The 144,179-nt window shown below is 43.7% G+C and overlaps 1 protein-coding gene across 1 annotated transcript; it reads left to right on the top strand.

The window, feature by feature from the left end:
- The first annotated feature begins 2,194 nt into the window (after positions 1-2,194).
- On the top strand, positions 2,195-107,149 carry LIPI (lipase I). The gene is made up of 10 exons (XM_069760910.1): positions 2,195-2,385; positions 30,766-31,142; positions 59,465-59,573; positions 61,073-61,174; positions 71,744-71,833; positions 72,678-72,845; positions 79,982-80,077; positions 98,797-98,908; positions 100,049-100,222; positions 104,269-107,149. Exons 1-10 carry the CDS (start codon positions 2,319-2,321, stop codon positions 104,396-104,398), a joined length of 1,425 nt encoding a protein of 474 aa, XP_069617011.1. The 5' UTR covers positions 2,195-2,318; the 3' UTR covers positions 104,399-107,149.
- Positions 107,150-144,179: the final 37,030 nt, after the last annotated feature.

The raw sequence follows: 144,179 nt of genomic DNA on the forward strand, positions 1-144,179 counted from the left end.
TTCACCGTTTGTGAATAATGTCTCTCACTGTGGTTCCCTGGAGTTCAAAAGCTTGAGAAATGGCTTTATAACCTTTTCCAGGCTGATAGATCTCAATTAATTTGTTCCAAAATTTCTTTGGATCATGGCATGATGTCTAGCTTTTGAGGGACTTTTGGTCTACTTCACTTTGTCAGGCAGGTCCTATTTAAGTGATTTCTTGATTGAGCTTCCCAAACATGTGGTAAACCATAGTTAATTTATGTTTTAAGGGGGAAGGGGTCAAATCACTTTTTCAGCCAGGGTGCTGTAGATTTTGATCCCTTAAATAATAAATATTTTAAGTTAAAAACTGCATGTTTTGTTTACTTGCGTTATCTGTGTCTAATATTTACATTTGTTTGATGATTTGAAATCATGAAGGGAGCAAACACTTTTTCACACAAATGTGAGTGAGAGAGACTCGGCACTCAATTTTTACAATAAAGTGAACAAAAGCTTTTTAATGGCAATCCAAAATTAATATAACATTTCAGACCCAATCCGGACCTTCATGAGAACTGTATAAGATGAACACTATGCAAAACAATAATGAGAAAGTATGTTCAGAAAAAAATAATATTCACATACAGCTCTGGCAAAAATTAAGAGACCACCACATCAATACCCTGTCATGGGCAGCCCAATCTCCAGACCTGAACCCCATTGAAAACCTCTAGAATGTAATCAGGAGAATGATGGATAGTCACAAGCCATCAAACAAAGAAGAACTGCTTATATTTTTGCGCCAGAAGCAGTGTGAAAGACTGGTGGAAAGCATGCCAAGACGCATGAAAGCTGTGATTAAAAATCATGGTTATTCCACAAAATATTGATTTCTGAACTCTTCCTGAGTTAAAAATTAGTATTGTTGTTTCTAAATGATTATGAACTTGTTTTATTTGCATTATTTGAGATCTGAAAGCACTGTTTTTTTTTTTTTATTTTGACCACTCTCCTTTTCAGAAAAAAAATACAAAATTTATTGCTTGGAAATTCGGAGACATGTTGTCAGTAGTTTAAAGAATAAATGAACAATTTACATTTTACTCAATAATATACCTATAAAGAGAAAATCAGACAAACTGAACATTTTGCAGTGGTCTCTTAATTTTTGCCAGAGCTGTATATGTCAAAGAAAATAAATCCATAACTTAATGAGTACTAGGAAATAAAAAGTAACTTACAATTTTTTGCTATACCCACAATATGGATTTTTTAGTTTGACATATAATATGTAAATATTATTTTTTGCAACCGAAAAGTTTAATTAATTTTTGATTATTAAAAACTTTTGTTCACTTTATTGCAAAAATCGAGTGCCTAGTCTCTCACTTATTTGATCAGAGTGTGGTCCGAGTATCATCAGTTCTTTTTGTACGTGGAGAAAAAAGAAAAGTTTCTACACCTTTATGACAGTTTGCAAAAAATGTAATCTGAGTGCAGTATGATTTTTTTCACGGACTCAAACTTGCTTTGCCGATTTGGATCCAATGCTCAAATCAAAATTGTACATGTCTCTGCTTTTTATTTTAAATTGACCAGATATGTGAACAGCCGATTGTTTGGAAGCATCAGGCAGGTCTGATCAGACAATGGGACTTTAGTGATGAGCGAACGTGCTATCCGAGCATGCTCTGGTGCTAACCGAGTGACTTTGAGGTTCTCGAAAAATGTTTAAATCCCCGCGGCTGCCTGTCTTGCGGCTGTTCGACAGTCTCAACACATGCAGGGATTGCCTGTTTGATAGACAATCCCTGCATGTGTTGTGGCTGTCAAACAGCTCCGAAACCTGCAGACGTGGGATCTGTGACATATTATTGTAGCACGCCGAAGTCACTCGGTTAGCACCCGAACATGCTTCGATAACACCTAATTCCGAGCACGTTCGCTCATCACTATGGGACATGCAACTATGGACCTTTGGGATCTTAAGAACTTACCTGACCTAATTGCTCTTCTGATCTATACTTCATCACCCTCTGGAATCTGTTGTCATTGGTGATAATTTCTCATGAACACCCAGAAAAAAATTATACTGTAAAGTGGAAATACAGGTTCCACTGCAGCTGCCTGATTCCAGACAGTTCATGGTTAATTGAAGGTGTGATGAAATCAACTGTCTTGAAGTTGCCCATCCCTAGTAAGGAGGAGTCCAGGTAGGCAGCACCTAGAAGCTGTCACTTGAAGGTTCCGCTCTTCCTGCCTGTCACCCTGTGTGCTCAGATCCAGACTTTCCTGTGCTCGTTGTGCTGCCAACACCTCTTCTTTCATGAACTCTGTGAACATTAGCTTCACTTATGCAGTTAAAGTTGTGCCTGGGTCTCTGCTTCCTCCTCCTCTGTCATATCTGCTATGTGAAACCTGGTAAGGATTGTTACTTTGTACTTTAAACTTTATATTCTGGAATTAGAATTCTAATCGTCTAGACCTGTATAATGTGTGATCAGGATTGCCCAGATGATAGTGCAGACCCATTCTGCCGCTGATGCCATAGTGGCGCTATTTATGGGGGGCTGTATTTTATGACTGGCATTCTCAGGGGCCGTCGCTGTTCTTCATCACATTCTCATCCATTCACAGACTAGACTGTTGTCTCCATTCACATATTCAGGGAGCTATACATTGTATCCTCTGGGGAACTGCAGCCAGATGTTGTATGATAGTCAATAGTTTTTTCATCGTAAATGCTGGAATGGTGGCAGCGTTCCACAACCTGTAGATCACAAACACTGGAAGTTTCACAGATGCAGAAGAGTCACAGGTTGCAAAACACGAATCTGAAGAGTGTTGTACTCCTGAACTCTAGGGTTTTATACAGACATGTTTTTTTTTTTCTTTTTAAACTGACCAAGTTTCAGCCACATTTTGGATCAGAGTTTCAGCAGCATTTGCTCTATGTTTCAGTTTCTACCATCAGTGATTTTTCTCATATGCAAAAAAAACTAATTACAGAACTTCTCCTACCCATACCTATGTTGGCATCTTTGTGCTGTTTCAGCTTCACAAACCCATACAATCGTATCCGTAATTTGTCAGTGACATACGTACGTGATTTTTGTTTTTTCTGTGAAGATGCAGTCTGCAAAAAAAAAAAGTTGACATGTAAACAGCCCCAAAGTCTAATAAGTGTGAAACACAGATAGAAAATGTAAGTGAAAACCAGACATCTGAACTAGGCCATAGGGCAGGAGAATGTGAATCGGATTCGCAGCAGATTTTCTATCTGGATTTTCTTTATACTTGCATATTGACATCCGTAGCTGGTCAATTTATAACGTGGGTCTTCACCTTTTGAAAACCAATGAAGTCTGCAGTAAAGTCACAACTTTTCCCTAGTGATGTATACACGATTCGGTGTTTATTTTCACACTGCTGATTTTCAAAGGTGAAAACTCTGCGATGTATCCAGTCCATGTGGATGTACCACGAAAGCTTGAAGGGTGTACATAAATAAGAGCATATAAGACTTTATTCACACAAATGTGCAATTCTTTGTATGTGAAGAAGAAATCTGTTCAAACAGGATGGCTCATCCGCGTGCTATCCATTTCTAACGGAGCCTGATAGACTTTGGCCAAGGTTATGCCACCTTGGTGTGTCCCTCATCTCCTTGCTATGGCCCACCTCTCTCTCAGACCCTTCCATGAATGTTAACCTTCTTTTCTTAATTTCCTTCACCTTGAGTTTAATATCCCATCTTGGGTAGCTGTACACTTCCTCCACCAACCTGGAGACTCTGTGTCTCATCTTGTGAACTGTATTCATCCATCTGTTCTTTCCCGACAGTCTTTACAAAGGATCTTGATATCATGTCTTCCCTGGTTAGTACTTTAAATTACATTCAGGTTACTTTTCATAAACACATTATATTGAGATGACATAATGACATGCTGCTCAGGTGGTATCACCCCCTAAGGGTTGTAATACAATGAGATTTCTTGTGCTCTCGGGAGTTTTTGTACTTTAATATACTGTAAACATTGATGGAAGCATCTTGATTACCATTTTTAAGAGCCTTTTAGAAATTGACCAATGGCCTAGTAATTAGGGAACTGCTATGTACAGGAAAAACATGTTGTTATAATGCAAAATCATATAAACAAGGCTGTGGAGTCGATATGCCAAACCTCCGACTTCTCAATTTCCCTCACTCCCGACTCCTTGACTCCGACCCCACAGCACTGCCTCACTATCGAGCATGGACATAAAGTGCAGCACAGATTCATCTCAACTAAAAGCCGAGATTCTTAGATAAGGAACAGAACAGACATTTATAGGACATTCCATAACTTTCCCGAATTCTTACGAAAACATTTACATCACATGCTGCATTGTACTACTGTACACAATTTATTATATATTTTAGGAGTCGGTTCATTTTATTCCAACTCCGAATCCACCAAAGTGGACTCCACAGCTCTGGATTTAAACCAGTATTTAGATTTTTAAATCTGTATATCTTACTTTCCAGCCGATTGTACTTACGCACTTGATGACCCCGCTCTGTAAAGTCCCATGGTCTTCACTTTGTGGCTGAGTTGCTGCAGTTCCTATGGATCCTTCCACTTCTCAATAATATCACTCACAGGAGATGGGGGAATATTTAGGAGGGAAGAAACGTCATGAATGGACTGGTTACCCTGGTGGCTCCTTTTTCATGACCGTGCTTATATCGGTGAGTTCTTTACTAGAAATGAATGAACCCGAACTGTAAAGTTCAGGGTTTGTACCGGATACCTAGTGTCCGATGGTTAACTCCAACGACAGACTTTTCCTAGAAGTCCGTTTTAGAATTTAGAGAGAGACTGAGACTCTGTGGGGCTGCTCTCCTTCCTTTGGCAGCCCCCTAGACTTTACTATGACCATTGTACAGCACACAAGTTTGGGTCCCCATTGACTTCTATGGGGTTTGGGTAGAGTTCTGGTACCCAAACCAAACTTTGGATTAAAGTTCAGTCGAACCCGAACATCCACGGGTCCACTCATCTCTACTCTTTACCACCATTCGTTCTGTCATGTTAGTAAAGACAGACGGCATGGTGAGGGGCAGGCTTTTAAATGAGACAATGAAAAATCTGAATTCAATGATTAAGGTGCGTTCCAACAATTTTGTGCACGTTTGGTATCTGCATATCATACAGAAGTCAGAGCAGTGATAGAATTGTGAAGTGGCAGTGATTGCGCGGGATCAGTCAGTGTAACCCCGCCATACATCTATGTTCAGGTTTCTGTTCTTATGAACTTGAATTTCCTGAGCATTGTATTCACATTGTTTGATAGCCTGTGGGCTTATCTTTGTGTGTTACATTATGGGTGGATTTGTGAAGTCAGAGGCAGATTCCTGAGATTATTCATCATAGTTGTTAGTGTCACACTGTCAGGCCACATTCACGTTCAGGTCATGTTCAGTCTTTGCTCAGTATATTATATCAGTACCGTATTTTCTGGTGTATAAGACAACTGGGCGTATAAGACGACCCCCAACTTTTCCATATAAAATATGGAATTTGGGATATACCCGCCGTATAAGATGGGGGTCATCTTATACGCCTAGACATCTTATACGGCGTGTGGTTCCCAAGGTCTGGAGGAGAGGAGACTCTCCTTCAGGCCCTGGGATCCATATTCATGTAAAAAATAAGAAATAAAAATAAAAAACATGGATATACTCACCCCTCCGACTGACCCTGGCTCTCAGAGCTGCAAGCGTCCGCCTCCGTTCCTAAGAATGCAGAGAGTGAAGGACCTTGGATGACGTTGCGGTCACGTGAGCGGTCTGGTGACCGGTCACCTGCTGATTTTAATAGCCTGGGAAGCTCCATGGGTATTACCCCTTTCCCAGGCTATAAACATCTGCCCCCAGCTATCGGCTTACCCTCTTCTGGTTATGAAAATTGGGTGGGAGCCCACGCCATTTTTTTTTCTCGAAAAGTAATCTTTTATTAATTAAGTACATGTACAGTAAGCTATTCTATCCTGTCACTGTCCTGTGATTTAATTGTACGCGGCACATAAATTGCCGGATTTTACTCCATGTATTATATATATATATATACCGTATATATATATATATATATATATATATATATATATATATATATATATATACATATTGAAGAATATTTCCTTTGAAAATGATGTGTAAATGACTTAGAGAATTTAGCTATTTAAACATGAGCATGCTAAAATCGCATTGCAATCGGATAGCAATCGCACTATATTCAGATGTAAATCGCATGTTGGGTGTGAAAAATCGGATTGTACTCACATAAAAAACACATGACACTTGCAATACACTCGTCCGACTCTCTTGCATCAAAATCGGACCGATTTTAAAATCGCTAGTGCGAATCATTTGCGAGAAAAACGGACGAGTGCAATTTGATTAAAAAAATCGGATTGCACTCTGACCGCTGTCATTCAATGAGTTACATCTCATCTGCGATTTTTTTTCTCACCTCAAATCCGACTGAGAAAAAAATTGCAACATGATGCGATTTGCATCGTATCTCGGACGAGACTCGCCAATGCAAGTCAATGGATGCGAGAAAAAAACGCACAGCACTCGCACCATTCGAGTGCTGTCTGTTTTTTTACACACCGGTGTCCTTTGAAAAGCCGGCAATTCATGTGCGGTGTACAGTAAAATCACACTCGTGAACTTATGTTAGATTGGTGGACTGTACTGTTGAGTTCCTGCTCCTGAAGACAACAATCTCATCATGTAAATGAAGTCATGCTTTTCATACTTATGTTGTGTCATGTGAAGTGTGAACTGTGTAGTACGGTTTTAGGTGTATACGTTGTATAATGTGTAATGCATAAGTAATGTTTAGTGTCAAGTATAGAGTAAGATGTAGGTTAGGTTCAGGACATAAGGTAGTGATTATAGGGCAAGATAGACTTTGGTAAGCATTTTAGGGGTAATCTGGTTAATGTAACGTCTGTAAATGTAATACACAGTGTTTGTAAGAGAGATGTTCCCAGCTACATACTGTAAGGACAGACATAGTTAAAGTTTGGGACTAACCTATAGTGGAAGGGAAAAGCCCCAGTAAAAAGCGGCTCCTTCCTCATAGGCAGTCAGATAGGGAAATACGGTAACCAAGGATAAGTTCAAGTGCAGTGGGCTGCTAGTGCCAGCAAGAATCTATCGTTCGGGGCAGTGGGAGGCCTTACTAGAATCCTGCAACGTCCAGAGCTCAAATCTTGATACAGGTACTACAAAGAGTGCCTTATCCTCTGGCGTACAGAGGAAGATGGACGTGGAACTGCGTGATGGGAAAGTAACGGATCCTAAGTTCCCTGCGGAACTGGATGGGAAATTGCTAGGACTGACAGGAACAGAAAATACAAGAATAGTCCAAGAGGAACAAATAGTAATGCTGAACACTCACTGTATTAAGGAAACAAGAACTCAGAAGTGTTGTGCCCGATACCGTGTGTTACAATCTGATGAACTTGAACTTTCTGTTGTTAAAACGAACTGTGTCCCCTGAGTTATGTGTGGTGGCTCCTGGAGATGGAGGCCTGGAGAAAGCAGAGGCCTGTGGCCTACAAGTGAGTGTGATGCACTCCGCACCTGGTACCACATTGGGACTGGGAAACGATTTTCCTGTAAAGTGGCAGGGCGTTATGGAGTAGCGGCTTGTCCATGGCCTGCATATTCTTCAGCACATTGGAAATGAGCATCAGCCTGGCCAAGACCGGTCACCACTTATATCAGTGCCTAGCCAAGTAGTTATGTCCAGGGTGTTGAGAGAGAACAGGAATTATAACCAATGGGGTATAATGGAAGTGTTGAAATGGGGACCAGTGGAGGTTGGTCGAAGAGATCAATGTTGGCTTTTTTGTTTCTTTTGCCATTCCAATTCTTACAGGAAAAAAAAATAACGCTTTTCAAGTGGACAATCGCTTTCAGATTTTCAGATTGAAAATAAATGTTCTTAATTTGTACAACAAAAAAAAAGTCTGACATTGCAGTTGTAATACCACATTTGTTCACAAGGGGCTGATACACTGCAGGTTTTCTGGGTGGAAAAAATACAATGTATTATACTAATGACAAAGTGGATTTTGCTTCCAGTGTGGATGAACCAGGATGTCAAGTTGGTATTTTTTTAATATTATTATTATTTATTTATTTATTTATTTATATAGCACCATTGATTCCTTGGTGCTGTACCTGAGAAGGGGTTACATCAAACTACAAATATCACTTACAGTAAAGAAAACTAACAATGACAGACTGGTACAGAGGGAAGAGGACCCTGCCCTTGCTGGCTTATATGAAAGAAGGCAATATAATATTGATGTGGAAGGCATAGGTTTTTAATGGGGTCAAATAGTTAGAGCAGTAGGTGGTAATTACACAGACGATGTTTGACAGTACTGGGAGGAGATCACCTCTGGTCTCAGCCAAGTAAATAACACCAACCTGCTAGCCAATATTCTGGTGATGCTGGCCATAGAAGACAATTCAGGAATAACGCAAGGACATGTTAAATGTAAATACGTGGTCTGCCTGTAATAAGCAACATTTTTAAGAGTCAGGGTGAGGGCTCGTTCTGTCTGAGATGGGTTAGTGAATCCGGCATTGAGCAGGGGTTTGGCCATGATGACCCCGAAGGTCCCTTCCAAATCTAACATTCTATGATTCTGATTGTGGAAAAAACAGACAATACTCTTGACCAATGTTATTCAATGGGGCAGTGCAAACAAGTCATTTATTTCATTGAACAAAACTGTGTGAAAAAAATTGTACGACCATGCACTAGTTTCATTCTTAAATTGGATGAGACTCGGCCTATTAAAGTCTATGGGTGCATGAAAAAAAAATTGGATGCTGTACGGAGCCACAGTATAGCATTAGATTTTTACAGATATATTGCAGTTCTGTAACATAGTGAACTGTAAATGGTCCTGTATATGATTAATAATCGCTGCTGTTAAAATATGCGAGAAAAAAAGTTCTGTAATCTGGACCAAAAAAATGGACGAGTGCCATGCGAGTGTCATGCGAGTATAATGCGATTTTCAAACCTAGCATCCGATTTATATCCAAGTGCATTGTGATTGCTATCAAATTGCACTGAACCGACTTCAAACATTCAGGCCTAGGCCACTCCAGCAGTGCCTGAACCTTCACTTCATCTCAAACCCATCAATGGAGACAAGGTACCCCAAAAAACTCATTTTCTGTACCGCATACTGGCACTTCTCCAATTTAGCAAAGAGTGAGTTTTTGGTCAAAATCTGTAGAACTTCGCTGACTCGCTGCCAATGCGACTCCAGATCAGGTGAATAGATGAAAATATCATCCAAATAAACAATAACACTCCTACCGATCAGCGACCTCAGAATGTCATTAATGAAATTTTGAAAAAACGCAAGCGCATTAGTGAGGCCAAAAGGCATCACCATACACTCAAAATGACCTTCCGAGGTATTAAAGGCTGTCTTCCATTCATCGCCCTCCTTCACCCGCAGCAAATTATATGTCCCACGAAGGTCAATCTTAGAGAACCACTTCGCTCCGGTTAGTTGGTTAAAGAAATCCGGAATCAGCAGCAATGGGTCAGGATTGCGCACAGTGATCTTATTAATCTCCCGAAAATCCAGACATGACCTAAGGCCCCCATCCTTCATTTTGACTAAAAATAATCCTACAACCACAAGGGACTTAGAGGGTCTTATATGACCTGCAGCTAAACTAGTCTGTAGGTATTCCTTTAAGGCCTCTGTCTCGGGAATCGTTAGATTAAATAAACGACTCTTAGGAAGTGTAGCACCTGGGACGAACTCAATAGCACAGTCGTAATCTCTATGGGGTGGTAGAGCTTGCGACTCAACCTCCTGAAAATACCCTCCAGAAATCTTGAATGGCTTCAGGTAGCTCCTTCTTCACAACAGCAGCAATGTGAACATTACAACAATTACCATAACACCATTGACCCCAGGACCTTATAGTACTAGACGACCAGTCCAGTAAAGGATTGTGCATTTTTAATCAGGGTAAACCCAGGATGACTGGGCAAGGTAATTTAGCAAGGACAAATAAGTCTATACACTCCTGATGTTCCATATTCTCAATAAGTGGGAATCCGGTAACCTTTAGAGAAATACACCCCTGTTCCAGAGGAGTGTTATCAATAGCCACAACGGGAATAGGAGATGAAAATGGTTCAGAATCAAACTTATATTTGTCTAGGAATTGTTGATCAATCAAATTAATTGCAGAACCACAATCCACCATTACCTGAAAATCAATGAAATGACCATGATATGTGGTATTACCAGAAAAAACTCATGCAGACCGTAAAAACGCAATACGAACTGGATTGTTACTCCTACTGACCTTTTTTTTTTTCTTTCCTTATGTGAACCTCACATTGCTTAATAAAATGGTCAGCCTTACCATAATGCAAGCATAGCCCTTCAGAAAACCTCTTCTCCCTCTCCTGGGAACGAGAGGACATCGCCCCACGTTGCATCGGTTCCCCGCAGTCGACTGGGCTATCTTGAGAGACGGGGTTCAGCATTATAAGAGCCTTCTCTTCATTCTGTCTGCCTCTCAATCTTCTATCCACACGGATAGCTAACTGCATAGCAGTTTCCAAAGTATCAGGTGCAGGATATCCAATGAGCAAATCTTTAACTCTTTCACTCAAACCTGCTAAATACTGACTCTTGAGCGCTGGGTCATTCCACCTGACCTCTGCGGACCATCAGGTAAAAAAACAGGACTGGAAATCAAGTAGATGACAAAAAATAATATACCATATAAAATCAGTGAAGGCCAAAACGGATATATATAAAATTGCTTTTATTCTTTTTTTGGCAAATGGCTCTACAAAATGTGCCTGTACTTGTAATATTTAAAAATATATAAATACTTTGACAATAAGTAAATAGCAGGACAGACAAAGAAAAAAACTTCAAAGTTTATGTAGGACTTGGAATGGAAAGCATAGAATACCCTCAAAAAAAAAATATATGACTACGTCTGTAAGTCCACAATCATGTAGAAAAAACGATGTGCAAATGTGCAAAGAGATGTAAACATACAACAAAGAGATATATAAATGTGTATGTATAAGAATCGTTCATAATACAATTGAGGTGTGAATAAGGCCAAAGAAAAACCGCAATATTCAGGCTGGAAGCTATCCAGTGAAGATGGAAAGATGTAGGTCATATACCTATATACTACATATATTGTGCACCAAAATTGTAAAAGGGAAGTGTGAAGTATATCATATATAATAAAGTGCTAGATAAAAGAATCAATTCAATTAAAATGTGAATAAAACCAAGGAAAAAACCACACAATGTTCAAGCTGGAACCTGTCCAATGGAGGTGAAAAAATGTAGGTCATATGCCTATGTACTACATATATTTTGTATGCCAGAAGCAAAATATAAAAAGGGAATGTGATGTGTATCTTATATATTCAAGGCTAAAAGCCAATTGAGAGAAAGATGATAAAAACGTACATGCCAAAGTCCTACATGTGAAATATACTGAAAACGGAATAAAAGATCAATGATATATACCTTTCAGTACAGTAGTGTGCTCCTGTCAGTAGCGTAGCTACTGGGGGGTCGCCCCGGGCCCAGTCACATGAAGGGGCCCACTGGGAGCCAGGGCGAGGCCACTTCTGTGAGGAGGCAGAAAACAGCATAGGAGCACAGCAGTATGTCTGCTCCCGTCTGACGGAGACTCTGCACCTGCTAGCACAGTGGCCGGCTGCAGAGTCTCCCTCCTGCAGTGAATGGTATTGCCTGTCTGACCTGATCATGCTTTTCCTGGGCTGCAGCTCTGAATCTTGACTCTGTGCAGTGTGCACGCTGGGTCCTAGTGCCATTTCACTGACACATAGACACTTCCTGGTCCTGCCTGCAAACTTCATCAGTAAGTGGGGATGGAACTTATTAGCTTTACTAAATTCAGGTATGTCACTGTGAGGTGAATGTGAGACCATTGGGGTATTGTGGGAGAGGGGAGACAGGGCACTGGGGGGTGAATGTGAGACCATTGGGGTATTGTGGGAGAGGGGAGACAGGGCACTGGGGGGTGAATGTGAGACCATTGGGGTATTGTGGGAGAGGGTAGACAGGGTACTGGGGGGTGAATGTGAGACCAATGGTGTATTGTGGGAGAGGGGAGACAGGGCACTGGGGGGTGAATGTGAGACCATTGGGGTATTGTGGGAGAGGGGAGACAGGGCACTGGGGGGTGAATGTGAGACCAATGGTGTATTGTGGGAGAGGGGAGACAGGGTACTGGGGGGTGAATCTTAAGGTACCGTCACATTAAGCGATGCTGCAGCGATCTAGACAACAATCCCGATCGCTGCAACGTCGCTGTGTGGTCGCTGGAGAGCTGTCACACAGACAGCTCTCCAGCGACCAACTATGCGAAGTCCCCTGGTAACCAGGGTAAACATCGGGTTACTAAGCGCAGGGCTGCGCTTAGTAACCCGACGTTTACCCTGGTTACCAGCGTAAACGTAAAAAAAAAAAAAACACTACATACATGCATTCTGGTGTCTGTCCCCCAGCGCTGTGCTTCTCTGCACTGACTGTGAGCGCCGGCCGGAAAGCACAGCGGTGACATCACCGCTGTGCTCTGCTTTACGGCTGGCCGGCGCCGACAGTGCAGGGAAGCAGAACGCCGGGGGACGCGACAGACACCGGAATGTAAGTATGTAGTGTTTTTTTTTTTTACATTTACACTGGTAACCAGGGTAAATATCGGGTTACTAAGCGCGGCCCTGCGCTTAGTAACCTGATGTTTACCCTGGTTACCAGTGAAGACATCGCTGAATCGGCGTCACACACGCCGATTCAGCGATGTGTGCGGGAGATCCAGCGACAAAATAAAGTTCTGGCCTTTCTGCTCCGACCAACGATGTCACAGCAGGATCCAGATCGCTGCTGCGTGTCAAACACAACGATATCGCTATTTAGGATGCTGCAACGTCACAGATCGCTAGCGATATCGTTAAGTTGGCCAGTGTGACGGTACCTTTAGACCATGGGGGTATTGTGGGAGAGGGGAGACAGGGTACTGGGGGGTGAATGTGTGGCAATGGGGGTATTGTGGGGGAGGGGAGACAGGGCACTGGAGGGTGAATGTGAGACCATGGGGGTGTTGTGGGAGAGGGGAGACAGGGTACTGGGGGGTGAATGTGAGACCATGGGGGTATTGTGAGAGAAGGGAGACAGGGCACTGGGGGGTGAATGTGAGGCAATGGGGGTATTGTGGGGGAGAGGAGACAGGGCACTGGAGGGTGAATGTGAGACCATGGGGGTGCTGTGGGTGAGGTGAGGACAGGGCACTGAGGGGGTGGATGTGAGGTGATGGGGGTATTGTTGGGGCTGAAATGGGGGAGGGGGACAAGGCACTGGGGGCTGAATATTATGTTTTATGTTATTTTATTATATGTACTCCATCACATGTAATATTTGCTGTCTGGGGGTAGGGGGCTTTTGATACGTACCACTTGGGTCTTCTATGAGTATTAGTATAAGAAGCCCCATACAGTAACCAAGAGCTGCATCACATTTACAGCACCACTCCAGTATTTTTTTTTTATTTCACTGCTGGAGCGGAGCTGAAAATCCAAGTCCCCTGCCCCCTGTCTAAAACTCACCTTCAGGGCTTTTCATTGGTTTTCACCTCGGCTCCGTCTCCTGCAGTGTTTCATGGAGCGGTGTAGAGGTCACTAATCATGTAAGTCTATGGGAGCCTCGTTCTGGTATGTTCCTCGCTCTCATAGTATTACATTGAGCACTTGTGAGATAGCTTCTCACTTCTGGCCAGTCAGAAGCTACGCTCACAAGTTTGAGCCGCCACACTGCAGCAGTGCCACAAAATAGTGCGCTTAAAGCACCATTCCAGCGGTAGAAAAAAAAACCCTGCTAGAGAGGTGCTTTAATAATTTAATAATAAGCAATTTTTTACTATAAAGTTGATAAAGGCTTGGAATAAATGTCTGCAGTCACTTTATATGACTGCAGACTGCCAAATCATGATCGGGTGCTTTGGGCCTATCATACTATGTATAAGGGAACTGCGGGCCCATCATACTGTGTATAAGGGAGCTGTGGGGCAATCATACTGTGTATAAGGAAGCTGTGCACACATCATACTGTGTATAAGGGAGCTGCGGGCCCATCATACTGTGTATACGGGAGCTGTGGGCCAATCATACTGTGTATAAGGGAGCTGCGGGCCCATCATACTGTGTATAAGGGAGCTGCAGGTCCATCATACTGTGTATAAGGGAGCTGTGGGCCAATCATACTGTGTATAAGGGAGCTGCGGGCCCATCATACTGTGTATAAGGGAGCTGCAGGTCCATCATACTGTGTATAAGGGAGCTGTGGGCCTATCATACTATGTATAAGGGAACTGCGGGCCCATCAAACTGTGTATAAGGAAGCTGCGGGCTATCATACTGTGTATAAGGGAGCTGTGGGCCAATCATACTGTGTATAAGGGAGCTGCCGGCCCATCATACTGTGTATAAGGGAGCTGCAGGTCCATCATACTGTGTATAAGGGAGCTGTGGGCCTATCATACTATGTATAAGGGAACTGCGGGCCCATCAAACTGTGTATAAGGGAGCTGCGGGCCAATCAAACTGTGTATAAGGGAGCTGCGGGCCCATCATACTGTGTATAAGGGAGCTGCGGGCTATCATACTGTGTATAAGGGAGCTGTGGGCCAATCATACTGTGTATAAGGGAGCTGTGGGCCCATCATACTGTGTATAGGGGACCTGCGGGCTATCATACTGTGTATAAGGGAGCTGTGGGCCAATCATACTGTGTATAAGGGAGCTGTGGGCCCATCATACTGTGTATAGGGGACCTGCGGGCTATCATACTGTGTATAAGGGAGCTGTGGGCCAATCATACTGTGTATAAGGGAGCTGCGGGCTCATCATACTGTGTATAAGGGAGCTGCGGGCTCATCATACTATGTATAAGGGAGCTGCGGGCCAATCATACTGTGTATAAGGGAGTTGTGGGCCAATCATACTGTGTATAAGGGAGCTGTGGGCCCATCATACTGTGTATAAGGGAGCTGCGGGCCAATCATACTGTGTATACGGGAGCTGCAGGCCAATCATACTGTGTATAAGGGAGCTGCGGGCTAATCATACTGTGCATAGGAGCTGTGGGCCAATCATACTGTGTATAAGAGAGCTGTGGGCCAATCATACTGTGTATAAGGGAGCTGTGGGCCCATCATACTGTGTATAAGGGAGCTGCGGGCCAATCATACTATGTATACAGGAGCTGCTGGCCAATCATACTGTGCATAAGGGAGCTGCGGGCTAATCATACTGTGCATAAGGGAGCTGCGGGCCAATCATACTGTGTATACAGGAGCTGCGGGCCAATCATACTGTGTATAAGGGAGCTGCTGGCCAGTCATACTGTGTATAAGGGAGCTGATGGCCAGTCATACTGTGTATAAGGGAGCTGCTGGCCAGTCATACTGTGTATAAGGGAGCTGTGGGCCCACCATACTTTGTATAGTGAACTGTGAAGTCATTAAATTGTGCATATGGGAGCTGTTGGCCCATTACACTGTATATAGTTGGCTCTGGGGGTCATTATACTTTCTATAGTGGAGCTCTGTCAGCATTATACTGTGTAAAGGGGAGCATTGGGCTTATACTTTCTATAGAGGAGCAGTGGGAACATCATACTGTGTAAAGGGGAGCAGTGGGAACATCATACTGTGTAAAGGGGAGCAGTGGGAACATCATACGGTGTATAGGGGAGTTGTAGAATCATAATTTGTATAGGGAAGCTTTGAGCTCACCATACTGTGTATAATGGAGCAGTACATGGGGAACTTAGGGGACATTATTAAATGTTAAGTGGGCACTTAAGCATTATTGTTATAGGGGCACTCAGAGTATTGTGACCATCAAAGTTGCATATGGGGTATTATTACTTTCTAGGTCAAAAATGTGGAGGGCACTAGCAAAGGGCATTAATATTTTCTAGGAGGCAATTTTACTCTCTAGAGAGCACAAAGGAGTCATTATTACTATGTAAGGGGCACACAGTGGTGGCATTATTATGTGAGGAGCCGTTATTGAACCACACAGTAGGTGCAGTAATAGGGACACATACGGCAGCAGCGGCTCAGTATTGGGATATCAGCAGGATGAGGAGTTTGTACAGATTGGGGAAAGATGGGGACAGTGCAGGAAATGTGAGGAGTCAGATGTGTTGTCATGTCAGTGTGGGCCAGATGGAAAAGATGGGAAAGTGAATGACTCCATCAGAGAAAACGTCAGCTGTAAGTCACCATCTATGACTGTAGTGTAATCTCTTTCATGGTCTGCAGAACTGGTATCTACCACTATATGGTCACAATATGGCAGTAAAATCAATGTTTGTTTTTGTATATAGATTTATTTTCAATAACAGCGCGGTCATATTCTGAGGTTCCACTATATTCACAATTAGAGTGCGCAAACGTAGTTGTTTTCAGGGTTAGCTGGTTAGGGGCCCACTCAGGTGTTTCGCCCCCCCTAAGTTGAAACCCTAGCTATGCCTCTGGCTCCTGTCCATGGTGTTTCCGCCTGGTTTTGCAGAAGGTATCCCTTTCTCTTATGCAAGGTGCCAATACACTACCTTTGAGAGAGAGTTCATCACTGAACAGGAAATTTGCATATTTAAATTCTAAGAGAAGCATGGCATGGCCTACAAATCTCCTTACATCGACTTGGCATTCTCCACAAGGCGAAACATTCTCCCTTAGACTATCTTTATGGACGCACCTTAAACAGTTGTTGCACAGACTGTAAAGTCAGATACAGTGCACTTATATTTGCCCCCCTCCAATATTTCCTCCACCTGCTGAAAGGCATCCAGCATCACCATTACCGATATCGTTAACTAACAAATAGTGATGAGTGAACGTGCTCGGATAAGGTGTTATCCGTCCATGCTCGGGTGCTGAGTGACTTGGGCGTGCTCGAATACTATGTTCAAATCCCCGTCCCTGCATGTCTCGCGGCTGTTCGACAGCGCAGGGATTGCCTAACCAACAGGCAATCTTTGCATATATTAAAGAGGTCGAACAGCCACAAGACATGCAGGTGCGGGGACTTGAACATGTTATTTGAAGTGACTCGGTTAGCACCCATGCATGCTCGGATAACACGTTATCCATCAATACTAACATACACAGGAATGAACCTCTGATTTGTGATTTGATGATTTGTGTGCAAAAGTGCACTCAGTGTGTCCGAACAGTCATCAGACAACCATTAATAACCTCACTGATAGCAGCCAAGGCGTGTAGGTGCGGGGATATCTGCACTGGGTGCTCATACTCGATACTGAATAAATTGAAATGTTTTGAAAAATGTTTCCATTTTTTTTTAAATAATTTTCATACCATTAACATGTTTCTCAATCAAGTGATTTCCAGAATTCCCCAACTTTTTGTTGTAATTTCAATATTGAATAGTGTGTTTAAGCATATAGGGTGTGTATAACAGGAGGGGGTTATTGGCAGTCTCTTCAATATCTGTTTACATTCTTCTTTTTTTCTTTGGACTTTCCACATCTAGACAGGGTGTGATCGTGAACAATGTTTGTTCTGGAATGTATTGTATAGCAACATACCAGAATGATGTTATCATTAGCAGTGGTGACTGCAAAACTTCAGAGACAAATATAGCTGCAGAGCAAGATAAATGTAGGGTTTACCAAGTGATTAATATGCTAAAATCCAATTGTCCTCAAAGAATTATTTTCCATTCTGCTCTATTTCTATTATTTAGGAACTATTTCTTGCATTTTTTTCTATTTTTGAGTTTCTTTGATCATTTTTTTTAAACCTTTGTCTGTCTTAAAATGGATCGATCATCAATTTGAGACAAATGGGGACCAGTGAACAGAGCTGAACAGCTTAGCTCCATTAAACACAGTTGATTGAAGGGGTGCCGATGTCAAACACCACTGATCTGATATCGATGACCTATCCAGGATAGGTCATCAATAGGGTTGAGCGAAACAGATCGGCACTTTTCAAAAGTCGCCGACTTTTAGCAAAGTCGGGTTTCGTGAAACCCGACCCGATCCCACTCTGGGATCGGGTCGGCGGTCGGCGATCTCTAATTAAAAGTCGGGTTTCGTTATATATATATATATATATATATATATGTCATTCAGACACATATATATATATATTTATATTAACTTCAGCGCGATATAGCAGAAAAGCCGGTAATTCAATTACCGGCTTTTCATTTCTCCTGCCAAAACCCGACATGATATGAGACCTGGTTTACATACAGTAAACCATGTCATATCCCCCTTTTTTTGCATATTCCACACTACTAATGTTAGTAGTGTGTATGTGCAAAATTTCAGTGCTCTAGCTCTTAAATTTAAGGGTTAAATCGTGGAAAAAATTGGCATGGGCTCCCGCGCAATTTTCTCCGCCAGAGTAGTAAAGCCAGTGACTGAGGGCAGATACTAATAGCCTGGAGAGGGTCCACGGTTATTGGCCCCCCCCTGGCTAAAAACACCTGCCAGGGGGGGGGGGGGCCACATTGAGCGGTCACAGACTCCTCCCGGACCTCCACACCGGACTCATAAGCGGCGTCTTTCTGCTAAGTGGGAGTTCCACCCTTGCTTTATATACTTATAAACAGCGATCTCTTGAAAAAGGCTTTACAATTATATGCCGAAACGTTGAGACTACATATAAGCTGTTTAAAGTTTCTTTTGCATGTGGAACCCACAAACCTTTTTTCCTTTGGAATAAAATTGATGAACAATTAAATATCCGCATTTTTATTGTGTGCCGGAGTTTCTATTTTAAGATAAAAACACCTGCCCCCAGCCACCCCAGAATAGGCACATCTGTAAGATGCGCCTATTCTGTTACTTGGCCACTCTCTTCCCATTCCCGTGTAGCGGTGGGATATGGGGTAATTAAGGGTTAATGCCACCTTGTGAAGCTCATTGTTCTTTGTGCCTGAACTACTTCTTAATACTTTAGGGGAACCAAACAGAATTCTGGTGGGTTGAGGGGTTGAATAATAAATGACCCTCTGAAAAGACTTTTCACAGTTTAAAAAAAAAAAATAAACAAAGAAATAACATTCTTTTTGCTGCAGTGCATTTCACACTTCCAGGCTGATCTACAGTCCAAATGTCACAATGCCAAGTTAATTCCAAATGTGTAAACCTGCTAAATCTGCAGGGGGTTGAATACTACTTGTAGGCACTGTATAGTTACCTTCATTCGCGGTGATGCACCCCCTGCTGGATGTCCTCATATGACCTCGAGCCTGGGAACTTTTCTCATGCTCCAGGGACATCCAGCAGGGGGCGCATCACCGCGAATGAAGGTAACTACAGGTCATTGACCTACATTACCTTCATTCACTGGGGTTTACAGCCACGAGCAGCGCTGCATTAGCAGAGCTCCTGGCTGTAAAATATTTTAACCCCTTCAGATGGATTTACAACGTGGGACGTTACAGATCTACGGAAGGTATGTATATTGTTGGTTTATTATTTTTTATTTGTTACAGAGCGAAGGTCTTCAGCGAGTGGATTGAGCGTACAATAAATTATTACAACAAACGGTGTGTTTACGTATTTCATTAAAATACTTTTTAATATTGTGTGTGTGTTTATTTTTAACTCTTTCAAACAATTGGATTAATAATGGATAGGTGTCATAATTGACGCCTCTCCATTATTAATCTGGCTTAATGTCACCTTACAATAGCAAGGTGGCATTAACCCTTCATTACCCCATATCCCACCGCTACACGGGAATGGGAAGAGAGCGCCTTAAATTTAAGAGCTAGAGCGACGAAATTTTGCATATACACACTACTAACATTAGTAGTGTGGAATATGCAAAAAAAAGGGGGATATGACATGGTTTACTGTATGTAAACCATGTCTCATATCATGTTGGGTTTTGGCAGGAGAAATGAAAAGCCAGTAATTGAATTACCGGCTTTTCTGCTATATCGCCCTGAAGGAAATGTAAAAAAAAACAAAACCCCCCATAGACTTACATTGGGTTTCGAGTTTCGGCCGATCCCCGACCCCGACTTTTCAATAGGATCGGTCGATTTCACTCGACCCGACTTTTGAGAAAGTCGGGTTTCGTGAAACCCGACTCGACCCTGAAAAACTAAAAGTCGCTCAACCCTAGCCATCAATATTGTTAAGCCGTAAATCGTCTTTAATCTGTGGGAATTAATAGAGGGTTTATGATTTTATGTAGTCATATATTGCTGGTCACTCCTTGTATAGAAAAGGATATTCATTAACCCCTTAACGACCACCAAAATGCCATTTAATGTTCGACAGTTAAGGGTACTTATTTTTCTGGGGGTAGCTCAGATGCTGGAGAACATGATCAGGGCCTGTTTTTACGGTCCCCCTGTCTGGTGATCGCTGCTATTCACCGAATAACGGGGAACACACACAAAAAAAGTCCGATTTCAAATTAATTTCTCTCTCCTCTAATATGATCTATCATATCAAATGAGAAGGAAATGAGGTCCCCTAAGTCATCCCCCTGTCCCTTCTGCTCCATCCCCCGGCCATCTGCGCCATCTTCCTGGAAAAAAAATGGCGGGTGCATGTGCATTGTGCCGCCGAGATCTGCCAGCCGGTACCTGGCAACAATAGGGAATTTTTCCTATTGGTTCCTTTTGATCACCGTGATAGGGTGTATCACAGTGATCAAAACAAAAAAAATAGTAAATCAAATCCCCCTTTGTAATCCTCTTATTTGGATAAAAATTTTTCCATTCTTTGCTGTTGGTGTTAGGGTTGTGTTAGGATTGGGGGTTAGGGTTGGAGCTTGGGGTTGTATTAAGGTTGGAGTTAGAATTGGTTTAAAAAAAAAAAAAAAAAAAGTTTAAAAAATGCAGACGATATGATGGCTAGTGTTGATCTCAAGTGCTCGCTACCCGAGTTGGCATCAGATGCTTGAGTATGCATGGAGTATCGCAGATCTCTGCATGTATTTTTTTGGTGTCTAGCAGCTGTGAAACATGTGGGGCAGGGTCTTGAGCATGTCACTCCAGCACCCGCGATTTTTGTTGTATACCAAGTGCAAACTGGAGTAGCGAGCACTTGCGCTCAACACTAATGACAACGTATTCAATATGACAACCTAATGTTATCAAATTCTGTGTCATACCTGTGGGTTTAAAATGCTCACTATACCCCTGAATAAAATTCTTGGGGGGTATGGTTTCCAAAGTGGGGTCACTTGGTGGGGTTTCCACTGTTTAGGCACATCAGGGCCTCTCTAAACGGGAAAAGGCATCTGCTCTCAATTCCAGCCAATTTTTCAAAAAGTCACGTGGTGCTCCTTTCCTTCTGAGCTCTGCCATGCACACAAACAGTAGCTTTCCCCCACATATGGGGTATCAGCGTTCTTGGGAGAAATTGCACAATAAATTTTGTGGTCCATTTTCTCTTGCTAAGCTTGTGAAAATAAAAACGTTTGGTTCTAAAGAAAATTTTCCGTGTAAAATGTTAAATTTTCATTTTTTTCCTTCCACATTGCTTCAGTTTCAACTGAAGAGTTAATAAACTTCTTGAATGTGGTTTTGAGCTCCTTGATGGGTGTAATTTTTAGAATGGTGTAGCTTTTGGGTATTTCTGTCATTTAGGCACCTTAAAGTCACTCAGTCACTCAGACACCTCAAATGTGACATGGTCCCTAAAAAAAAATGGTTCTGTAAATTTTTTTGGAAGAAGGCGAAACCGCTGGTCAACTTTTAACCCTTACTTCCTAACAAAAAAAATTGTTTAAAAAATTGTGCTGATGTAAAGTAGACATGAGGGAAATGTTATTTATTAACTATTTTGTGTGACATAACTGTTTTAAGGGCATAAAAATTGAAACTTTGAAAATTGCTACATTTTCAGAATTTTTGCCAAATCTGTTTTTTTTTTTTCACAAATAAGCGCAAGTCATATCAAACAAATTTTACCACTATCATGAAGTACAATATATCACGAGAAAACATTCTCAGAATCATTGGGATTCATTGAAACGTTCCAGAGTTATTACCTCATAAATTGACAGTGGTCAGAACTGTAAAATTTGGTCTGTCATTAACCCCTTCCCGACCTTTGACGCCACGTAGGCGTCATGAAAGTCGGTGCCATTCCGACCCATGACGCCTATGCGGCGTCATGGAAAGATCGCGTCCCTGCAGATCGGGTGAAAGGGTTAACTCCCATTTCACCCGATCTGCAGGGACAGGGGGAGTGGTAGTTTAGCCCAGGGGGGGGTGGCTTCACCCCCTCGTGGCTACGATCGCTCTGATTGGCTGTTGAAAGTGAAACTGCCAATCAGAGCGATTTGTAATATTTCACCCATTATAACGGGTGAAATATTACACTCCAGCCATGGCCGATGCTGCAATATCATCGGCCATGGCTGGAAATACTAGTGTGCCCCCACCCCACCCCTCCGATCGCCCCCCCACCCCCCCGATCTGGCCGGTACACTGCTCCGGCTCCCCTCCGTCCAGTGCTCCGCTCCCCCCCGTGCTCGTGTCCGCTCCCCCCGTGCTCCAATCACCCCCCCGTGCTCCAATCACCCCCCCTGCACTCCGATCCACCCCCCCCCCCGTGCTCCGTTCCACCCCCCCGTGCTCCGTTCCAGCCCCCCCGTGCTCCGTTCCACGCCCCCCGCGCTCCGTTCCACCCCTCCCGCGCTCCGATTCCCCCCCCCGTGCTCCGATCCCCCCCCCCGTGGTCCCCCCCACCCTATCATACTTACCGATCCAGCCGTGGTCCCGTCCGTCTTCTCCCGGGCGCCGCCATCTTCCAAAATGGCGGGCGCATGCGCAGTGCGCCCGCCGAATCTGCCGGCCGGCAGATTCGTTCCAAAGTGCATTTTGATCACTGAGATATAATCTATCTCAGTGATCAAAATAAAAAAAATAATAAATGACCCCCCCCCTTTGTCACCCCCATAGGTAGGGACAATAAAAAAATAAAGAAATTTTTTTTTTCCACTAATGTTAGAATAGGGTTAGGGGTAGGGTTAGGGTTAGGGGTAGGGTTAGGGTTAGGGTTAGGGGTAGGGTTAGGGGTAGGGTTAGGGTTAGGGGTAGGGTTAGGGGTAGGGTTAGGGGTAGGGTTAGGGGTAGGGTTAGGGGTAGGGTTAGGGTTAGGGTTTCGGTATGTGCACACGTATTCTGGTCCTCTGCGGATTTTTCCGCTGCGGATTTGATAAATCCGCAGTGCTAAACCGCTGCGGATTTATGGCGGATTTACCGCGTTTTTTTCTGCGCATTTCACTGCGGTTTTACAATTGCGATTTTCTATTGGAGCAGATGTAAAACCGCTGCGGAATCCGCACAAAGAAGTGACATGCTGCGGAATGTAAACCGCTGCGTTTCCGTGCAGTTTTTCCGCAGCATGTGTACAGCGATTTTTGTTTCCCATAGGTTTACATTGAACTGTACACTCATGGGAAACTGCTGCGGATCCGCAGCGTGTGCACATACCTTTAGAATTAGGCTATGTGCACACGGTGCGGATTTGGCTGCGGATCCGCAGCAGTGTTCCATCAGGTTTACAGTACCATGTAAACATATGAAAAACCAAATCCGCTGTGCCCATGGTGCGGAAAATACCGCGCGGGAACGCTGCGTTGTATTTTCCGCAGCATGTCAATTCTTTGTGCGGATTCCGCAGCGTTTTACACCTGTTCCTCAATAGGAATCCGCAGGTGAAATCCGCACAAAAAACACTGGAAATCCGCGGAAAATCCGCAGGTAAAACACAGTGCCTTTTACCCGCAGATTTTTCAAAAATGGTGCGGAAATATCTCACACGAATCCGCAACGTGGGCACATAGCCTTAGGGTTAGGGTTGGAATTAGGGTTGTGGTTATGGTTAGGGGTGTGTTGGGGTTAGTGTTGTGGTTAGGGGTGTGTTGGGGTTAGTGTTGTGGTTAGGGGTGTGTTGGGGTTAGGGTTGTGATTAGGATTATGGCTACAGTTGGGATTAGGGTTAGGGGTGTGTTGGGGTTAGTGTTGGAGGTAGAATTGAGGGGTTACCACTGTTTAGGCACATCAGGGGTCTCCAAACGCAACATGGCGCCACCATTGATTCCAGCCAATCTCGTATTCAAAAAGTCAAATGCTGCTCCCTCACTTCCGAGCCCTGAAGTGTGCCCAAACAGTGGTTTACCCCCACATATGGGGTACCAGCATACTCAGGACAAACTGCGCAACAATTACTGGGGTCCAATTTCTCCTGTTACCCTTGTGAATCTAAAAAAATGCTTGCTAAAACATAATTTTTGAGGAAAGAAAAATGATTTTTTATTTTCACGGCTCTGCGTTGTAAACGTCTGTGAAGCACTTGGGGGTTCAAAGTGCTCACCACATATCTAGATAAGTTCCTTGGGGGGTCTAGTTTCTAAAATGGGGTCACTTGTGGGGGGTCTCTACTGTTTAGGCACACCAGGGGCTCTGCAAACGCAACGTGACACCCGCAGACCATTCCATCAAAGTCTGCATTTCAAAAGTCACTACTTCCCTTCTGAGCCCCGACGTGTGCCCAAACAGTGGTTTACCCCCACATATGGGGTATCAGCGTACTCAGGAGAAACTGGACAACAACTTTTGGGGTCCAATTTCTCCTGTAACCCTTGGGAAAATAAAAAATTCTGGGCTAAATAATTATTTTTGAGGAAAGAAAACGTATTTATTATTTTCACGGCTCTGCATTATAAACTTCTATGAAGCACTTGGGGGTTCAAAGTGCTCACCACACATCTAGATAAGTTCCTTTCAGGGTCTAGTTTCCAAAATGGGGTCACTTGTGGGGGGTTTCTACTGTTTAGGCACATCAGGGGCTCTGCAAACGCAACGTGACGCCCGCAGAGCATTCCATCAAAGTCTGCATTTCAAAACGTCACTACTTCAATTCCAAGCCCCGGCATGTGCCCAAACAGTAGTTTACCCCCACATATGGGGTATCACCGTACTCAGGAGAAACTGGACAACAACTTTTGGGGTCAAATTTCTCCTGTTACCCTTGGGAAAATTAAAAAATTCTGGGCTAAATAATTATTTTTGAGGAAAGAAAACGTATTTATTATTTTCACGGCTCTGCATTATAAACTTCTATGAAGCACTTGGGGGTTCAAAGTGCTCACCACACATCTAGATAAGTTCCTTTGGGGGTCTAGTTTCCAAAATGGGGTCACTTGTGGGGGGTTTCTACTGTTAAGCCACATCAGGGGCTCTGCAAACGCAACGTGACGCCCACAGAGCATTCCATCAAAGTCTGCATTTCAAAACGTCACTACTTCACTTCCGAGCCCCGGCATGTGCCCAAACAGTGATTTACCCCCACATATGGGGTATCAGCGTACTCAGGAGAAACTGGACAACAACTTTTGGGGTCAAATTTCTCCTGTTACCCTTGGGAAAATAAAAAATTGCAGGCTAAAAGATCATTTTTGAGAAAATAATTTTTTTTTTTATTTTCATGGCTCTGCGTTATAAACTTCTGTGAAGCACTTGGGGGTTCAAAGTCCTCACCACACATCTAGATTAGTTCCTTTGGGGGTCTAGTTTCCAAAATGGTGTCATTTCTGGGGGATCTCCAATGTTTAAGCACACAGGGGCTCTCCAAACGTGACATGGTGTCCGCTAATGATTGGAGCTAATTTTCCATTTAAAAAGCCAAATGGCGTGCCATCCCTTCCGAGCCCTGCCGTGCGCCCAAACAGTGGTTTACCCCCACATATGGGGTATCAGCGTACTCAGGACAAACTGGACAACAATATTTGGGGTCCAATTTCTCCCATTATCCTTGGCAAAATAGGAAATTCCAGGCTAAAAAATCATTTTTGAGGAAAGAAAAATTATTTTTTATTTTCATGGCTCTGCGTTATAAACTTCTGTGAAGCACCTGGGGGTTTAAAGTGCTCAATATGCATCTAGATAAGTTCCTTGGGGGGTCTAGTTTCCAAAATGGGGTCACTTGTGGGGGAGCTCCAATGTTTAGGCACACAGGGGGCTCTCCAAACGCGACATGGTGTCCGCTAACAATTGGAGCTAATTTTCCATTCAAAAAGTCAAATGGCGCGCCTTCCCTTCCGAGCCCTGCCGTGTGCCCAAACAGTGGTTTACCCCCACATATGAGGTATCGGCGTACTCGGGAGAAATTGCCCAACAAATTTTATGATCCATTTTATCCTACTGCCCATGTGAAAATGAAAAAATTGAGGCGAAAATAATTTTTTTGTGAAAAAAAAGTACTTTTTCATTTTTACAGATCAATTTGTGAAGCACCTGAGGGTTTAAAGTGCTCACTAGGCATCTAAATAAGTTCCTTGGGGGGTCTAGTTTCCAAAATGGGGTCACTTGTGGGGGAGCGCCAATGTTTAGGCACACAGGAGCTATCCAAACGCGACATGGTGTCCGCTAACGATGGAAATAATTTTTCATTCAAAAAGTCAAATGGCGCTCCTTCCCTTCCGAGCCTTACCATGTGCCCAAACAGTGGTTTACCCCCACATGTGAGGTATTGGTGTACTCAGGAGAAATTGCCCAACACATTTTAGGATCCATTTTATCCTGTTGCCCATGTGAAAATGAAAAAATTGAGGCTAAAAGAATTTTTTTGTGAAAAAAAAGTACTTTTTCATTTTTACGGATCAATTTGTGAAGCACCTGGGGGTTCAAAGTGCTCACTATGCATCTAGATAAGTTCCTTGGGGCGTCTAGTTTCCAAAATGGGGTCATTTGTGGGGGAGCTCCAATTTTTAGGCACACGGGGGCTCTCCAAACGTGACATGGTGTCCGCTAAAGAGTGGAGCCAATTTTTGATTCAAAAAGTCAAATGGCGCTCCTTCCCTTCCAAGCCCTGCTGTGCGCCCAAACAGTGGTTTACCCCCACATATGAGGTATCAGCGTACTCAGGACAAATTGGACAACAACTTTCGTGGTTCAGTTTCTCCTTTTACCATTGGGAAAATAAAAAAATTGTTGCTAAAAGATAATTTTTGTGACTAAAAAGTTAAATGTTCATTTTTTCCTTCCATGTTGCTTCTGCTGCTGTGAAGCACCTGAAGGGTTAATAAACTTCTTGAATGTGGTTTTGAGTACCTTGAGGGGTGCAGTTTTTAGAATGGTGTCACTTTTGGGTATTTTCAGCCATATAGACCCCTCAAACTGACTTCAAATGTGAGGTGGTCCCTAAAAAAAATGGTTTTGTAAATTTCGTTGTAAAAATGACAAATCGCTGGTCAAATTTTAACCCTTATAACTTCCTAACAAAAAAAAATTTTGTTTCCAAAATTGTGCTGATGTAAAGTAAACATGTGGGAAATGTTATTTATTAACTATTTTGTGTCACATATCTCTCTGGTTTAACAGAATAAAAATTCAAAATGTGAAAATTGCGAAATTTTCAAAATTTTCGCCAAATTTCCGTGTTTATCACAAATAAATGCAGAATTTATTGACCTAAATTTACCACTAACATGAAGCCCAATATGTCACGAAAAAACAATCTCAGAACCGCTAGGATCCGTTGAAGCGTTCCTGAGTTATTACCTCATAAAGGGACACTGGTCAGAATTGCAAAAAACGGCAAGGTCTTTAAGGTCAAAATAGGCTGGGTCTTGAAGGGGTTAAGGTCAATTTTTTTTTTATTTTCTAAATTTACTGGAGTGGCTTTTATGACATCATTTCCTGCCTTTATCTTTTTTTTTCTTCTCATTCTTTTGACTTTTTTCAACTTTTTCATTAATCCCTCAGGGACATTTTCCCCATAAGCATGTGTAATGCTTTACAGCATAACTCTAAGCATAAATAATACCCCCATGATGTGACCAACAGCTACTGCCATATACGGACCATGATAAAGGAAAGACCAGGCAGGAGCAATTGGAGAACAAATGGTTAAATACAAAGAAGCACAGTTAACGTCTTCTGATTCTTCAGATTTTCGAAAACTCCTTTAAGACCTATGAGCTTGACGTGCAGGCTGTTTTAAGCCACACAGACTTTTCATTTATTTGAAGCTGTGACCACTACTAGGACAAACCCTTCTTGATCTAAATGTTTGGCCCTGATAAAATAAAAAAGCTTATACTTACCTTCCGTGCAGCGCTGTTCCCACGGTCGGCACTTGCAGTCCCGGGGCTCCTGTGCGGTTGTTGTGACATGTGAGCCCGGCACCGAATCAGCGCTGGCATCAATGTCCCTGTGCTCGTGCAAATTGAACAGCTAAGCTCTGACTTCCTCTTCATTTTCAATTCGTAAGCATGGCATGAACTGTGACGCCAGCGATAATTGGGCGCCGGGCTCACATGTCACAGCAACAGCATGACAGTTTCGAGACTGTGAGTTCCGAGGCCTTGGAAGGGCGCTGGCATGGGAGGGGAGTATAGCCTTTTTTATTTTATCGGGGCCAAACATTTAGATCAAGAAGGGATTGTCCTAGTAGTGGACAACCCCTTTAAAAGTAAATATGCTTATTTTGACATTTGTGCACTAGAAAATGTTAAATTTGTAGAATATGTGTGTTGGAAAAACCAGATCAAAATATTGTACAAATTGTCTAAATTTGGGAGCGATTCCTCAAGCACATTCCTACACCATTGTTGCCGAAAGCCGGCAAGAATAAGAAGCTTTAAATTCATTAATCATTGCGCAAATATTTGTGACTTTCTTACATTTGTTTTCTGGTATAAACTCCATGATGAATTATCCCGGTACAAGTATCACTAATTAAGACTAAGAGGTGAATTTATCACGGCTTTTTATCAATATTTTGCTGTCAAAAAGTGTCAGATTTTGACATATGCCGTTTTTTTAGACATTTGTGACTTTTTGCTCTTTCGCACTGTTCTCTTTTGAAAAGTGGGTTGGGAAGTGAATGTGGTTAGCTTTGCAAATTGGGTTTCAGCCAGACATGAATTTGTGACTCGCTGCAGAGCAGGGATGGCTTGAACAAATTGTTATACCAAAAGATGTGCAAAATTTATCAGTAATAAAACACTTTGATAAATTTGGTGTATGTACATAATGGCAGCGCTGCCAAAGGAAAAACTGGATTTTTTATGCATGGGTGAAATGGCTTTAGGTGTCAATTAGGGCTTGTGCACACGACTAATTATATCGGACGAATGCTATTCATGATTTTCACAGTTGGCATTCGATGATTCGATGTGCACAGATGATATCCTATGGGGCTGTGCACATGTCCGAGGAAAAAGTCAGACACGTCCGTTTTAGATCTGAGTGGATCAAAATCGGCACTGCAAGTCTATGAATCCGTGAAAAACATCAGACTGCACTTGGATGATGTCCAAGTACTGTTTGATTTTCCCAGATTGACAGAATAAAGAGAGTGGAGAAACTTTTTTTTTTTTATCTCCACGACCAAGAAAAACTGACGCCACTCTGATCAAACTCTTATCAGAATAATCGGACCTCTTTTCTTAGGTGTAGAGTAAAATGTTGTCTGCACCTACTCAGAACACATCAATGTGGAGCATATCAGCCTGATCTAAATTGCTTTAGGCTAGGTGAACACAATGGTCTTGATTCATGAAAGCTTTTACACTATTATTCTGGCGTAAAAAGCTTTGAACAGTCGCAAAATTTTGGAGCAACTGGCGGCTGCGCTAAAATAATGTGGCTTTTAGCATTCTCTCACTATTTTGCCTAGCTCCGAGCAAGTGGGAATCCTTGACGACCACCGCTCGGCAAATTCATGACAAGCGGCGCCGTTCACTGCAACACAAATCTTACTCAACCGGAGGATAGAGTAAGATTTGCTGCGTGGCTCACATAAAAGTGAGCATCACTCATTATTTAGAATTGAACGTCCTCAGTGGCTGATACCTTCTTTTCAGTGAGCCATTAAAAAATAAAAAATTGCAAGCTTTCGAGACTACTCAGGTCTCTTCACCAGGCATAGAATAATACAAAATCAAAAGAATCACATATTTCAACACAACAGGACACAGCACTAATGCAATAGATAAGACAAGTGATGTGAAGCAGAACTATCATTATGGGAGAGGGATAAACAGTTGTTTCCATAAATATTGGAACAGTTCATAGATAAGGAGTGTGAATGGTTTTTTGCCCTGTGATTGGGGTCTACTTAGGAAGTAGGTGCAAGAGGCACAGCTGCCTGTTCATATCTATGGTGTGAGAATCAGGCTTCTGATTAGTAGCACCATGATCCAGCTCTAGGACCCAGGAGGCACAAATGAAAAAATATATATATATACAACACTCCTATCTATTCACACAGACTGTACGTAAATTTCTCCTACTTTGTCACTAATTGCTACAGGATGCTTGTCACAGCTACTGCTACAAGTGACCTTCACCATTGCTTTATGACTTGAAATATTAAGAAATGAGTGATGCAAGATGACTGGCTCTGAGAAAAGAAAACACAATTTTATGATACTCTGTTAGGAGATGTTTATGCTATTATTGGTTATGAAGTAAACTGTACACTTTAGAAGAAAAAGGGGGCCATATATATATATATATATATATATATATATTTATACAGTATATATCTTACATGGATGACTGATCCTGCGAAAATTGGTAGGTTCTGCCAGCTTTGGTCTGATGTTCATGGAGGTCTTATCCATTTCTGGTGCAGCCTTCTTATTTCCTCTCAATCTTGATTTTTCAGATTCTGAAGAAACATGCCATGAATTCACAGACCTTGATATTCATGACGCCGTCATTGGGACTGATCTACATGTGCAATTATTGTTATACACCAGAGACAATGCAAACTGTTCAGGAGACCTCAACAAGGAGAATACCACGGCATTCAACTATTTGAACGTTTCGAGAAAGACCATTTTTATTACCCATGGGTACAGGCCGACTGGATCTCCTCCTGTGTGGTTAGATGAAATTGTACAAAAGCTGCTCTCCATAGATGATTTCAATATAATCTTAGTTGACTGGAACCGAGGTGCCACAACACTGATCTATCACAATGCTGCTGGAAAATGCAGGAAAGTTGCCGATATAATGAAAAACCTCATTGATCAAATGTTGGTAAGAAAATGTGCTGCTTTATAGTGCTGACATCTTGTACTTTGTCTCTGATAATGTGCCTGAAGTTAACACCTTACTTTATATAAAAAGAAACGGTCACGAGATGAAAAGTGGCCAATTTTCTTATTTTATTCCTTCAGCTCCCCTGAGTGTTCCATTTTTTTTACATCCGCCCAACGATTCCAGATATTTGAGCCTTTTTATTGGTGCAAATTTTTATCTTAATTTCCAGTGGGATGTGGCTTGCAGAATTCTTTGGGGGTGTATATTTAGGCTGCTCTGCATAATTATCCTGTGAGCCATGCCCCCTTGGTAAACTTCATAACAATTAACACTAAACAAACACATCCATATTTCTGGAACCAAAATGCCAAATAAAAAAAAATAATAATAATACACATTACTCCGGAGAGCTGCAGGAATAAAATAAAAGTAAAAACTGGAAAATTTTGACCTAGCGACAAGTCCTCTTTAAGTTTGGAATGATTTTCTAATACAATTCATTATCCTTATATATCTTTCTAGTATTTGGACTTCAGTTTTCCTGATACAAACCTCTAGATTCCCAGTATAGCCATAGACATCAGCTTTATTTTGGCTGCCCATAGACACCACGACAGGGAACTTGGGAGGATCTGATTAATACATGAAATTGAAAGGAGTTCGCCCAACATAAAGCCTCATTCACAGATCCATGTTCCACATACGTGTTGTATCTGTTTTTTCACTCATAGAACACGCACCCATTATAATCTGTGGGGCTATTCACATGTCAAGGAGAGATATCAGTTTTTCTCCAGTATCACGGATAATGAGCCAATAGAAGTCTATGGGTCCGTGAAAAACATGTACAACACACGGATGACATCCATGTTCTGTCCATATGTAACATTGCAAAATATAGGAGAATCATTGTAATTTATCGATTTATTAACCCATCCATGAAAAAACACTAATGGTAAAAATGGACACATGGTCCAAACACTGATGACAAACTGATCCAAAACATTGATGACATTTTTCACGTTCATCTTCAAACACAGATGTATGAATTAGGCCTATCAACGTATCGCCTATCCACGTTGAAGGAAAAAGCCGGGACTCCATCTTTCCAATCCAAAAGCTTTAGCCTCTGTTTAGTAAATTCACAGATCAAGCTACGCAAGCTAAAAAATAGCTAACGCATTTCAGACTATATATTCTAACAAAGCCATAAAATATATGAGGCAAAGATCAACTGAATGATCGTTTCCAATCACTGCCTGGTGTCTCCAGCAATCAAATTCTAAAATGCTCATCTGATAATGATAATTTGCCATCGGCACAACCCTTTCTGTACACGGGAAGTACAGCTGACAATGTAAGGGCATCACATGACGGATGGTGCAAACCCTTAAGAACCCTCACAATGGCTATTTTACTAAATGAGTGTTGATTGACTTGATATATCATGGATTGCATTCATTGCAGACAATTTATCTTTCTATAATCAGGAGCTCTACTCTCTAGTTATTTCAGTGCATGGTTTCACAGGAGAAAAAGGCCACCTTCTCCACCCGATATGGCACTTTTCTCCTAACCCCACCAAACTCAAGACCTAGGAGAACGTCAGAAAAAGGTTTCTTCAGATTGGCTCTGCTGTAATTTATTGTTCAGTCCTCGGTGCTGTTTATAGTTTGGGTTCCCACCATAATTGCATCATCTTGTTTCTGGCTGACAGCACCTTGACTCATTGTGTCTTCTGTGATTACGCGATTATGGTATTACGCAAGAGACCAGGAGTAGTGACTTGTTCTCAACAGAGTTTCCTTGTCCAAGGAGTTTTCCGCTGTCTGCTCACACCATTCTGTCATCCTGCTTTGTATCAGCTATTTTTTTTAGCCTTGGGAATATTGTAAATCTTTCATTCTGATGTTCTTGAAGTACATATTTGACATTTTCTTTCTGTACATAGGTTAGGGGGAGACTATGGGGTCTTAAAAAGAGGACTGGCGGGACTAATAAAATAAAAAAAAATGTAAATCTCCTAGTTTCTCCTATTCATCACGCAAAAAAAAAAATAGATCACATTTTGCTTTGCAGTGCCCGCAATAGAAAATACTAGTATATCATGTTCTTTATCCCATGCATTGAATACCATTAAAACATTTCTTTAAATGCCAAAACTATTTTTATTGGTCACCCCCCAAAAAATGAAGAACAATTTAAGAACAAGCATCAAAAATGATGTCAATTAAAATATTGTGCTCATCATATAAAGAAACAAAAACAAGCAATCACCTAACTCAACTGAAAAATACATTTATGGCTCTCAAATGTGGCAACACAAACCAATTTTTTTTATAGGTATTTTGATTTTTCTATTTTTTCCTCTTAAAAAACCCAGTAAGGCCTATTAGTGCTGTCTGAGATATTCACAGACCCATATACTGCAACTAGATTGTGGCCCGATTCTAACGCATCGGGTATTCTAGAATATGCATGTCCCCGTAGTATATGGACAATGATGATTCCAGAATTCGCGGCAGACTGTGCCCGTCGCTGATTGGTCGAGGCAACCTTTATGACATCATCGTCGCCATGGCAACCATTATGACATCATCGTCGCTGTGCCCGTTGCTGATTGGTCGAGGCCTGGCGGCCTCGACCAATCAGACTCAGGATGTCTACGTCCTTTATGACATCATCGTCGCTGTGCCCGTTGCTGATTGGTCGAGGCCTGGCGGCCTCGACCAATCAGAGATGCGGGATTTCTACGTCGATGCTGTGCCGGTCTCTGATTGGTCGAGGCCTGGCGGCCTCGACCAATCAGAGAGCCGGGGTTTCCAGGACAGACAGACAGACAGACAGACAGACGGAAAAACCCTTAGGCAATTATATATATAGATGAGTGAATTTGAGTTGATATATCCTGCGTTGGATAAAAAAGGACAGGTTTCTTTTTTTTTGCGAAATACTGAGCAGCCCTATAGACTATAATGGGCACGTGTTTCATTGAAGGTAGAACTCTTATGAGCACAATGGTCTTCTGAATAAAGATTTTTTTCATTTGCACTGATGTGCTTTACTGCCTGGGTACAGTTTGAAAGGGCCACAGCTCTTTTTTTTCTTCCTGTCCCTACTCTTTTTGCTCATCAATGGGAGTTTGCTGGTCCAAGCTCAGAATGATCACACATTTATGGCCTATTAAAACTTCCTTTTAGCTGAAAACTTGATGACCGCAAAGTTGGGGGAAAAAAATATATATGCCGTATATATACAGATGCTTCTCACAAAATCTGCTGTACTAGTACTGCTCTGTCGGAACTGCATTTCTGCCCCGAGCAGTACTAGTACGGCGGCACGATCACGCGGCCTCAGGCTCAGCGTGGTGATCGAGTGTGGGTGTCAGCTGTATGTGACAGCTGACACCCCGCAGCAATGCCCATGATCAGTGCTAGCACCGATTGTCATTATTTAAGCCCTCTGATGCCGCTGACAGTACTGACAGCGGCATAGGGAACAATCATGCAGGGAGGGGGCTCCCTGCGCTCTCCCACCGCAACAACACCGCATTGTTCCTGTGGTCTCCATGGAGTCACCCGGCTCCAAGATGGCCGCGGGGTCCTTCCGGGTCCTTCAGTGAGGTGGCTTGTCAGCGCCTGCTGAGAGCAGGCTCCGGCAAGCCTCCTACACTGCCTGTCAGATTGGTGATCTGAGACTGTGCTATGCAAAGTGTCAGATCAGCGATCGGAATTTATATAGAATTGTCCCAACCTGGGACAATGTAATAAAGTTAAAAAAAAAATTATAATGTGTAAAAAATACAAATATATAAAAAAATAAAATCCCCAAATAAAGAAAAATAAATAAATAAATATTTTCCCAATAAATATATACAATTATGTAAATAAAAAAACAAAACAATAAAAGTACACGTATTTGGTTTTGCCATGTCCATAACGACCCGACCTATAAAACCTATAAAACTGTCCCACTAGTTAACCCCTTTAGTTACCATACCACCGAACAAAAAGTGGAATAACACGCGATCAAAAAGACAGATATAAATAAATGTGGTGCTTAATAAATGTGGTCATCTTACCCTTGGTAAAATAAAACAAAATGGATCTGAAGTAAATTTTTGGTGAAAAAAAGTTAAATGTTAATTTTTTTTTTAAACATTCCAAAAATTCCTGTGAAGCACCTGAAGGGTTAATAAACTTCTTGAATGTGGTTTTGAGCACCTTGAGGGGTGCAGTTTTTAGAATGGTGTCACTTGTGGGTATTTTCTATTATATAGACCCCTTAAATTCACTTCAAATGTGATGTGGTCTCTAAAAAAATGGTTTTCTAAATTTTGTTGTAAAAATGAGAAATCGCTGGTCAAATTTTAACCCTTATAACTTCCTAACAAAAAAAATGTTGTTTCCAAAATTGTGCTGATGTAAAGTAGACATGGGGGAAATGTTATCTATTAACTATTTTGTGTGGCATATCTCTCTGATTTAAGGGCATAAAAATTCAAAGTTTGGAAATTGCAAATTTTTAAAATTTTCGCCATATTTCTGTTTTTTCATAAATAAACGCAAGTAATATCGAAGAAATGTTACCACTAACATGAAGTACAATATGTTACGAAAAAACAAACTCTGAATCAACGGGATCCGTTAAAGCGTTCCAGAGTTATAACCTCATAAAGTGACAGTGGTCAGAAATGTAAAAAAGTGGCCTGGTCATTAAGCTGCAAATTGGCTCTGTCACTAAGGGGTCAAAGATACAAATTAATAAAAATGGAAGAGCTACTTTCCTATTACTAACAATGGAGGAATTTATGATGAGTAACCAGCAGGGACTTTTGGTTATGTGTGTAATCTCTAATCACTATGTAAGAAGTAGATGAATCATCGTGTAGGTTGAAAGGACATGAAGTAAGGAGCTGCGTCACAATGTCTAATGTTTAAAGAGAACTTGTCAGCAGTATTTTATGAAGTACAGACAGGTCCATAACTGCAGTATTGTAGAGGCTTCCTTCCAACTAACTCCCTTCTACATCAACCCCACCCTTTAAACAACCATGCACCGCTCCCACGGAACACCCCTTCCCCCCAAATGAACACTCGTAACACTCTTTTCTTTGGATAAATTGGCCAAATAGGCCTTTTATTAACAAACATTACAATAAATAAATATCTTTTTTGTAAGGAGGTTCTTGGAGCTCCAAAACCTGTCGGAAACCAGTAAATAATAACTAACCATCCAGCATTACTCCCAGCCGCGACCAAAGGCTCGGGGGCACCTTTGTTGTCGGAAAAGCTTTTCCACAACACTGACTCCCATGGACCCCACCATGTAGAGCCCCAAAATCTGCCAGGCAATTAACCAAAATCCAAACATAAAGGGAAAGTTACCATCCACCTGATGCACAACGCCCAACACGATTTTACCACCAAATCCAAGAACCCCCTCACTACTGTTCACTGAAATGACCCCATGATATCATCATCCAACATTTTGATATCTTACCTTATTGAAACCCTAAATTAAAGGGCGGGAGAGCGAGACCTTTGCTCTTGGTACCTTGTGCCGTTTGCTAGCCCCCACCCCTTCTCAGACAAACCCTGCTCCAATGTAAACATCCCCCCTTACTGTCCAACCCCTCTAAACTTTTGACCCCTCTGAGCCCTCCTTCTAACCATATTTATTTTTAATCTCTGCTTGCCCTACAAATCAAGTCATGGGTCACTCTGCTTATGGCTTTGCTGAGGGCGATGTTTTTCCTTTTTGGTGCTGAAATACTGATTAAAATGATACTTCAGGTGAAGAAATCCATTTTGTAGATTTTCTTTATTCCTTATTTGAAGTTTCTTTGTATTCATATCTTCGTGCTTCGAGGCGGGCCTGTGGGTTGTGTTTTCAGCTTTGTTCCATCCCCTCCACTGTGTCTGGGTGTGTATTCTTCTTTATTTAAAATATCGTTCCTGCGCCATCCTAGCCACGGGCGGTGCATTGCCCAAATTGAGCTCATGGAAGTCTTCAAGAAAATGAGCAGTCGCCTGCGCATGCGTAGATTGCTCAGTTCAACAGGCACCATTTTACTGAAGGTGCATTAACCCCTTCCCGACCCATGACGCCACGTAGGCATCATGAAAGTCGGTGCCAATCCGACCCATGACGCCTATGTGGCGTCATGGAAAGATCGCGTCCCTGCAGCCCGGGTGAAAGGGTTAACTCCCATTTCACCCAATCTGCAGGGACAGGGGGAGTGGTAGTTTAGCCCAGGGGGGGTGGCTTCACCCCCTCGTGGCTACGATCGCTCTGATTGGCTGTTGAAAGTGAAACTGCCAATCAGAGCGATTTGTAATATTTCACCTATTATAACGGGTGAAATATTACAATCCAGCCATGGCCGATGCTGAAATATCATCGGCCATGGCTGGAAATACTAATGTGCCCCCACCCCACCCCACCGATCGCCCCCCCAGCCCCCCGATCTGGCCGGTACACTGCTCCGGCTCCCCTCCATCCAGTGCTCCGCTCCCCCCCGTGCTCTTGTCCGCTCCCCCCGTGCTCCAATCACCCCCCCGTGCTCCAATCACCCCCCCTGCACTCCGATCCACCCCCCCGGTGCTCCGTTCCACCCCCCGTGCTCCATTCCAGCCCCCCCGTGCTCCGTTCCACGCCCCCCGTGCTCCGTTCCACCCCTCCCGCTCTCCAATTCCCCCCCGTGCTCCGATCCCCCCCCACCCCATCATACTTACCGATCCAGCCGGGGTCCCGTCCGTCTTCTCCCTGGGTGCCGCCATCTTCCAAAATGGCGGGCGCATGCGCAGTGCGCCCGCCGAATCTGCCGGCCGGCAGATTCGTTCCAAAGTGCATTTTGATCACTGAGATAGATTATATCTCAGTGATCAAAATAAAAAAAATAATAAATGACCCCCCCCCCCCTTTGTCACCCCCATAGGTAGGGACAATAAAAAAATAAAGAAATTTTTTTTTTTCCACTAATGTTAGAATAGGGTTAGGGGTAGGGTTAGGGTTAGGGTTAGGGTTAGGGGTAGGGTTAGGGTTAGGGGTAGGGTTAGGGTTAGGGCTAGGGTTAGGGTTAGGGGTAGGGGTAGGGTTAGGGGTAGGGGTAGGGTTAGGGTTTCGGTATGTGCACACGTATTCTGGTCCTCTGCGGATTTTTCCGCTGCGGATTTGATAAATCCGCAGTGCTAAACCGCTGCGGATTTATGGCGGATTTACCGCGTTTTTTTCTGCGCATTTCACTGCGGTTTTACAACTGCGATTTTCTATTGGAGCAGTTGTAAAACCGCTGCGGAATCCGCACAAAGAAGTGACATGCTGCGGAATGTAAACCGCTGCGTTTCCGTGCAGTTTTTCCGCAGCATGTGTACAGCGATTTTTGTTTCCCGTAGGTTTACATTGAACTGTAAACTCATGGGAAACTGCTGCAGATCCGCAGCGTTTTCCGCAGAGTGTGCACATACCTTTAGAATTAGGCTATGTGCACACTGTGCGGATTTGGCTGCGGATTCGCAGCAGTGTTCCATCAGGTTTACAGTACCATGTAAACATATGAAAAACCAAATCCGCTGTGCCCATGGTGCGGAAAATACCACGCGGAAACGCTGCGTTGTATTTTCCGCAGCATGTCAATTCTTTGTGCGGATTCCGCAGCGTTTTCCACCTGTTCCTCAATAGGAATCCGCAGGTGAAATCCGCACAAAAAACACTGGAAATCCGCGGAAAATCCGCAGGTAAAACACAGTGCCTTTTACCCGCGGATTTTTCAAAAATGGTGCGGAAATATCTCACACGAATCCGCAACGTGGGCACATAGCCTTAGGGTTAGGGTTGGAATTAGGGTTGTGGTTAGGGTTGTGATTAGGGTTATGGCTACAGTTGGGATTAGGGTTAGGGGTGTGGGGGGGTTAGTGTTGGAGGTAGAATTGAGGGGTTTCCACTGTTTAGGCACATCAGGGGTCTCCAAACGCAACATGGCGCCACCATTGATTCCAGCCAATCTCGTATTCAAAAAGTCAAATGGTGCTCCCTCACTTCCGAGCCCTGACGTGTGCCCAAACAGTGGTTTACCCCCACATATGGGGTACCAGCATACTCAGGACAAACTGCGCAACAATTACTGGGGTCCAATTTCTCCTGTTACCCTTGTGAAAATAAAAAAATGCTTGCTAAAACATAATTTTTGAGGAAAGAAAAATGATTTTTTATTTTCACGGCTCTGCGTTGTAAACGTCTGTGAAGCACTTGGGGGTTTACCCCCACTCATGGGGTATCAGCGTACTCAGGAGAAACTGGACAACAACTTTTGGGGTCCAATTTCTCCTGTAACCCTTGGGAAAATAAAAAATTCTGGGCTAAATAATTATTTTTGAGGAAAGAAAACGTATTTATTATTTTCACGGCTCTGCATTATAAACTTCTATGAAGCACTTGGGGGTTCAAAGTGCTCACCACACATCTAGATAAGTTCCTTTCGGGGTCTAGTTTCCAAAATGGGGTCACTTGTGGGGGGTTTCTACTGTTTAGGCACATCAGGGCTCTGCAAACGCAACGTGACGCCCGCAGAGCATTCCATCAAAGTCTGCATTTCAAAACGTCACTACTTCAATTCCAAGCCCCGGCATGTGCCCAAACAGTAGTTTACCCCCACATATGGGGTATCACCGTACTCAGGAGAAACTGGACAACAAATATTGGGGTCAAATTTCTCCTGTTACCCTTGGGAAAATTAAAAAATTCTGACCTAAATAATTATTTTTGAGGAAAGAAAACGTATTTATTATTTTCACTGCTCTGCATTATAAACTTCTATGAAGCACTTGGGGGTTCAAAGTGCTCACCACACATCTAGATAAGTTCCTTTGGGGGTCTAGTTTCCAAAATGGGGTCACTTGTGGGGGGTTTCTACTGTTAAGCCACATCAGGGGCTCTGCAAACGCAACGTGACGCCCACAGAGCATTCCATCAAAGTCTGCATTTCAAAACGTCACTACTTCACTTCCGAGCCCCGGCATGTGCCCAAACAGTGATTTACCCCCACATATGGGGTATCAGCGTACTCAGGAGAAACTGGACAACAACTTTTGGGGTCAAATTTCTCCTGTTACCCTTGAGAAAATAAAAAATTGCAGGCTAAAAGATCATTTTTGAGAAAATAATTTTTTTTTTTTATTTTCATGGCTCTGCGTTATAAACTTCTGTGAAGCACTTGGGGCTTCAAAGTCCTCACCACACATCTAGATTAGTTCCTTTGGGGGTCTAGTTTCCAAAATGGTGTCATTTCTGGGGGATCTCCAATGTTTAGGCACACAGGGGCTCTCCAAACGTGACATGGTGTCCGCTAATGATTGGAGCTAATTTTCCATTTAAAAAGCCAAATGGCGTGCCATCCCTTCCGAGCCCTGCCGTGCGCCCAAACAGTGGTTTACCCCCACATATGGGGTATCAGCGTACTCAGGACAAACTGGACAACAATATTTGGGGTCCAATTTCTCCTATTATCCTTGGCAAAATAGGAAATTCCAGGCTAAAAAATCACTTTTGAGGAAAGAAAAATTATTTTTTATTTTCATGGCTCTGCGTTATAAACTTCTGTGAAGCACCTGGGGGTTTAAAGTGCTCAATATGCATCTAGATAAGTTCCTTGGGGGGTCTAGTTTCCAAAATGGGGTCACTTGTGGGGGAGCTCCAATGTTTAGGCACACAGGGGCTCTCCAAACGCGACATGGTGTCCGCTAACAATTGGAGCTAATTTTCCATTCAAAAAGTCAAATGGCGCGCCTTCCCTTCCGAGCCCTGCTGAGTGCCCAAACAGTGGTTTACCCCCACATATGAGGTATCGACGTACTCGGGAGAAATTGCCCAACAAATTTTATGACCCATTTTATCCTACTGCCCATGTGAAAATGAAAAAATTGAGGCGAAAAGAATTTTTTTGTGAAAAAAAAGTACTTTTTCATTTTTACAGATCAATTTGTGAAGCACCTGAGGGTTTAAAGTGCTCTCTAGGCATCTAAATAAGTTCCTTGGGGGGTCTAGTTTTCAAAATGGGGTCACTTGTGGGGGAGCGCCAATGTTTAGGCACACAGGAGCTATCCAAACGCGACATGGTGTCCGCTAACGATGGAAATAATTTTTCATTCAAAAAGTCAAATGGCGCTCCTTCCCTTCCGAGCCTTACCATGTGCCCAAACAGTGGTTTACCCCCACATGTGAGGTATTGGTGTACTCATGAGAAATTGCCCAACACATTTTAGGATCCATTTTATCCTGCTGCCGATGTGAAAATGAAAAAATTGAGGCTAAAAGAATTTTTTTGTGAAAAAAAAGTACTTTTTCATTTTTACGGATCAATTTGTGAAGCACCTGGGGGTTCAAAGTGCTCACTATGCATCTAGATAAGTTCCTTGGGGCGTCTAGTTTCCAAAATGGGGTCACTTGTGGGGGAGCTCCAATTTTTAGGCACACGGGGGCTCTCCAAACGTGACATGGTGTCCGCTAAAGAGTGGAGCCAATTTTTGATTCAAAAAGTCAAATGCCGCTCCTTCCCTTCCAAGCCCTGCCGTGCGCCCAAACAGTGGTTTACCCCCACATATGAGGTATCAGCGTACTCAGGACAAATTGGACAACAACTTTCGTGGTTCAGTTTCTCCTTTTACCATTGGAAAAATAAAAAAATTGTTGCTAAAAGATAATTTTTGTGACTAAAAAGTTAAATGTTCATTTTTTCGTTCCATGTTGCTTCTGCTGCTGTGAAGCACCTGAAGGGTTAATAAACTTCTTGAATGTGGTTTTGAGTACCTTGAGGGGTGCAGTTTTTAGAATGGTGTCACTTTTGGGTATTTTCAGCCATATAGACCCCTCAAACTGACTTCAAATGTGAGGTGGTCCCTAAAAAAAATGTTTTTGTAAATTTTGTTGTAAAAATGACAAATCGCTGGTCAAATTTTAACCCTTATAACTTCCTAACAAAAAAAAATTTTGTTTCCAAAATTGTGCTGATGTAAAGTAAACATGTGGGAAATGTTATTTATTAACTATTTTGTGTCACATATCTCTCTGGTTTAACAGAATAAAAATTCAAAATGTGAAAATTGCGAAATTTTCGCCAAATTTCCGTTTTTATCACAAATAAACGCAGAATTTATTGACCTAAATTTACCACTAACATGAAGCCCAATATGTCACGAAAAAACAATCTCAGAACCGCTAGGATCCGTTGAAGCGTTCCTGAGTTATTACCTCATAAAGGGACACTGATCAGAATTGCAAAAAACGGCAAGGTCTTTAAGGTCAAAATAGGCTGGGTCATGAAGGGGTTAACACCAGGTAAAAAGAAAAGATCATATTTATAGAAAGTGATAGTTCCTCTTTAAATAGGTTTTCCCTCCAAAATAAGCAATAGTAAATTGTTATGATAATAAAATTCTGCTTGCAAGGAACTCATCCTTCCTTAAAATGATGGGGTCACTATTTGTTTTTGCAGAAAAGCTTAATACGCATCAATCATTTTGTTCTCCATATCATATTGTTATAGCATATCTATTTGGGCAGAGCGGTTTATTCTAGTGATATGTCACTCACTGAACTGCTTGGTGTACTTTTGCAATTTACAATTTTTTCTTTTAATTTCACTTTGAGTTCCTGTGTAGCACTTGAAGGGTTAACCACTTTTCCTGACAGCAATTTTTAAGCATTTGAGGGGTGCGGTTTTTAAAATAGTGTCACTTTTGGGGAGTTTCCAAAATATAGACCTGCAAAGTCCATTTAAATCTGAATGGGTCCCTAAATTTCTTGAAAAAAAATGAAAAATTGCTGCTAAACTTTTAACCTAACATCTTAACAAAATTTGACGCATGAAAAATGATACAGATGTAAAGTAGACATATGGGAAATGTTATTTATAAATTATTTTGTACAGCATGACTAACTAACCGGTTAAAGGATATAAGAATTGAAGGTTTGAAAATTGCTTATTTTTCAAATTTTTTCCTAAAATCTGATATTTTCACAAATAAACGCAAGACGTATATCGACCTAACTTTACCACTAACATAAAGTACAATCAAAATAAAAATCTCAGAATATCTGGAATATGGTGAAGTGTTCCAGAGTTATTACCACATAAAGTGACACTGGTTTTCAAAAATTGGTCTTGCTCATCAAGATCAAAATTGGCTCTATCACGAATTGTTGAGATTGTTGATTTTTTTTCATTCTTCTACAACCTGTTATGTTTGCTAATGACAGGTGTTATGAAGGCAATCCAGAAACACAGTGTGCTTAGCGATCAGAGCGCACACAGTGATCTGACAAATACCCAAAAATACAAGAACGAGCTCTGAGACGTGGAAACTCTGTAGACTGCACACCTGATCCTATCCTAAACACAACTAAAAGCGGCTGTGGATTGCGCCTAACAACTACCTAGGCAACTCGGCACAGCCTAAGAAACTAGCTAGCCTGAAGATAGAAAAATAGGCCTGACTTGCCCCAGAGAAATTCCCTAAAGGAAAAGGCAGCCCCCCACATATAATGACTGTGAGTAAGATGAAAAGACAAAACGTAGGGATGAAATAGATTCAGCAAAGTGGGGCCCGATATTCTAGGACAGAGCGAGGACAGTAGAGCGAACTTTGCAGTCTACAAAAAACCCTAAAGCAAAACCACGCAAAGGGGGCAAAAAAAAACCCACCGTGCCGAACTAACGGCACGGCGGTACACCCTTTGCGTCTCAGAGCTTCCAGCAAAACAAAAGACAAGCTGAACAGAAAAAAAGCAACAAAAAAGCAAAAAGCACTTAGCTATACAGAGCAGCAGGTCACAGGAACAATCAGGAGAAGCTCAGATCCAACACTGAAACATTGACAAGGAGCAAAGATAGCAGCATCAGGCGGAGTTAAGTAATGAAGCAGTTAACGAGCTCACCAGAACACCTGAGGGAGGAAGCTCAGAAGCTGCAGTACCACTTGTGACCACAGGAGTGAATTCAGCCACAGAATTCACAACAGTACCCCCCCCTTGAGGAGGGGTCACCGAACCCTCACCAGAGCCCCCAGGCCGACCAGGATGAGCCGCATGAAAGGCACGAACAAGATCGGAAGCATGAACATCAGAGGCAAAAACCCAGGAATTATCTTCCTGAGCATAACCCTTCCATTTAACCAGATACTGGAGTTTCCGTCTAGAAACACGAGAATCCAAAATCTTCTCCACAATATACTCCAATTCCCCCTCCACCAAAACCGGGGCAGGAGGCTCAACAGATGGAACCATAGGTGCCACGTATCTCCGCAACAACGACCTATGGAATACATTATGTATGGAAAAGGAGTCTGGGAGGGTCAAATGAAAAGACACAGGATTGAGAACCTCAGAAATCCTATACGGACCAATAAAACGAGGTTTAAATTTAGGAGAGGAAACCTTCATAGGAATATGACGAGAAGATAACCAAACCAGATCCCCAACACGAAGTCGGGGACCCACACGGCGTCTGCGATTAGCGAAAAGTTGAGCTTTCTCCTGGGACAAGATCAAATTGTCCACTACCTGAGTCCAGATCTGCTGCAACCTATCCACCACAGAATCCACACCAGGACAGTCCGAAGACTCAACCTGTCCTGAATAGAAACGAGGATGGAACCCAGAATTGCAAAAAAATGGAGAAACCAAGGTAGCCGAGCTGGCCCGATTATTAAGGGCGAACTCAGCCAACGGCAAAAAGGACACCCAATCATCCTGGTCTGCAGAAACAAAACATCTCAGATATGTTTCCAAGGTCTGATTGGTTCGTTCGGTCTGGCCATTAGTCTGAGGATGGAAAGCCGAGGAAAAGGATAGGTCAATGCCCATCCTACCACAAAAGGCTCGCCAAAACCTTGAAACAAACTGGGAACCTCTGTCAGAAACAATATTCTCAGGAATGCCATGCAACCGAACCACATGCTGAAAGAACAAAGGTACCAAATCAGAGGAGGAAGGCAATTTAGCCAAGGGCACCAGATGGACCATTTTAGAAAAGCGATCACAGACCACCCAAATGACTGACATCTTTTGAGAAACGGGAAGGTCAGAAATGAAATCCATCGAAATATGTGTCCAAGGCCTCTTTGGGACCGGCAAGGGCAAAAGCAACCCACTGGCACGAGAACAGCAGGGCTTAGCCCTAGCACAAATCCCACAGGACTGCACAAAAGTACGTACATCCCGTGACAGAGATGGCCACCAGAAGGATCTAGCCACTAACTCTCTGGTACCAAAGATTCCAGGATGACCAGCCAACACCGAACAATGAAGTTCAGAGATAAGTTTATTAGTCCACCTATCAGGGACGAACAGTTTCTCTGCTGGACAACGATCAGGTTTATTCGCCTGAAATTTTTGCAGCACCCGCCGCAAATCAGGGGAGATGGCAGACACAATGACTCCTTCCTTGAGGATACCCGCTGGCTCAGATAAACCCGGAGAGTCGGGCACAAAACTCCTAGACAGAGCATCCGCCTTCACATTTTTAGAGCCCGGAAGGTACGAAATCACAAAGTCGAAGCGGGCAAAAAATAACGACGTCTAGGATTCAAGCGCTTGGCAGACTCGAGATAAGTCAAGTTCTTATGATCAGTCAATACCACCACACGATGCTTAGCTCCTTCAAGCCAATGACGCCACTCCTCGAATGCCCACTTTATGGCCAGCAACTCTCGATTGCCCACATCATAATTACGCTCAGCGGGCGAAAACTTCCTGGAAAAGAAAGCACATGGTTTCATCACTGAGCAATCAGAACCTCTCTGTGACAAAACCGCCCCTGCTCCAATCTCAGAAGCATCAACCTCGACCTGGAACGGAAGAGAAACATCTGGCTGACACAACACAGGGGCAGAACAAAAACGACGCTTCAACTCCTGAAAAGCTTCCACAGCAGCAGAAGACCAATTAACCAAATCAGCACCCTTCTTGGTCAAATCGGTCAATGGTTTGGCAATGCTAGAAAAATTACAGATGAAGCGACGATAAAAATTAGCAAAGCCCAGGAACTTTTGCAGACTTTTCAGAGATGTCGGCTGAATCCAATCCTGGATGACTTGGACCTTAACTGGATCCATCTCGATAGTAGAAGGGGTAAAGATGAACCCCAAAAATGAAACTTTCTGCACACCGAAGAGACACTTTGATCCCTTCACAAACAAAGAGTTAGCACGCAGGACCTGAAAAACCATTCTGACCTGCTTCACATGAGACTCCCAATCATCTGAGAAGATCAAAATGTCATCCAAGTAAACAATCAGGAATTTATCCAGATACTCACGGAAGATGTCATGCATAAAAGACTGAAACACAGATGGAGCATTGGCCAGTCCGAACGGCATCACTAGATACTCAAAATGACCCTCGGGCGTATTGAATGCAGTTTTCCATTCATCTCCTTGCCTGATTCTCACCAGATTATATGCACCACGAAGATCTATCTTAGTGAACCAACTAGCCCCCTTAATCCGAGCAAACAAGTCAGATAACAATGGCAAGGGATACTGAAATTTAACAGTGATCTTATTAAGAAGGCGGTAATCAATACACGGTCTCAGCGAACCATCCTTCTTGGCTACAAAGAAGAACCCTGCTCCCAGTGGTGAAGACGATGGGCGAATATGTCCCTTCTCCAGGGATTCCTTCACATAACTGCGCATAGCGGCGTGTTCGGGCACGGATAAATTAAATAATCGACCTTTAGGGAATTTACTACCAGGAATCAAATTGATAGCACAATCACAATCCCTATGCGGAGGTAGAGCATCGGACTTGGGCTCTTCAAATACATCCTGATAATCAGACAAGAACTCTGGGACCTCAGAAGGGGTGGATGACGAAATCGACAAAAATGGAACATCACCATGTACCCCCTGACAACCCCAGCTGGATACCGACATGGAATTCCAATCCAATACTGGATTATGGGTTTGTAGCCATGGCAACCCCAACACGACCACATCATGCAGATTATGCAACACCAGAAAGCGAATAACTTCCTGATGTGCAGGAGCCATGCACATGGTCAGCTGGGCCCAGTATTGAGGTTTATTCTTGGCCAAAGGTGTAGCATCAATTCCTCTCAATGGAATAGGACACCACAAAGGCTCCAAGAAAAACCCACAATGTTTAGCATAATCCAAATCCATCAGATTCAGGGCAGCGCCCGAATCCACAAACGCCATGACAGAAAACGACGACAAAGAGCATATCAAGGTAATGGACAGAAGGAATTTGGACTGTACAGTACCAATGACGGCAGACCTAGCGGACCGCTTAGTGCGCTTAGGACAATCAGAAATAGCATGAGTGGAATCACCACAGTAGAAACACAGACCATTCAGACGTCTGTATTCCTGCCGTTCAACTCTAGTCATAGTCCTATCGCACTGCATAGGCTCAGGTTTAACCTCAGGCAGTACCGCCAAATGGTGCACAGATTTACGCTCGCGCAAGCGTTGACCGATCTGAATGGCCAAAGACAAAGACTCATTCAAACCAGCAGGCATAGGAAATCCCACCATGACATCCTTAAGAGCCTCAGAGAGACCCTTTCTGAACAAAGCTGCCAGCGCAGATTCATTCCACTGAGTGAGTACTGACCATTTCCTAAATTTCTGACAATATACTTCTATATCATCCTGACCCTGGCACAAAGCCAGCAAATTTTTCTCAGCCTGATCCACTGAATTAGGCTCATCATACAGCAATCCGAGCGCCAGGAAAAACGCATCGGCACTACTCAATGCAGGGTCTCCTGGCGCAAGAGAAAATGCCCAGTCTTGAGGGTCGCCGCGCAAAAAAGAAATAATAATCAAAACCTGTTGAATAGGATTACCAGAAGAATGAGGTTTCAAGGCCAGAAATAGCTTACAATTATTTTTGAAACTTAGAAACTTAGTTCTATCTCCAAAAAACAAATCAGGAATAGGAATTCTTGGTTCTAACATAGATTTCTGATCAATAGTATCTTGAATTTTTTGTACATTTATAACGAGATTATCCATTGAAGAGCACAGACCCTGAATATCCATGTCCACACCTGTGTCCAGAATCACCCAAATGTCTAGGGGAAAAAAAAAAAAGTGAACACAGAGCTGAGAAAAAAAAATAAAAATGATGTCAGAACTTTCTCTTTCCCTCTATTGAGAATCATTAGTTAGGCTCCTTGTACTGTTATGTTTGCTAATGACAGGTGTTATGAAGGCAATCCAGAAACACAGTGTGCTTAGCGATCAGAGCGCACACAGTGATCTGACAAATACCCAAAAATACAAGAACGAGCTCTGAGACGTGGAAACTCTGTAGACTGCACACCTGATCCTATCCTAAACACAACTAAAAGCGGCTGTGGATTGCGCCTAACAACTACCTAGGCAACTCGGCACAGCCTAAGAAACTAGCTAGCCGGAAGATAGAAAAATAGGCCTGACTTGCCCCAGAGAAATTCCCCAAAGGAAAAGGCAGCCCCCCACATATAATGACTGTGAGTAAGATGAAAAGACAAAACGTAGGGATGAAATAGATTCAGCAAAGTGGGGCCCGATATTCTAGGACAGAGCGAGGACAGTAAAGCGAACTTTGCAGTCTACAAAAAACCCTAAAGCAAAACCACGCAAAGGGGGCAAAAAAAAACCCACCGTGCCGAACTAACGGCACGGCGGTACACCCTTTGCGTCTCAGAGCTTCCAGCAAAACAAAAGACAAGCTGGACAGAAAAAAAGCAACAAAAAAGCAAAAAGCACTTAGCTATACAGAGCAGCAGGTCACAGGAACAATCAGGAGAAGCTCAGATCCAACACTGAAACATTGACAAGGAGCAAAGATAGCAGCATCAGGCGGAGTTAAGTAATGAAGCAGTTAACGAGCTCACCAGAACACCTGAGGGAGGAAGCTCAGAAGCTGCAGTACCACTTGTGACCACAGGAGTGAATTCAGCCACAGAATTCACAACAACAACCTTTATGTATCACAGTACTTAGCTATTGCGGACTGCCAGTGAATTTGTCCGTGAGCTCAGCTGATGTACAATTTGTTTTTAAAATACCACTATATAGACAGCAATGAGGGTTGTATCCAAATTCTTAAAGTCCCTTTCTAGTGTTTTTCTTTATTTCTCAATCGGTTAGGGGTTAGTATGTTCCGTGTGTGTAATAAACTTACCGATTGCCATCTTCTGCCATTTCCAGCGCTCCTCCACTCCACCATATACAGATACATAAAGTGTATACTAATGCCAGAAGCCTCGCCAACAAAATGGACAAATTAGAGTTAATGTTGTTGGAGCATAATTATGACATGGTGGGGATATCTGAAACGTGGCTGGATGAGAGCCATGACTGGGCTGTTAACTTGCAGGGTTATAGCCTGTTCAGAAATGACCGAATGGGTAGGCGAGGGGGTGGGGTGTGTCTATATGTAAAATCATCCTTAAAACCCATCCGGCATGATAATATAGGTGAATCTAATGAAAATGTAGAGTCCCTGTGGGTGGAGATAAGGGGAGGGGAAAAAATAATAAATTACTGATAGGGGTTTGTTATAAGTCTCCAAAAATAATGGAAGCAATGGAGAATACCCTCGTAAAGCAAATAGATGAAGCTGCGACTCAAGGAGAAGTCATTATTATAGGGGACTTCAACTACCCTGAAATAGATTGGGGAACAGAAACCTGCAGTTCCAGCAAAGGTAATCAGTTTTTGACAGCTATAAGAGACAATTATCTTTCACAACTGGTTCAGGACCCAACAAGAAGGGGGGCACTGCTAGACCTAATATTAACCAACAGGCCATACCGCATATCAAATATAAGGGTTGGGGGTCACTTGGGAAATAGTGATCACAAAATAATAAGTTTTCATGTATCCTTTAATAAGATGTGTAGTAGAGGGGTTACAAGGACACTAAACTTCAGGAAGGCAAATTTCCAACGGATGAGAGAGGATCTTGGTGCAATTAACTGGGATGATATCCTGAGACACAAAAATACACAAAGAAAATGGGAGACGTTTATTAGCATCCTGGATAGGACCTGTGCACAGTATATACCATATGGGAATAAACATACTAGAAATAGGAGGAAACCAATATGGCTAAATAGAGCTGTAAGAGGCGCAATAAGTGACAAAAAGAAAGCATTTAGAGAATTAAAGGAAGTAGGTAGTGAGGAGGCATTAAATAAATACAAAAAATTAAATAAATTCTGTAAAAAGCAAATCAAGGCAGCAAAGATTGAGACAGAGAGACTCATTGCCAGAGAGAGTAAAAATAATCCTAAAATATTCTTTAACTACATAAATAGTAAGAAACTAAAAAATGATAGTGTTGGCCCCCTTAAAAATAGTCTGGGTGAAATGGTGGATGAGGATGAGGAAAAAGCCAATATGCTAAATGACTTTTTTCATCAGTATTTACACAAGAAAATCCCATGGCAGACAATATGATCAGTGATAACAAAAATTTCCCATTAATGTCACCGGCTTAACCCAGCAGGAAGTGCGGCGGAGTCTAAAAATCACTAAAATTGACAAATCTCCGGGCCCGGATGGGATCCACCCCCGAGTACTGCAGGAATTAAGTACAGTCATTGATAGACCATTATTTTTAATCTTTGAAGACTCCATAATAACAGGGTCTGTACCACAGGACTGGCGTATAGCAAATGTGGTGCCAATATTCAAAAAGGGGACAAAAACTGAACTCGGTAATTATAGGCCAGTAAGCTTAACCTCTACTTTGGGTAAAATCCTGGAGGGCATTCTAAGGGATGCTATGCTGGAGTATCTAAAGAGGAATAACCTCATGACCCAGTATCAACACGGGTTTACTAGGGACCATACCTGTCAGACTAATCTGATCAATTTCTATGAAGAGGTAAGTTCCGGACTGGACCAAGGGAACCCAGTGGACATAGGGTATATGGACTTTTCAAAAGCTTTTGATACGGTGCCACACAAAAGGTTGTTACATAAAATGAGAATAATGGGGATAGGGGAAAATATGTGTAAGTGGGTTAAGAGCTGGCTCAGGGATAGGAAACAAAGGGTGGTTTTTAATGGAGCACACTCAGACTGGGTCGCGGTTAGCAGTGGGGTACCACAGGGGTCAGTATTGGGCCCTCTTCCTTTTAACATATTTATTACTGACCTTGTAGGGGGAATGCAGAGTAGAATTTCAATATTTGCAGATGACACTAAACTCTGCAGGGTAATCAATACAGAGGAGGACAATTTTATATTACAGGATGATTTATGTAAACTAGGAGCTTGGGCTAATAAATGGCAAATGAGCTTTAATGGGGATAAATGTAAGGTCATGCACTTGGGTAGAAGTAATAAGATGTATAATTATGTGCTTAATTCTAAAACTCTGGGCAAAACCGTCAATGAAAAAGACCTGGGTGTATGGGTGGATGACAAACTCACATTTAGTAACCAGTGTCAGGCAGCTGCTACAAAGGCAAATAAACATAGTAACATAGTAACATAGTTAGTAAGGCCAAAAAAAGACATTTGTCCATCCAGTTCAGCCTATATTCCATCATAATAAATCCCCAGATCTACGTCCTTCTACAGAACCTAATAATTGTATGATACAATATTGTTCTGCTCCAGGAAGACATCCAGGCCTCTCTTGAACCCCTCGACTGAGTTCGCCATCATAATAATAATTATAATAATAATAATCTTTATTTTTATATAGCGCTAACATATTCAGCAGCGCTTTACAGGTTGCACACATTATCGTCACTGTCCCCGTTGGGGCTCACAATCTAAATTCCCTATCAGTATGTCTTTGGAATGTGGGAGGAAACCGGAGTACCCGGAGGAAACCCACGCAAACACGGACTCTTTGCAGATGTTGTCCTTAGTGGGGCTTGAACCCAGGACTCCAGCGCTGCAAGGCTGCTGTGCTATCCACTGCGCCACCGTGCTGCCCCTAAAATAATGGGATGCATTAAAAGAGGCATAGATGCACATGAGGAGAACATAATTTTACCTCTATACAAGTCACTAGTTTGACCACACTTAGAATACTGTGCACAGTTCTGGTCTCCGGTGTATAAGAAAGACATAGCTGAACTAGAGCGGGTGCAGAGAAGAGCGACCAAGGTTATTAGAGGACTGGGGGGTCTTCAATACCAAGATAGGTTATTACACTTGGGGCTATTTAGTTTGGAAAAACGAAGACTAAGGGGTGATCTCATTTTAATGTATAAATATATGAGGGGACAGTACAAAGACCTTTCTGATAATCTTTTTAATCATAGACCTGAGACAGGGACAAGGGGGCATCCTCTACGTCTGGAGGAAAGAAGGTTTAAGCATAATAACAGACGCGGATTCTTTACTGTTAGAGCAGTGAGACTATAGAACTCTCTCCCATATGATGTTGTAATGAGTGACTCATTACTTAACCCCTTCATGACCCAGCCTATTTTGACCTTAATGACCTGGCCATTTTTTGCAATTCTGACCAGTGTCCCTTTATGAGGTAATAACTCAGGAACGCTTCAATGGATCCTAGCAATTCTGAGATTGCTTTTTCATATTGGGCTTTATGTTAGTAGTAAATTTAGATTGATAATTTTTGCGTTTAATTTGTGAAAAAAATCGGAAAATTTGGCTAAAATTTTCAAAATTTCGCAATTTTCAAATTTTGAATTTTTATTCTGTTAAACCAGAAAGTTATGTGACACAAAATAGTTAATAAATAACATTACCCACATGTCTACTTTACATCAGCACAATTTTGGAACCAAAATTTTTTTTTGCTAGGAAGTTATAAGGGTTAAAATTTGACCAGCAATTTCTAATTTTTACAACAAAATTTACAAAACCATTTTTTTTAGGGACCACCTCACATTTGAAGTAAATTTGAGGGGTCTATATAATAGAAAATACCCAAATGTAACACCATTCTAAAAACTGCACCCCTCAAGGTGCTCAAAACCACATTCAAGAAGTTTATTAACCCTTCAGGTGCTTCAGAGCAGCAGAAGCAACATGGAAAAAAAATGAACATTTAACTTTTTAGTCACAAACATGATTTTTAACAACATTTTTTTTATTTTCTCAAGGGTAAAAGGAGAAAGTGGACCCCGAAAGTTATTGTACAATTTGTCCTGAGTACGTGGATACCCCATATGTGGGGGGGAACCACTGTTTGGGCGTACGACAGGGCTCGGAAGGGAAGGAGCGCCATTTGACTTTTTGAATGAAAAATTGGCTCCAGTCTTTAACGGACACGATGTCGCGTTTGGAGAGCCCCTGTGTGCCTAAATATTGGAGCTCCCCCACTAGTGACCCCATTTTGGAAACTAGACCCCCCAAGAAACTTATCTAGATGCATAGTTAGCACTTTAAATCCCCAGGTGCTTCACAAATTGATTCGTGAAAATGAAAAAGTACAAAAAATTTCCTTTAGCCTCAATTTTTTCATTTTCACATGGGCAACAAGATAAAAGGGATCCTAAAATTTATTGGGCAATTTCTCCTGAGTACACCGATACATCACATGTGGTCAGAAACCACTGTTTGGGCGCATGGCAGAGCTCGAAAGGAAAGGAGCACCATTTGACTTTTTGAATGAAAAATTACATAGCTCTAATCGTTAGCGGACACCATGTCGCGTTTGGAGAGCCCCTGTGTGCCTAAACATTGGAGCTCCCCCACAAGTGACCCCATTTTGGAAACTAGACCTCCCAAGGAACTAATCTAGATGTGCTATGAGCACTTTGAACCCCCAAGTGCTTCACAGAAGTTTATAACGCAGAGCCGTGAAAATAAAAAATCATTTTTCTTTCCTCAAAAATTATTTTTTAGCCCGCAATTTTTTATTTTCACAAGAGTAACAGGAGAAATTGGACCCCAAAAGTTGTTGTCCAGTTTGTCCTGAGTACGCTGATACCCCATATGTGGGGGGAAACCACTATTTGGGCACACGCCAGGGCTCGGAAGGGAAGTAGTGACGTTTTGGAATGCAGACTTTGATGGAATGGCCTGCGGAAGTCATGTTACGTTTGCAGAGCCCCTGATGTGCCTAAACAGTAGAAACCCCACACAAGTGAACCCATTTTGGAAACTAGACCCCCAAGGAACTTATTTAGATGTGTGATGAGAACTTTGAACCCCCAAGTGCTTCACAGAAGTTTATAACGCAGAGTCGTGAAAATAAAAAATCATTTTTCTTTCCTCAAAAATTATTTTTTAGCAAGCAATTTTTTATTTTCACAAGGGTAACAGGAGAAATTGGACCCCAAAAGTTGTTGTTCAGTTTGTCCTGAGTATGCTGATACCCCATATGTGGGGGGGAACCATGTTTGGGCACACGTCAGGGCTCGGAAGAGAAGTAGTGACATTTTGAAATGCAGACTTTGATGGAATGGCCTGCGGGCATCACGTTGCGTTTGCAGAGCCCCTGATGTGCCTAAGCAGTAGAAACCCCCCACAAGTTACCCCATTTTGGAAACTAGACCCCCCAAGGAACTTATCTAGATGTGTGGTGAGCACTTTGAACCTCCAAGTGCTTCATAGAAATTTATAACGCAGAGCCGTGAAAATAAAAAAATATTTTTTCCCACAAAAATAAGTTTTCAGCCCACAGTTTTCAGAAGGGAGGGAGCACCATTTGACTTTTTGAACGCAAGATTGGCTGGATTCAATGGTGGTGCCATGTGACGTTTGGAGACCCCTGATGTGCCTAAACAGTGGAAACCCCTCAATTTTAACTCCAACACTAACCCCAACACACCCCTACCCTATTCCCAACTCTAGCCATAACCCTAATCACAAACCTAACTCCAACACACACCTAACCACAACCCTAACCCTAATCCCAACCCTAACCACAACCCTAACCCCAACACACCCGTAATCCTAACCACAACCCTAACCCCAACAAACCCCTAACCACAACCCTAACCCCAACACACCCCTAATCCCAACCCTAACCCAAATCCCAACCCTAACCACAAGCCTAACCCTAACCCCCAACACATCCCTAACCCTAATCTTAACCCTATTTCCCACCCTAACCCTAATTCCAACCCTAACCCTAAGGCTATGTGCCCACGTTGCGAATTCGTGTGAGGATTTTTCCGCACAGTTTTACCTGTGGATTTACCCTGGATTTCCAGTGTTTTTTGTGCAGATTTCACCTGCAGATTCCTATTAAGGAACAGGTGTAAAACGCTGCGGAATCAGCACAAAGAATTGACATGTTGTGGAAAATACAAAGCAGCGTTTCCGCGCGGTATTTTCCACACCATGGGCACAGCGGATTTGGTTTTCCATAGGTTTACATGGTACTGTAAACGTGATGGAAAACTGCTACCAATCCACAGCGGATACGCAGCCAAATCCGCACCGTGTACACATAGCCTAATTCTAACTCTAATTCTAATCCTAACCCTAATTGCAACCCTAACCCTAGTTCTAACCCTAACCCTAGTTCTAACCCTAACCCTAATTCTAACCCTAACCCTAGTTCTAACCCTAACCCTAGTTCTAACCCAAACCCTAGTTGTAACCCTAACTCTAGTTCTAACCCTAACCATAGTTCTAACCCTAATTCTAACCCTAGTTCTAACCGTAACCCTAGTGGAAAAATAAAAGTAAATATATTTTCTTTATTTTATTATTGTCCCTACCTATGGGGGTGATAAAGGGGGGGTTATTTATTATTTTTTTTATTTTGATCACTGTGATAGGTTCTATCACAACGATCAAAATGTACCTGGAATGAACAAACGGCCGGCAGATTCGGCGGGCGCACTGCACATGCGTCCGCCATTTTGGAAGATGGTGGCACCCATGGAGAAGACAGATGGACACCGGGAGGGACACCGGAGCTCGGTAAGTATGCGGGGGTGGGATTGGATCACGGGGGGTGAGATCGGACTGCAGGGGGAGCGGACAGCAGAAGACAGGATGGAGGATCGGGGCGGTGGATCGGTGGCGGTGGTGGGGGCAGATCACGGTCTCCAGCCATGGCCAATGATATTGCAACATCGGCCGTGGCTGGATTGTAATATTTCACCAATTTTCATTGCTGAAATATTGCGATTGCTCTGATTGAAAGTGAAACATCACTTTCAACAGCCAATCAGTGCGATCGTAGCCACGGGGGGGGGGGGGGGGGGGGGGGTGAGGGGGGCAAAACCACCCCCCTGGGCTCAAGTCCCACTCCCCCTGTCCCTGCAAGTCAGGTGAAATTACAGTTAACCCTTTCACCCGACCTGCAGTAGCGCGATCCGACCCAGGTCGGATTGGCACGGGTTTTCATGACGCATACACTGCGTCAAAGGTCGGGTAGGGGTTAAATTAAAGAGGGGACTGGATGCCTTTCTTGAAAAGTATAATGTTACAGGTTTTATATACTAGATTCCTTGAAAGGACGTTGATCCAGGGAACTTGTCTGATTGCCATATGTGGAGTCGGGAAGGAATTTTTTCCCCAATGTGGAGCTTACTCTTTGCCACATGGGTTTTTTTTGCCTTCCTCTGGATCAACATGTTAGGGCATGTTAGGTTAGGTTATGGGTTGAACTAGATGGAGTTAAAGTCTTCCTTCAACCTTAATAACTATGTTACTATGTTACCATCTTGTGACCATAGCTTTGACTTGCCAGCTCACACTGCAGATTTTACTTTATTTCAATGTAAATCTATGATAGTTTTGTTCTGACTTACATTGAGAAGTGATAGCAAACATGGGAGTCAACCGGCTTATCACAACTGCTGTCACATTATCCATGAGAGGTGTGGAGCCTTGCTGGAAACAGCAGAAGACTGCAACCTGTAAGTTTACTACACACCTGAAACACATATTACTGAGTCCTGACCGCTGATGAAATAAGATGAACTTCTGATACAATGAATGTATAAAACAACACATCCTGCCAGCACATGCTTGTGCCTCTGCCCGCTGGGCAACATTCAATGCCATTCTCTTCTACATCAATTGCACTAGCTGCTGCAAACATGAGATTGGTGTAGGGAAGTAGAACGTCATCAAGCGTATGTAGTAATAAATTCCCATGCACCACTACCTCGACTCCTTGCTTTGTTGGGGCAACTTCCAGCCATATTGCCAATATATCTAATATATTCTGTGTTAGATCAGCTCACTTAGCTGTACATAGAGGTAAACACAGGAACACTGTCTCTTTAAATCTTCCACTGGTTTATTAAAAGTACTGCATACACCAGTGCAACATTAGTGAAACAAAAACGGCCTTCCTGGCCTAACAGGAAAACAAAAACATAACTTATGGCACAGTCCTCATTGCTATGGGAATCCGCCCGCTTCAGGAAAAAACAACAAAAGGTTCAACTTTCCTTAACATGGAAACACCACTCCAGAGCTCGCACCTTCAGGCCCACCCAAGACTGAATGCTCTAGAAGTCTGTGTATTTATCCTCTGGAATCTTCCTACTCCACTGCTGTTCAATCAACTTAGCTCTACACATGGCTGATTAACCCCTTTCAGCACATAGTGTGCTGGAGCATTTTCATAGGTTGCTATCACTGAAGCTACCAGCCTTAGTGAAACATACCTCCCCTCCTGTACTTTGCCAATGACTTTGTCACAATCCTTATACAGTTGAAAAGACACATATGCATGTGTTTCTCAATATCTGGCATGAAATCAGAACAAACCTTTCCCATTTTAGGTCAATTTGGATTACCATAATTATGAATATTTGCCAAATGCCAGAATAAAGAGAGAGAGAATGTTTTAAGGCATTTTTATTACTTACTGCAAAGTCAAAAGTTCACATACATTTCATTAGTATTTAGTACAATTGCCCTTAAACTGAATGACTTGGGGCAAATGATAGGATATCCTTCCCCAAGCTTCTCACAATTGTTGGTCAGAATTTGGGCCCATTCCTCCTGACAAAACTGGTGTAACTGATCCTGGTTTGTAGGTCACCTTGCTCGCACCTGCCTTTTCATTTTTGCCCATAAATTTTCAATAGGATTGAGATCAGGGCTTTGTGATGGCCACTCCAAAACATTGACTTTGGTATCCATAAGCCACTTTGTTACCATTCTGGCAGTATGTTTTGGGTCATTGTCCATTTGGAAGACCTATTTCCGCCTAAGCTTTAACTTCCTGGCTGATGTCTTGAGATGTTGCTTCAGTATTGCCACATAATCTTCTTTTCTCATGATGTCATCTATTTTGTGAAGTGCACCAGTCCCTCCTGCAGCAAAACAACTCCACAACATGATGCTGCCAGCACTGTGTTTCAAAGTTGGGATGGTTTTCTTAGGTTTCAAAGCTTCTCCCTTTTTCCTCGAAACGTAACGGTGGTCATTATGACCAAAAAGTTCAATTTTAGTTTCATTAGACCATGGGACATGTCTCCAAAAAGTAAGGTTTTTGTTCCTGTGTGCATTTGCAAAGATTAATCTGGCTTTTTTTTACGTTTCTTTTGGAGTAAACGCTTCTTCCTGGCAGAGTGGCCTTCCAGCCCATGTTGATACAGTACTCGTTTCACAGTGGATGTTGACACAATCTTATCAGCTTCTGTCATCATCTTCACAAGGTCTTTTGCCTTTGTCCTTGGGTTGATATGCACATGTTGGACCAAAGCACGTTCTTCTCTTGGACACAGAATCTGTCTCCTTCCTGAGCGGTGTGATGGCATCTTGTTTGCGCTTGCGTGTAATTGTTTGTACAGATGAACGAGGCACCTTCAGGTATCTTGAAATTATACCCAAGGATGAGCCAGTCTTGGACAAGTCCACAATTCTCTTCCTGATATCTTGGCTGATTTCTTTAGACTTTTCCATGATGCTACCCAAAAAAGCAGTGTGTTTCAGGTGTGCATTAAAATACATCCAGAGGTGTGTCTCTAATTAACTTAATTAACTCAGACATTTCCAAAAAACCTGTCAGAAGCTTCCAAACACATGACATTTTCATATGGGCAGACCAGAATTGTATTTTTAGGCATAGTAATCTTAGTGTCTGGAAACTTTTGACTTTGCAGTAAGTAATAAAAATGCCTCAAAACATTCTCTCGCTCTCATTATTCTGGCATTTGGCAAATATTAATAATTATCGTAATCCTAATTGACCTAAAATGGGAAAAGTTTATTCTGATTTCACGTCAGATATCGAGAAAAACATGCATATGTGTCTTTTTATATAGTGTATGAAAACTTCTGGTTTCAATTGTATGTACTTCCTGTTGGCATGAGATGTATATTATAAACTGTAACACATTCCTGCATATATCTTCATTGAATGCTTAACTTTATATGTTATTACAGAACCAAGGGGGATCACTAGACTCCATTTACATGATTGGCGTCAGTCTCGGGGCTCATATTTCTGGTTTCGTTGGGAAAATGTACAATGGTTCAGTTGGTCGAATAACAGGTGATTATTATGTTTTTTTATTTTGTCCTAGCACCTTCCAGATATAACAACAGTATTATTATGTAATGTGCTATGTCCTCTTTATACTTGCATCCAGATCTCAATAGCTAGGATAATTCCCCCCTTACACTAGGACCATTGTCATAACGTTAGAATTGTTTTCTCTGTACAGAAGGAGGACCTTGAAAAATGTTTTTGAATTGGTCAACCTCCCCTTCATATTCAGTCGCCCCCTGCTAGAATCCACCTTTGTCACTTATTGCTAATTATTATTATTATTTATTGTTATAGCGCCATTTATTCCATGGCGCTTTACATGTGACGAGGGGTATACATAATAAAAACAAGTACAATAATCTTAAACAATACAAGTCATAACTGGTACAGGAGGAATGAGGACCCTGCCCGCGAAGGCTCACAATCTACAAGGGATGGGTGAGAATACAGTAGGTGAGGGTAGAGCTGGTCATGCAGCGGTTTGGTCGATCGGTGGTTACTGCAGGTTGTAGGCTTGTCTGAAGAGGTGGGTCTTCAGGTTCTTTTTGAAGGTTTCGATGGTAGGCGAGAGTCTGATGTGTTGTGGTAGAGGGTTCCAGAGTAGGGGTGATACGCGAGAGAAATCTTGTATACGATTGTGAGAAGAGGAGATAAGAGGGGAGTAGAGAAGGAGATCTTGTGAGGATCGGAGGTTGCGGGTAGGTAAGTACCGGGAGACGAGGTCACAGATGTATGGAGGACATAGGTTGTGGATGGCTTTGTACGTCATGGTAAGGGTTTTGTAGTGGAGTCTCTGGGCAATGGGGAGCCAGTGAAGGCAGAGGGGAGAGGCCGGGGAATAGCGGGGGGACAGGTGGATTAGTCGGGCAGCAGAGTTTAGAATAGATTGGAGGGGTGCGAGAGTGTTAGAGGGGAGGCCACAGAGCAGGAGGTTGCAGTAGTCAAGGCGAGAGATGATGAGGGCATGGACTAGGGTTTTTGCAGATTCATGGTTGAGGAATGAACGGATTTGTGAAATATTTTTGAGTTAAAAGCGGCAGGAAGTGGAAAGGGCTTGGATATGTGGTTTGAAGGAGAGATCAGCGTCAAGGATTACCCCGAGGCAGCGAGCTTGTGGGACTGGGGAGAGTGGGCAGCCATTTACTGTAATGGATAGGTTCGTTGGGGGGGTCGCGTGTGATGGGGGAAAGATGATGAATTCTGTTTTGTCCATGTTAAGTTTTAGAAATCTAGTGGAGAAGAAGGATGAAATAGCAGACAGACATTGAGGGATTCTGGTTAGAAGGGAGGTGATATCTGGTCCAGAGATGTAGATCTGTGTGTCGTCAGCGTAGAGGTGATACTGAAGGCCATGAGATTCTATGAGCTGTCCCAGGCCAAAGGTGTAAATGGAGAAGAGCAAGGGCCCAAGGACTGAACCTAATATATTTGTGTCTTTTTATTTTGTAATTCCTGAATACCTCAGGATTATTTTACTGGATCTTCTTTTCATTTGGGTTTAGGACTGGATCCTGCTGGACCTTTATTCAATGGGAAACCACCTGAAGACAGATTGCATTATAGTGATGCAAAGTTCGTAGATGTTGTCCATACTGACATTGATGGTAATTGTATAAGTTAAAAAAAAATTTGTATTGTCTATCTTATCCACTTTGGACAATTCTTTGGTTCCTTGACAATAAGATGCTCACCAAGTTTTCCTCTTCTTGAACCCTCAGCGATCAGTTGTAATCTATGAAGGAAGCTGGCCATATAAATGAGAACTCATAACATATGGCAGCCGTTTTCTCTCCCAATTCACCCGTTCAAATGAGCTTTCAGCTTTGTCAAGAGTTTGCATTTCTAACAGGTCTGGAAGTGACTCTTTCATACAAATCAAAGGAGCGCTGGGCAAAACAAGTGCACCTGTGCATGGAAGAGTCAGTGTGACTCTGGTGGATGTTGGCTCACTGCACTGCTGGCCAAGCTTACCCTGGAGCTGCGCAACTAAGTGATTACCTGGTCTTCACTAGAGCCTCTGATGATGAGGAAAGGCTTGGCCTGTTGGGGTAGTCACCAGGTACCACTCTAGGGCTGTCCCTGGAACTGCACCAGCTGACTGGCAGGTCAAAGGTACAAATACAAAGCACAGGAGGCAAAGACTGAGACGTGGTCAGACAGTTTTGGGACTGGACGGGCAGCACAGGCTCAAAATACGAATCTAGGTTCAGGAGCGCAAAGATCAGATCAAACGCGAAAACAAGCTGGGTCGGTGGGAGCGTCAAAACAATAATGCATCTTGACAGGAAACTAGTGACCAACTCCACCTAGGACCTAAGCTGAGGCTAAGTGTGGAGGAAGGAGCTGCCTAATATATCTACTGCTGGCAGGGGATAGGTCAGGAAAGCAAAACTCTACAGAACACAGTGGATTTAAATTCCTGCAGTCTTGCAATGTCTTACTATAGCTGAGTAGAGAGTCTCCAGCAACAGGAGGATGTAGTAGTGCTGAAAGTGTTGCATGAGGCAGGTCAGTGAGATGGTCTGACAGTGAGAGGAGCAGAGCAGTGTGTGCAGTGAGTAGGACGGCACTTACAAACTGTGCGAGTCACCAGCATGATTGTCCACAGACATGTCTATGAGCCAAGCCATGGCTTGGCTGGCAGTAAACTATTATGTATGGGGTTCCTCAGTTCACCCAAGGAATTAAAATACGTAGATTCCAAGGCACCACCAATATGATGGGTCACTGCTTTATTGTTACGTGCAGAAGCAAAAACAACAACATTTCAGTGTTTCCTCAAGCTGTATACAGTAGGTGCTCCACTATGAAGAAGTAATTTATGATATCGGCGGTGCCTTGGACTTATTTACACTTCTTTGAGTTGTGCTGTTATTATGTTGTTTTACATGCAATATATTTTCTCTGTGCAGTAAGTTATTTTAGCAAAAATTTTGAAATATTTCAGTAATACTGTATATCTTCTATATCAGTGCTGCTTTCATAAAGTATGCGTAAAACACATGAAGATGCCAATCAAGACTGTTTACGCCGACCATCTTTAGTTTTTTCTTTTCAGCTACTTCTTAGGCTATGTGCACATGTAGAAAAGAGGTGCAGAATTTTCTGCACAAAATCCACATCTCCTGGCAGAATCTGCAGCTACGGATTTGCCGTGGTTTTTATGCGGATTTTGTGCGGTTTTTATGCGGAATTGATGCGGATTTTGTGCAGATTTTCAGTGGTTTTTGCCACTGCGGATTTTTATCATGGAGGTGTGCAGAAATGCTGCAGATCCGCACAAAGGAAGTGACATGCACTTCTTTGAAATCCGCAGCATTTCCGCACTGATTTTTCTGCACCATCTGCACAGCTTTTTTTTCCCATTTAATAACATTGTACTGTACATCACAGTGCAGGTCTGCAGCGTTTCTGCGTGGAAAAATCCGCTGCGGATCCGCAGCAAATCCGCATCGCGTGCACATAGCCTTAAGCTTCAGTCAGTAATTGAAAAATTAGTTGCAGCTTTGCAAGCAATATATCATTTTTGTATTTTCTGTTCTATTGCACCATTAGCTGGGAGAGAAGATATACAACCTTTGATTTCCTGAATTAAATGCTTTAGATAAGACAGAGACAGTTTCTTAAGAATTTCAAGAGAATAGAAGTCAATGAGACCGCAAAAATGTAATTTATTGACTGCACTCACAGAAAGCGGTTTATGTTAGTCGATAATTTTTTACACTTGCTTTAATTCTCTGACTACTTATTCTTCTGACGTCTGTATACACTTGAATAAACGTAAAATATAAGAATAAAATATGTGAATGATTAAATGTGATATCGCCATAATACTGTACGTTAGCCATCCACCTTTAACTCTAGAATTGTTGCATAACTACAAATCCCAGCATGCGCCCTTAAAACCTGGGGTTACCATGGCATGCTAATAGGTGTAGTCTTATAATAACTGGAGAGCACCCTTTTAATTCACAATTCAATTTGCCTACAATCGTAATTCAATATTAGAGGCCTATATATATATATATATACTAGATGGTTGCCCGATTCTAACGCATCGGGTATTCTAGAATATGTATGTCCACGTAGCATATTGCCCAGCCACGTACTATATTGCCCAGCCACGTAGTATATTGCCCAGCCACATAGCATATTGCCCAGCCACGTAGTATATTGCCCAGCCACGTAGTATATTGCCCAGCCACATAGTATATTGCCCAGTGACGTAGTATATTGCCCAGCCACGCAGTAGATTGCCCAGCCACGTAGTATATTGCCCAGCTACGTAGTATATTGCCCAGTGACGTAGTATATTGCCCAGTTACATTGTATATTGCCCAGTGACATGGTATACAGCAGAGCCGCATAGTATATTGCCCAGTTATGTAGTATATTGCCCAGTGATGTAGTATACAGCACAGAGCCACATAGTATATTGCCCAGTGACGTAGTATATTGCCCAGTGACGTAGTATACAGCACAGAGCCACGTAGCATATTGCACAGCCCATGTAGTATATTGCCCAGCTATGTAGTATATTGCCCAGCCACGTATGACACAGGTTAAAAAAATAAAAAATAAACATATACTCACCTTCCGCAGGTGCGTTGTAGCACTGTCGCCTGTGTGGGGTGCAGGCGGCATCTTCCGGTCCCAGGGTGTGCTGACGTCGCGGTCACATGACCGTGACATCACGGCAGGTCCTTGTCGTGCAGGACCTGTCATGACATCCCGGTCACATGACCGTGTAGCGGTCACATGACCGTGACGTCACGGCAGGTCCTTTCCGCGCAGGCGCGCAGGACTTGTGATGACGTCGCAGTCACATGACCGTGACGTCATGGCAGGTCCTTCTGCCAGACCATCCGTGCGACCGGAACGTGCCGGATGCATTGCGAGGAGCGGGAAAGGTGGCGCAGGTGAGTATATAATCATTTTTTATTTGTTTTATTATTTTTAACATTCGGTGTTTTTACTATTGGCGCTGCATAGGCTGCGTCAATAGTGAAAAACTTGGTCACACAGGGTTAATAGCAGTTGTAACGGACTGCATTACACTGCGGCATAACGCGGTCCGTTACTGCTGCCATTAACCCTGTGTGAGGGCAGACTGGAGGGGTGTATGCGGGTGCCGGGCAGTGAGTGTGGGGAGTAAGGAGCAGCCATTTTCTTCCGGACTGTGCGCGTCGCTGATTGGTCGCGGCAGCCATGACAGGCAGCTGCCGAGACCAATCAGCGAACGAATAACCGTTACAGACAGACAGAGAGACAGAAGGACAGACCGATGTACCCCTTAGACAATTATATGGTAGATATGTATGTAGTTGCATAATGCTAGCATATACAACCCCTGGCAAAAATTATGAAATCACCGTCCTTGGAGGATGTTGATTCAGTTGTTTAATTTTGCAGAAAAAAAGCAGATCACAGACATGGCACAAAACTAAAGTATATCCAAATGGCAACTTTCTGGCTTTAAGAAACACTACAAGAAATTAAGAACAAAAATGTGGCAGTCAGTAATGGTTACTTTTTTTAAACAAGCATAGGGGAAAAATTATGGAATCACTGTGTAACTTTTCATACCCCAAAATAACACCTGCATCAAATTAGATCTGCTCGTTAGTCTGCATCTAAAAAGAAGTGATCACACCTTGGAGAGCTGTTGCACCAAGTGGACTGACATGAATCATGGCTCCAACACGAGAGATGTCAATTGAAACAAAGGAGAGGATTATCAAACTCTTGAAAGAGGATAAATCATAACGCAACGTTGCAAAAGATGTTGGTTGTTCAGTCAGCTGTGTCTAAAATCTGGACCAAATACAAACAACATGGGAAGGTTGTTAAAGGCAAACATACTGGTAGACCAAGGAAGACATCAAAGCGTCAAGACCGGAAACTTAAAGCAATATGTCTCCAAAGGAAGAAATGCACAACAAAACAGATGAGGAACGAATGGGTGGAAACTGGAGTCAACGTCTGTGACCGAACTGTAAGGAACCGCCTAAAGGAAATGGGATTTAAATGCAGAAAAGCTAAACGAAAGCCATCATTAACACCTGAACAGAAAAAAAACAAGGTTACAATGGGCTAAGGAAAAGCAATCGTGGACTGCGGATGACTGGATGAAAGTCATATTCAGTGATGAATCGCGAATCTGCATTGGGAAAGGTGATGATTCTGGAACTTTTGTTTGGTGCCGTTCCAATGAGATTTATAAAGATGACTGCCTGAAGAGAACATGCAAATTTCCACAGTCATTGATGATATGGGGCTGCATGTCAGGTAAAGGCACTGGGGAGATGGCTGTCATTACATCTTCAATAAATGCACAAGGTTATGTTGATATTTTGGACACTTTTCTTATCCCATCAATTGAAAGGATGTTTGGGGATGATGAAATCATTTTTCAAGATGATAATGGATCCTGCCATAGAGCAGAAACTGTGAAAACAATCCTTGAAAAAAGACACATAAGGTCAATGTCATGGCCTGCAAATAGTCCGAATCTCAATACCATAGAAAATCTTTGGAAATTGAAGAAAATGGTCCATGACAAGGCTCCAACCTGCAAAGCTGATCTGGCAACAGCTATCATAGAAAGTTGGAGGCAGATTGATGAAGAGTCCTGTGTGACACTCATTAAGTCCATGCCTCAGAGACTGCAAGCTGTTTTCAAAGCCAGAGGTGGTGCAACAAAATAGTAGTGTTTTTTTTCTTGTTTGTTTTTCATGATTCCATAATTTTTTCCTCAGAATTGAGTGATTCTATAATTTTTCCCCTATGCTTGGTTAAAAAAGTAACAAACACTGACTACAACATTTCTTCTTCTTGATTTCTTTTAATGTTTCTTAACCCCTCTGTGACCTTAGACGTACTATCCCGTCGAGGTGCCCTGGGCTTATCTGACCCTGGACGGGATAGTACGTCATAGCCGATCGGCCGCGCTCACGGGGGGAGTGCGGCCGATCGCGGCCGGGTGTCAGCTGCTTATCGCAGCTGACATCCGGCACTATGTGCCAGGAGCGGTCACGGACCGCCCCCGGCACATTAACCCCTGGCACACCGCGATCAAAGATGATCGCGATGTGCCGGCGGTGCAGGGAAGCACCGCGCAGGGAGGGGGCTCCCTGCGGGCTTCCCTGAGCCCCCCGCAGCAACGCGATGTGATCGCGTTGCTGCGAGGGTCTCCTCACCTCCCTCCCTGCTCGAGCCCCGGATCCAAGATGGCCGCGGATCCGGGTCCTGCAGGGAGGGAGGTGGCTTCACAGAGCCTGCTTAGAGCAGGCACTGTGAAGGCTGCAGCGCTGCATGTCAGATCAGTGATCTGACAGAGTGCTGTGCAAACTGTCAGATCACTGATCTGTGATGTCCCCCCCTGGGTCAAAGTAAAAAAGTAAAAAAAAAATTTTCCAAATGTGTAAAAAAAATTAAAAAAAATATTCCAAAATAATGAAAAAAAAAAAAAATATTATTCCCATAAATACATTTCTTCATCTAAATAAAAAAAAAACCAATAAAAGTACACATATTTAGTATCGCCGCGTCCGTAACGACCCGACCTATAAAACTGTCCCACTAGTTAACCCCTTCAGTAAACACCGTAAGAAAAAAAAAAAAAAAACGAGGCAAAAAACAACGCTTTATTATCATACCGCCGAACAAAAAGTGGAATAACACGCGATCAAAAGGACAGATATAAATAACCATGGTACCGCTGAAAGCGTCATATTGTCCCGCAAAAAAAGAGCCGCCATACAGCATCATCAGCAAAAAAATAAAAAAGTTATAGTCCTGAGAATAAAGCGATGCAAAAATAATTATTTTTTCTGTAAAATAGTTTTTATCGTATAAAAGCACCAAACCATAAAAAAATGATATAAATGAGGTGTCGCTGTAATCGTACTGACCCGAAGAATAAAACTGATTTATCAATTTTACCAAACGCGGAACGGTATAAACGCCTCCCCCAATAGAAATTCATGAATAGCTGGCTTTTGGTCATTCTTCCTCACAAAAATCGGAATAAAAAGCGATAAAAAAATGTCACGTGCCCAAAAATGTTTTCAATAAAAACGTCAACTCGTCCCGCAAAAAACAAGACCTCACATGACTCTGTGGACCAAAATATGGAAAAATTATAGCTCTCAAAATGTGGTATTGCAAAAAATATTTTTTGCAATAAAAAGGGTCTTTCAGTGTGTGACGGCCGCCAATCATAAAAATCCGCTAAAAAACTCGCTATAAAAGTAAATCAAACCCCCCTTCATCACCCCCTTAGTTAGGGAAAAATAAAAAAAAATGTATTTATTTCCATTTTCCCATTAGGGCTAGGGTTAGGGCTAGGGTTAGGGCTAGGGTTAGGGTTAGGGCTAGGGTTAGGGCTAGGGTTAGGGCTAGGGTTAGGGCTAGGGTTAGGGTTAGGGTTAGGGCTAGGGTTAGGGCTAGGGTTAGGGCTAGGGTTAGGGTTAGGGCTAGGGTTAGGGCTAGGGTTAGGGTTAGGGTTGGGGCTACAGTTAGGGTTGGGGCTAAAGTTAGGGTTAGGGTTTAGATTACATTTACAGTTGGGAATAGGGTTGGGATTAGGGTTAGGGGTGTGTCAGGGTTAGAGGTGTGGTTAGGGTTACCGTTGGAATTAGGGTTAGGGGTGTGTTTAGATTAGGGTTTCAGTTATAATTGGGGGGTTTCCACTGTTTCGGCACATCAGGGGCTCTCCAAACACGACATGGCGTCCGATCTCAATTCCAGCCAATTCTGCGTTGATAAAGTAAAACAGTGTTCCTTCCCTTCCGAGCTCTCCTGTGTGCCCAAACAGGGGTTTACCCCAACATATGGGGTATCAGCGTACTCAGGACAAATTGGACAACAACTTTTGTGGACCAATTTCTCCTGTTACCCTTGGGAAAATACAAAACTGGGGGCTAAAAAATAATTTTTGTGGGAAAACAAAAAGATTTTTTATTTTCACGGCTCTGCGTTATAAACTGTAGTGAAACACTTGGGGGTTCAAAGTTCTCACAACACATCTAGATAAGTTCATTGAGGGGTCTAGTTTCCAATATGGGGTCACTTGTGGGGGGTTTCTACTGTTTAGGTACATTAGGGGCTCTGCAAACGCAATGTGACGCCTGCAGACCAATCCATCTAAGTCTGCATTCCAAATGATGCTCCTTCCCTTCCGAGCCTTCCCATGCGCCCAAACGGTGGTTCCCCCCCACATATCGGGTATCAGCGTACTCAGGACAAATTGGACAACAACATTTAGGGTCCAATTTCTCCTGCTAACCTTGGAAAAATACAAAACTGGGGGCTAAAATATAATTTTTGTGGAAAAAAAAATATTTTTTATTTGCATGGCTCTGCGTTATAAACTGTAGTGAAATACTTGGGGGTTCAAAGCTCTCACAACACATCAAGATGAGTTCCTTAGGGGGTCTACTTTCCAAAATGGTGTCACTTGTGGGAGGTTTCTACTGTTTAGGTACATTAGGGGCTCTGCAAACGCAATGTGACGCCTGCAGACCATTCCATCTAAGTCTGCATTCCAAATGGCGCTCCTTCCCTTCCGAACCCTCCCATGCGCCCAAACGGTGGTTCCCCCCACATATGGGGTATCAGCGTACTCAGGACAAATTGGACAACAACTTTTGGGGTCCAATTTCTCCTGTTACCCTAGGGAAAATACAAAACTGGGGGCTAAAAAATAATTTTTGTGGGAAAAAAATTTTGTTTTATTTTTATGGCTCTGCATTATAAACTTCTGTGAAGCCCTTGGTGGGTCAAAGTGCTCACCACACATCCAGATAAGTTCCTTAGGGGGTCTACTTTCCAAAATGGTGTCACTTGTGGGGGGTTTCAATGTTTAGGCACATCAGTGGCTCTCCAAACGCAACATGGCGTCCCATCTCAATTTCTGTCAATTTTGCATTGAAAAGTCAAACTGCGCTCCTACCCTTCCGAGCTCTCCCATGCGCCCAAACAGTGGTTTACTGCCACATATGGGGTATCAGCGTACTCAGGACAAATTGGACAACAACTTTTGAGGTCCAATTTCTTCTCTTACCCTTGGAAAAATAAAAAATTGGGGGCAAAAATATAATTTTTGTGAAAAAATATGATTTTTTATTTTTACGGTTCTGCATTATAAACTTCTGTGAAGCACTTGGTGGGTCAAAGTGCTCACCACACATCCAGATAAGTTCCTTAGGGGGTCTACTTTCCAAAATGGTGTCACTTGTGGGGGGTTTCAATGTTTAGGCACATCAGTGGCTCTCCAAACGCAACATGGCGTCCCATCTCAATTCCTGTCAATTTTGCATTGAAAAGTCAAATAGCGCTCCTTCCCTTCCGAGCTCTCCCATGCGCCCAAACAGTGGTTTACTGCCACATATGGGGTATCAGCGTACTCAGGACAAATTGGACAACAACTTTTTGGGTCCAATTTCTCCTGTTACCCTTGGTAAAATAAAACAAATTGGAGCTGAAGTAAATTTTTTGTGTAAAAAAGTTAAATGTTCATTTTTATTTAAACATTCCAAAAATTCCTATTAAACACCTGAAGGGTTAATAAACTTCTTGAATGTGGTTTTGAGCACCTTGAGGGGTGCAGTTTTTAGAATGGTGTCACACTTGGGCATTTTCTATCATATAGACCCCTCAAAATGACTTCAAATGAGACGTGGTCCCTAAAATAAAATGGTGTTGTAAAAATGAGAAATTGCTGGTCAACTTTTAACCCTTATAACTCCCTAACAACAAAAAAAATTGGTTCCAAAATTATGCTGATGTAAAGGAGACATGTGGGAAATGTTACTTATTAAGTATTTTGTGTGACATATCTCTGTGATTTAATTGCATAAAAATTCAAAGTTTGAAAATTGCGAAATTTTCAAAATTTTCGCCAAATTTCCGTTTTTTTCACAAATAAACGCAGGTACTATCAAAGAAATTTTACCACTATCATGAAGTACAATATGTCACGAGAAAACAATGTCAGAATCACCAGGATCCGTTGAAGCGTTTCGGAGTTATAACCTCATAAAGGGACAGTGGTCAGAATTGTAAAAATTGGCCTGGTCATTAACGTGCAAACCACCCTTGGGGGTAAAGGGGTTAAAGCCAGAAAGTTGCCATTTGAAATGACTTTAGTTTTGTGCCATGTCTGTGATCTGCTTTTTTAATACAAAATTAAACAACTGAATGAACATCCTCCAAGGCCGGTGATTCCATAATTTTTGCCAGGGGTAGTAGTATATGCTCTATATGGACACAAGTATTGGATACCTACCCATATCTCCTGCAGGAGCTTTCTCGCCTCCCATTTTACATCCATAGACATTAATATGGGGTTGGCCCCTTTGCAGGTATAACAACTTCCGCTTTTATGGGAAGGATTTCTACATGATTTTGGAGGTGTCTTTGAGAATTTTTGCCCATTCATCCAGAAGAGCATTTGTGAAGTCAGATACTGATTTTGGAGGAGAGGCTGCGCTCACAATCTCCATTCTAGTTGTTCCCAAAGGCTTTGGATTGTGTTGAGGTCAGGGCTCTGCGTGACAGGGTCATGTTCTTCCACACTAAACTCACCCAACCATCTCTTTAAGGACCTTGTGCACTGGGGACAATCCTGTGAAAAAGACTCTTCCCCAAACTTGTTCCACAAAGGTGGAAGCTAAATTTGTCCAAAACGTCTCATGTGGAAGCATTAATATTTCCGTAGTCAGTGACCCCTCTCTGTAATGTTAGGGGGTCTCCTCTCCGTGGCTGAGTTGCTGCGGTTCCTTCCACTTCTCAATAATATCACTCACAGGTGATGGGGAAATATTTAGGAGGTAAGTAATGTCATGACTTGTTACACCGGTAACTCCTATTACAGGACCCGTGCTGGTATCGGAGAGCGGTTTAGAATGTCGTGAAGGACTGAATGAAAAACCAGAAATTGATGATTGAGAGAAGTGTCTCAATAGTTTGTCCATGTAGTGTACATTTTAGAGGCTATTTCAGGAATGATTTGATAATGATGATAATTTGGTTCAGTGTTCACACTACATTAATACTTTGCATGGCCTTGATTTATTTAGTGGAAGCAAAGGAATTGGGCCCCGTGCTCCTAGAACTTTATCATGCATGTAGTCAGAATCTGTCACATTTTTCTTTTTTCTCCTTTCCAGCTCTAGGTTATCGGGAGAGTTTAGGACATATTGATTTCTACCCAAATGGAGGAACGGATCAGCCTGGTTGTCCTAAAACCATATTATCAGGTAAATCTATTTGCTGTCTCCAAATACCTAAAATACAAGAATGAAAGAGGTTGCCTTCTACTTGGACAACTTCTTCTCAATCTCTGTTTTCCCTTTGTAAAATAATAACAACTATACTCACCTCTGGTGGCGGCGCCGTTCCAGCAATGTAGGCAGCAGCTCTCACTTCCTTCTGATGTATGTGATTCATCCATACCAGAGGAGAGTGAAGCCAGCGCTGATTGGCCGCAAGAATCACGTGACCTAACAATGCAAGATCCTCTGGAGAGCTAGTGCCGACACTGCTGGAACGGCACCAGCTTCGGAGGCAAGTATAGGACTTATCTTACAAGCGATTGAGTAGGGGCTGTCCGAGCAATGGTCAACCACGTTAAAATGACCCCCCATCACATTGTGTTTAGGTACATTCTTTATATGTTTATATTGAGCAGAACAGATTTTCTGCATAGACTTTGGGCAGATTAATTCCACAGTTAGCTTTATTTTTAACAGATCAGTTTAAGCAATGGAAGCTCTTTATGCTTTAGAGAACAAAGATTTTTTTAAAGGGACTCTGTCACCTGAATTTGGAGGGGACAATCTTCAGCCATAGGGGCGGGGTTTTCGGGTGTTTGATTCACACTTTTCTTACCCGCTGGCTGCATGCTGGCCGCAATATTGGATTGAAGTTCATTCTCTGTCCTCCATAGTACACACCTGCGCAAGGCAAGATTACCCTACTTTCATCCGTGTGCTTCTTCCAATAAAAAGTGTACTTTTTATGTACTAATTTGTAATTTATATAACTTTGCACAATATACAGCACTTATATGTTATACTCAGTCTCTGATGTCTCTTTGTGCAGGTTCTGAATATTTCAAGTGTGACCACCAGCGGTCTGTGTTTCTGTACATGTCATCCTTGATCGAGTCTTGCAGTGTTGTGACGTTTCCCTGCGAAAATTACAAAAATTATAGAATTGGAAAATGTGTGGATTGCCAGGAGTTTGGAGCACTCGGCTGCCCAGTCTTAGGTAAAGTGCATTTTAATCCTAATATTTACATTGGATATGACTGAGAATTTTATTGCAGATGTCTTATTTTGTAAAAAAAATTATATATATATATATATATATATATATATATATATATATACTAGATTGTGGCCCGATTCTAACGCATCGGGTATTCTAGGATATGCATGTCCCCGTAGTATATGGACAATGATGATTCCAGAATTCGCGGCAGACTGTGCCCGTCGCTGATTGGTTGCCATGGCAACCATTATGACATCTACGTCGATACTGTGCCCATTGCCGAGACGCGGGATGTCTACGTCCTTTATGACATCATCGTCGCTGTGCCCGTCTCTGATTGGTCGAGGCTGCCAGGCCTCGACCAATCAGAGATGCGGGATTTCTACGTCGATGCTGTGCCCGTCACTGATTGGTCGAGGCCTGGCGGCCTCGACCAATCAGAGAGGCGGGATTTCCAGGACAGACAGACAGACAGAAAGACAGACAGACAGACAGAAAGACAGACAGACGGTAAAACCCTTAGACAATTATATATATACTAGATTGTGGCCCGATTCTAACGCATCGGGTATTCTAGAATATGCATGTCCCCGTAGTATATGGACAATGATGATTACAGAATTCGTGGCAGACTGTGCCCGTCGCTGATTGGTCGAGGCAACCTTTATAACATCATCGTCGCCATGGCAACCATTATGACATCTAGGTCGATACTGTGCCCGTCGCTGAATCAGAAACGTGGGATTTCTACGTCCTTTATGACATCATCGTCGCTGTGCCCGTTGCTGATTGGTCAAGGCCTGGCGGCCTCGACCAATCAGAGACGTGGGATTTCCAGGACAGACAGACAGAAAGACAGACAGACAGACAGATGGAAAAACTCTTAGGCAATTATATATATAGACTAGATTGTGGCCCGATTCTAACGCATCGGGTATTCTAGAATATGCATGTCCCCGTAGTACATGGACAATGATGATTCCAGAATTCGCGGCAGACTTTGCCCGTCGCTGATTGATCGAGGCAACCTTTATGACATCATTGTCGCCATGGCAACCATTATGACATCATCGACGCGGGATGTCTACGTCCTTTATGACATCATCGTCGCTGTGCTCGTCGCGGCGGCCTCGACCAATCAGAGAGGTGGGATTTCCAGGACAGACAGACAGACAGACAGAAAGACAGACAGACGGAAAAACCCTTAGGCAATTATATATATGATATATATATATATATATATATATATATATATATTATTCATATACAGCTCTGGCAAAAATTAACCACCACATCAAAACCCTGTCATGGGCAGCCCAATCTCCAGACCTGAACCCCATTGAAAACCTCTGGAATGTAATGAAGAGGATGATGCATAGTCACAAGCCACCAAACAAAGAAGAACTGCTTACATTTTTGTGCCAGAAGCAGGTTGACAGACTGGTGGAAAGCATGCCAAGACGCATGAATGCTGTGATTAAAGATCATGGTTATTCCACAAAAAATTGATTTCTGAACTCTTCCTGAGTTAAAACATTAGTATCGTTGTTTCTAAATGATTATGAACTTGTTTTCTTTGCAATATTTGAGGACTGAAAGCACTGTTTTTTTTTGTTTTTTTTCATTTTGGCCATTTTTCATTGTCAGAAAAAATACAAAATTTATTGCTTTGAAATTCGGAGACATGTTGTCATAATTTTATAGAATAAAAGAACAATTTACATTTTACTCAAAAATATACCTATAAAGAGAAAAATAAGACAAACTGAACATTTTGCAGTGGTCTCTTAATTTTTGCCAGAGCTGTATGTATATATATATATATATATATATATATATATACAGTATGTGTATATATATAGGTGTATATATATATATATATATATATATATATATATACACAGCATATACAGTACAGACACACCTTCTCATTTAAAGATTTTTCTGTATTTTCATGACTGACAATTGTACATTCACACTGCTGGCATCAAAACTATGAATTAACACATGTGGAATCATATACTTAACAAAAAAATGTGAAACAACTGAAATTATGTCTTATATTCTAGGTTCTTCAAAGTAGCCACCTTTTGCTTTGATGACTGCTTTGCACACTCTTGGCATTCTCTTGATGAGCTTCAAGAGGTAGTCACCGGAAATGGTTTTCAGTTCACAGGTGTGCCCTGTCAGGTTTAATAAATGGGATTTCTTGCCTTATAAATGGGGTTGGGGCCACCGGTTGTGTTGTGCAGAAGTCTGGTGGATACACAGCTGATAGTCCTACTGAATAAACTGTTAGAATTTGTATTATGGCAAGAAAAAAGCAGCTAAGTAAATAAAAACGAGTGGCCATCATTACTTTAAGAAATGAAGGTCAGTCAGTCTGAAAAATTGGGAAAACTTTGAAAGTGTCCCCAAGTGCAGTGGCAAAAACCATCAAGCGCTACAAAGAAACTGGCTCACATGAGGACCGCCCCAGGAAAGGAAGACCAAGAGTCACCTCTGCTTCTGAGGATAAGTTTATCCGAGTCACCAGCCTCAGAAATCGCAGGTTAACAGCAGCTCAGATTAGAGACCAGGTCAATGCCACACAGAGTTCTAGCAGCAGACACATCTCTACAACAACTGCTAAGAGACTTTGTGCAGCAGGCCTTCATGGTAAAATAGCTGCTAGGAAACCACTGCTAAGGACAGGCAACAAGCAGAAGAGACTTGTTTGGGCTAAAGAACACAAGGAATGGACATTAGACCAGTGGAAATCTGTGCTTTGGTCTGATGAGTCCAAATTTGAGATCTTTGGTTCCAACCACCGTGTCTTTGTGCGATGCAGAAAAGGTGAACGAATGGACTCTACATGCCTGGTTCCCACCATGAAGCATGGAGGAGGAGGTGTGATGGTGTGGGGGTGCTTTGCTGGTGACACTGTTGGGGATTTATTCAAAATTGAAGGCATACTGAACCAGCATGGCTACCACAGCATCTTGCAGCGGCATGCTATTCCATCCGGTTTGCGTTAAGTTGGACCATCATTTATTTTTCCTCCAGGCTGTGTAAGGGCTATTTGACCAGGAAGGAGAATGATGGGGTGATACGCCAGATGATCTGGCCTCCACAGTCACCAGACCTGAACCCAGTCGAGATGGTTTGGGGTGAGCTGGACCGCAGAGTGAAGGCAAAAGGGCCAACAAGTGCTAAGCATCTCTGGGAACTCCTTCAAGATTGTTGGAAGACCATTCCCGGTGACTACCTCTTGAAGCTCATCAAGAAAATGCCAAGACTGTGCAAAGCAGTCATCAAAGCAAAAGCTGGCTACTTTGAAGAACCGAGAATATAAGACATAATTTCAGTTGTTTCACACTTTTTTGTTAAGCATATAATTCTACATGTGTTAATTCATAGTTTTGATGCCTTCAGTGTGAATGAACAATTTTCAAAGTCATGAAAATACAGAAAAATCTTTAAATGAGAAGGTGTGTCCAAACTTTTGGATTGTACTATATATATATATATATATATGTATATATATATATATATATGTAAAAGCAATCTGTTAATAAGGTCAGCTAACAAAACTGCATGTATAGGTATGCGGGTCTTGGAAGTGTAAATCCATTGACACCTTTATGTCTTCTATTTGTTGCTGTATTCCTGAGTAATTAAAATTTTAATTCATATGCAAATTAGGCATTAAGTGCTCTAGGCATGGAGGAGCACCTAACAAGTCTCTGCCTCAGGAGGTTCTTTCCTCCTCCAGCACCAGTAACCTTTAGCTTGATTAATAGCTCACTGTCTGATTTCCTTCTCTGGAACCTCACATGGAAGGACATTGGTTTCTGAAGTGCTCTGTCTTGCCCAGAATACTCAATGATTAATTTGCATATGAATTAAAATTTTAATTATTTGGGAATGCAGCAACAGATAAGGGATATAAAAGTGTTGATGGATTTACACTTCAAAGACCTGCATGCCCAAATATGCCACAGATTCCCTTTAAACAATAACTTATTGACTTTCCTCAGCCTCCACTAGAAGGAGAATATGAGCTCCCTGCATGACGCCATATCATTAAATTCAGCATATAACAGTTTGCAAAAGCTCTTAATCTCCTCCTAGTGGTGGCTTTAGGCAGCTGGCATGTTTCCTTTATCAGAAAATGTTGGGTGTGCCAATGTAAATGTAGAAACAATCAGCGTGACAATTTGTGGCACGACAATTTATCATCCGGAAATTGCCAAATGTGTACAGTTATTTGAAAAATGAGCAGCAGAGACTTTTAGACCTATTGGGTTTCTTTTTCACAGACATTTTTTTTTACATTTTTATTTTTTGCTTGTAAAAAAAAACGGCAACATTTCAAGTGCTTCGCGATTCTTTAGCTCATTAGATTTGTAGCATCTCTTTTTACTGATATTTGCCTAGTCTTACAGAGAAGCACAATGGCGCCATGTATGCTTATAACAAGCAAAGCTCATTTTTCTGTATTAGGGCAAGTGCAGATGAGCATGTTATCAGTCCAAGTGCGATCCGACAAAACACTGGATCGCACCAGGACCAATGTTATGCTATGGGGCAGCACACGTCAGATTTTTTCCTCGAACCAAGGAAAATTGCTGCATGCTTGAGTTTGATCCAGTTATCGGATCACACTCGGCCGTGCAAGTCAATGAGTTCATAGAAAACATCAGACTGCACTTGGATGACATCTAAGTGCAGTATGATTTCCATGGACTGACACAATGGAGAAGATGGAGACATTTTTTTTCTCCATCTTCTCCTCATTTGAGAGAATTGGATCGCACTCTGATCGGAGTGTGATTTGCGTAATCAGCCCGATTCTCTTGGATGACAGAATACATGGTCGTCTGCACCTTCCCTTAGATTAACATTTTTGTGCTTCCCTTTATACAGCCATAGAGTTTAAGAGGTTATTGGTTCTGTAAAAATGTTTACAAAATGTTCATTATGGGCTTATGGGTCATGTATATATGTTATACAAACACTAAGTAATCATTTAATACATGAATTCTGTTATTACTACATCCAATAAAATGTGATCAAAGTGTGTGAGCCCATCTGCCAGCGGCAAAGCTGCCTCATTTAGATGGGTTCCTATTCTACCGAATCCCCTCTCTCTGTGCCTTGACCTCAAATGAGCTGGGGAAGCACAGTATCCGGCTACACTTTGCTCAAACTGAAGACTGCCTTGAACAGATGGAGATGGGTGGATAAGGGTGCACACACCCTGAATGCACAATGTTAAAATATAGCAATTAATTAGCACATCCTGAGGTATCGAATGACTACACAGGGGCTGTCATACAAATTTATATATGAGAACACTATGCAATAGCCCTCTGCAAACATTATATACATAATACCACTATTGCATCACACTTAAAAACTTGAGGTTCTTTGTGCGCATTCTGATCCAAGTGTGTGAGTCAGTATGTCAGAGACAGGGCAAATCTTTTCATATTGGACTCCATATGGGTCAATAAGTTAGACTGGGCATCATCTGGTGGTGAATATTTTTTTTTTTTACCATTCTGTCCATTTTGTAAAAAAAAAAAAAAATTCTGGCAAACCAAAAAAAATAACTAATTGCTTAATGCATTACTCGACTATCTCTGCCCTCTAGCCGTGCCCAGTACTGACTACGGTCAGTCTTTGGGCTCTTTTCCATTTGCGAGAAACACGTCCGTGTCTCGCATGTGAAAACCAAGCTCTGGCGCCGGCACTCCAGAGCGGAGCGTGCGGCCGCATAACAACACATGGAGCCGCACGCTCCGCTCCCAAGTGCTGGCACCAGAGCTTGGTTTTCACATGCGAGACACGGACGTGTTTCTCGCAAATGGAAAAGAGCCCTTATAATGGAATCAAGCCAGAGAATAGGAGTAATTGTAGTAGAGTAAGAACGTTACAGTCACATAGCACCCTATATACTGACATGTGTTGATTACTTTAGATAAGTGACACCCAGCTTTACTGTTTTTGACATTACTTTGACTAATGGAAAAATACAACATTGATCTGTGTCACTAGTTAGTGATTCGTGGATTATCTAGGATTCAAATTCAATGGCTTAGCCAAATTTTACCCCAAATTTTTATTTGCACCAAATACATTTTCCATGGATTGAATGTTCCTTATTATGCTCTGGGGCCTTAATAAATATAAGATGTAAAAAACAAAAAACCCTAATCCTCACCACTTACCTCTCCCTCGCTGACAGCATTTCCAGCCTCTTCACCACAGGATAGTATTCTCGCTCAATCGCTGCGCGTTGTAAGATTGCAGTGACATCACATCCTTGTGACCTTACGACAAGCAGTGACCCTGAGTTCTGGTCGAGGTTCAAAGTCCTGGCCTATAGTGAAGGGGCGGAAGATGTGGCGCATGAAGGTGGAATGAAGAGGACCAGAAGAGAACCAGAAGAGGACCAGAAGAGGACCAGAATTTGCTGGCCCTATACGAATCAGCAAAATGCCAGCTGGGCATTAAACCATGAATTTCAGGAGATTGGACTCTAACCCATTCTTCTGCGGATTGTTCCACTCATCTCTAGTACTAGTAAATAAATTCAGTGATTTTTATCGCAGTCGGATATTTAAATAGAGGCAAGTCTTTTCACCATGACCACTTAGACCACTATGCAGATCTCAGAGATGGTACCTAAACCCCAATAAAGCAACCTTGTTGGTCAAGAGAGGCAGTCCTCTGTTCCAAGTCCTCATCTTTTACCCAGAGTATGGAGTAGCTGTAAAGCTCATCTCTTTCCCCTTGGGATAAGGAAATCTCTGTGCATTAGATACATTTATAGAAGAGTTGTGTAATGCTTCATTTCTCCTGCGGTGGCACTGCAGGTAAATTTAACACTTTCTATAGGGTTACCACAGAGACGATCACTGATCGATGAGGATCCTAGCAGCAACCCAACCTATGGTCACTTTCTTTTTGTGAACCATTTGTAATGAAAATGGTTTGCAGAGAAGTTGGACGATCCCCTCTAACACTAATATTTTCTTTTCTGGATCCGCTTTATTTTTGTTGTGCGGTTGGTGATTATACGATGCACTTGATGTAGATTGTGATCCAATGTGCAGCTAATGGCTTTGCTCTTGCATTTGTTTCAGGTTTTTATGCTGATAAGTGGAGAGATTATCTGGTGGCGAAGAATCCTCCAGTGACGAAAGCTTTTTTTGATACGGCTTCGATGAAACCATTTTGCAGTGAGTGAAATTGAATTTTGCATAAAATAAAAGCTGTCAGACTGAGATAATAGTGGCTTGGGGAAGTCGGCGACATTTGCTTGGAACGCTAATTGCTTTAGACTGAACAATGTGAGCCGTGAATAATGATGAGAAGAAGGGCTGCTCAGGGTACTGGTCTTGTCTCTCGTTTTGGCCTAATTCTTTGTTGTAGCAGAGTTGGGGCTGATCCACGCTCTTCAGACATGGATTTCTTTTCACCATGGGACCTATTTAAATAATGTTGTGTGGTCAAAGCCCAGAGCCGCTTTTGTTCTCTTGGTTTGCACTGATCTTTCATCTTTTCCATGCTGCAGGGGTGTACAAAACCGAATTATGCCCGCCACTCGAGGGACTGACTGAGCCCGCATGTCTCGTACAACAAAGCGAACAAGTGAACAACTTGACCTTGATTTTGTGAAAATGTAGTAAACATACAAATATAATTACAGAAAGCGAGAAAAGAGGCTTGCAGAAATAAGCCGCCTGTAAGACGCTAATGCGGGGGCACTAATCATTCAAAGAATGGATAACAAGTAGTGATGAGCGAATATACTCGTTACTCGAGATTTCTCGAGCATGCTCGGGGGTCCTCCAAGTATTTTTTAGTGCTCGGAGATTTAGTTTTTCTTGCCACAGCTGAATGATTTACATCTGTTAGCCAGCATAAGTACATGTGGGGGTTGCCTGGTTGTTAGGGAATACCCACATATACTTATGCTGGCTAACAGATGTAAATCATTCAGCTGTGGCAAGAAAAACTAAATCTCCGAGCACTAAAAAATACTCGGAGGACACCCGAGCATGCTCGGGAAATCTCGAGTAACGAGTATATTCGCTCATCACTAATAATAAGTCAGCACAAGAAGTAGTATTCTGTTCTACAGGAAGGATTTCTACAGCAGAAATGTACAAGACGGTGAACACGTACAAGGCATTTATATTCCATGTGAAATGGACAGTGTGGCATAGGGTGGCATCTAGGAGAAAAAGTGTATTTATATTAGGGAATAGTAAAAGGGTTATTCACAAAAATGTAAAGTTATTCACCATTCATAATAAAGGAAATAACTTGCTGATCACTTGCGGTTTGGTCCCGAGTTGATCTGAAACTTGGGAACCAGATTATCCTGTTCCCCATTTTGAATGGATCAGTGGTGCGAATACTCTCCCTCCACTATAGTGCACTCTCATAAATCCTGATATTTCCGGTACTGGAAAAATCAGTACCAAAGATATCCGTGGATGTGTGGCATGCATGTGACAAAAGTGTGTCGCCCATGTGCCGCATCAGTATCACATGTACCTGCTCCTGGGAATCATACTCCCATCACCCGCCACCTGCTCTCACTGTTATCAGTTGAATACAACTCTCAACATTGTCCCCTGCATGTGCTGATCACTGCGCAAGCAGAGGACAATGATGTGAGCTGTCCTCAGCATTGGGGAACAGCTCAAACAGTACTGCTGATTCCCAGGTGCCGGTATGTGTCACACGGATGTCATCCATGTGTCATCAGTGTGCACGTGTGCAGGACGTTTTGCAGTCCGTGCTGCTGTTAATAATTGGACATATCAGCGTGGTTTGCCCACGGAAACACGGTCCGTGGAATTACACTGACATGTGCGCAGACTCATTCACTTGAATCTGTCTACGTGTGTAAGTGTCTCCAGTACATGTGAAAACTGTCACCAGGCATACCAGAAACACTGACATGTGAAAGAGGCCTTATTCATTGTCTATGGAACTACTGGAAATAGTGTAGCGCTGTGCTCATAATTCTCCATTATGGAGAGAGAAAAGGTTTTGCATGCTCCCATTCGCTTCATTAACGGGGTTGACCAGGCTTGGGGCTAAAGTCTGCAATCACTCTGTGCGACTGCAGATTTACAGATTTGTACAGGGTGTGAACTGCCAGTATTCTCCGGAGTGGGCGGCACAAGTATGCAATTTACATTCTTCCAGCCACATTTCTACTAGAAGTGTCTGGCCTCACTCAATTAAATTGTATTAAACGAGGCTGGGTACGTCTAGTCAGCATGTGACCACATGTATGTGCAGCGCCCCAGAGACCTGGTCTTTGCAGTATGGCGCTCTGCCGCTAAGGGGAGCAGCGGTATGTCCGATGGCACTAAGGAGTTCTCCTGACCAGGTATCACCAGAACACATTACACTTCACACTCCGGCCACTAGGGGGAGAAAAAGGCTTTATTTATTGGGCCACTCCTCACACTGGTAAAACTAGGGGCTGGGGAGGAAGTTAGTCAGAAGCTGACTGGGTTGGAACCAGGCAACATCCCGTGGCAGGGGGTGTTGCAGGGAGAAGACACAGGGGGGTTCCTGTCAGGCGTGGGAACCTGGCAGGTGCCTAGCGAACAGAACAGAACGTAACGGAACCACGCCTGCACACCCTGCGGCGGTATCCAGGAGAGAGACATGAAGGGAAGGATATTGTGGAACAGTGTTAACGAGATCAGCACAAAGGAGAGCCAGTAAGAGTTGTGCCGAGAGAGAAAGGCAACATCTTACTGAGGCGCGTAGTCGGTGGCCGGATCAACGTAGGAGTAACTGACTTCAGGCCTTACTTCAAATTCCGCTGGACAGTTAATCATAGGTTGGCTGTCTACCTTCTACACCTACAAAGACATAGGGGGCAACATTGGGAGAGGGGCGTCTCTAGGGTCCCGGAAGACCTCCAAGCCTTCCCGTCATATGGGTGGCGTCCTAGCCTTAACATATCTGGGGGACGTTAGAAACTAGTAACATCTGGAACCAAAGAACGAGAGAGAGAAAGAAAGCTGTAGAGAATGAACGAATGAGAACAGCAGTTGTGAGGACTATTCCGAATGCTCAGCAGGATAGGACTACAACACACAGGCGCTATTGGTAGGCAACGATTTCCATCTGTGAAGGAAACTCTGGATGTGCCCATCGGACCGGCCGGTCTCTGAAAGCCCTGTTAAAAGTACTCTGGATAGAGGATCCTGAAGCCTTCAGTAAAGAGGTAAAGAGACTGCAACCTTGTGTCCTCGTTATTGCCTGCACCTCACACCATTACCACCTACCTTACTGGGAAGCCCTGGGGACATACTTCACCTGTGGGAAGGAATACCATCCAGCTGCCATTCCATCACCCCAGTGGACCCCATAGCAGCGTCGGTCACCCTGACCGAACACCACAACTTGGCGTCACGAACCCCTGACAGACTGTACCATCACCTTTATTGGATGCCCCTTAGCAGGGTCACGGACCGGGCCTAGCCACTGTGACAGCCTCAGCACCGAACCAGAGAGGCCCGGTACCAAGAACTCGTGGCCCTGTGTCTGGGGGCGCTCCAACTTGGTGTCACGAACAGGATCGTACTTAAGCCTGAGAAGCAGGTCATGTGTGCCTTGGAACTGTGATTGAAACATGTTGGACTGTGATTTATTGCAAAGACTGTGAATTGCTATTGACGCATGATTCCCGCCAAAACCGCCGCCATTGCCGCGCCACGAGGGGCACAGGAGAAGAAGGAGGGCGTGTCATGGGAGGAGATCGAGAAAACGGCGCGAACAGCAGGACCCGCCCACTCCGACTACGGCTGCAGGAGGACAAGCTCAGGAATGGAGGAGCTCAAACCCCAGAAGATGACGGAGCCTCGTGCGTGTGTTGCTGCAGGCACAGGAGCGGAGCTGATGACCAGCGGGTACCTGAACAATGACGAAGTGACCCGGGAGCACCGCAGCCCAGTGGAGCCGAACCAGGGCTTGTCGTCATGGGGGAACCCGGATCCCCTGGGGTTGCCGGAGGAGGCTCCGGACCACCCGACTCCAGACGAGGGGTCGGCGACGGCGAGGAAATGGAAGTCGGAGCTGTGCTGGAAGGCCGCCCAGGGGGAGCCGTGGTCAGGGCCGCAGCGGACTCCATCGTCCTCATCAGCGGAGCCGACCGACATTGGTGGAACCACATCAGACGCAGGTACCAACAGCGCCCCTGCCCCACCGACTGTTCCGGCTCCGGTGACCGCTCCCCAGCCCATTGATGACTGGTGTCCCGCTACTGAGATCGTGGTGGCGGCTCTTTACACCATGAAGGGGATTCTACCCCCACTACCGACGCCTCTGGGTATACCGATCGACATCAGCCCCAGGGGAGTGGTCTTTGAGTGGAATGCTCCCCGGTTTCAGCCAGACGGGTCCCGACAGGAGGGCTCCTACGTCATCAGACTCACCTGGGATCAGTATAGGCGAAGCCTGACCTCACAATGGGAAGATCGGGAGCGAATGGAACAGACTGTCCGATCCAAGGAACGAGTGCCCCTCGTCAATTGTTGCCCTGAGAGTTTGATAAAACAGGGGATTGTGCTGGCCTTCCACCGGGGGAGGGGTTGTGGCTTCATATTAGAGCTAGGGCTGCTGACCGAGGTCTATGTGACTAGCTGCAATGTGGAACCCCAGTCCCGCAGTGTACTTCCACTCCGAAACTTGTACAGAGGGGACCATGTGACTTACACCCGCCACTGGAGTGAGCGAGGGTGGTATGCTAAGAGAGTCAAACGCTGTGCGCTAGTGGTCGCACCATCTACGATCACGACTGAAACTGGTGGCGGGACTCCACTGACCCCTGACCCCACAGGACCCAGCACTACCACCTTGGCGCGTGGTGTCCTGCTTGCGGAGTCTGCCACCGGCATCACCGCTCGTACCCAGACCGCTGCCGATCCGATGGAGACGGTGCTGGACTGCGACACAGGGCCAGACCTTCCCCGGTCGGGACGTGGTCACCACCGGCTGATGTCGGGTCACATATTACAGCACTAAACCTCAAAAACCCGAATATGTAAATAGTTAACTGTTTCCTGCTTTTTGCTGCTGTTTTAAACCCATCCAGGGTTATTTCTTAAAGGGATCCCTTTGTTTACCCGGGATCCCTATTGTTTTCCATTGTTTTTCTACTGTTACACCACGTTAATCATTGTTTTAAAGACTGCCAGATCATGGACCGTGAATGATTCAGAACTGCTTTGTAAATAGTTTGCACCTTCTTAAAGGTGCTCCCTACTGGTTTTATAAGCCAAAGAAGACTTTGCGAAGACATGATGCAGAAGGACTTGCTTGCTGAAAGAGAATCTGCACCAGATACTTGGGTCCCTCTTAAAGGGAATGTTTGATGATTATTTTGATAAAGGTTGAAACGTTAATAATGTTGAAGAATTTAGATAGTTTAATAATGTTAATAAAGAGTGAGGACAGGAAAGCTTGAAGTAAACCCGTAGGGGTTAGAGAGAGAGTCCTCCTGAGAGATGTAGAAAGATGGTCGGTACAATGACAGTAGGCCTAGCCAAGGAGCTAGGCGGTCCTGCATTGGGGAAGTTGGAACAGAAAGAAAAGTTGAGTTATGTAGCATTCTGTGGTAGACCTTTAGTGGGTTCAGCGAATACGCCCTTGAAGGAAGAGTTAGTTTATTGTTCAAAAATTTGCACTTAGTAGAATACCCGGCTGGGTACTGAAAGTTATTTATACTCTAAATGTTATTTAAAAATATTTAATCTTGTTATTGTTTGTAAAGTTTAAGCGTCCTCACCTCCCATAAAGGGAAGCACCTTTTCTATTTACTTGTTCTTAGCATTCAAAAATTTTGTATGCCTTTCACTGCATCATATTGTTGTTCTTCTTCCCAGTCCAGGAGTACTGGATTTAACCGGGGGGGAGTGCAGCGCCCCAGAGACCTGGTCATTGCAGTATGGCGCTCTGCCGCTAAGGGGAGCAGCGGTACGTCCGATGGCACTAAGGAGTTCTCCTGACCAGGTATCACCAGAACACATTACACTTCACACTCCGGCCACTAGGGGGAGAAAAAGGCTTTATTTATTGGGCCACTCCTCACACTGGTAAAACTAGGGGCTGGGGAGGAAGTTAGTCAGAAGCTGACTGGGTTGGAACCAGGCAAGATCCCGTGGCAGGGGGTGTTGCAGGGAGAAGACACAGGGGGGTTCCTGTCAGGCGTGGGAACCTGGCAGGTGCCTAGCGAACAGAACAGAACGTAACGGAACCGCGCCTGCACACCCTGCGGCGGTATCCAGGAGAGAGACACGAAGGGAAGGATATTGTGGGACAGTGTAAACGAGATCAGCACAAAGGAGAGCCAGTAAGAGTCATGCCAAGAGAGAAAGGCAACATCTTACTGAGGCGCATAGTCGGTGGCCGGATCACCGTAGGAGTAACTGACTTCAAGCCTTACTTCAAATTCCGCTGGACAATTAATCATAGGTTGGCTGTCTACCTTCTACACCTACGAAGACATAGGGGGCAGCATTGGGAGAGGGGCGTCTCTAGGGTCCCGGAAGACCTCCAAGCCTTCCCGTCATACGGGTGGCGTCCTAGCCTTAACATATCTGGGGGACGTTAGAAACTAGAAACATCTGGAACCAAAGAACGAGAGAGAGAAAGAAAGCTGTAGAGAACGAACGAACGAGAACAGCAGTTGTGAGGACTATTCCGAATGCTCAGCAGGATAGGACTACAACACACAGGCGCTATTGGTAGGCAACGATTTCCATCTGTGAAGGAAACTCTGGATGTGCCCATCGGACTGGCCGGTCTCTGAAAGCCCTGTTAAACGTACTCTGGATAGAGAATCCTGAAGCCTTCAGTAAAGAGGTAAAGAGACTGCAACCTTGTGTCCTCGTTATTGCCTGCACCTCACACCATTAGCATCTACCTTACTGGGAAGCCCTGGGGACATACTTCACCTGTGGGAAGGTATACCATCCAGCTGCCATTCCATCACCCCAGTGGACCCCATAGCAGCGTCGGTCACCCTGACCGAACACCACAACTTGGCGTCACGAACCCCTGACAGACTGTACCATCACCTTTATTGGATGCCCCTTAGCAGGGTCACGGACCGGGCCTAGCCACTGTGACAACCTCAGCACCGAACCAGAGAGGCCCGGTACCGAGAACTCGTGGCCCTGTGTCTGGGGGCGCTCCATATGCAAATAGCATATTTGTAATGAAGTGCCCACCCACTCCCTGCGCCGGCACCAGAGAATCCTTGCAGCGCACGCACTGCGTGTTGGGGGGGAATCACAACTCTGAAGTCAGATAGTGACTGCGGACTTAAACCCCAATCCTGGACAACACCTTTAGAGATGGGATTCTGGAGAGGCCAGCTTCTGTGTTTGAGTGCTGATCTCAGGAAGTCCCAGAGGTCAGGCTCAGAACCAAAGTGGGGTAACTTAACGTTTTTGGAATTACCCTTTGAATCAACATGATTGCTTCACAGCTGTCCATGGTTTGTGTTTGGTAGTCTAAGGCTCCTTTCACACTAGCGTCGTACTCGGCCCGTCGCAGTGCATCGGGCCGACGTACCGACGCTAGCAGTGACTGCGCCACACGACGGGGGCAGCGGATGCATTTTTCCAGCGCATCTGCTGCCCCATTGTGAGTTGCGGGGAGGTGGGGGCGGAGTTCCAATGACGGTTGCGACGTGTGGCAAAGCGTCGCAATGCGTCGCTAATGTTAGTCAATGGAGAAAAAATGCATCCTGCAAGCAATTTTGCAGGATGCGTTTTTTCCTCCTAAACGACGCATTGCGACGTGTAGTGCACGACGCTAGTGTGAAAGTAGCCTAAGTCAGTTCCATTAAAGTGGATGGAGCTGAGCTGCAATAATTCACACAGTATGAGGATAGGTATGATGCTGGTTTCAGAAAGCACAGCCATGTTTTACTATCTCCGGCTGCACTATTTTGTAAAATTCTTGTACTTTCTTCATTGATCTCTACTTAAAAGGTGTGTAAACTTTTGTCATCTTCTCTGGAAAATAAAAAAACAACTTTGTAAATTGCCGGGATTTTAAAAAACATGTACCATTTAGTGTCCAGAGCTCTCGTGCAGATCTATTTGTCCTCATGGCTGGCAGATCTTGTATAGTCTGATCCTTCAAGTACAGACAGATGCAAAAGGGACTGAGGCAAGGGCAGGCACGTACTGGGGCTGAATTTCAGCCCTGGCATTTGAAATCACACAGGCCCATGTTGTCCCTGTCCCCAAGAACCAGATGGGATATATTATTAAAATTACCCTGGATGGAGGAAAGGAAGATTTACTACAAGACCAATATTTCTAATGATACCGGTGGCCTGCTGGGGTAAGTGACGGAGTCAGAAACTTTGTGCTCCATCACAACTCTTAACAGTATGGGTGTCTTAAGAACACTGTTTCTACTAACAACGTAGCAGACAAGGCGGCCCACAACCAGACAGACCCTTCTGGCATTTGCCAGAATTGCCAGATGGCCAGTCCGGCCCTGGGCAAGGGAGTAATACTAGATTTGTTTGCAGTCGCATCCATATAGACTTGGTAGGAAGTTTTTATTTTTCCGTCATTATGGCCTTGTGAGGGCTTGTTTTTTGCGGGACAAGTTGTACTTTTGAACGACATCATTGGTTTTAACATATCGTGTACTGGAAAACGGTAAAAAAATCAAAGCGCGGTGAAATTGATTTTTCTGATACCTGTAGCGTCTACATTTTTCATGATCTTGGGTTGGGTGAGGGCTTCTTTTTTGCGTGCCGAGCTGACGTTTTTAATGATAATATTTTGGTTCAGATACGATCTTTTGATCACCAGTTATTGCATTTTAATGCAATGTTGTGGCAACCGAAAAAACGTAATTCTGGAGTTATGACTTTTGTTATCGTTACGCCGTTTAGCGATCAGGTTAATCCTTTTTTTATTGATAGATCGGGCGATTATGAATGCGGCAATACCAAATATGTGTGGATTTGTTTTTTTATTGTTTTATTTTGATTGGAGCAAAGGGGGGTGATGTGAACCTTTATTTATTTATTTATTTTTTTCATATTTTTAAAAACATTCTGTTTTTACTTTTGACATGCTTCAATAGTCTCCATGGGAGACTAGAAGCTGCTATAACTCGGTCAGCTCTGCTACATTCAGGCGATGATTAGATTGCCTCTATGTAGCAGAATTACTGACTTACTATGATACAGGAAATATATATATCTTGGTACCGTGTTAGCCAGTAGATAGAAAAATATTTAGAATTGAGAATCCTCAGTGGTTGATACCTTTTAATGGCTAACTGAAAAGATGGTAACAAATTGCAAGCTTTCGAGACAGGTCTCTTCATCAGGCAGAGACTAAAAGAAATTCTGAAGAATCACATATTTATGCACAACATAGCACAGAAAAAAACATGGATAAGACAGGTGACATGAAGCAGAATTACCATGAGTGATAAAAGTCCATAAATGTTGGACCAGTTCTTAGATAAGGAATGTTTTATTGTCCTCTGATTGGGGTCTGGTTCTGTTGTGATGACCCCTCATAGTCTGAGGGGCAAGTTCCTTAGTACATCAACTAAGGAACTTTCCCCTCAGACTATGTCTTATCCATGTCTTATCCATGTTTTTTTTTTCTATGCTATGTTGTACATAAATCTGTGATTCTTCAGAATTTCTTTTAGTCTTTGCCTGATGAAGAGACCTGTGTAGTCTCGAAAGCTTGCAATTTGTTACCATCTTTTCAGTTAGGCATGAAAAGGTATCAACCACTGAGGACTCTCAATTCTTACTTACCGCGAGTACGGCTTCAGGCATAGGTACTGAAGGGAGCAGTGTCAGGGTTCATGTACTGCAGACACGAATTCAAGCCCCGGTACTGCAGGGAGCGGTGTCAGGGTTCATGTACTGCAGACATGTATTCAAGCAGCGATACAGCAGGGAGCATTGTCAGGGTTCATGTACTGCAGACATGTATTCAAGCAGCGATACAGCAGGGAGCATTGTCAGGGTTCATGTACTGCAGACATGTATTCAAGCAGCGATACAGCAGGGAGCATTGTCAGGGTTCATGTACTGCAGACATGTATTCAAGCAGCGATACAGCAGGGAGCATTGTCAGGGTTCATGTACTGCAGACATGTATTCAAACACCGGTACTTCAGGGAGCTTTGTTAGGGTTCATATACAGTGGGCAAGGCTTCAGGCACCGGTACCGCAGGGAGTGTTGTCAGGGTTCATCTACTGCGGACACGTGTTCAAGCACCGGTACCGCAGGGAGCATTGTCAGGGTTCATGTACTGCAGACATGTATTCAAGCATCGGTACTGCAGGGAGCGTTGTTAGGGTTCATGTACTGCAGACATGTATTCAAGCATCGGTACTGCAGGGAGCCTTGTTAGGGTTCATGTACTGCAGACATGTATTCAAGCATTGGTACCGCAGGGAGTGTTGTCAGGGTTCATGTACTGTGGTCACGTATTCAAGCACTGGTAGCGCAGGGAGCATTGTCAGGGTTCATGTACTACAGACATGTATTCAAACACCGGTACTGCAGGGAGCGGTGTCAGGGTTCATGTACTGCGGTCACGTATTCAAGTACCGGTGCTGCAAGGAGCGGTGTCAGGGTTCATGTACTGCGGACATGAATTCAAGCACCGGTACTGCAGGGAGCATTGTCAGGGTTCACGTACAGCGGACAGGTATTCAAGCACCGGTACCGCAGGGAGCATTGTCAGGGTTCATGTACTGCAGACATGTATTCAAGCATCGGTACTGCAGGGAGCGTTGTTAGGGTTCATGTACTGCGGACACGTATTCAAGCATCGGTACCGCAGGGAGTGTTGTCAGGGTTCATGTACTGCAGACATGTATTCAAGCACTGGTACTGCAGGGAGCGGTGTCAGGGTTCATGTACTGCGGACACGTATTCAAGCACCGGTGCTGCAGAGTGCGGTGTCAGGGTTCATGTACTGCAGACACGAATTCAAGCATCGGTACCGCAGGGAGTGTTGTCAAGGTTCATGTACTGCGGACACATATTCAAGCACCGGTACCGCAGGGAGCGTTGTTAGGGTTCATGTACTGCAGACATGTATTCAAGCATCGGTACCGCAGGGAGTGTTGTCAGGGTTCATGTACTGCGGACACGTATTCAAGCACCGGTACTGCAGGGAGCGGTGTCAGGGTTCATGTACTGCGGACACGTATTCAAGCATCGGTGCTGCAGGGAGCGGTGTCAGGGTTCATGTACTGCGGACACGAATTCAAGCATCGGTGCTGCAGGGAGCGGTGTCAGGGTTCATGTACTGCGGACACGAATTCAAGCACCGGTACTGCAGGGAGCGATGTCAGGGTTCATGTACTACAGACATGTATTCAAACACCGGTACTGCAGGGAGCGGTGTCAGGGTTCATGTACTGCGGTCACGTATTCAAGTACCGGTGCTGCAAGGAGCGGTGTCAGGGTTCATGTACTGCGGACATGAATTCAAGCACCGGTACTGCAGGGAGCATTGTCAGGGTTCACGTACAGCGGACAGGTATTCAAGCACCGGTACCGCAGGGAGCATTGTCAGGGTTCATGTACTGCAGACATGTATTCAAGCATCGGTACTGCAGGGAGCGTTGTTAGGGTTCATGTACTGCGGACACGTATTCAAGCATCGGTACCGCAGGGAGTGTTGTCAGGGTTCATGTACTGCAGACATGTATTCAAGCACTGGTACTGCAGGGAGCGGTGTCAGGGTTCATGTACTGCGGACACGTATTCAAGCACCGGTGCTGCAGAGAGCGGTGTCAGGGTTCATGTACTGCAGACACGAATTCAAGCATCGGTACCGCAGGGAGTGTTGTCAAGGTTCATGTACTGCGGACACATATTCAAGCACCGGTACCGCAGGGAGCATTGTTAGGGTTCATGTACTGCAGACATGTATTCAAGCATCGGTACCGCAGGGAGTGTTGTCAGGGTTCATGTACTGCGGACACGTATTCAAGCACCGGTACTGCAGGGAGCGGTGTCAGGGTTCATGTACTCCGGACACGTATTCAAGCATCGGTGCTGCAGGGAGCGGTGTCAGGGTTCATGTACTGCGGACACGAATTCAAGCATCGGTGCTGCAGGGAGCGGTGTCAGGGTTCATGTACTGCGGACACGAATTCAAGCACCGGTACTGCAGGGAGCGGTGTCAGGGTTCATGTATTGCGGACACGTATTCAAGCATCGGTGCTGCAGGGAGCGGTGTCAGGGTTCATGTACTGCGGACACGTATTCAAGCATCGGTGCTGCAGGGAGCGGTGTCAGGGTTCATGTACTGCGGACACGAATTCAAGCACCGGTACTGCAGGGAGCGGTGTCAGGGTTCATGTACTGCGGACACGTATTCAAGCACCGGTACTGCAGGGAGCGGTGTCAGGGTTCATGTACTGCGGACACGTATTCAAGCATCGGTGCTGCAGGGAGCGGTGTCAGGGTTCATGTACTGTGGACACGAATTCAAGCACCGGTACTGCAGGGAGCGGTGTCAGGGTTCATGTACTGCGGACACGTATTCAAGCACCGGTACTGCAGGGAGCGGTGTCAGGGTTCATGTACTGCGGACACGTATTCAAGCATCGGTGCTGCAGGGAGCGGTGTCAGGGTCCATGTACTGCGGACACGAATTCAAGCACCGATACTGCAGGGAGCGGTGTCAGGGTTCATGTACTGCGGACACGTATTCAAGCATCGGTGCTGCAGGGAGCGGTGTCAGGGTTCATGTACTGCGGACACGTATTCAAGCATCGGTGCTGCAGGGAGCGGTGTCAGGGTTCATGTACTGCGGACACGAATTCAAGCATCGGTGCTGCAGGGAGCGGTGTCAGGGTTCATGTACTGCGGACACGAATTCAAGCACCGGTACTGCAGGGAGCGGTGTCAGGGTTCATGTACTGCGGACACGTATTCAAGCACCGGTACTGCAGGGAGCGGTGTCAGGGTTCATGTACTGCAGACATGTATTCAAGCATCGGTACTGCAGGGAGCGGTGTCAGGGTTCATGTACTGCAGACATGTATTCAAGCACCGGTACTGCAGGGAGCGGTGTCAGGGTTCATGTACTGCGGACACGTATTCAAGCATCGGTGCTGCAGGGAGCGGTGTCAGGGTTCATGTACTGCGGACACGAATTCAAGCACCGGTACTGCAGGGAGCGGTGTCAGGGTTCATGTATTGCGGACACGTATTCAAGCATCGGTGCTGCAGGGAGCGGTGTCAGGGTTCATGTACTGCGGACACGTATTCAAGCATCGGTGCTGCAGGGAGCGGTGTCAGGGTTCATGTACTGCGGACACGAATTCAAGCACCGGTACTGCAGGGAGCGGTGTCAGGGTTCATGTACTGCGGACACGTATTCAAGCACCGGTACTGCAGGGAGCGGTGTCAGGGTTCATGTACTGCGGACACGTATTCAAGCATCGGTGCTGCAGGGAGCGGTGTCAGGGTTCATGTACTGCGGACACGAATTCAAGCACCGGTACTGCAGGGAGCGGTGTCAGGGTTCATGTACTGCGGACACGTATTCAAGCATCGGTGCTGCAGGGAGCGGTGTCAGGGTTCATGTACTGCGGACACGTATTCAAGCATCGGTGCTGCAGGGAGCGGTGTCAGGGTTCATGTACTGCGGACACGAATTCAAGCACCGGTACTGCAGGGAGCGGTGTCAGGGTTCATGTACTGCGGACACGTATTCAAGCACCGGTACTGCAGGGAGCGGTGTCAGGGTTCATGTACTGCGGACACGTATTCAAGCATCGGTGCTGCAGGGAGCGGTGTCAGGGTTCATGTACTGCGGACACGAATTCAAGCACCGGTACTGCAGGGAGCGGTGTCAGGGTTCATGTACTGCGGACACGTATTCAAGCACCGGTACTGCAGGGAGCGGTGTCAGGGTTCATGTACTGCGGACATGTATTCAAGCATCGGTGCTGCAGGGAGCGGTGTCAGGGTTCATGTACTGCGGACACGAATTCAAGCACCGGTACTGCAGGGAGCGGTGTCAGGGTTCATGTACTGCGGACACGAATTCAAGCACCGGTGCTGCAGGGAGCGGTGTCAGGGTTCATGTACTGCGGACACGAATTCAAGCACCGGTACTGCAGGGAGCGGTGTCAGGGTTCACGTACAGCGGACAGGTATTCAAGCACCGGTACCACAGGGAGCATTGTCAGGGTTCATGTACTGCAGACATGTATTCAAGCATCGGTACTGCAGGGAGTGGTGTCAGGGTTCATGTACTGCAGACATGTATTCAAGCATCGGTACCACAGGGAGCATTGTCAGGGTTCATGTACTGCAGACATGTATTCAAGCACCGGTACCACAGGGAGCATTGTCAGGGTTCATGTACTGCAGACATGTATTCAAGCATCGGTACTGCAGGGAGTGGTGTCAGGGTTCATGTACTGCAGACACGTATTCAAGCACCGGTACCGCAGGGAGCATTGTCAGGGTTCATGTACTGCGGACACGTATTCAAGCATCGGTACTGCAGGGAGCATTGTCAGGGTTCATGTACTGCGGACACGTATTCAAGCACCGGTACTGCAGGGAGCGGTGTCAGGGTTCATGTACTGCGGACACGTATTCAAGCACCGGGGCTGCAGGAAGCATTGTCAGGGTTCATGTACTGCAGACACATATTCAAGCACCGGTGCTGCAGGGATCATTGTTATGGTTTATGTACGGTGGTCACGTATTCAAGCACCGTTACCGCAGGGAGCGTTGTTAGGGTTCATGTACTGCGGACATGTATTCAAGCAACGGTACTGCAGGAAGCGTTGTCAGGGTTCATATACAGCGGGCACGGCTTCAGGCACCGGTACCGCAGGGAGTGTTGTCAGGGTTCATATACAGCGGGCACAGCTTCAGGCACCGTTACCGCAGGGAGTGTTGTCAGGGTTCATGTACTGTGGGCACGTATTCAAACACCGGTACCGCAGGAAGCGTTGTCAGGGTTCATATACAGCGGGCACGGCTTCAGGCACCGGTACTGCAGGAAGCGTTGTCAGGATTCAGGTGCCATGAATGCTGCTTTAATGCATGGGAACCGCCAAAGCAGCTTCAGGATTGAGGGCTACACAAAATGGAATAAAGGAAAGGTTCAGACTAAGCACAGTATGGGATAAAGGGACCTGGCAACACACTTGTTGCCCAAAACTATAGAATGGAGAACGTTGCTCAGGCAACTTCCATTCCTTAAATACTTAATGCCTTTCAGCTATTAGCTGGTGGCATTTCAAAAGTGCGTGCACTACCCCTTTAAGAACTAGGAAGTGTGCACACTATGTGCGCTGCTGAGGACCTGTGAAACATGCATAGAACAAGAGGACCCACAGCAGGGAATGAGGGCGCCTCTGTGGCCACAGCAGTGAGAATGTCAGAGTCCCTGCTGGGAGGAGGGAGAAGGACCATAAAGGGATGCCAGAATAGCACTACAGCACATATGGAGTAGGGACTTAAAGCACTGGAGGCTGCAGGAAGACAGGACACAGGAAAGCCCAATACAATGCAGGCATAGGCAGGCCTGGAGAAAGTAGTGGTGCACAGTGAAGCAAATCATACTAAATCATTCACACATTTGCTGCTTTAAATAACTGCTGTGCTAAATTGCCCTCCATCCTCCACTGTGGGAAGCTTTGGAACGTGCAAAATATAATCGTTTTCCACGAATATAAAATAACTTCAAGCCAAGAAAGACCAGAAATGCATCAGTCATGTTTCTTGTTTGTAAAATAGATGGTATGAAGTGTGATTCAACCCCTAGAAGTGCTAGGGGGACTTCCTGTTCATTTGTCAGGATCCTCAATATTCCCCGCAATAAACCATAATACATACAATACTCTGTAAATGTTCATATGCATGTTTTATTAGCATAAATCCATAAAGGAAAGACTCAAGTTAGCTTTCAGCTAAAATAAGCATATATTTAGTTAAGTCACAAGGGAATGCACAATTTTGTTAATGCCCGGAGGGAACTTCTTATGATTTCCAGGAAGATAACAGAATTCACAAAGTTTACTTGAAAGACCATTATCCAAGGGAATACGTACCATAGTGGATGGCCATGAAGTTATCTTAGAATCATAGAATGTTAGAGTTGGATGGGACCTCCAGGGTCATCGTGTCCAACCCCCTGTTCAATGCAGGATTCACTAAACCATGTCAGACAGATGTCTGTCCAGCCTCTGAAGACTTCCATTGAAGGTGAACTCACCACCTCTTGTGGCAGCCTGTTCCACTCAGTGATCACCCTCATGGTCAAAAAGTTTTTTCTAATATCTAATCTGTTTCTTCTCCTTTTCAGTTTCATTTCATCGCTTCTCATGTTCCCATATGCAAATGAGAATAAGGATGATCCCTCTACACTGTGACATCCCTTCAGATACTTGTAGACAGCTATTAAGTCTCCTTTCAGCCTTCTTTTTTTGCAAGCTGAACTTTCCCAGATCTTTTAACCATTCCTCATAGGACATACTTTGTTCCAGTTTTTCAATGTCTTTTTTTTTTTAAATATGGTGCCAAGAACTGTACACAGTATTCCAGATGCTGCCTGACCAAGGAGTTGTAGAGGGGGATAATTATTTCATGTGATCTAGACTCTATGCTTCTCTTGATACCTCCCAGAACTGTGTTTGCCTTTTTTGCTGCTGCATCACACTGTGGACTCATGTGCAGTCTGTGATCTATTGGTATACACTAGTCTTTGACATGTGCTGTTCCTTAGTTCTGTTCCTCCCATTCTATTGATGTAATTTTCTTTTTTTTCCTGCCCAGATGTAGAATCTTGCATTTCTCTCAGTTAAACACCATTCTATTAGTCGCTGCCCATTGTTCAAGCTTATCTAGATCCTTCTGAATCCCTTCTCTGTCTTCTCTAGTGTTAGCTATCCCTCCTAGCTTTGCATTGCTGCAAATTTGATTAGTTGAACAACACTGGGGCCAGGACAGAGTCTTTTGGTACCTCACTTGAAACACTCTCTTGCAATTGGATGTGCAACCATTTATTACCATTCAGCCAGTTATGAATCCGCCTAACCATAGCCTTGTCCATCCCATACATGGTAATTTATTCATTAAGTAAAGTGTGTGATACTTTATTAAATGCTTTGCTGAAGTCGAGATATACTATAGCTACTGCATTTCCCTGATCCACCCAGTCAGTGATTCCATCAAGAAGGAAATTAGATTAGTCTGGCATAACTTGTTTGCTGCAAATGTTGGCTCTGGTTAATTACTTGAAGACACAAAAGAGCACAGTGAGGTCAAAAATACTCTGTTGTAAAAGAAATCACAGTAATAGGCAAGTGCCAGTCAAAAGATGGAAAAAACAGGATATTTAGTTGATACTTTTTTTTGCAAAAAAATGTATACTTAAGCTACTCCACCAATCGTCAAGGTATACCCTTATAGAGCAGTCCTATCTAATGTATATAATCCCTATCTGATGTATTTAAAACCTGATCATCTGTATAATACCTGCATAAGCAGTGTTCAGAGAAGGAATAATCCATGTGGACATGCAGGATGGAACAGCTTTAATGCAAATGACGCACAGAGGAGTGATGGACTCCCCAGTCTTGTAGAAACAAGAGAACAACTAAAAATAAAGCTACTGCATTTCCCTGATCCACCCAGTCACTGATTCCATCAAGAAGGAAATTAGATTAGTCTGGCATAACTTGTTTGCTGCAAATGTTGGCTTTGGTTAATTACTGTATTCTTATCCAAGTACTTACACACATGCTGTTTAATAATTTGTTCAAAAGATCTTTCCTGGTTATGTTGCCTCCGGAGAGTGATATCCAAAACCCCTTTTTCAACAGGCATTACAAATAAACTAATGAAGACAGCGCTGCAGCTGATCAGTAAACTTAGCAGCTTGTGTCAGCTACATGGACACTGCTGAGCTCAGAGATTGGCTGCAGTGCTGTTGATGTGATGCTAGCACTGCAGTCAGACAACAGAGGTCAAGGGCAATGGTGGAGACTCACAACTGGATCCGGGAATGGTAAGCATTATTAAGTTTGTTTTTTTATAACTACCACATCTTATAGCAGAAAGTTTTCTGAAAAGGAACAACCACTTTAAATGCATGTATTTGGGGTAAAAATAATTTTTGCAACAGTTTTTTTTCTTAAATTTTGAGAGTTCAGTGTCTATAAACATACAGTGAAAAAGTTCATGGGTTAGGTAGCAGCAGTGGAGTTACTTGAAGCTTGTGGGCTCCAATACAAAATCTCTAACAAGTCCCCAAATAATCATGAGTCTTTAATATAGTCTGCTCATATGGGTCAAAAGGATATTTTTGGCCGGGTACCATTGCAACTACTGCATCCCCTAGTTACACCACTAGTAGTTAAAGGGAACCTGTCACCTGAATTTGGCGGGACTGGTTTTGGGTCATATGGGCGGAGTTTTCGGGTGTTTGATACACCCTTTCCTTACTCGCTGGCTGCATGCTGGCTGCAATATTGGATTGAAGTTCATTCTCTGTCCTCCGTAGTACATGCCTGCACAAGGCAAGATTGCTTTGCGCAGGCATGTACTACGGAGAACATAGAATGAACTTCAATCCAATATTGCAGCCAGCATGCAGCCAGCAGGTAAGGAAAGGGTGAATCAAACACCCGAAAACTCCGCCCATATGACCCAAAACCAGTCCCGCCAAATTCAGGTGACAGAGTCCCTTTAATGAAGTTATTTAGTGCATGATATGTTAATGCTTTGGGGCCAAGAATTATCAAGATGCTTTTGAGTATGTGGGCTTATCATTACCATCTGCTCAAGTATAAAATCTAGATGATACTACTGTACAGTACATGTAAGATTGGTCAATAACCATGAGTTTGTGTATTTTTCTCTTTTAGTATTCCACTATTTTTTGGACTTTATCACATTAAATGCTAAACCACGTAGTGGATATATCACTATTAAACTTGTGTCTACATCCGGAAATGTTACGGAATCGAAGCTTGACCAGTGAGTATTACAATCCATGGTATAATAACAATATTGCACATAATAGAGGACAATTGTTTTCTTCATTTAGCTTAGGTTATAAGGATGAAATCATACTCTGGGTAAAAGGAAAAATACAGCTATCGCCTACAGTGAAGTCATCTACCCCAACCCTAAAGTTTTACGTGGTGGTCTTGATTGTGTCATGTATGTGCATTAAAATACTTATCATAGTCTTCTCCAGTTTCCAGCATCACTGTGGTCCATTTTCAACTTGCGTGACTTCTATTCTGACTCACTGGGTCACACTGGAGTTTGTGTGTGAACTGGAAGTCTACGGAGCCTTGTTCTGACCCTCCATAGTTGTACAATGTATGGGTATGTTTCCACGGTCAGGAAACGTGTTGCGTACATCCACAGCCTCCAATCCGCAGCGTCCAGATGTTACAGCATAGTGGAGGGGATTTTATGACTGGACCGCCAATTCCGTACATGAGCTATAGACAGGGGCAGCATCACATTATTCATTTAAAAAACTGCTCAGCTTACTATTATGTAGAAGCACAGGCAAATTTTTGAACAAGGATCCAATTATATTAGCTCAACAGAATAAATATTATTGGTGGATCCTTTGCAGTCCCAGCCTAACACAGGGAACTTGAATAACATTTTTCATTTCAATGTCCTATATAATTATCAGATGCAACTGAATCTCCGTGTGAAGATCAAGCTGGTAAAAATGTATGCAAAATATCTCTTCTCCAAAGGGAAGAAAATGATCTTTTCTCGTGCGATCTCTAGATATCTTCTATGCCATATGGAGAGACTTGTAACATCTCTTCTTGATTCTCGACAGTTGGTAGTCACAAGGAAAATCAATGTACCATCTAGGAGCCTGAACACCTTGTATTGCACACAACCAGTGTAAAACATGAAAATGTACAGGTTTATTTCAATGGCTGATGTATGGGAGAAAATGTCTAGAACATAAGGCACATAAGACCCCTAACGATAAGCTGAAGCATTTCCAGCTTTAAGAGTGTTACCTTTTTGGGGTATACTTTTATATTCGTTTTAAAGTAAATTTGCTATTTTAATACTTTGACTCTATTATATTTTAAAATGTAATTATATTTTATGACTTATGCTTTTATTTAACAGAGATCCTACCACATTTGAGCAAAATAAAGAGGTTACGTTGCTGGCCAAGTTTCATCAGGAGCCTGAAGAGATTTCAAAAATGTCTTTAATGTTTACCACTGGTTCTGTCATTGGACCAAAGTACAAACTGCGAGTCCTAAGGATGAGGCTTAGATCTACTTTTAATCCTGACAGGTGATTTATCTTATCAGTAACCTAATTTCCTATTGAAATGCTGCAGACACAACTGGCTAACATGTGCACAACATCCTAACCTGTTTGGATATTTTTGGTCATTATCTAATTAAACAAAGAGATTGCCCAGCTTCATGCAACACAATACCAAGCGCAAATCTGGCAATATGTTTAGTCAGTCTCAATAAGATATAAATTTAGTTTTTTGTTCATGCTGGAAGAAGCTAAAGTTGCGTATGTTAAAGGGGTATTCACAAATTCCCTATCTAGGGGATAACTTGCTTGCTGGGACCCCACCGATCCTGATAATTAGGGCTTTAAAGAGCTCTATGTGAATGGAACATAGGTCAATCAAGTGCACCTTTGCTTCTTTCATTCTTAATGGACAATCAGAGATAGCCAAGTGCTCAGCTTGACTTGTCTTTTGCACTACCATAAGAATGAAAGTATAACGCTGGTGGGTGTGGAACCACTGTGCCACGGACTGGGCTTATCCTGGAGGGGCGTGACTAAGTGACTATTGGGTATTCACTAGCGCCTCTGATGGTAAGGGTAGGCTTGGCTGCTGGTAGTCACAAGGTACCACTACAGGTCAGTCCCCAGGTGTGCAGCAGCTGACCGGAGGGTCTGATACCCAGGTACGAGATACAGGAAGGCGAAGGAAAAGATGTGGTTAGACAAGCTGAGATTAGGGCAGGCAACACAGGTTTCATACATGTAGCCGAGGTTGCGAATGGAGAGTTCAGACAGGACAAGTGTGATGGGGTATGTGACAGAGCAGGAAGAGACACCAGACCTATAGACAATACAATGAGATTTATTGGAACAGGGAGCTGGGCAGCACAAGTGAGGGTAATGCTACAGCATAAGTAATGAGTCCACAATAAGTCCACGCAAAGGGAGCTGACCCGGGGGTGCCACCCTGTAATCCAACGCCAGGGAAATATAGAAATAGTCCTTGGATGAGGTCAATGGATCCAGCAGATGAGGGATACATTGCAGACACACGTGGTAGCTTCTAACAATATGCATGGTCTCAGGGATCTCGCCTCAGCATAAGATCTTAGCCCTTCGCAAGTCACCACCAACTGACTCGGCCAAAGACATAAGTCTATTGTCCTGTGTCCTGAGATCAGCCCATCAATGGGGGAGGTTCACTAGAACTTTTAACATGTGGCTACATCGAGAAGTTTCCAGAAGCTACCGACACCATTCTGTCTTAAGGTACCTTCACACTGAGCGACTTTAGAACGATAACAATAGCGATGACGTTGCAGCGTCCTGGATAGCGATATCGTTGTGTTTGACATGCAGCAGCGATCAGGATCCTGCTGTGAGATCGCTGGTCGGAGCTAGAAGGCCAGAACTTTATTTCGTCGCTGGATCACCCGCTGACATCGCTGAATCGGCGTGTGTGACGCCGATTCAGCGATGTCTTCACTTGTAACCAGGGTAAACATCGGGTTGCTAAGCGCAGGGCCGCACTTAGTAACCCGATATTTACCCTGGTTACCATTGTAAATGTAACAAAAAACAAAACACTACATACTTACATTCCGGTGTCTGTCGCGTCCCCCGCCTTCAGCTTCCCTGCACTGTGTCAGCACCGGCCGGCCGTGAAGCAGAGCACAGCGGTGACGTCACCGCTCTGCTTTACGGCCGGCGCTTACACAGTGCAGGGAAGCTGAAGGCGGGGAACGTGACAGACACCGGAATGTAAGTATGTAGTGTTTTTTTTTTTTACATTTACAATGGTAACCAGGGTAAACATCGGGTTACTAAGCGCGGCCCTGCGCTTAGCAACCCGATGTTTACCCTGGTTACCAGGGGACTTCGGCATCGTTGGTCGCTGGAGAGCTGTCTGTGTGACAGCTCTCCAGCGACCACACAACGACGAAACAGCGACGCTGCAGCGATCGGCATCATTGTCTATATCGCTGCAGCGTCGCTTAATGTGACGGTACCTTTACTGGTTTGTGTGTTGGATGAGTCCCATGCTGAGAAGAACAAAGACAGAACCCCCCACTAGATGCAGTACAATTGAGGTGGACCTAGGCCTGATTACATTACAGTCCAAGAACACAGGCCAGGGAAAGGACACACTGTTACAACCAGTAAATAAGCCAGGTCAATAATGGGAGTAACAATACAAACAAGTGCAGGACACTAGCAGACTAACCAACTAGGAACCAGGAACCAACGTTCAAGCAAGGAGTGGTAGGAGGAGCTGCCTCAAATATACCCTGCTTGCACAGAATAGGAAAGGGAAATTAATCTCTGCAGGACACTGCAGGTTGCAATTTCTGCAGACACTGTTGCCGCCATGGCAGAATGAAGCAGTAGTGTACATGATCGACCTGCTCCATTCACATGGAATGCTTCAAAAAACTGGTTCTCTGGATCAGAAGGTGCACCAGCGATCAGAAAGTTAGAGCTCATCCAGTCAATAGGGAATAACTTCTAAACTTGAGAATACCTTTTTAGTGTCTACACACAAGTGACAGCTGATGGCCGAGCATTCATTCAGCCAAGCACTAGGTCTCCGACTCTCTTAGGGCAGTATCACACGTCCAGATAATTCCGGTACTGGAAAAAATCGGTACCGGAATTATCCGTGTCCATGTGCCCTACGTTTCTGTGGTACATCAGTGTGGCACACGTGCGGCACACGTGTGCCGCCCGTGTGCCCACTGGGTACCACACGCACGGTGCTGGGTACCACACGTACCAGCATCTGGTGCTGAAGCTTCGATTCATATGTTCCCTGCAGCAGCGTTTGCTGCAGGGAAAATATGAATATTAGTGTTTAAAATGCAGATCCAGGTTCCCCCCCCCCTCCGACCCCCTGTGCGCCCCCCCCCCCCCGCTGTGATTAAAATACTCACCTAGCTTCCGGATCCCTCGCCGCAGCGTCCTCTTCTGGCCGCATCACCTCCTGTATGCGGTCACGTGGGGCCGCCGATTACAGTAATGAATATGCAGCTCCGCCCCTTTGGGAGGCGGAGCCGCATATTCATGATTTTAATCGACGGCCCCGCGTGACCGCATACAGGAGAAGCTGCGGCCAGGAGAGGACGCTGCGGCGAGGGATCCGGAAGCTAGGTGAGTATTTTAATCACAGCGGGGGGGGGGGGGGGGGTGGCACACAGGGGGTGGGAGGGGGGGGAACCTGGATCTGCATTTTAAACACCAATATTCATATTTTCCCTGCAGCAAACGCTGCTGCAGGGAAAATATGAATCGCGGCTTCAGCACCAGTGGGGGGGACAGTGCTTAATGTAGCGCTGTCTCCTGCACGGAACACGCACTGTACACGGACAATGTCCGTGTGCGGTACGTGTTTTACACGGACCCATTGACTTTAATGGGTCCGTGTAATCCGTGCGCTCCCACGAACACTGACATGTCTCCGTGTTTGGCACACAGAGACACGGTCCGCAAAAAATCACTGACATCTGAACAGATGCAGTGATTTTTATATGTCTACGTGTGTCAGTGGCTCCGGTACGTGAGGAAACTGTCACCTCACGTACCGGAGCCACTGATGTGTGAAACTGGCCTCACACATACACATGAAATTTTAGCTCCGCCGGCGTTTCTGTGTTTTCAAGATGAGGGTAAGCGAAGAAAGCCAGACAGCAGTGGTGACTGATTATCTCCCAGGAAAATTGAAGGGTTGGGCATTAAAATTAAAACTGTCCAACCATTATCTATGCCAACATCATCTGTACGAGTATAGTCAGGAGGACCCCATATACATTAGACCGTAGGCCTTTACCGAAGGGTTAGTCAAACTGCAGTCTAATTTCTAACCAAAGCTTCTATTAGAAAATAAAGAAAGTCTCTTCAGTCACATATTGTCGCTGTGCTCTTGGGCTATAATGTTTGAGAAGGCTGTATTATGGAAGATACATTACCTATTCATAAAAGCAAGATACAGCACCTACAGGTCCAGGAATAGTTACTTCAATTATAATGCATTTTATGGAGATAGAGGTGAATCATGAGTACATCAGGAATAACACATTAAAATTTGCATTTTACAGGGAAATTCTCTGCCGTTACGACTTTGTCCTTGTTGAAAATGTTGAAATAGATTTCCTACCTGTTCTATGTGGAAACTCCAATTTTTTTTCTTCCTGTTGTGGAGAGGACGGAGATGAATGCCCGGCATAAGGAAACATCGATCCTCATTTAGCCAACATATTGAATGCACTTGTTGATAATCGACATTTTCGAAGAGGAAGATGGACTTATCACCTCCGCCACCGAGTATCGAAAGATAACATCAGTCTAGATATGGGCTATCCCTCATGAAATCTAAGATACGTGAAGGGGCACTACTGTCTGTAAGAGTATGAGAATGGCATGCACTTAGCCATTCCCTGCCTTTTTCTACTTATATTAATGTGAATATTACTTGTAAGTAAAATTGATATATATATATATATATATACTATTTCAGAAAATTCTCTATTTTTGATCACATCAAGTAAGTTAATTTGAATTATATTTGTATATTTTTTGTACAAACAACATTTTTTTTTCTGCAAGCTGCGCAGTCACATATAGCATATTAGGAGTTGTATGGTGTCAGCCTCTGCATTTCACATAATGAATTAGTGAATGTATATTGTACATTTATGTGTCTGTAATATATAAAATGTTTATGTGTGTGTGTATAGTGCTGTATATGTTGTATATATTTTTTGCAAAAATATTAACCCTGTATTTCAATGTACAGATTTCTTTAATATATAATTTGTAGAATATTGTCATTGTATTTAGAAAAGTGTAATAATACCAGTAAAATTGGTACATAAAACAAACAAACACAAACAATAGTTTTCAATCTTGCTCTTGTCCTCGTGACAACTCTCTTTATTATTCACACGGCAATTTTTCACATACGAGTGCAGTTTTTTTCAAAGATAACACTTATACCTATGAGAGTTTATGGGACTGTTCACATTACCATGATTTTTTTTCTGATCCTGGTAGTGCATGCAAAATCACAAGGACATGCCTGATATTGATCTGAGTGTCAAATCAAAATTGGTAATGCAAGTCTATGGGTCCATGAAAAACTCCATGTGCTGCCTGTTTTTCATTGACTAATAGTAGAAGCTGTAGATACTTTTCGAAAAAGATGAAACTCCAAAGAAACTTGATCAGATTTTTGTCAAAATTAATAATGGCTGTCCTTTACAATGGAAGATCTAATAGATTTCTTGAAATTAGTTTTTATCATGGGAGAGTTGAGTAGTAGCAAGTTAGAAGAGCTTAGGGGTAAACGCACACATAGCATAAAGTATTATCTGCTGTTTAGAGTGCAGAAACTCCACCCCATGTGTTGTAGCATATATGTAGTATATTGATGATATTAGAGCCCCCTGTCTATGAGCCGGAGCGCATCTACATGCAAAAGTATCGTAAGGCCAGCTGCAGCCACTACTTGGCCAAAATAGCTGACCACCTCGACCTGGTGAGTTGGTCTACCGACGATGAGCTCTATGTTAGGAAAGCAGAATTGAAATTTTTTTAGACCAACCCTTCCATGCTAGCTGAGATAGCAGTCTCTAAATTTCAGGCTCACATTCATCACTTTTGTTCTAGATGTTAACACCTTCCTGACGCATCCAATTTTCATCTTTGCGCTTTTTTTTCTTCCTATCTAGCAAGAATCATAACTTTATAACTTTTCCATCGTCAAAACCATATAAGAGTTGTAGTTTTTAACAACACCATTCATTTTACCATTCAATGTGCTGACAATGGGAAAAAAAAAACAAGGTTGGTGAAATGGTGACTAAAACACAGTTTAGTATAGTTCCTTGGATTTTGTTTTTATAGTGTTCATTGTCCGGTGAAAATTACGGTCAGTAATTATTACAGTGAAAAAGTGTAAAAATACGAGTACTTTGAAATTTGCAAAAAAAAAAAAAAATAGTTTGTGGTTTTATTTTTGTGTAACCATTTTCTGAGACCTGTAACTTTTTTTTAATTTGTTGTTTATGAAACTGTATGCTTTTTGCCAGGGAGAGCTGACTTTTTTATTAGTACCATTTGCAGTACATGCAACATTTTGATAACTTTTTATTGCATTGTTTGGAGAACATTTTACATCTGAAAACCCCCAGGAGAGTTTTGAGTTTGTACCTTTTTTTTACTTTACTATGTTTACTGTATGGGTTAAATAATTTTATATTTTTATAGTTGTTTTTTGCTTCATTTACTCATTTCTTTATTTATTTTACCTCTTGCCTCTGCAGCCAATTTTCATTTTTGCACTTTTTTTTCTCCCCTTCTTCAAAGAGTCATAACTTTTTATTTTTCTGTCAACATTGTCATATGAGGGCTTTTTTAAGCAGGAAAGGGGTGTAGTTTTGAATGACACCAATCATTTTTACCATACAACCATATTTACCATACTGAGAAACAAGAAAGATATTTAAAGAAAAGGTGAAATAAATTGTTTTATTTATACTGTGTTCATTGTATGGTAAAAATGACCTGGCAGCAAAATCCTCCAGGTCAGGAGGTTATCAAAATAGTAAATTTGCATTGATTTATTTATTTTACTAATGCATGCCAAAATAAAAAGCAAAAAAATTATTATTATTACTATTTTGTGTCTCCATTTTCCTAGTATATTTTATTTTCATTTTCCGTCTATGGAGCAGAGTAAGGACCTTTTTTTATGACGAGCTGATGGTTTAATTGATACCAATTTTGGGGCACAAATATGCGGTTTGACTCCTTTTTGTAATTTTTGTTTAGTTTTTGTAGTGCCTGATGCAACGAAAATTTGAATACTCTTACAGAGGCAAAACATTATTTGAAAATTGTTAAATATTTAAAGCTGTACAAAATGTATTTTTTTTCAAATGATACTTTTCTATTAAATGATCTATTTAGGATAAAATATGTAAGTGTTTGTGTCCAGTTTGCAAATATCTGAGAATATATTATCAAATGCATAAAATCGGCATATGACACTTGACATCATTTTAAATCTCTTAAATGTAAGTGTTTATCCTCTCGATTATGGTTACTGACCGGTCCAACCTCATGTCGTGAAAAACAATTGGTATTAATTTAAGAGGTTTATTCACAAATCTACGATAACTCAGGCAGTAGAGTCATAGCAGATTTGTTTAATGAAAAGGCCTTCAATTTGGTTGAGTGGTTTTTATGTGGAAGGTCCTCAACCACTTGAGTATTTCAATTTTTTTTTTCAAATTGATTTGTATTATTGTACTTAAAAATGTTGTCCTCTACTTTAACATTGATGAACTATCCTTACAACAGGTCATCAATGTCTGATTGGTGGAGGGTGCGACACCAAGCACCCCCACCGTTCTTGGTGCCAACGGTGGCCAGAAGTACTCAGGTACAGAGCTGATCCAGGGTTGTTGCTGCAAGCTCTACATGACACTATGAATAACTATTGCTTGTTCTCTGGCCAATATGTGGCTAGATTCGGTTTACATGTGGTACATGGAGTTGCACAGACAACAATATCTTAAAACTCCAAATTATCAGTAATTAATACATTCTTATATTTAGGCTTTATCATTCATAAAAATGCTCATAAATGTATGTAACTAAAAGTATGTCCCAATAGGAAATGTGTTTATAAATTTAAAGGATTATAACCGTTGTTTTAGTTTTTAGTTCAAAAATCAAAACTATACTTGAAAATAAGTAACTTTGTAAAATGTCTACTCTTTTTCCCTCCTGGATCTCATTCGTGGCTAAAATTTGTAAAAACTGTCTTCAGCGATGAGCCAATTGCTTATCCTAAAGTTCTATGGAGTCAGTTGCAGACATAGGAGGCAACTTGCAGCAGAATGTGTAGAATTTTATAACCACTAATCTGAAGAGAGAGTTTACGAGTGAATTGAAATTGAAAGATCCAAGAGGAGAAACAAATTTCTCTGATACGATATATTACAGTAGAAAGTTTCTTATTCTCCAAGATTATTAGCATGGGAGCAGGGCCCTCATTCTTTTGGTTTCTGAATGTATGGACGCACTTAGTTTCGTATACTTCCAACTGTTCTGGCACTCACATGATGCAGTTTGGCAATTTTCTTGGCCAAGAGACCGCTATCGATGAGCTGAATGATGCGGTTACTTTTCTCCTGGGAAATCGTCTTCATGGCTGCTCCTAGATTCAAACTAATGACCTTTCACTTTGGAATCAACCTAATAATACACTAAGCTATTATTATACATTTTTATATCCCCATTTATTCCATGACGCTTTACATGTGAACGGGGCAAATATGGAAAAGTACAATAAACATGAGTAAAACAAGGCACACACAAGTACAGGAGGAGAGAGGACCCTGCCTGCGAGGGCTCACAGTCAACAGGGGATGGGAGAGTATACACTAGGAGAGGGTAGAGTTGGTCATGCAGCGGTTCAGCAGACAGAGGATCGCTGCAGGTTGTAGGTTTGTCGGAAGAGGTGGGTCTTCAGGTTCCTTTTGAAGGTTTCTGTGGTAGGCGAGAGCCTGATTTGTTGGGATAGAGAGTTCCAGAGTATAGGGGAAGCACGGGAGAAATCTTGGATGCGATTGTGAGAGGAAGAGATGAGAGAGGAGTAGAGGAGATCATGAGACAATCGAAGGTTGCGTGTAGGTAGATACCGGGAGACCATGTCACAGATGTATGGAGGAGACAGGTTGTGAATGGCTTTGTATGTCATTGTTAATGTTTTGAACTGTAGCCTCTGGGCAATAGGAAGCCAATGAAGGGCCTGGCAGAGAGGAGAGGCTGGGAAATAACGGGGAAAAAGGTGGATTAGTAAGACAGCAGAGTTTAGGATAGATTGGAGTGGTGCCAGAGTGCTAGAGGGGAGGCCATAGAGTAGGAGGTTGCAGTAGTCGAGGTGGGAAATGATAAGGGCATGCACTAGTGTTTTTGTAGTTTCATGGTCAAGGAATGCACAGATATGGCAAATGTTTTTGAGTTGGAATCGGCAGGAGGAGACAAGGACTTGGATATGTGGCTTGAAAGAGAGGGCAGAGTCAAGGATCACCCTGAGGCACCGAGCATATGGGAATTGGGGAAAGTGAGCAGCCATTGAAATTGATGGATAGGTCAGGTGGAGGGGTAGAGTGAGGTGGGGGAAAGATGATTAATTCTGTTTTGTCCATGTTCCGTTTTAGAAAGTGAGCAGAAAAGAAGGATGAAATAGCAGACAGACATTGTGGGATTTTGGTCAGTAAGGAAGTGAGGTCAGGTCCAGATAGGTAGATCTGCATTTCATCAGCGTAGAGATGATATTGTAAACCGTGAGATTCTATGAGCTGTCTCAGGCCAAAGGTGTAGATGGAGAAGAGTAGGGGTCCTAGAACTGAGCCTTGGGGAACACCGACAGGGGGCGAGATGAGGAGGTGGTGTGGGAGAGGGAGACACTGAATGTCTGGTCTATTAGATATGATGAGATCCAGGATAGGGCCAAGTCTGTGATGCCAACAGATGAGAGAATCTGTAACAGGAGGGAGTGGTCCACAGTGTTGAAGGCAGAAAACAGGTCCAGGAGGAGGAGGATAGTGTAGTGTTGCTTGCTCTTGGTGGGTAGTACTTCGTTGGTCACTTTAATTAGGGCAGTTTCAGTTGAGTGATGTGATCTTAAGCCAGATTGTAACCGGTCAAAGAGGGAGCAGGAGGAGAGGTGGGAGGACAGTTCAAGATGGACATGCCGTTCCAGTAGTTTTGAGGCATAAGGGAGAAGGGATATCGTGCGATAGCTGGACACAGGATGGGTCAAGGGAGGGTTTTTTGAGGATAGGTGTGATTGATACATGTTTGAAGGATGAGAGGAAGACACCGTTTGTAAGTGAGAGGTTGAAGAGTTGTGTTAGGGTTTGGATGAAGACTTTGGCGAGGTTAGGGATGAGGTGGGATGGGAGCAGGTCAAGCGTGCAATTGGTTAGATGTGATCTTGACAGAAGGGTGGAAAGCTGTTCGTCTGTCATGGTGGAGAAGCTGGCTTCTGCCTATGCAGCATCAATAGTAACAAGATATAATGTTAAAAATAATTAAAAAAATAAAAAATTGCAATATTCTCACCTACCGACGTCCTGTGCAGCGTCACCGATGCTCCCAGCAGCTAGCGTTCCTAGTAATACATTGCGAAATCTCGCGAGAAGTCGCAGCTTCAAAATAATTACACGATAGCAAGTCGCAGATAAGTTGTACAATGTATGTTTTTGGTTGCAGAACTTTTCTTACAATTGCTGTTGCGCGACACATCATAACGTTACCCTAGCCTTATTATGATGTGAGTAACTGTCAATTCTCTATTTGGCATTGTTTCCATATGACTTGGTTATCAAAGACTCTCCATGTTTAAAGTAAAATGATGCTTAATTTGTTAATTAATTGAGTATTAATAAAATCCCATGCTCAAAAACGTTCCTATCTGCCAAGTCTGCATTGAAGCTACGAGTTTACCGTGCCCTCACTTTACCCAGCTAAGTGGAAATTAAGATTTAACTTGCACCAGATGCCATGTATAAGAATTGTGCTCACTTCTAGACAGGAAATGTGTGATCTAAATGGTGATTTAATGTCACAATTGTTCTACTAGTGCTAGATCATGCTTTATGCTCCCTGTCTTCTCAAGCTAGTGTTAAACTTGATACCTATTGAATGGATTATTCTAGGTTAATTTCCATAAAAGAACACTTGGCATGTAGGTTTTACTATATTACAAATATTTCACCCTTGGTGGTACTGTCATAGACAAGGCTAGAAGGAGATAAGGATGCTATTAGCAGCAAGTGAAGACAGTGCATTGGGTCTGCTACCAGTGCATGGAAGTAGAAGGCATCATTAAAGGGATGGTCCAATATCTGTAAAGCCCTTTATAAATATCTATCTTAGTATTAGTATTTATCTTATCTTTGATGGCTTCTAATACATTTCTTCTGTCCTCACCGCCAGTATCTTCAATTGCCACCACCATGGTCTATGTTTCTGTCTGTGCTGCTTCGTTCCCTCAAATGAGGCATCACCAGGATGGGGTGATAGAAGCAGGGTAAGTGACACCAGCACTGCCTGACAGTTTTTTCACTGCCACAAATGACTCATCATCAGGGGACCGCAATAGAAGCAAGCTGAGTGACACCAGCATCTCCCTGATGATGATTCATTTGACAGCACTGATGGAAGCTGTGGGGTGTTGCTGCTGTCACTTCACTCACCCTACTTCTATCACCAACCCCTGATAATGATTAGGTTGAGGATGGTAATAGAAGCTCTGGGGTGGTGCTTCTGTCACTTACCATTTATTTTATCATCCCTTGGTGACATTTCATTTCACGGAGAATGGCAGTGTAAGAAGCAGGTACTGTGGCCGTGGCCACTGAAGACGCGGGCGATGAGCACCAAACAAGTGTGCCGTTGGCCACTGAAGCTGCAGTCACTTCTCCATCACCCATTGAAATAGGACATCATCAGGTGATGGTAGGTACAAAACTATGGTAAGTGACTGCAGTGTTATGCCCTGATCATGTCCTGTTTCAGGTGTGATGATTAAAGCTGTGAGAATGTGTCTGCAGGGCTATAATCTTGTGATTTCCCATTTGGGACTCCCCTCTAATGAAACGTCTCAGTAAGTAAAGAAAAATTTGTCAGATAAAAGGATTAGCTATATAAGGAGAAGAGTAGGGAATTTTATAACAAAAATGGTTAGAGCTTAAGGGTAGATATTTATATTATACGTAATATTGGACAACCTCTTTCATCTTCCACAACAAGTGGAAGTGAAGAGGCAGGAGAACTTAACACTGAAGTGCTTGGGTAGTGGTTAGTGTAGACATTGCTGGAAAAGTAATGAGCCAAAAAAGTCTGTGTGGTAAATGCTACACTCCCTGACAGAAGTTATGTCGCTTATCCATGTTATGTAAATAAAAGCTTATAACCTGACGTTAAATTCATCCATTGGTTGTATAAATTATTCTTTTGAAAGCTGAAACCCTCCGAAATGTGGTTTAGGTTAAGAAAATAAATTGGCATCAATGCAGAAATATTGATCAGTTAATGGACACAGAATGGTCAGATTTTGGCAAGACAAATGTTTTGTCGCCTGGTCATATAATGCACCCAATCCTAGTTTACATCCTCACCTGTGCTCAGTAAATGATTGGTTAATTAGTGTGTGTGTATAAAAAGAAACCCAGCACCCCAGACCTTCACTTGAACTGCAATTGTATAATTTATACAACCAATGGATAAATTTAACGTCAGGTTATAAGCTTTTATTTACATAACTTGAATAAGCGACATAACTTCTGTCAGGGAGTGTACAGAGATGAGATACGGATGGGAGAAGTCGACTTGTGGTCTGGGCTGGAAAAAGAAAGGTGTTATGGGTCGGAAAAGAGGTATATGAGCGATGGAGGATTAGATGAGAGTAGACCAAGTATCCCCGGCAGGAGCTGATTAAAAGTAGACAGGGCAATTTAAAAGGTGTGGGCTCCCCCCCTCAGGTACCCGATGTATCATGTGTAGTGATGAGTGAGTGTACTTGTTGCTCGGGTTTTCCCGAGCATGCTCGGGTAACCTCTGAGTATTTCTTAGTGTTCGGAGATTTAGTTTTCATCACAGCAGCAGAATGATTTACAGCTATTAGCCAGCATAAGTACATGTGGGGGTTGCCTGGTTGCTAGGTAATCCCCACATGTAATCAAGCTGGCTAATAGCTGTAAATCATGCTGCTGAGGTGATGAAAACTTAATCTCCGAGCAGTCATAAATACTCGGAGACTACCCGAGCGTGCTCGGGAAAACCCGTGCAACGAGTATACTCGCTCATCACTAATCATGTGACATGTCACATGATCCCCTTTGATAGATCAAATGATAGGTCATGTGAGTAACACACAGGTGTTTTGGTGCACATCCATACATGGAAAACGACAAAGATAGTGGTGCATAGCACGCCGTGCAAATTTTTCCCTTATGTACAGCACTATACATAACAGCGCTGTTCAAAATAGAGCAGGACTGGGAGATTACTTTTCCTAAGGGGCCACATGAGAGACTGTGACTATTGGCTGAACCTATAGGCTGAAATTAATTCTGCTCAGTATTACCATAACATCTAAAGAATTATTAATAATTGTATGACAATAATTAGCAGAATTAAGTATGCTAACATCCCTCTATATACACTATGAGCCCCCACATATCCCCTTACATAAAAATATAAGCCCCCACAATCAACAATCAAAGCAATCAATCTGTGAGGCCCTTATACAGTACATGCAAACCATTACAAAAAAGACCCTTAAAAATTGTCTTTTTATTTAGTTAATTTAAACACCCACTATATTAAGTCATAAATGTACACACAAAAACAGTGAATTTAAAAAAGAGCAGAAATGAGGGTAGATAGGGTCTAGTTTTACCCTTCACATTTCACTTCCTGACAGCAGAGACTAGCACCCTAACTTAAAACTATATGGTGCCCCTGCTCTTTGTGAACTGCCCCTATGTAGCCATACCACTACTCTAACAGTATGAGCCTCTACATAGCCTCCTATATACAGTATGAGTCTGCACATAGCTCCATATTTACAGTATGAGCTCTCACATAGCCTCCTATGTACAGTACAAGCCTGCACACAGCCTCTCAATATACAATATGAGCCCCGCATAACCTCATATACACAGTGTAAGCCTGCACATAGAGCCCTATATACAGTATGAGACCCATATAGCCTCCTGTATACAGTTTGAGCCCACAGATGGTTCCCTATATATAGTATGAGCCCCCACATAGAAGCCTATGTGAAGTATGATTCCCCTATATACATTATGAACCTGTACATAGCCTTCTATATACATTATAAGTAGTGTTGAGCGATACCGTCCGATACTTGAAAGTATCGGTATCGGATAGTATCGGCCGATACCCGAAAAATATCGGATATCGCCGATACCGATATCCGATACCAATACAAGTCAATGGGACATCAAGTATCGGAAGGTATTCTCATGGTTCCCATGGTCTGAAGGAGAGGAAACTCTCCTTCAGGCCCTGGGATCCATAGGGATGTGTAAAATAAAGAATTAAAATAAAAAATATTGATATATTTACCTCTCCGGCGGCCCCTGAACTCAGCGCGGGTAACCGGCAGGCTTCGTTGTTCAAAATCAGCGCTTTTAGGACCTGAGAATCACGTCCCGGCTTCTGATTGGTCGCGGGCCGCCCATGTGACCGCCACGCGACCAATCACAAGCCGCGACGTCACCGCAAGCTATTAACGCGCTCATTTTTAAAAATGAGCGCGTTAATGACTTTCAAAGACGTAGCGGCTTGTGATTGGTCGCGGCCACGCGACCAATCACAAGCCGCGACGTCACCGCAAGCTATTAACGCGCTCATTTTTAAAAATGAGCGCGGTAATGACTTTCAAAGACGTAGCGGCTTGTGATTGGTCGCGGCCACGCGACCAATCACAAGCCGCGACGTCACCGCAAGCTATTAACGCGCTCATTTTTAAAAATGAGCGCGTTAATGACTTTCAAAGACGTAGCGGCTTGTGATTGGTCGCGTGGCCGCGACCAATCACAAGCCGCTACGTCTTTGAAAGCCATTAACGCGCTCATTTTTAAAAATGAGCGCGTTAATAGCTTGCGGTGACGGCGCGGCTTGTGATTGGTCGCGTGGCCGCGACCAATCACAAGCCGCAACGTCTTTGAAAGCCATTAACGCGCTCATTTTTAAAAATGAGCGCGTTAATAGCTTGCGGTGACGTCGCGGCTTGTGATTGGTCGCGTGGCCGCGACCAATCACAAGCCGCTACGTCTTTGAAAGCCATTAACGCGCTCATTTTTAAAAATGAGCGCGTTAATAGCTTGCGGTGACGTCGCGGCTTGTGATTGGTCGCGTGGCCGTGACCAATCACAAGCCGCTACGTCTTTGAAAGCCATTAACGCGCTCATTTTTAAAAATGAGCGCGTTAATGGCTTTCAAAGACGTAGCGGCTTGTGATTGGTCGCGTGGCGGTCACATGGGCGGCCCGCGACCAATCAGAAGCCGGGACGTGATTCTCAGGTCCTAAAAGCGCTGATTTTGAACAAAGAAGCCTGCCGGTTACCCGCGCTGAGTCCAGGGGCCGCCGGAGAGGTAAATATATCAATATTTTTTATTTTAATTCTTTATTTTACACATCTCTATGTATCCGATACCGATACCCGATACCACAAAAGTATCGGATCTCGGTATCGGAATTCCGATACCGCAAGTATCGGCCGATACCCGATACTTGCGGTATCGGAATGCTCAACACTAATTATAAGCCTAAACATAGCCACCTTTATACAGTATGAGCCTGCATATAGCCTCCTATATACAGTATAAGCCCCCTATATACATTATGAGCCTGTACATAGCCTCCCATATACAGTATGAGCCCCCACATAGCCTTCTATATACAGTATGAGGTCCCATATAGCCTCATACGCATCGGGTATTCTAGAATATGCATGTCCCTGTAATATATGGACAATGATGATTCCAGAATTCGTGGCAGACTGTGTCCGTCGCTGATTGATCGAGGCAACCTTTATGACATCATCGTCGCCATGGCAACCATTATGACATCATCGTCGCTGTGCCTGTTGCTGATTGGTCGAGGCCTGGCGGCTGATTGGTCGAGGCAACCTTTATGACATCATCGTCGCCAGGGCAACCATTATGACATCTACGTCGATACTGTGCCCGTCGCTGAATCAGAAACGTGGGATTTCTACGTCCTTTATGACATCATTATGACATCATCGTCGCTGTGCCCGTCTCTGATTGGTCGAGGCCGCCAGGCCTCGACCAATCAGAGAGGCGGGATTTCTAACGCATCGGGTATTCTAGAATATGCATGTCCCTGTAATATATGGACAATGATGATTCCAGAATTCGCGGCAGACTGTGCCCGTCGCCGATTGGTCGAGGCAACCTTTATGACATCATCGTCGCCATGGCAACCATTATGACATCATCGTCGCTGTGCCCGTTGCTGTGGCGGCCTCGACCAATCAGAGACGCGGGATGTCTACGTCCTTTATGACATCATCGTCGCTGTGCCCGTCGCTGATTGGTCGAGGCCTGGCGGCCTCGACCAATCAGAGAGCCGGGATTTCCAGGGCAGACAGACAGACAGAAAGACAGACAGACGGAAAAACCCTTAGACAATTATATATATAGACTAGATTGTGGCCCGATTCGAACGCATCGGGTATTCTAGAATATGCATGTCCCCGTAGTATATGGACAATGATGATTCCAGAATTCGCGGCACACTGTGCCCGTCGCTGATTGGTCGAGGCAACCTTTATGACATCATCGTCGACATGGCAACCATTATGACATCTACGTCGATACTGTGCCCGTCGCTGAATCAGAAACGTGAGATGTCTACGTCCTTTATGACATCATCGTCGCTGTGCCCGTTGCTGATTGGTCGAGGCCTGGCGGCCTCGACCAATCAGACGCGGGATTTCTACATCCTTTATGACATCATCGTCGCTGTGCCCGTTGCTGATTGGTCGAGGCCTGGCGGCCTCGACCAATCAGAGATGCGGGATTTCTATGTCGATGCTGTGCCGGTCTCTGATTGGTCGAGGCCTGGCGGCCTCGACCAATCAGAGATCCGGGATTTCCAGGACAGACAGACAGACAGACAGACAGACGAAAAAAAACCCTTAGGCAATTATATATATAGACTAGATTGTGACCCGATTCTAACGCATCGGGTATTCTAGAATATGCATGTCCCCGTAGTATATGGACAATGATGATTCCAGAATTCACGGCAGACTGTGCCCGTCGCTGATTGGTCGAGGCAACCTTTATGACATCATCGTCGCCATGGCAACCATTATGACATCATCGTCGCTGTGCCCATCGCTGATTGGTCGAGGCAACCTTTATGACATCATTGTCGCCATGGCAACCATTATGACATCATCGTCGCTGTGCCCGTTGCTGATTGGTCGAGGCCTGGCAGCCTCGACCAATCAGAGACGCGGGATTTGTACATCGATGCTGTGCCGGTCTCTGATTGGTCGAGGCCTGGTGGCCTCGACCAATCAGAGAGCCGGGATTTCCAGGACAGACAGACAGACAGACAAACAAACAGAAAGACAGACAGACAGACGGAAAAACCCTTAGACAATTATATATATAGACTAGATTGTGGCCCGATTCTAACGCATCGGGTATTTTAGAATATGCATGTCCCCGTAGTATATGGACAATGATGATTCCAGAATTCGCGGCAGACTGTGCCCGTCGCTGATTGGTCGAGGCAACCTTTATGACATCATCGTCACCATGGCAACCATTATGACATCATCGTCGCTGTGCCCGTTGCTGATTGGTCGAGGCCTGGCGGCCTCGACCAATCAGACGCAGGATGTCTACGTCCTTTATGACATCATCGTCGCTGTGCCCGTTGCTGATTGGTCGAGGCCTGGCGGCCTCGACCAATCAGAGACGCGGGATTTCTACGTCGATGCTGTGCCGGTCTCTGATTGGTCGAGGCCTGACGGCCTCGACCAATCAGAGAGCCAGGATTTCCAGGACAGACAGACAGACAGACAGACAGACGGAAAAACCCTTAGACAATTATATATATAGATGAGCTCCCATATAGCCTCCTATATACAGTATAAACCCCCACATAGCCTCTATATACAGTATGAGGTCCCATATAGCCTCCTATATCAGGGGTGTCAAACTGCATTCCGCGAGGGCTGCAAACAGGTCATGTTTTCAGGATTTCCTTGCATTGCACAGGTGATAATTTAATCACCTGCAGAGAATGATTCCAGCACCTTGTGCAATGCTAAGGAAATCTTGAACACACGCATGGTTTGAGGCCCTCGAGGAATGCAGTTTGACACCCCTGTCCTATATACATTACGAGTCTGCACATTGCCTCCTATATACAGTATCAGCTCCCATATAGGCGCCTATATACAGTATGAGCTCCCACATAGCCGCCTATATACAGTTTGAGCCCCACATAGCCTCTATATACAGTATGAGCTCCCATGTAGCCTCCTATATATATTATGAGCCTGCACATAGCCTCATATTTACATTATGAGCCTGCACACAGCAACACAGTATGAGCTCTCACATTCCATACAAATATTAATTAAAAAAAAAAAACACATACAGACATACTCACCTTGCTCCTATTCTGCCAGCACTGTGCTACGGTTCCTGAGGCTCCACTCCTACTGGCCAGAGCATACATGCTGGCGCGTGATGACGTCGCACCGGAGGCAGCTGATAAAGTCCTCATGCTGGAACATCACAGCGGAGGCGACAGGAGCTCCCTTGGCTCTGTGTTGCCATTCTTTATCATCAGCAGCACCAGGGGAGCTCCCTGCCGGGATAAGTGTGCAGATGGTGGTGCACAAAGCATTATAATGAGGACAAACTGGTGATGGGCCTCAGGCGGTTGACCAAATTACCCTCATTATGATCTACCTATGGTTACCGCAGTTTAGCGATGAAGGGGAGATTAGAGAAGAGTCTGTAGTTAGAGCAGTTCTGGTTGAGGGATTTTTTTTTTGAAGGTGATATGATGGTGTGTTTGAAGGAGCAAAGAAAGATACTGGATGAAAAAGAGGTTAAATAAATATTTTAATCAAGTTGGTATTGGCAGCTAGTGAGATGGACTAGAGGAGGTGTTAAGGATTAGGGTCACTGGCGTCAGGTATCAGGGAGAGAAGGAGCTAGGAGCCTGGTAACTTCTTCTTTTGTGACCCTTTGAAGGACCGAAAGTGAACTTGATGATATGCGGTAGGGAAGAGGTCCCAGGCTATAAGAGGATTTGGATAATATTTCCTGTTGGATATGGTAATTTTTTCTTTGAAATAAGTGGCCTGATTGTCGGTGCTGTGGTTGGTTATAGAGGTTTGCATTTTTGGACTGAGGAGGGAGTGAAAAGTGTGAAACAGTCATTTTGTATTATAAGATAGTATGTGATGCTGGTGGTGATGTATGCTTGTCTTGCAAGGTGAAAGGCAGTGCGTTATATGTTTTGAGCATAAACTTATAACAGATAATGTCTGCTGTCAAAAACTGATTTATTCCATCGTTGTTTGTCACACCTAGAGCACCGCTGGAGAAAATGTGTTTGCAACGCTTACCAGGGTTGCTGTTGTCTGTGCTCGGGTGTTCAATTTGTGGAGCAGCTTCATAAAGGTTACACTCCACTGTCTTATTATAATTTATCAAAGCTGAGTTAGGACATGAGAGGGAAGTGATTGGAGTAATGAAGAATGCAAATTCTTTATAAGTTACTGGGTATTGATGGCATGGCACATAGGTTTCTGTATGCATGTTGTGTAGGGGTATCCTGAGTGTGATATCTCATTTTGACAGAGAAGGAAAGAAGGTTGTGGTCAGAGACCAGGAAAGAGGAACTGACAAAATCAAGGAGCAAAGTCAGGGAAAGGCAATATCCAATAAGAAAGAGCAACAGCAAAGGTGGTGTCTGACTGCTGGATCCAGGTTTCATTGAGAGCTAGAAGGTTAAGAGAATCGGAAAGGAAGAAGTAGTGGATATAGGTGAATTTGTTACATACTGACTGGGAGTTCACGAGGACACAATTAGAGGAAACAGGAAAAGACATCCAATGAATATTATTGAGATTAGCAGGGTTCCTGTGTTCACCAGAAAATTATTCAGATTTACTAGTACTAGGAGGTCCATGGTTAAGCGAAATATATCAAGTGATTAAGGGAAGTAGACTAGAAAGAGTGAGCACATGATTCAGTGATTTATCTCGTGCATTGTATGTTGGTAGAAGTTGGTTTTAAGTGTTTTAAGAATGTGAGAAGAGCATGTGAGCTGTAGAGGGGAGAAGAGAGGGACTGATGTGGGTAGATTGCACATAATTGGATGTAAATTTAAAGGAAAGCAGAAGCTAGAACATAGATGAGCCAAATGGATATGGAATATGCATTTTGCAGCACAAATGAGCAAGAACCAAGTTTGTTTGTTGAATATCTTGCATAGCTTACTTGTTTCCTGCCCTGTCTTATTGCCATGTTTCACAAATATGGCATTCAGACCAAGATGCACTTGTCCCTTCCTCTTGGCCACATCTAAGTTTATTGGAAGCGTGTGCTTAAATCTAGTTCTAATTTAACTCATCAAAAAATTAATCAATTAACTTAAGACTAGAGGAGGTAATAATATGGAAATACAAACTTGCAGGCCAGCATAGAACATAAAACTTTGAGATGAATGAGATAACCATACACAGCATTTGCAATCACAGGAAAATGAAAATTTACCAATAATAATTCAAGATTGCCAAGGTGAAAGTGATGGTTCAGACTTTACAAGCATTATAAACTGCTTTTAGCCATATTATTATTATTATTTATTTATATAGCACCATTAATTCCAGGGTGCTGTACATGAGAAAAGGGTTTACATACAGGGTTATAGATATAGTTAACAGTAAACAAATTTACAATGACAGACTGGTACAGAGGGGAGAGGACCCTGTCCTTGCGGACTTACATTCTACAGGATAATGGGGAAGAGACAGGAGGTCGGGGGTGCTGCAGCACTGTTGGTGGTGAGGCGATAGCTCTGGTGGTGATGAGGTGGCAGCTCGGGTGGTTGGTGAGGCAGCAGCTCAGCTGGTTGGTGAGGCGGTAGCTCAGGTGGAAGGTGAGGCGGTAGAATGTTTATTGCAGGCTGTAGGCTTTCCTGAAGAGATGGGATTTCAGGTTCCGTGTGAAGAATCCGAGGGTGGTGCATAATCGGACGTGCTGAGGCATGGAATTCCAGAGGATGGGAGATATTTGGGAGAAATCTTGGAGGTGGTTGTGTGAGGAATGAATAAGTGTGGAGGAGAGTAGGAGGTCTTGGGAGGTTCGAAGATTACGTGAGGGAAGATAGTGGGAGATTAGTTCAGAGATATAGGGAAGGGGCAGGTTGTGGATGGCTTTTTAAATCAGTGTTACTAGTTTGAACTGGATTCGTTGGAGAATTGGGATATATATATATATATATATATACCTATATGAAGAGAAGAAAACAGAACAGAAGAGAAATGAGTGCTAGATTCACACCATGTTTAACTTCTTTGCACTTAGACAAGACAGTACATATAATGTTGCTGCAGTACTATGTAAGACCTTAGATAGCATAGTGATAGCTCTGAGTACAAATAATGTAGTAGATGTTAGTGCTTATTTGCTTCACACAACTTGCGACATTAATCAATCTCCAATGAGCTACATGTTTGTTGATCAGCAGTCGATTAATAGCCTGTTCTGTGCACCTACTGTAGGATGTAATTGTTCTTTTGTTCTTGGCAGCACATGTTCTGTTTGTATGATGTGCTGTTGAGAGCAATGATCTTTTTTTTAAGACGTCCCAAAAGATAATTTCACCCAACAAAGTGTTTTCCCGCTTTGTTGGGTGATTATCAGTCTGTTTACATTGAATGATTGTTGAGAATGAGAATTCATATGTGTGCTCGTTCACGACAATCATGCAATGTTAATACACTCTTACCTGACATCCTATGTACTGGCATTGCTTAGCTTTGTGAATGTAAATTTGTGAATGGGAGAGTTGTCCACATGAATTGCAGACTCAGTGGCTGATGTGGAAGTTCCGGCTGCATTGACTACAGGAAAAGGTTTTATTTGGACATGGTGCTTTTGTAGTGTCCTGGTTCTTGCACTATTATCTTTTGTCGATGAGGCTAGCCCAGTGTGCATTCTTGAAGGACGAGACAGTGTTGTGGGCAGTAAGTCTCCAACCCCGATGGTTAGTAACTAGGACAGGTCACTAACTATGGTCAATATGACAGGCATCAAGAGATTTCAAGATGTCCTTATATCTCTTTTTGTTGTGTCGCTCTGTCACGGTGGCCTATGATGAGTTCATTATACAGTGCAATTTTGTGTAGTCAATGATCTTTCATTTTAAGATGTGTCTTGCCCAACACAATTGCTTCTTCAGCAGTATGGCTTTGATGCTGGTAACTTCTGCTTGTTGAATAACTGGTGTTGGGGCTGAAGTTCTTCAAGTCGATATGCAAGATTTTATAAAGGCAGCGGTAACAGAAGAGCTCAGGGAGGCACAAGTGAAGGCGGTAGATAATATACGTCTCAGACATTTGCATTTTTCTTCAGATGCTTGTCTTTCCAGACTGTTTCATGCAGTCTATCAAATGCACTGTATGCCTTTGCTAATCTCTTACCGGACTCTTTGTCAACCTTGGCGTCAGAGAAGATGATGCATCCCAGGTAGCTAAACTGTTGGACTGTTTTCAGCTCTGATTCTTCCCAATATTGATGAGTAGAGGTGGGGCAGGTTCTTGAAATTCCAGATGATACATGACCTGTGTCTTCTTCAGATTGACTTCTAGTCCAAGCTTTTTCAAAACAAGATGTCATAAATACCTGTTTCTCTATGGTAAACAAGGAGCACCATAATCTTAAGAGAACAGTTGTTTATTGTCTTGGTGTGGGCCCTTTTTGCCTAAGGTTGAACAGACTGATCTTAATGCTTTATCACATGTAGACTCTAGACATGCTAAAAAGGATTGTGAAAGTCAGTGCAAGTATGCAGCCTTGTTTTACACCGTTATTTATTTGGAAAGGTTCTAAAGGTACCGTCACACTAGACGATATCGCTAGCGATCCGTGACGTTGCAGCGTCCTCGCTAGCGATATCGTCCAGTGTGACAGGCAGCAGCGATCAGGCCCCTGCTGTGCTGTCGCTGGTCGGGGAAGAAAGTCCAGAACTTTATTTGGTCGCTGGACTCCCCGCAGACATCGCTGAATCGGTGTGTGTGACACCGATTCAGCGATGTCTTCACTGGTAACCAGGGTAAACATCGGGTAACTAAGCGCAGGGCCACGCTTAGTAACCCGATGTTTACCCTGGTTACCATCCTAAAAGTAAAAAAAACAAACACTACATACTTACCTACCGCTGTCTGTCCTCCAGCGCTGTGCTCTGCACTCCTCCTGTACTGGCTGTGAGCGTCGGTCAGCCGGAAAGCAGAGCGGTGACGTCACCGCTCTGCTTTCCGGCCGCTGTGCTCACACAGCCAGTACAGGAGGAGTGCAGAGCACAGCGCTGGAGGACAGACAGCGGAAGGTAAGTATGTAGTGTTTGTTTTTTTTACTTTTAGGATGGTAACCAGGGTAAACATCGGGTTACTAAGCGCGGCCCTGCGCTTAGTTACCCGATGTTTACCCTGGTTACCGGCATCGTTGGTCGCTGGAGAGCGGTCTGTGTGACAGCTCTCCAGCGACCAAACAGCGACGCTGCAGCGATCTGGATCGTTGTCGGTATCGCTGCAGCGTCGCTTAATGTGAAGGTACCTTAAGAGTTCAGTGCTGTGACTAAACTTAACTGCGCTAACTTTCAGAGAGCTGGATGATCATCTTAAGGAGTTTGGAGGACAGCCTATTCATTCTATGAATGCCACAGTTTTGGTAAGGTTGACTAATGGACAGTCTCTTGTTTGGTTCCCTGCATTTCTCTCATGGCTTTTGCACTAAAGTTGCTCTAAAGTAACACTGGTTCTATGGAAGCAGTGTTTCTATGATAGTGGACATAATAATGATTACTAATTTGGTTCAGGTCCATACACAATATTTATAATGCTAATTGTGCCCTCAAAATAATAATTAACTTTTTTCCCCACACAGTAATGTGCCACCTTTTGTGTCATTGTTTTGGCCCCTTCCAATCCTCCAAGGTGGTATTTTTGCCAATAAAAATGAAGTAAACTGAAATTCTCATAAACTCGCTCCCATGAAGAGTGATGTCCTCTTTTTACTTCATCTCCAACTCACTGCCTAGTGTAAGTAGTGCTATGATGCCTGATGAGTGATGACCTCTGAGTGCTGCTTACCTGCTGCAGGCCAGAAGCCTAAAGCTGCCCGACACTTACCAGAGTAAATGACAGAGCAGGATGGTGATTGCTAAATGCTTCTCTAAAGCTTTCAACTGCATAATGTGTGTCCAAATAACACAAATGCCCAGGCGATGGGCTAACTCGTACGGGAGTCTAGGAGGTCTCCTCTTGTTCCAGGAGAGTTGGAAGTGAGTAATAGGGAACTGAAAGATTATATATTTTAAAGTTGATATCCAGGCTAAATAAAAACTTTACTTTACCTGTATGTAGTGCAGAGGCATAGCTAGGATTTTGGTTCGGTGGTGAAGCTTCTAAGTGGGCCCCTATTCAGGTAATCTTGATTACAACTCGGTGACACACCCTAATAGTGGAGGAGAACCTCAGCAGATGACAGTGATGTTGCTGAAAATAATCTCTATACAAAGAGCTACATTGATATTACCACCATATGGTCAGTGGTAAATACCAGCCCTGCAAAACATATGACAGATAAAAGTATAGTTACTAATAATGTCTTACCGCTGACGTTCTTTCTGATGGAAACGTTCATTTTTCCGGTCTTTTCCATCTGGCCCAGACCGACACAACTTATTCCATCCAGGAATCGTCTGCAGAGAATACAACAAAGACACATTTCACTTCTCATATTTTCAGCACGTCACCATCTATTCCCAACCTGCACAAACTCCTCATCCTACTAGTACCCCAATGCTGCTCCCTATTACTGCACCTGCTGTGTGGTTCTGTGTGCTCTCCAAATTCTAAAGCAACTCTCTACAATATAGTAATGCCGGGTGCAAGTGCCCTAGAAAACAGTGCCCACATTTTGCTCCCTAGAAAGTAATATTGCCCTGTGTGTCCCTTTGATAGTCACAGTAACCTGAGGTCCCCTATAACAATAAGTGCCCACTTTACACTTAATAATGTCCCAAGTCTCCCCCTGTACAGCTCCCCTATGCACAGTATGATGCTCTCTTATACATCGCATGATGCCTCCTCACTGTAATGTACCCCCACACAGTATACTGACCCCTCAGTAGCCCCAAACTGCTTGATGGGACCAACACTGTGTGATGTCCCTTCACTGTAATCCCTACACTGTATGATGACCACCTAGATAGCCTCCATATAGTATAATATGCCAGATAGTCCTCAATATAGTATAATACATTCCCTATAGGCCTGTATAGTATAATGCACTCCCCATAGGCCTGTATAGTATAATGCACTCCCTATAGGCCTGTATAGTATAATGCACTCCCTTTAGGCCTGTATAGCATAATGCACCCCCATTAGGCAGCCTGTATAGTATAATGCACCCCCATTAGGCAGCCTGTGTAGTATAATGCACCCCCATTAGGTAGCCTGTATAGTGTAATGCACCCCCATTAGGCAGCCTGTATAGTATAATGCTCCCCCATTAGGCAGCCTGTATAGTATAATGCACCCCCATTAGGCAGCCTGTATAGTATAAGTATAATGCACCCCCATTAGGCAGCCTGTATAGTATAATGCACCCCCATTAGGCAGCCTGTGTAGTATAATGCACCCCCATTAGGTAGCCTGTATAGTATAATGCACCCCCATTAGGCAGCCTGTATAGTATAATGCTCCCCCATTAGGCAGCCTGTATAGTATAATGCACCCCCATTAGGCAGCCTGTATAGTATAATGCTCCCCCATTAGGCAGCCTGTATAGTATAATGCACCCCCATTAGGCAGCCTGTATAGTATAATGCACCCCCATTAGGCAGCCTGTATAGTATAATGCACCCCCACTAGGCAGCCAGTACAGTATAATGCACCCGATATAAAAAAAATCCAATACTCACCTTTCTTCCTCCTAGTTCCTGCGCTGCTCTTTGCTGCCACTCATCTCCTGACAATGAGCGCCAAGTTCTGACATCATCGTGATCTCCTGTCAGTGTCGGGGTCGGTGACGTCAGACGCTGACAGGGGAATGATGGGAGAAGGAGCATACCGCTCCCACTCTCATCAATGCCGATCAGCTGACCCTGCGATTACGCATGGGGGGCCCACTGCTGACACCGGACCCCCCACCGCCTACTCAGGGACCCCATAGCGGCCGGGCAGCGGAGCAGGGAGATCGTGTCTCCCTGCTCTGCCTCAGAATGTAACTGTATCAACACGCTGTGCACGCCAATACAGTTACATAGCGTAGCTCCAGGTGGGCCCCATCAGATCGCGGGGCCCTGGGCCACTGCCCTCTATGCCCCCCGGTGATGTAGTGAAAATAACTATCTGAGCCAGACTGGCCTTCTGTCGCCCCTGTGATTTCTGAACAGGCCCCTCCATTATTCTTTGCACTCTTGACTTGCGGTGGATACTGCGTCCTTTGCCTCTCTTCCTAGCCTCTCACCACCTTTGACAGGCCATTGTTCGGCCCCTCGATACATCTGCTATTACTCTATTGATGCAAAAACCTTTTTTCTCCATGGGTTAAACCATTCATAACTCTTTCCTGCTAATTATAGCACACTGATGAAGGTCCTTGTAGACCGAAACGTTTGTGACTACTGTATGTATTACATTAAATACTCCTTTTCCATCATATCTACTGGAGTGTGGTAAAGTTTCATACTATAACAGTACTTAAGGTTTGGGAACCTACTTTAGAGGCACCTCCACCTATAGGCTGTGCTGAACATTTTCTTTGCTCAGTGGACCTGTGACAGAGGAATCCTGTGATGTCATCACAATAATGCCACCATTCAAGTCACCTGATCGCTGCAGCAAATCATGGGCTGTAGCAGTCATGTGGCAGAAGTCCTCTGGAGCAGACTGTGGTGGCTCGAGGGCGACATCAGCAGTTTGGCTCATTTTGTTATTTTAACTTTATCCATTACCACCACTATGTTTTTTTTTATTTACACAACCTAGGATATAAACACATTAGCAAATCCCCTGCAATAAGTAAATAGATAGTAATAGTACATGTAAAAAACATAAGGTACTTAGTCGACAATATTTTGATCAAAAAAGCATAAAAGCCATCTCACTGTGACAGGGTGTACTCTAATCAGAATGGTCCCTGGCTATATAAAAGCCCGGTCTGTTAACAGGATTATATCATGCCAGAAACCAGCCCCGGTAGCACGGAAAGGAAAACCAAGAATACGGACGTGTGGATTTGTGGATCGAGTTAAAAGAGCAGCCGAAGGTTAAATTATATATTTAATTGCCTTATGGGCACACTAGACAATACACTATATACACAATGGTTAAACATATATAATGGTCAGATATGCAAATATGGGTGAAGTACAAAAGATATAAGCAGATGGATCATGGCAATTACCAGTTTGATGTTTGACCAGGTGTGCGCTGTGTCGCAGGTGGCATGTTCTACCAGCTGGTTCCTAGTTCTTTCACAACACATTACACAACATGGCACCCGCTAGCCTTTATGCCCTTTGGGTCATTCCCCTCCTGCCCTCTGGCCTTACCCTAAATTCTCCCCCTTGCCACTAGCAGGTAAAAACTATATCTCCAATATACTTCACACCCTACGTTATCCTCATGGGTGGTGTGGGGCATGAGAGATACACCTGTGATCCTGCAGGCATAGACAGTGTCTGCAATGACAGCTTCCGCACATTAGAAGGGCACGCACCTCTGTTGCTCCATGTTAAACATGTACACTTAACCTCAGCATGCCCATTTCCAGAGTTAACAATGGCGCTCTGAGGGCATGCACATTGCTCTCTCACAGTGTCATAAAAAGATAATATGCAAATTGCCTCTTCTGTGAAAAAGAGGACTTAAACTCTATAGCGCCACCTGTTGGAAGTAGCGATCCTACAAGTCACAATCAAATCTTTAACGAGTCGTGCAATATGACTTAGGATAAAAGCCAAATCAATATCTCAATTCGCAGACACGGTGTTTCGGGCTGTTGGCCCTCGTCAGTGCGAAGCATGAGAACTAATTTGGCTAGGTGAGAGGCTATGGACTGGGGTCTAAGGGGTATCGTTTCTCCTTATGGAGAGTGACATACCATCTCTGGAAAAGATAAAAAACTGATGTGCAGATGGAAACTAATGAAGCAATGTATAATATACAGTATACCTGTAGTGAAGACTTGAACAGAACCATATGCATCTGAAGATATAATAATGTTGCTACATAGAGACTAGAATGAAAAAAATATATATTGGAATAAAATGTAGTTATATATATTCAAAATAGGTAAATCCATAATTGCAAGCACCAGAATATTTGAATGTGCTATTACTAAATTGCATAATTGCAGTACCAAAGTATTTACAAAACATATCAAATAAATAAAAAATAAACAAATTATGAAGGTCCCAATGCATATCATGCTGAACAGCACACCTACAAGTAGCTGACTCTGTGACATAAATGACATTATCACTTTATTTAGCATACTCATAAAATACCTGAATTAAAATCACACAGCGAAACAGACACAAAAAGGCATAGGTGGGTGAGTTAAGCTAAAATACATATATTGATAAGCAGAATGTTGATGGTAGCATAAAGTACAATGAAATAGGAGCAAAAAAGTGTGAAGACAGCAAATACTGAATGATAATTTAAAAAAATGTGGGCAAAAGTAGCCAAGTCAAATGCACAAAGATGATCTTAAGGGTATGTGCGTACATTGAGTATTTGCTTGCAGAAATTTCTGCAAGGTTTCTGCATCTCTTGGCAGTAATAACGCTGCATGCGTTTTTTGCATGCGTTTTATGTAGCAATGAATGCTTTTTTGAGCTAAATTAAAAAAAAAAGTTTTGTGATGTAATTTCCTGATTCAACACCTTCTTTGTCATTCTGATGCAGTGGCATCAAGGTAATGGGATTAGGACCTGGTGTCAGCAGCTGTCATTGACAGTAATGAAAAGTAATGAAAAGGCATCAGCCAGACACCTTTATTCATTCAACCTTTAAGTAAAGAGTTAAATAAACACACATTGTCCCCAGGCTACCTAGGAGCTTTGAGATTGGCTGCTCAATGTCACATGTCCCTGTCCATATAAAAAGCAGACATGTTGTTTTGCTGTTGCCATTTTCTCAGTGTCACAGTGAGAAAATAATCAAAATAATTTGTGTTAAAACTGTCTTGCACCGAGGAATCAGAAGGCCACATTTCCTCTTAAAAATCATTATGCCTAATATAGAGGTTCAGCCAGGAGGCCGTATTTGCTAATCCAAATAGTTTGTGTTAAAACTGTGTTGCAGTGAGGAATCAGAAGGCCACATTTCCTCTTAAAAATCCTTAGGACTAATATAGAGGTTCAGCTAGGAGGCAGTATTTGATAATCCACATTGTTTGTGTTAAAACTGTGTTGCAATGAGGAATCAGAAGGCCACATTTCCTAGTAAAATTCGTTAGGCCTAATACTCTGGTGCAGGCACTAGGCCTCATTTCATAATCAAAATTGTTTGGGATAATACTCTGGTGCAGGCACCAGGCCACATTTCATAATTCAAATAATTTCACATAATTGTCTGGTGCAGGCACCAGGCCTCATTTCATAATATGAATCCTTTGGGATAAATATATGTTGCAGGCACCAGTCCTCATTTTATAATCCAAATCGTTTGGCCTAATACTCAGGTGCAGGCACCAGACCTCATTTCATAATTGAAATAGTTTTGGATAATACTCTGGTGCAGGCACCATACCTCACTTCATAATCCAAATCGTTTGTGATAATAGTCTAGTGCAGGCACGAGGCCTCATTTTATAAATAAAATTGTTTGGGATAATACTCTGGTGCAGGCACCAGACCTCATTTCATAATTCAAATAATTTCAGATAATAGTCTGGTGCAGGCACCAGACCTCATTTCATAATATAAATCCTTTGGGATAAATATATGTTGCAGCACCAGTCCTCATTTTATAATCCAAATCGTTTGGCCTAATACTCAGGTGCAGGCACCAGACCTCATTTCATAATTGAAATTGTATTGGATAATACTTTGGTGCAGGCACCATACCTCATTTCATAATCCAAATCATTTGGGATAATAGTCTGGTGCAGGCACGAGACCTCATTTCATAATAAAAATCCGTTGTTCTAATAATGTGTGGTAAGCACCAGATCGCCTTTCATAATCCAAATCGTTTGGCCTAATACTCAGTTGCAGGCACCAGACCTCATTTCATAATTGAAATCTATTGGTATAATTCGCGGTTGCAGGCACCAGACCTCATTTCATAATCCAAGTTGTTTTGGATAATAGTCTGGTGCAAGCATCAAACATCATTTCATAATCCAAATCATTTGGGATAATACTCTGGTACAGGCACCAAGCCTCATTTCGTAATTGCAGGCATCATGCCTCATTTCATAATCCAAATAATTTGGCAAAATACTCTGGGGTCCCGCCACCAGTCCATATTTCAGCATCTAAATCCTTTGTGCTAATTGTGTGGTCCAGCCACCAGTCCGCATTTCGACATATATATTTTTGTTGCTAATTCTGTGGTCTACCCACACTATATCAGCCAAAAATACTGAATGTTAATTTAGTGACAGATGACTGACAGGTCTGGGCCTATGGTTCTGAAACAGCTGGTTAAAAGAGGGGAAGGGTATATGCAACATGAGTGGATAAAAGTGAGTACATTTCAATGGAATGTCATGGTGAGGTCATGGTGGAATGGAGAAGAGACTTGGTGTTCGATGTGTATGTGAGTTAGGTGTTAATGTTAATGAAAGCTTAACTGAAAAAACACCATCTCATCCTATCCAAAGACCACTGACAACAACTGTTACTGGATGGAATACTCCACTCCCTTTCTTTGGCAGCTGCACAGCAGTAGATCTTGTAGATAAGTGCCAGAAAGAGCATGTGCTCCAGTGGATGGCAAGTGCTGCATCAAGTGGCCTCTCTTCCTTTTCCACCACCTTAACATCAGACATAGTACAATCCTCAGAGGTGGCACCACAAATAACCCTTGATTTCCCTGCATCAGAAATTTGCAGAAACCACAGATGGGCTATTCTGAAGAGTTGTTCACACATTCTATTCCATGGGCATCAGAGCTCTGCTCCAAAGAATTCACAGAATCCAGAGGAAGAAAGCTTCTGCACCGATGGCCCAGAGTTTTTCATGTTGGATCTGGGGCCAGACAAAGTAATATCAGAACAGAATCCAGAACCTCATCACCAGATGTTAACTACCAGGGGTGGAGGTGATCCTGATGAGACTCAGATACCAGAGAACTGTACTATAGTGCCAGAGCAGGAAGAGGAGGAGAATGACTCTCACGGTGAGGAGTGTAAGAACAGAGAGGATGATGATGAGGTTGTATATCCCATTTGGTGTGAACCCAGAGGTATGCAGCTGAGAAGCTCAGCAGAGGAGGAGGAAGAGAAGGGGTTAAGTTGTTGCTTCCAGCACACGGAGTGGTGCAACCATGACAAGTACTACATCCTCAGCCACAACTCTAGCTGTGACCAGCACCAGTTGTGAGACTGCAGTTCGCAGGGATAGCAAGAGCTGCCTAGCCTAGGACTTTTTTGATACCGCAAATGATGACCGAAGTCATGTTGTCTGCCAAATTTGCCCCAAAAATTCAGTAGAGGTAACAATTACAATAATTTGACAACTAGATGCATGAAATGGTACATGCGTGATCAACATGTCTTAGTCTGGAAATCTCACTGAATTAAAATGCCAACTAGCGGGCCTCACCAACCACCGGTTGCTCAATCAACCTAATCTGCTGCTTCTTCCTCCTCCATCACCGTGCCAAGTGTTCTCACATAGGTCTCTGGTCGCAGAAACTCCATTTGTTTACCCCCTACATTTGGGGTGAGTTATTGCCCATCAGCTGTTATGGAAGTGGACATGGCTGCTGTTTTTATGTCACCTAGAGCAACACATCTTTCTCAATCCATCATAACATCGCTGCCTGCACCTCACTCACAGTCCAGTAGTTTTTCCTGTTCACCCTACTTGTCATGATCCGTTCCAGAGTTTAGTCCTGTCTGCTCTTTCTCTGGGTGGATCATGTCAAGGGTTAACTTTGATCTGCCTCATTCTGGGCTCGGGTTTGCTATTTAGTTCCCAGGTATTCTGAGGGTGGTGTCAGCTATAGCTCTGTCTTTGGCATGTGAACCTGACTCTGGAAACCCTTAATTTGTCCTACTGTGAACCCTGACTTGTCTTGTGTCTGTTATCTCCCCCTGCCTGCCCTTTCCCAGTGTCTCTTTGTTTGTCTGTATTTCTGCTTGACTCTCTGGTTCTGATCTCCTGGCTTGGCTATTTGACTCTTTTTCAGTTTGTCCCTATTGTACCGTATTTTGCCCATCCTGGTTTACTGATCCCTTGCTTCGTCCTGACTATCCATTCTGTCTAAATCCTTTTGTACTGTTGTGCTGTCTTGTGCTCAGACTTGGCTTTCCTGACCTCGCTCTCGCCATTAAAGCTGACCAACACATTTAAAGGGACTTCTGCATTTTTTTCTCTGCTCTGTTTGCTATGGATCAGCTCCATACCTTGGCGGATGAAATGGATAGTTTGACTGTTATGATACAAGACTTGTTTGTGGAACAGAGGGCCTTGTCCTCATCTCATAACCACCTGCAAAGGGAGCTTTCTGACACAGTTAAATCATTGCAGACTGACTGTAAGGGCTCTGACACTGATGATGTCTCTTTGCACTCTCCTGAACCTACAGCCAAGCTCCCAGATACCTTCTCTGGGGAGAGGGAGAGATTTTTACTTTTAAGGAGAGTTGCAAGCTTTATTTTTCTCTTAGACCCAGATGTTCTGGAGATGAGAGTCAGCGGGTGGGGATAATCATTTCCTTACTGCAGGAGGGACCTTAGTCATGGGCCTTCTGTTTACCTGCTTCTGCCCCTGAACGTGTGTCTGTGGACAGATTCTTTGAGGCTTTGGGACTGATTTAGGATGAACCAGACCGGGTCATGGTAACAGAGGACATGATCATGAGTCTCTCCCAGAATGAACTCACTGCTGAACAGTATTATTCTGAGTTTAGGCGGTGGTCCGTTGAGGTGTCTTGGGGTGACTGCTCTGAGGCGCCTGTTTGAGAGAGGACTTTCAGATCATCTCAAGGACGCGCTGGCCCTTCATACGCCACCCAGTTCCTTGGTAGTGGCCATGACCCAGGCCATTTGTATGGACCGGAGGTTACGGGAGAGAAGAATTATCCAGCGTGAGATTCCTGTTTTGCCTGCCAAGTCTGAGGCAATGTCATTGAAGGAGACCATGGAAGTTGGTGCCACCAATTTCATGGAGAAGGAAAGGAAATGGCAATGTGATGGGAAATTATCTTTTTTTTGTGGAGATCCGGGACACTGGAAGAAGGACTGCCCCTATTGTCCATCGAGTAACAAGCTTCTGAGTCTAGGTGGGTGATGGTCTAGGTGGCCATCCACACTTTCAGGTACCATTTTCGTCATTTCAAAATTTTTTGTTAGAGGTGGAACTGTGCTCTGGAGGTGGTTTTGCATCCACTTCAGCGTTTGTGGACTGTGGATCTTCCATTAACTTCATTGACTCTAGTCTGGTGTCCAAGTTAAAGTTAGGGACAGTTTGGCTAGAGACTCCCATCCATATCGTTGCCATTGATAAGACACCGTTGGCTCAAAATGTCCTTAAATTTGTCTCTGAGGAGCTCCTCCTCAAGGTGGGGTCCTTGCACCAGGAACGAATTTCATGTTATGTTATGAATAATCTTCCTGCGGGACTGGTGTTGGGGTTCCCCTGGTTGCAGAGGCATAATCCTGTTATAGACTGGGGATCTCGTGATATTGTTAAATGGGGTCCTAATTGTTCCAATGGTTGTCTTTCTGCTGTGTTTGTGTCCACCCTTAGTCCGGAGGGTATTCCAGAGTACCTAAAGGACTTTGGGGATGTGTTCTCCGAAATAGAGGCTGAGGTCTTACCACCCCATCGTTCTTATGATTGTACCATCAAACTTATTACAGGTGCTAAATTGACCAAAGCACTTTTGTACAATCTTTCTGGCCCGGAACGTATTGCCATGAAAAACAATATCTCTGAAAGTCTTTGCAAAGGTCACATCCGTCCCTCTGTCTCACCTGTGGCCGCGGGATTTTTTTTTGTCAAGAAGAAAGATGGTGGTTTACGTCCATGCTTCGATTTCCGGGAACTAAATAAAATTACGGTGAGAAATAGCTACCCTCTCCCACTCATTCCTGATCTCTATAACCAATTGTCTGGGGCTAAGTGGTTTTCCAAACTGAATCTTAGGGGAGCATATAACCTTATCCGTGTTCAGGAGGGGGATGAGTGGAAAACGGCATTTCTCACCTCCGAGGGTCTTTTTGAGAACTTGGTCATGCCCTTCGGTCTCACTATCACGCCTGCGGTGTTTCAAAATTTCATGGATGATGTATTTTCTGATTTTATCGGGCGCTTTATGGTTGTATACCTGAATAATATCCTTGTGTTCTCGCCGGACAAGGAATCCCACATTAGTCATTTACGTGCTGTTCTTCACAGGTTACGGGGAAATTCTCTGTTCACTAAACCCGAGAAATGTTTGTTTTGTGTCCAGGAGCTTTCTTTTCTGGGGATCATCCTTTCTGCCAATGGGTTTCGGATGGATACCGAAAAGGTACAGGCCATTGTTGATTGGGTGCAACCCAGAGACCTCAAAGGGTTGCAGCGTTTTCTGGGTTTCGACAATTATTATCGGAAATTCATTAAGGGGTTTTCTCAGGTTGTCAAGCCTGTCACCAATCTCACCTGCAAAGGGGCTGGTCTCAAAGTTTGGTCATCCTTAGCAGTTGAAGCATTTATTACATTAAAAAAGCGTTTTATGGCTGCTCCTGTATTAGTTCAGCCCGATCCATCTGAACCATTCATTGTAGAGGTGGACGCATCTGAGGTGGGAGTCTCAGGGACCCGTTACTTTGACCAATTTAAGACCATGTGCCTTTTTCTCCCGGAAGTTTTCTTCTGCAGAGAGGAACTATGATGTTGGGAACCGGGAGTTATTGGCCATAAAATTGGCTTTTGAAGAATGGAGGCATTTTTTGGAGGGGGGCGCTTCATCAGATCACGGTGATTACTGATCACAAGAACTTGTCTTATATTGAAACTGCCAAACGGTTAACTCCTAGACAGGCTAGGTGGTCACTTTTTTTCTCTCGTTTTCATTTTTCTATCACTTTTCGGCCTGGTTCCAACAATGTCAAGGCTGATGCCTTATCTCGCAGTTTTGATCCGATATCACCCCCCGAACCTCCTTCCTCCATTCTTCAGGACGGGGTGGTTGTTGTGGGAATATCCTCTGAATTGGAGCTGGAGATTCGAAAGGCTCAGTCTCTTGCTCCTCCCTCTTTGCCTGACAATAAGCTTTTTGTCCCAGTTCAGTACCGATTGAGGGTTCTCCGGGGGTACCACGATTCTGCTCTCAGTGGACACCCAGAGATCTCTGCCCCCCCCGGAAAGCCATTGCTAGGCTGTTTTGGTGGTCCTCCATGACCTCTGATGTCGCTGTGTTTGTGTCTGCTTGTGATACCTGTGCCCATGCTAAGAGCTCCCATAACCGGCCGGCCAGGGAATTGGTGCCGTTGCCAATTCCAGATAAACCTTGGACTCATTTGTCCATGGATTTTATCACTGACCTCCCATCTTCTAATGGCAAAGCTGTAATCTGGGTAGTGGTTGACAGATTGAGTAAACAGATGCATTTTGTACCTCTGGCAGGATTGCCTAATGCTGAAACATTATTTAAGCTGTTTATTGAGCATGTTGTACGGTTGCATGGTGTGCCTTTGAATGTGTTTTCTGATAGAGGGGTACAATTTGTGTCCAAATTTTGGAGGGCTTTTTGTAAACAATTGGGTGCTTGTTTGACGTTCTCCTCTGCTTACTATCCTGAGACTAACGGTCAGACAGAGAGGACCAATCAGTCTCTTGAACAGATTTTGAGGTGCCTTGCTACGTCTCGGCAGGATGATTGGTGTTCTTCGTTGCCCCTGGCTGAGTTTGCATTTAACAATCGGGCACCTCCCCATTCTTCTGTAACTACGGTTTTCACCCTCATTTTGGTGAATTTTCTTGGCTGGATTTAGGATGTCCAGGAGCTGATATGGCAGTGCAACGTTTGGGGGAGGTGTGGAGGGAGGTCCAGAAGAACATTGCAGAGGCTTAGGGCAAACATAAACTTTTTGTGGATAAGCGACGGTCTGCGGGACCTATATTCCTGGTAGGAGATAAAGTGTGGTTGTCTACCAGGAACATTCGTCTCAAGGTTCCTGTGGCTAAGCTAGGTCCCAGGTATATTGGTCCTTACGAGATCATTGAGGCGATCAATCCAATTGCCTTTTGCTTACAACTTCCTCCGCCGCTTTGGATTCCCAATGTGTTCCATAAGTCCCTTCTTAAGTCATTTTTACCATCCACTGTGGATGGTCAGACCGAGTATGAAGTGGAACAGATTGTAGATACTCGCATGGTCTGTAGTTCTATTCAGTACTTTGTCCATTGGAGGGGTTACGGTCCTGAGGATCGATCTTGGGTCCCGGCACGATCTGTCCATGCTAATCGACTGGTCCGGGCTTTTCATGCCCGTTATCCTGGAAAACATGGGGGTCCGGTGGCCCCCCTTGAGAGGAGGGTACTGTCATGATCCATTCCGGAGTTTGGTCCTGTCTGCTCTTTCTCTGGGTGGATCATGTCAAGGGTTGTTGTCATGGGGCGGCACGGTGGCGCAGTGGTTAGCACTGCAGCCTTGCAGCGCTGTAGTCCTGGGTTCAAACCCCACCAAGGACAACATATGCAAAGAGTTTGTATGTTCTCTCCGTGTTTGCTTGGGTTTCCTCCGGGCACTCCAGTTTCCTCCCACCTTCCAAAGACGTACTGATAGGGAATTTAGATTGTGAGCCTCATCGGTGACAGTGATGATAATGTGTGCAAAATGTAAAGCGCTGCGGAATATGTTAGCGCTATATAAAAATAAAGATTATTATTATTATTATTAAGGGTTAACTTTGATCTGCCTCATTCTGGGCTTGGGTTTGCTATTTAGCTCCCAGGTATTTCTGCTTGACTCTCTGGTTCTGATCTCCTTATACTCCTTTACTTATGACTTTTGTGTTTGAAACTGTTAAACTGTAAAGCGCTGCGGAATATGTTGGCGCTATATAAATAGAGATTATGATTATTATTATTATTATCTCCTGGCTTGGCTATTTGAGTCTGTTTCAGTTTGTCCCTATTGTACCGTATTTTGCCCGTCATGGTTTACTGATCCCTTGCTTCGTCCTGACTATCCATTCTGTCTAAATCCTTTTGTACTGTTGTGCTGTCTTGTGCTCAGACTTGGCTTTCCTGACCTCGCTCTCACCACTAGGTGGCGTCTGTTCAGTTGCTCTGTGTGTGCAGTCTGGCTCCCCTACCAAGCTCCCCCTGGTGGAGGTTGTGCTGTACTGCACTGCAGCTGCATGACACTACTATTCCAAAAGTTGATTGCTGTCACAGTTCCCCAGTACTAGTTGCCATTACTTCTCCAATTTGTGCCTGCGCAACACCAGCAAGTCACAGACGTCACCTGTTCCTGACGCCGCAGGTCGACTTTTATCGCTACAGTGGTCTTCCGGTCCAACGGTTAACCATTTGATTTTGATGTTCTGACATGGTGGAATTTCACTATGAACATGTTGCAGCGACTGTGGCAGCAGCAATGAGCACTGGTGCAGTATGTCCTTTTGCATAGCCTGGTACACCGCAGAATGGATGTGGTGCAAATCACGCTTGTGGAGTGGGTACAGATGAAGGACCTCTGCACCCTTCTGCACAGTTTTATATAAAAAATCTTTTATTGAGAGCAAAACGTAGCAGAATACAATAAATGAATAGAGTCGCAGATCAACAACACATATCAAATTAAAACCACAGAAATTTGAGCTAAACAGTTTGACCTGCAACAACTTGAGTCCAAACTCTCATTTTGTTATAATGGGAAATACAAACACAACCAAGGGTAGAGGGTGGGGGATGGTGTTGAGTGAGACAAGCAACAGAGCTAAAACAAAAAAACAATGATACTGAGAAAGTGGAACATAAAGGGCCTAGTATCAAGCAAGTCTAGACTCAGTAAGGAAGGGCATTATCTGTTATGGCCAATAGATGGGCTGCTAAGGAAGAATCCAACCAGAGGGCCCAAGATTGAATTCTTTTTTCCTTCTGCTTAAGGAAAAAAGCTAGTAAGTATTCTTATTGAAAGTGAGAATTTACCCTGTTAATAAGTTCTTGTATACAGGGAGGGTTCGGGGACTTCAAATTTGCAGCAATTCTGCACAGTTTTGAAATGCCTTCTAAGATGGTTAGTTCTGAAAATGCCATCATCAACATCACCATTCCGGTCATCTACATGGTGGAGCACACTTTGAATAGTCTACCTGAGAAGGTGATGGTCCCAGCAGAATAGCTGGAAGCAGAGGAGGATGTGGAAGGGATAACAAGATCTGTAAGTTCTGGACTGTCGTCACACAGGCGGGTGCCATGGGTGGGTGGATTACAGCAATCGAGAGGGGTTCATGGTACTAGACAAATTGTTAGTGAAGGTGCAGGAGCCGAGGAACAAATTTAGGAGGACAAAGAGGAAGAGATGATGGACCAGCAACAGTCAGGAGATGAAGAGGATAATTATTAATGATCCCCTCTCCGCTGTCCATGGTTGGCGGGAGGGGACAGAGAAAGAAACCTTGAGTGTTACCTTGCTACCAACACACTATGGACTTGGGCCTCATGGAAACGCCTTCTTGCTTCACTATCTTTAACATGATGCTCACATTCTTAGGGTTGGAAATAGTGCAGAAGACTTGGTTGCCTCTCTGTTAGATCCATGTTACAAGAGTACATTCTGCCAGACGCCCCCCTCCCTGGAAAAGGACACATGCATGCTGGTATCGAAACATGCTTGCAGACAATCTTAAGAGTGGTTTTCCCTAAGACAGCAATGAGGCACACAGTGTGCATCGCAGTTCTGGACTTCCAACCCCAGGAACGTCAAGGCGTCATTGCAAAAACATTAGCAGTAGCATTGTAAGTGGCATAAGCAATTTCCGTGAGTCATTTCACATTTTTTAGACCAGCCCATGCACCAGAAGAGCAGAGTACAAGTCTGACAACTTGTGAACGACAGGAGAGGATGGTGCAGGCATATAGTGAACTCAATATAAATGGCATCAGGTGGAATTTGGACCCTTTTGCGTTTTGCGCTTCAAAAATGGAGGTTTTGTCATGCCTTGGAGGTTTTTTCATGCCCAGCAGCTAGCGTCCTCTCAGAACATGTCTTCAGCGCTCCTGGTGATGTCCTGATGGGTAAACGCATCCGGCTGTCCCCTGAAAGTGTAGACCGCCTAACTTTCATCGAAATAAACAAGTCATGGATCTCAAATGACTTTGGCACCCCAGTAGCTGACCGGGAAGACTAGGTGATGGTGTAGTTTTTAGTGTCATGTAGTAATCTTGCGTTATTGCAGTCTGTGCCACCTTTGCTGTGACTGGTGTTGCTACTGTTGCTGAAGTTACAAAAAATGTTTTGAAATATGGAGACTCAAAATTGGGTCTACATCTGGTGGGTTGCCTGTAGTGGAAGGTGTGTTAGAGGTCTATTAGACTGTTTCTACCTTGCAGAAATTGATGCAACTTTAGTGGTGTGTGACATTAATTTTTTGAAATGTGGAGACTCGAAGTTGAGACTCCATAAGGTGGGTTGTTGTTTATAGTGAAAAATGTGTCAGAGGCCTAGTAGACTGTTTCTACTCTGTGAAATTTGATGCCATTTTAGTGGTGTTTGACAATAATTTTTTGAAATATGGAGACTCCAAGTTGGGTCTCATTCATGTGTGTTGTCTGTAGAAATAGGGCTTCCAGACACACAGGCCTGCACTTACTTTCACTCAACTACCTGTGTTACTATCCTTACATTTTTCTACTAGTAGTACTCTATGAAACTTATGTTCATGATGAGTGTGGCTGGGAACAAAACCCAAAAAACCCTGCTGCATGAGGTATCAGGGTTCCCAGCAGAGCAGGCTTACACCGCTCCCTTAAACACCAGGTCTTCATTAAAACTTCAATTCAAAGCTGTAAATGCAGGGCCAGAGCCTGATACCTCATGCATGTTCCATGGCTGACTGCTTTTGTGGCATTATAAAATGTTCTACTGTGAGTCAATTGACAACAACCTGTGTTACTTTCCTTACATTTTCTACCAATAGTAGTCTGTGAAACTGATGTTTGTGTCATCAGAGTGTGGCTGGGAAAAAATGGAGCTGTTGCATGATGTATCATGGCTGTAAACAAAGAAGGTTTACACCGCTCCTTTAACCACCAGGTCTTCATTGAAACTTCAAATCAAAGCTGTAAATGCTGGGTAGACCCTGATACCTCATGCTTGGCCCATGGTTGACTGCTGCTGTGCCATTAGCAAATTTCTACTGTGGGTCAATTGATGCCACATTTCATGGTGTATGCCCCTAATTTTAGCTGTTTTGGGAGCTTTTTGTCACCCCTTGAGGTGTTGCGTATACATTTGGTTTGGCCTTTCATTGAATTTAACCCCTTCCCGACCTTTGACGCCACGTAGGCGTCATGAAAGTCGGTGCCAATCCGACCCATGACGCCTATGCGGCGTCATGGAAAGATCGCGTCCCTGCAGATCGGGTGAAAGGGTTAACTCCCATTTCACCCGATCTGCAGGGACAGGGGGAGTGGTAGTTTAGCCCAGGGGGGGTGGCTTCACCCCCTCGTGGCTACGATCGCTCTGATTGGCTGTTGAAAGTGAAACAGCCAATCAGAGCGATTTGTAATATTTCACCCATTATAACGGGTGAAATATTACAATCCAGCCATGGCCGATGCTGAAATATCATCGGCCATGGCTGGAAATACTAGTGTGCCCCCACCCCACCCCTCCGATCGCCCCCCCAGCCCTCCGATCTGGCCGGTACACTGCTCCGGCTCCCCTCCGTCCAGTGCTCCGCTCCCCCCCGTGCTCTTGTCCGCTCCCCCCGTGCTCCAATCACCCCCCCGTGCTCCAATCACCCCCCCTGCACTCCGATCCACCCCCCCCGGTGCTCCGTTCCACCCCCCCGTGCTCCATTCCAGCCCACCCATGCTCCGTTCCACGCCCCCCGTGCTCCGTTCCACCCCTCCCGCACTCCGATTCCCCCCCCCGTGCTCCGATCCCCCCCCCGTGGTTCCCCCCCACCCCATCATACTTACCGATCCAGCCGGGGTCCCGTCCGTCTTCTCCCTGGGCGCCGCCATCTTCCAAAATGGCGGGCGCATGCGCAGTGCGCCCGCCGAATCTGCCGGCCGGCAGATTCGTTCCAAAGTGCATTTTGATCACTGAGATATAATCTATCTCAGTGATCAAAATAAAAAAAATAATAAATGACCCCCCCCCCCTTTGTCACCCCCATAGGTAGGGACAATAAAAAAATAAAGAAATTTTTTTTTTTCCACTAATGTTAGAATAGGGTTAGGGGTAGGGTTAGGGGTAGGGTTAGGGGTAGGGTTAGGGGTAGGGTTAGGGCTAGGGTTAGGGCTAGGGTTAGGGATAGGGCTAGGGTTAGGGCTAGGGGTAGGGTTAGGGTTAGGGCTAGGGGTAGGGGTAGGGTTAGGGTTAGGGTTAGGGTTTCGGTATGTGCACACGTATTCCGGTCCTCTGCGGATTTTTCCGCTGCAGATTTGATAAATCCGCAGTGCTAAACCGCTGCGGATTTACCGCGGTTTTTCTGCGCATTTCACTGCGGTTTTACAACTGCGATTTTCTATTTGAGCAGTTGTAAAACCGCTGCGGAATCCGCAGAAAGAAGTGACATGCTGCGGAATGTAAACCGCTGCGTTTCCGTGCAGTTTTTCCGCAGCATGGGCACAGCGATTTTTGTTTCCCGTAGGTTTACATTGAACTGTAAACTCATGGGAAACTGCTGCGGATCCGCAGCGTTTTCCGCAGCGTGTGCACATACCTTTAGAATTAGGCTATGTGCACACGGTGCGGATTTGGCTGCGGATTCGCAGCAGTGTTCCATCAGGTTTACAGTACCATGTAAACATATGGAAACCAAATCCGCTGTGCCCATGGTGCAGAAAATACCACGCGGAAACGCTGCGTTGTATTTTCCGCAGCATGTCAATTCTTTGTGCGGATTCCGCAGCGTTTTACACCTGTTCCTCAATAGGAATCCGCAGGTGAAATCCGCACAAAAAACACTGGAAATCCGCGGAAAATCCGCAGGTAAAACGCAGTGCCTTTTACCCGCGGATTTTTCAAAAATGGTGCGAAAATATCTCACACGAATCCGCAACGTGGGCACATAGCCTTAGGGTTAGGGTTGGAATTAGGGTTGTGGTTATGGTTAGGGGTGTGTTGGGGTTACGGTTGTGGTTAGGGGTGTGTTGCGGTTAGGGTTGTGTTTAGGGTTATGGCTACAGTTGGGATTAGGGTTAGGGGTGTGTTGGGGTTAGTGTTGGAGGTAGAATTGAGGGGTTACCACTGTTTAGGCACATCAGGGGTCTCCAAACGCAACATGGCGCCACCATTGATTCCAGCCAATCTCGTATTCAAAAAGTCAAATGGTGCTCCCTCACTTCCGAGCCCTGACGTGTGCCCAAACAGTGGTTTACCCCCACATATGGGGTACCAGCATACTCAGGACAAACTGCGCAACAATTACTGGGGTCCAATTTCTCCTGTTACCCTTGTGAATCAAAAAAAATGCTTGCTAAAACATAATTTTTGAGGAAAGAAAAATGATTTTTTATTTTCACGGCTCTGCGTTGTAAACGTCTGTGAAGCACTTGGGGGTTCAAAGTGCTCACCACATATCTAGATAAGTGCCTTGGGGGGTCTAATTTCTAAAATGGGGTCACTTGTGGGGGTTTCTACTGTTTAGGCACACCAGGGGCTCTGCAAACGCAACGTGACACCCGCAGACCATTCCATCAAAGTCTGCATTTCAAAAGTCACTACTTCCCTTCTGAGCCCCGACGTGTGCCCAAACAGTGGTTAACCCCCACTCATGGGGTATCAGCGTACTCAGGAGAAACTGGACAACAACTTTTGGGGTCCAATTTCTCCTGTAACCCTTGGGAAAATAAAAAATTCTGGGCTAAATAATTATTTTTGAGGAAAGAAAACGTATTTATTATTTTCACGGCTCTGCATTATAAACTTCTATGAAGCACTTGGGGGTTCAAAGTGCTCACCACACATCTAGATAAGTTCCTTTCGGGGTCTAGTTTCCAAAATGGGGTCACTTGTGGGGGGTTTCTACTGTTTAGGCACATCAGGGGCTCTGCAAACGCAACGTGACGCCCGCAGAGCATTCCATCAAAGTCTGCATTTCAAAACGTCACTACTTCAATTCCAAGCCCCGGCATGTGCCCAAACAGTAGTTTACCCCCACATATGGGGTATCACCATACTCAGGAGAAACTGGACAACAAATATTGGGGTCAAATTTCTCCTGTTACCCTTGGGAAAATTAAAAAATTCTGGGCTAAATAATTATTTTTGAGGAAAGAAAACGTATTTATTATTTTCACGGCTCTGCATTATAAACTTCTATGAAGCGCTTGGGGGTTCAAAGTGCTCACCACACATCTAGATAAGTTCCTTTCGGGGTCTAGTTTCCAAAATGCGGTCACTTGTGGGGGGTTTCTACTGGTAAGCCACATCAGGGGCTCTGCAAACGCAACGTGACGCCCACAGAGCATTCCATCAAAGTCTGCATTTCAAAACGTCACTACTTCACTTCCAAGCCTCGGCATGTGCCCAAACAGTGGTTTACCCCCACATATGGGGTATCAGCGTACTCAGGAGAAACTGGACAACAACTTTTGGGGTCCAGTTTCTTCTGTAACCCTTGGGAAAATAAAAAATTCTGGGCTAAATAATTATTTTTGAGGAAACAAAACGTATTTATTATTTTCACGGCTCTGCATTATAAACTTCTATGAAGCACTTGGGGGTTCAAAGTGCTCACCACACATCTA

Source organism: Ranitomeya imitator, chromosome 3 (assembly GCF_032444005.1).
Source record: "Ranitomeya imitator isolate aRanImi1 chromosome 3, aRanImi1.pri, whole genome shotgun sequence".
NCBI lineage: Eukaryota > Metazoa > Chordata > Amphibia > Anura > Dendrobatidae > Ranitomeya > Ranitomeya imitator.

Bases quoted from the DNA above. Each gene is read 5' to 3' on its own strand.
- LIPI (XM_069760910.1), top strand. From the start codon at position 2,319: ATGCAGTTAAAGTTGTGCCTGGGTCTCTGCTTCCTCCTCCTCTGTCAT. The intron at 59,574-61,072 runs GTGATTATTATG...ATTTGGGTTTAG, and splicing joins TTCAGTTGGTCGAATAACAG to GACTGGATCCTGCTGGACCT. The intron at 71,834-72,677 runs GTAAATCTATTT...CTCTTTGTGCAG, and splicing joins TCCTAAAACCATATTATCAG to GTTCTGAATATTTCAAGTGT.